General features: G+C 42.8%; 1 protein-coding gene across 1 annotated transcript; it reads left to right on the forward strand.

Annotated features, from left to right (window-relative positions):
* The first annotated feature begins 35588 nt into the window (after positions 1-35588).
* On the forward strand, positions 35589-119590 carry RET (ret proto-oncogene). Its single transcript, XM_026678386.2, has 20 exons — positions 35589-35731; positions 77386-77628; positions 80527-80814; positions 81291-81532; positions 84393-84594; positions 85602-85801; positions 90896-91154; positions 92580-92705; positions 93418-93528; positions 94130-94249; positions 94912-95165; positions 99435-99582; positions 102780-102887; positions 103488-103702; positions 103805-103927; positions 106060-106130; positions 108982-109119; positions 112199-112298; positions 116503-116650; positions 118590-119590. Exons 1-20 carry the CDS (start codon positions 35686-35688, stop codon positions 118739-118741), a joined length of 3294 nt encoding a protein of 1097 aa, XP_026534171.1. The 5' UTR covers positions 35589-35685; the 3' UTR covers positions 118742-119590.
* Positions 119591-130512: the final 10922 nt, after the last annotated feature.

The raw sequence follows: 130512 nt of genomic DNA on the forward strand, positions 1-130512 counted from the left end.
AAAGGCAACTGGACTTTCTTGATGTTTCTTTTTTCTTTTTAATCATTTCTCATTCACAAAAAGTTCTGAAGAAGCTTCTGAAACATTTTCAAAAAAAACCCAACAATACAGATAAAGTCTAGTTGCCTCTTGGGGAAAAAAAACTTTGGGACCACCGTAACTTGGATGATTGAGAATCTCCATAGACATGCTCATGAGGAACATTTTATTTCACTGTTGGACTGAATCCCTTCTTTTTTTCTTTCCTTTATTCTCCCTTTCCTTTGATAATCCTTTTTGGTCTGTTTTGCATTTAGCATGACGTCAAGGGTCCCTTCCATTGTGACCCCAGTTCCGTGGCTCTTACAAACTCCTTTCAGGATATGCTGTCATGGTGGAAGAAGACAATGTTCATGTTCCCCGAAACAAGTTCTGACTATTATCTCACAATGCAAGGATGCTTGATAGAGTGATAGAATAAAAATAATAATAATAGAAAGTTTAAAGAATGTGAAAAAAAAGAAAACAAAGCAGTCCTGCCTGAAAGACCTTACGGGTTAAAAAAAATGTTCATGTTTAAACTTCAGGATTCACAGATTCTTGAATCCATCTTCTAATTTTTGATAACAGACTCCTATATTTTAAGAATTCTTGCCGGTCCTTTATTATTCTTAGAGTGACAACATTTCCAAGTTGCATAGGAGATATTTAAAGACCCCCCCCCCCCAGGTCCTTTAGATTAGGCTAGGAAGACCAAGAACATCCCAAGAGGCAGAAGAAAGTGTGTCCATTTTCAATAAATCTACCTCAGAATGACCTTAATTCAGGGGAAATTTTAATCTTTATGAATCTTAGTACCATTTATGAAAACCTTGCCATGCTTCAGAAGGAGTGAAAACTAGGAAATGATGGCAGCTTATGCACTACCTTAGAACTTCAAAAGGACCATACCATTTTTATCCCAAGAAAATTAGAGCTACCCTTTTTCTCCAGCTTCCTAGAAAAAGGGACAAACTGACTTCATTTACTTGAAAGATAATGTCATGCATTATTAATCCAAAGTTGTCATTACTGTTTAGATGGAAGTTAAACTGTGTCTAGTTTCATGGACTACCACAGGGCGGGAGGAGGGGGAGGAGAAGAAGAAGAGGAGGAGGAGGAGAGGAGAGGAGGAGGAGAGGGGAAGAAGAAGAAGAAGAAGAAGAAGAAGAAGAAGAAGAAGAAGAAGAAGAAGAAGAAGAAGAAGAAGAAGAAGAAGAAGAAGAAGAAGAAGAAGAAGAAGAAGAAGAAGAAGAAGAAGAAGAAGAAGAAGAAGAAGAAGAAGAACTCTTTATCAATGCAATGAAAGGAACAATATTTTTAAAACACATCCAGCACAAAAAAAAAAATACCCCTCTACTTCAAGAACACTTTAACCAGTATGAAATAGACCAAACACCCAAAGAAAAAAGCAGGGAATACATGGTGGAATTTTGGAAAGTGATGCAAGGGAGAACAACAAGATTAGCCAATTAAAACACAACTCAAAGCATAAAAAAATACATATTAGCAAGCAAAACCCAAATGAATTCCATCTAGTGCAACAAAATGAAAAGCAGCCACACATGCTATGAGCAAACGTTTGGCAATAATATAAAAACACTCTTAATTACACGTATTGTTTCCAGTAATCACATACAGGCTGCACCTGGATTTTCCTGCCCTGGTTAATGTCAGCAGACTGGTTTTTATCATAGTTAAAAGTCTGAATACACCATTTTCCTTGAAAGCTGGGCTTTTTATAGCACTAGGTGAGCTGTATTTTCCTTTTTCTAAAACGCCGGCTGCATTTCGGCGAATGGTAACGGAGCTATCTGGATACCAAATAGTCTAATAGTCTAATGAAAAGAAGTCTGGTGAAAAGAAGAACTAGGGGTGACATGAGAGCTGTCTTCCAATGTTTGAGGGGTTGCCACAAAGAAGAGGGAGTCAAGCTATTCTCCAAAGCACCAGACAGGGCAGGACAAGAAACAATGGATGGAAGCTAACCAAGGAGAGAAGCAACCTAGAACCAAGGAGAAATTTACTGACAGTGAGAACAATTAATCAGTGGAACAACTTGCCTCCAGAAGTTGTGGGTGCTCCATCACTGAAGGCTTTTAAGAATGGACTGGACAGCAATTTGTCTGAAATGGTACAGGGTCTCCTGCTTGAACAGGAGTTGGACTAGAAGATGTCCAAGGTCCAACTCTATTCTGTTATTCTCGTGGGTTCGCCTGGGGGAGAACGGATGATCCTGTTTTCCAAAGCACCAGAAGGCAGGATGAGTAGCAACAGATGGAAACTAACCAAGGAGAGAACCAACCTAGAACTAAGAAGACATTTCCTGACAGTGAGGACAATGGAACTAACCTTTGTTAGTTATCACCTATCGTTTAGCTCAGCTCTATGTTGTCTTTGACATGGTTTTCTCTTTGCTTAGACTTTTTCATTCTCCCTGTAGTGAAATTGCTTCCATGGGTCCACTTGGGAAGCATATTGGATGTGCTTGATGTGAAAAAGCTGTGGGGAGGCCAGCTTTTCATTTTATCCTTTATGATATTGGAGCTATCCCTTGACTAGGGCAGAATAAGGCTCCAATAGGCAATAAGCACTTAGCCTTATATACCGCTTCACAGCCCTCTCTAAGCAGTTTACAGAGTCAGCCTCTTGCCCCCAACAATCTGGGTCCTCATTTTATTGACCTCGGAAGGGTGGAAGGCTGAGTCAACCTGGAGCCTGGGGAGATTTGAACTGCCAAATTGCAGTCAGCTGGCAGTCAGCAGAAATAGCCTGCAGTACTGCACTCTGACCACTGTGCCACCGCAGCTCATTCGTGATGGCTTTATGAAGATGTTGGGTCAATATCGAGTGGTTCCCGGCCTGAAAGCAGAAGGGGGTCTTGTATCCTGTAGCTGACTTACTTTATTCAGGTACCATTCAAGACCCCACAAAAGAGGAAATAAATACAATTCATCATAGATGAAGTGAACGAAAACACATTGTGATGCACAATTGATGTACAATTTGATCTTGTGAACACAGGTAGAGATTCAAGCAGGCAGACTTCCCAAGGTTCAGCAGGGCTGGTAGAAATCAAAAATCAGAATAGCAAGAGTTGGGAAGGGACTCTCGAGGTCTCCTAGTCCAACCCTCTGCTCAAGGAGGACACCTTATGCCATCTTGGACAAATGGCTGTCTGATCTCTTCTTAAACCCCCCACCCCCCGTGATGGAGCTTCCACCACTTCACAAGCCATCCCAGAACAGATTCATTGTTCTCACTCTCCAGAAATTTCTCCTTATTTCTTCTAGGTTGGATCTCCGTTTGATAAAATTATCTCTTTGATAATCTATACTGAGTGTTGAGTCACCTGATTTAGATTTAGTTGAAATTACCAACAGGGCGTACTTTATTTTTCCTACTCCATTCACCCTGTAACACTGGAGGTTTTTAAGAAGAGATTGGACAGCCACTTTGTCTGAACTGAACTGCCTGAGCAGAGGGTTGGACTAGAAGACCTCCAAGGTCCCTTCCAGCTCTGTTATTCTTATTTCTAACTCCTCTCCTGGCTCTTTGTCTTGTCTTCTTTGACCCAGCTGTATGCTTTCTGCCGTCATTTTAATGATTTGTGGAGGATCCATTTTATAGGCTGGTTTTTATTTTATTTTATGGGGGTTTGTTTTCAGTATTGGACTTTAATGGCTGTCTGAACATTGATTGGGAGTCCTTGTTTTGCAGAAGGGCAAAAAATGACTACTAAGTAAATTGCTAATAATGATATTTCATGCACAGACCCTCAGTCTCTTACCTTGGGTCACAGGCATCTGTTCTCAGCACACCCAAGGGCTGCTGCTCTCTGATTTATTTAAATACATACTGAAAGTTATATTACAGGGCATTCCATGCCAAAACAGCTAGACACAGAGATAGGTTGCACCCCCCCTCCCATGAATCATTCTACTAAACACATAATCCCCACAGTACTGTCTTATGTCTAAATATATTTATCCCTGTGGTATGTCTGTATCACTATTATCCTTCTCAACTTTTCTACTATCTTCTTTTATTGGTATCATTATTACGATTATCATTACTCTGTTGTTTTGCATGTACCTTTGGAGCTTCTGCACCAGAGACAAATTCCTTCTGTGTCCAATCACACTTGGGCAAATAAAGTTATTCTATTCTATTCTATTCTATTCTATTCTATTCTATTCTATTCTATGCTATGCTATGCTATGCTATGCTATGCTATTCTATTCTATTCCATTCCACTCCACTCCACTCCACTCCATTTTCCATTCTATTCTATTCTATTCTATTCTATTCTATTCCAATCCATTCCATTCCATTCCATTTTCTATTCTATTCTATTCTATTCTATTCTATTCTATTCTATTCTATTCTATTCTATTCCATTCTATTCTATTCTATTCTATTCTATTCCATTCTATTCCATTTTCTATTCTATTCTATTCTATTCTATTCTATTCTATTCTATTCTATTCTATTCTATTCCAATCCACTCCCACTCCATTCCATTTTCCATTCCATTCCATTCCATTTTCTATTCTATTCTATTCTATTCTATTCTATTCTATTCTATTCTATTCTATTCTATTCTATTCTATTCTATTCCATTCCATTCCATTCCATTCCATTCCATTCCATTCCATTTTCCATTCCATTCCATTCCATTTTCCATTCCATTCCATTCCATTCCATTCCATTTTCCATTCCATTCCATTCCATTCCATTCCATTCCATTCCATTCCATTCCATTCTATTCTATTCTATTCTATTCTATTCTATTCTATTCCATTCTATTCCATTCCAATCCATTCCACTCCACTCCATTCCATTTTCCATTCCATTCCATTCCATTCGATTCGATTCGATTCGATTCCATTCCATTCCATTCCATTCCATTCCATTCCATTCTATTCTATTCTATTCTATTCTATTCTATTCTATTCTATTCTATTCTATGCTATGCTATGCTATGCTATTCTATTCTTCTATTCCACTCCACTCCACTCCACTCCACTCCATTTTCCATTCTATTCTATTCTATTCTATTCTATTCTATTCTATTCTATTCTATTCTATTCTATTCTATTCCATTCCAATCCATTCCATTCCATTTTCTATTCTATTCTATTCTATTCTATTCTATTCTATTCTATTCTATTCTATTCTATTCTATTCTATTCTATTCCATTCCATTCCATTCCATTCCATTTTCTATTCTATTCTATTCTATTCTATTCTATTCTATTCTATTCTATTCTATTCTATTCTATTCTATTCTATTCTATTCTATTCCAATCCACTCCACTCCACTCCATTCCATTTTCCATTCCATTCCATTCCATTCCTATTCTATTCTATTCTATTCTATTCTATTCTATTCTATTCTATTCTATTCTATTCTATTCTATTCCATTCCATTCCATTTTCCATTCCATTCCATTCCATTTTCCATTCCATTCCATTCCATTCCATTCCATTCCATTCCATTCTATTCTATTCTATTCTATTCTATTCTATTCTATTCCATTCTATTCCATTCTATTCCATTCCAATCCATTCCACTCCACTCCACTCCATTCCATTTTCCATTCCATTCCATTCCATTCCATTCCATTCCATTCTATTCTATTCTATTCTATTCTATTCTATTCTATTCTATTCTATTCTGAATTCTATTCTATTCCATTTTCTATTTTTTATTCTTTATTTTCTTTTTTCTATTCTATTCTAATTCTAATTCTATTCATTATTCCTTGGAATGACCGTTTGGTGAAATCCGTGATAAATCACTCAACATTTTGCTCAACCTTGAAGCCTTCTCTGATGCCACTTGGCAATCTCTTTTTAATTATATATTTGTTCAAGAAGATAAAAGTTGTAGGCCTAAATGTTTTGTTCTTTAACAGATTTAAACAAGAGTTCAATAGATCATATCTCCAGGATCCAAGTAAACATGACTTAGCCGTCAATTAATGCCTATTATGTTGATTCATTCTAATGTATGGTCTTTGATGCAAGTAATATGCAACTTTTCCCAAGTCAAAGCATGTCCGTAGTTCTTATTCTCTTTAGCTCACAGTAAAATACTTGAGACAGCAGCTTCAGTGGCTTGAGGACCTGTGAATGGATGCAGTGACAGGTGTGATGTAATGTGATGGGGCTGGCAATCCAAGCCACAAAGTTTAATATGGATTCGCCTCCTGAGCACAGAGTTGAATGTGATGGCCCTGTCTCTTCCAAATGTTCGAACTCTTTGATTCTAAGCATCCTGTCTGTTTTGCCAACTTCATTGCAAGACCAGAGCCTAATGAAGAAATGATCTGCATGTAAAGAATATTCCAACCCGGGGAAATATTTATAGAGTTCTCCCAACAGGCCAACAGCATTGTTATATACAAAATGAAACAGGTTTCATGTAATGTAATGTAACCCGTTCTATGCAGACTTTATTTTCTCAACAGGCTTAGCTCTCTACATCCCAGGAGTTAGCACGTTGCCAATTTTTGACAGCTGCACCAGGTTTCCATTTGTCTTCCATAATCCTACAAAAGAGAATGTGCACTAAAAGCAGCCTAGGAGAGACAAAGTTGTGACTGCCATAATTTGGAAATATGGAAAGCAGAAGTGTGAGAACCATGTTCTACCCCACCCACCTGACTTAACTGCGAATAGAGGCCTTCTGGTAAGTGACATGTCAAAAATATGTCATAAACCCTTCAACTATGTCTCCGGAGAAAGTAATTAAACTTGGAAACTAAGGTTGTTTTCAGAAACTTTTTTTTCTTAATCCATACACCACGCACACAGAGTCTAAGGATTGTGAAAATACCTATATGTTGCACATATCTGATTAACAGCAGAAGACTCTAAATTCCAAAGTGTAAGGTATATCTCCCTCTCTCTTGGGGAGGTGTGGATAGAGTCCAGAGGAGAGGTGAAAAAGCTTTTAGTTTTTATGCTACAATAAATCCACTTTTGCCAAAGTTTTATTTTACTGCTTTCTCATAGCCCATTTGTGTTCATTTTGGTTGTTCTGAGGTTTTGGGAGGGGGGTGGAGATTAAGATTATACTAGAGGGAGGTGGTGGTTCAGTGGCTAAGACGCTGAGCTTGTCGATCAGAAAGGCTGGCAGTTCAGCGGTTTGAATCCCTAGCACCCCGTCACAGAGTGAGTCCTGTTACTCGTCCCAGCTTCTGCCAACCTAGCAGTTTGAAAGCAGGTAAAAAATGCAAGCAGAAAAATAGAGACCACATTTGGTGGGAAGGTAACAGCGTTGCGTGCGCCTTCGGCATTTAGTCATGCCGGCCACGGAGACGTCTTCGGACAGCGCTGGCTCTTCGGCTTTGTAACGGAGATGAGTACCGCCCCCTAGAGCTGGAAACGACTAGCACGCATGTGCGAGGGGAAACTTTACCTTTTAGAGGGAGGTATGATGGCAAAAAAAAGTTTAGGGACACTTGCTGTAAGTACTCTTAAAATGCAAAATGATTTTCTTAAATATCTAATGATTTCAGTAGAAATGATTATATTTTTGGAGGGGGAGGAAGAAAACTGTAGAAAAGTCCAGGGATCTGGCAAATGGAATGGCAGACTCTTAGTAGCTGGTAGCCATTATTAGACATTTCCCCCCCCATATCCAAAGCTTGGATCTTGTCCCTAAACCTTGCAAAGCAAGGTTTGTGGTAGTTCAAGTGATCTCTTTCAATCCAGATCTTTTAACAGGTCCTGCAGAGGTGAATTTTTCCCCATTTTCAGCTACAACAAGCTATGGGAAAAAAAGGCAGGACTCTTAATTATACAAACATAGGAGGATTTTGTTCTGTTTGATTTTTACATTTCTGCAGCTTCTGTGATACAGCTGCCAAGTCAAAAAACATGGTGGGGCCAAAAATATATTTAAAGATCTTTCCTAAATTAAAAAAAACACACACATTGCCAGATATATTGTTCTAACCAACACTCACAGATCTCTATTTTAGAACAAAATACATCAAAAATGCCTATTTTAGAGAAAAGTCAGTTGTAGCTTCTTTAGAGTTAAGCAGACAGCTTTGAACATATTTACACGAATCCGTTTTTCATCAAAATTAGAAGTGTCACTGTTATTATAGCCCGTGTATTTTCCTTTGATTGGTTCCTTGTTGATATATATCACTGTTGGCTGAGTAAGAAATTTGGATTGATTTATGGGTATATCCTCCCTTCTTTACTATCCATCTGCTCTCCAGGCTGTGATCAATTTCTGATCTCCTGAGTTTCAGTAAAGATGCTTAGATGTTTCCAGATCAGCTTTTCTTCTAATTGTAGGTATAAACTGAATCCATATTCCAATTCAGACTACCGATTGTTCCTATAAAATTTTATGCATATCCTTTTTCTCCATGATGAGTGTAGTTAAGAAGCAAAATCGAATCCAGTTGCAATTCTATTTCCACTGAAATTGCAATTCTCAGTATGATTAGAGGTTATGTTTGCAGGCAAACCCCATTGTATCCAGTGTGGTTTATTTATGACCAAGCCCAAACAGTGTATGACGCATGCATAATTTAAAATATTCTTATCTCCATTGTCTTATCTTATCTCAGAGCTGAAGAAGCTTCTTGGGCGAGAAGCAAAATGTCTTGAAAGAAAAACCAGAAAGTCTAGTTGCCTCTTGGGGAAAAAAAAAAACAACCTTTGGGTCTTATCTTGATTATTTTATTCTTGCACTCTTTAAAAAAAAACAAAAAACAGAACAAACCCTATCAAAATGAAAATCTAAAAGATGTATCTTGAGATCTAGCAAACAAATTCTCTCGGTGTCATATACGTGCTAGGGGTGAGTTTTTATATGCAGGAGTTATGTAGCTGCACGTAAATTGTTGCGGTAAATGTGTGTGTATGTGTGTGTGCGTGTGTGTGTGTGTGTTCAATTCAAATAACCACAAACGGCATGTAGGCTTCCCTGGGCTTTATACAGAGCAGTGCAAATGTTAGCCATGAATTGTAAAAAGGTCAGCGGGTTTGGTCGATGGTAAATGGTTTGGTAAATGGTCTGTAGCTTGTAGGCAGAAATGGACACAGTCCAACACTTGCATCTATTGTTGTTTGGATCCTGTGTGTGAATCACTGATTGGCTAATTCATGGCACGTGCATAGGTACATTGGATTTGGTTATGGAGGTCCATCAACACATCTCCTTACAAAAAGATTATGGCTGAGAGATGCTTGAGGTCTGAAGAATTTGGGGATTCTTGCAAATCAAGGAAATAAAAGTTATTTTGGACTGTTCCCTACTTGAATAGAATAGAGTAGAGTAGAGTAGAGTAGAGTAGAGTAGAGTAGAGTAGAGTAGAGTAGAGTAGAGTAGAACAGAACAGAACAGAACAGAATAGAATAATAACTTTATTGTCACTTTGAATGTACATTAATCAGCATACATTAAAATGAAATTTCGTTGCATACAGCTCTCAAAGGGTTACCACCTCCAATATACACTACATAAATATAACAGAATAAATAAATAAATACAAAATTATGCATATACCCATGTATATTATATGATACAGAGAAACCATCTAGTTCCAATGTATACATGTACATGGTGAGAAAAACAAATCTGGTGAGTTTATCAGACGGATGGCCTAGGGAACAAAGCTGTTACAGATTTGTGTAATCTTGCTAGAAATACTTTGAAACCTCCTCCCAGAGCAACAGAAACAGACCGTAAAGTGGGTGTGTGGGTCTCTAACAATGCTTTGAGCTCTAAGCACATAGTGCTTATAAGCAGTATCCTGAACAATGGGAACTGAACTTCCTATAATCTTCTCCACCGTCCTTACCACTCTCTGTAGGGACTTTCTATCTGAGGTGCTGCGGCCACCAAACCAAACAGAGATGCAGTTTGTTAAAATGCTCTCAATCATGCCTCTGTAAAAAGTGGCCAGGAGAGAAGGAGAAAGATGTGCTCTCCTCATCTGATGCAGGAAATGCAGACGCTGTTTTGCACACTTCACTAAGGATGACGTGTGGAGAGACCAGTTCAGACTGCTAGTTATCTTCACTCCCAGATACTTAATTCTGTTGACCACCTGACTTTATCTATGATATATCTTCTTTGTGTGTCTGTGTGTAAGGAGACGGAATCTAAATAATATATGAAGAATAACAGAGGTTCCCTTCCCTAACATAACTGATCACTACCAGATTGATTAAAAATATGGTTTTGGACTGAGCTGGGTGTTTATTTATTACATCCAAGCAGAAGCCATTGGGAATTTGCAAATTATTTTCAAGCATCTTTCATCTTGCATCATGTTAAATCATCCTTCTTCCATCTCCACAGACTTTCTAGAGTTTGACCCTTTCCTGATTGGTGGTTTGCTTGGGCAAAGAGGGCTGACTTAACATTTGTAGATTCACCCTTAACATTCCTGAAAACGCATCTCCCAATGGATCGTGGCTGCTGTGGCTTATTTGATGTGCCTAGCAGAGCCTACTGAGCTGTTGAAAGTCCCAGATTCCTGCCTTAAAACAGAAAAGCCAGCAGTGCTCGCCAATCTTTATGCACTAGAATGATAATGGATGCTAGAAAGCTGACTGTGAATTGATTCTATTTGAATTCCATGGATTTCTTCCATCTTCCTATCCTTCCTGAAACATTGTTCATATATCTTTTGTCTTTGATAATCTCCTGTTTCTCTCTGTAACTGATGGCCTGATTCATTCTGGAAAAAAATAAGCAAGGGATATTTGGAAGAGAGAGCAGGCTACATAGGGAATGCTTTTTTTCCTCTTAAATATCATTTTTATTTTATTATATAAAATATAAAATACAAAAAAACAGAAAAGAAAATAGGAAATTAAGGGCAGAAAAGAGAACCAGGAAAAAGGGTTTTAAATACAAGGGGGAAGAGAAAAAGAAAGTAAAGGGGGCATTGACTTCCAACTCTTCCTAGCACAGTACAAGATAACACACTCCAACCCCAATTTTTTGCTTTTACACATTAATCTATAACTAGCCAGTTCTATAACACTGAATCTTTCTAATCAACAAAACCAAGATCAATGTTTCATTTTGTTCTTCACAAGCACAAATTCCAGAAGTGATATCCAAATAGGAATATTTTCCTCTTTAAGTAAAGTAATCAATTTAACCATTCCTGCTTTATCTTCCTTGCTACGCAAATAACGTGTATTATTGGACTGATAATACAAAATCTAACCCAGCACAGTTTTACTTTAAGAGGCATGGAAGTTTTTGAAGGTATCTACCAGTCTTCTAAAGGACTGATTGAATTTCCCTTCTTGGAAGCTCTCACCCATCTACTTTTTGAAAATATTCCATAACTGACGTGGGTGATGGAATATCAAAACTGGGCTTGGGAACACAGAGAGGCAGGGAGACCATTAAGGAGGAAACAGGAGGATTCTAGAGTTTTGGAGGGTCGTAATAAAGAGATTCAGAAGAACTCTGCCTCAATTATGCTAGGTATAAGTAGGGCCGAGAACTGCAAGTAGCGCTTGCAAGGTTCTATTACATCACCCTATTTCTTCAGAGGATGCAGTGGCTAAGACGCTGAGCATGTCGATCAGAAAGGTCAGCAGTTCAGCGGTTCGAATCCCTAGCATCGTGTAATGGAGTGAGCTCCCAGTACTTGTCCCAGCTTCTGCCAACTTAGCAGCTCAAAAGCATGTTAAAAAAATGCAGGTAGGAAAATAGGGACCCCTTTGGTGGGAAGGGAACAGCGTTCCATGCACCTTCAAAGGCATTTAGTCATGCCAGCCACATAACCACAGAGACATCTTCAGACAGCGCTGGCTCTTCGGCTTTGTAATGGAGATGAGCATCACCCCCTACAGCCGGAAACGACTAGCATATATGTGCGAGGGGAACCTTTACCATTACCTTTCATAAAGAGATTCAGAAGAACTCTGCCTCAATTATGCTAGGTATAAGTAGGACCTATTCCATCACCCTATTTCTTCAGAGCTGAAGAAGCTTCTTGGATGACTGAGAATCTCCATAGAATCTGAGCTGAAGAAGCTTCTTGGATGAGAAGCGAAACACCTTCAAAGAAAAACCAGAAAGTCCAATTGCCTCTTGAAAAAAAAAAAGCATTTCCGGGATATATCCATAAAATTTAACAATTCTGTAGAGGCAGGTTAACTTTAGCAGTGATTTGGATGATAACTATGACTAGGAGATAATGAAGTCCATGTCTAAACAGCCGTTTATGCTGGCTGGAAGGGCTACTAGCAACTCCTATATTAGTTATGACCAGAACCTGCTTTGACTTTTACAGATAATGTCATGTTGACAGAGCAAATAAAAATCCTTCAAAGGAGGCTTTATGTGTTATGGCAGGCTGACATTACTACCACCCCGTGTACCACCTAAATCTTCTGAGCAAACAGGGGCCTGTCTGTGCAAATTAAACTCGTCTATTTTTGACGGTCACACAAATGTCAGAAGGTCTTGATGTGAGACAACACCACCACCACCAAGCTCTCTACTTCTTACTTTTCCTCACTTCTACTCAGCATCGCAGCTGCCAGGCTAAATGTCAGTTACTACATCTAAACATTTACAAGCGTACGTTCAGTATTTTCCCAATCCCATTTTACAGACACATGTAAACGATCGTTTGTATTGTATTGTATTGCTCAAACTGGATAAGGCCCCATGTTAGGCCCTGGTCAATATAAGCAACCCACTAAAATCATACCTATTATGGAAATTTTGCTTTCAAATAAATATTGACACACAAAAACAACTCTAGAATTTTTTCAGATGAGGACATTTTCTCAAATCTTTCGATTAAATAACCAATTTAATTTTTTTAAATAAGATAGATTTAACAGACTAACAGAGTTGGAAGGGACCTTGTAGGTCATCTAGTCCAACTCTCTGCCCAAGCAGGAGACCCTACACCATTCCTGACAAATGTTAGTCCAGTCTCTTTTTGAAAGCTTCCAGTGTTGAAGCTCCCACAATGTCCGAAGGCAACTTCTGTTCCATTAGTTGATTGTTCTCATTGTCAGGGAATTTCTCCTTATTTCTAGGCTGAATCTCTCCTTGATCAGTTTCCATCCTTTATTTCTTGTTTGGCCTTCGGGTACTTTGGAAAATAGCTTCACATCTTCCTCTTCTCTGTGGCAGCCCCTCAAATATTGGAAGACTGCTCTCCTGTCTCCCCTGGTCCTTCTCTTCACTGAACTAGCCATGCACAGTTCCTGCAACCGTTCGTCGTATGTTTTATCCTCCAGTCCCCTAATCATCCTGGTTGATCTTCTCTGCACTCTTTCTAGAGTCTCAACGTCTTTTTTATAGTGTGGTGACCAAAACTGGATGCAGTACTCTAGGTGTGGCCTTACTAAGGCTAAGGTAGTATAGATTCCTCAGTCACATTATAATGTCAGTAAATTAAGTGTCATCGACGTCAGCTCCCTGCAGTGTGGCAGTTCAAATCTCACCAGGCTCAAGGTTGACTCTGTCCTTCCGAGGTCAGTAAAAAGAGGACCCAGATTATTGGGGGCAATAATGCTGACTCTGTAAACCGCTTAGAGAGGGCTGTGAAGCACCATGAAGCGGTATATAAATCTAAGTGCTGTTGCTTAGTGCTAGTGAGAGAACAGCAAATTTATCTGCCTTGCAGTTCTTGGAGCTGGGATGTTGGAGTGAATCTAGCAAGGCCACCTGGGTTTTCTTGCAAGATGCTATAAGGCCCCTGGAGTTTCTCCTTGTCAAAACAGATGATGGGAACAGTTGGGTGCAACAGGTCCATTATTTAAAAATAGAGAGTTTCCAAAATTTCTGGGAGGTTTGCAAAGAAACCTCTCGGCCAGGTTTGTTTTTTTAAAGAGTGAAGTGGGCCCTTAGATAAAGCTTTGCTGTTTTATTTTTTTTAATGATAAGGGGCCATATATTTAAAGAATCCCTTTTAACATGAAACTGGAACTCTTCAGGGAGCTCAGGCTCACATTTCCTAATCTTGTATTGATTATATTTTGGTAACAGATGGTACAGATTGTAAATCATCCCCAAGAGAGAATTTTAAGGAGCGTGTGTTAATTTGCAGGTGAGTGCTTTCTCAATCCCTCCAAAAAAGATGGGTTTTGTATTAATTCCTCCAGAGTGCCGTTTTTAATCATGCAGATGCTACAGGCCTTCATGTTAAAATATCCCGTTGGTGATTAATTGTACTTATTTGATTGTCCTTCGTGAGCTTCATATTCACGTGTATCAACAGTAGCACTGCATTCATCTAAATTATTTTTTTCCCCAATCTGCTTTGTTATCTTACATCTGATGACCTTTTTTTTTTTTTTTAATGTTGTTATGTTTTAAGCCACCCAGAGTTGTTGGACATGAGATAGGCAGCAAATAAATTTCACAATGAAATAGATTACAGATTGACAGAGTTGGAAGGGACCTTGTAGGTCATCTAGTCCAACCCTCCGCCCAAGCAGGGCCCCCGACACCATTTCTGACAGAGGGCAGTCCAGTCTCTTCTTGAAAGCTTCCAGGGGTGGCCAAATAAACAATGATGATGTGATGATAAAGTAAATAAAAGAAAACAAAAACAGTTCTGAATTTCTGAGAATTCGGAAACCTATTTCCCTGCAAGGAAGGGGAGACGGGGAAAAGCTAAACCCCTTTAAACCTGATTGTAAAAAATTCAATTTTTGCAACCGACTTGTCAAAGTCTGGCATACAGGCAATCCTCAAAGTACAACCACAACCGATCCCAAAATTTATGTTGCTAAGTGAGACAGTGGTTGAGTGAGCTTTGCATTGTTTTACGACCTTCCTTGCCATGGGTTGTTAAGTGAACTGTTGCAGTTGTTAAAATTAGCAACATGCTTGTGAAATGAATCTGGCTCTGGCTTGGCTTGTTCAGGAGGTCGCAAAAGGGAATCACGTGTGTGTCCCCCCCTCCCCCCGGGGGATGCTGCAACCGTCATAAAGGTGTCACTTGCCAAGCGTCTGAATTTTGATTAATCCTAGGGCACGCAGGGAGGAACAGAGAAGGGAGCAATGTGAATTACATGGGTTACGGGGGAGGAAAGGGCCCTGATTCCCTTCATTAGCTGCAGCTGGGAAAACAGGATTTAAAAAGGGCGTTTGCACACAGCACCTTGCTGGAAGCAAAGCATGAATGATCTTTGTTTGTCAAGTCTTATCTGGGTTCAGGCATCCTCCCAATTATGTGTGTTTCATTATCTTTTGGAAGTCTGAAATTCCTTATCCTTCCCTATCTCGTTAATTGCTGCAGCGTGGTTTATGTTGGTTTTTATTTATAATTTATATGTACTTTGGGTTCGGACTAAATTTCTTCCCTTTAAAGACTGTTCTTGGGAGAGTTTTTTCTCCAGCTGAAGATAACTGGACATTGGGGGCCAAGTTGGAGGTATTAAAGGGACTTTACCTACTTTTGTGACTTTGTTGCTTTTGTGCCACGCCCTGGGTCATCACAATTCCCATGCTCATGGCAGGAGCTTCATACCCTCCCAGTCAAATGGTAATCAAGTCTATTTTTTTGGACTATTACCATCTGGCAGACGGTACAGGATAATAAAAACCAGGACAAATAGGCTGAAAAACAGCTTCTATCACAGGGCAGGAGCTCTGTTGAATTGTACTGTATAGTGCAGTGTGTCAGAGTATATTCACGAACTGGAATAGAGCATGGTAACAAAGGTCAGCCAATGAGGACTGTTTGGAAACTGAAACTAGAAGTAGCCTAGGCGTGGCTCTATATTAAGCTCTGCAGCTCTGAAGCTAAGTTAAACTCTGAGTCTGTCTATTTAAAGAGAAACTTGCTTGCTTGTCCGTTGAAGTTGAGTTGCTGTTCTGCTCTGAACCTGTAACATGTCTGCTTCTGTTTGAGTTTGCTCCATGTTGGAGAAATCTACAACTGGTATTGTAAAATTTACTTTATATGTTTATAAAGAAGTTAAATGAAGTCTCAGCCACCTGTATTTACTTTTCTGGCTGCAAAGCTCTGAACGCAGTGTTGGTGCGGTGTAGGGGGTTTTCAATTCAATGTGTGGAGTGTGAAAGATGTGTGTTTGTGTTTATTTTCATGGTCATGATGTGCACTGAAGATGGTGTTTGATTTCGTTGTACAAGGTGCAATGACAATAAACTAAACTAAATTAAACTAAAGTAAACTAAACTAAAACGTCCAGTGATGGAGCACCTGGAATTATAAGTTCTATGGTCACAATTCATCACAAAATTTAACACAGTCTTAAGTGGATCAGATTGTGTGATTCCTAACACTGGAAGTAGAGTGTGTATGAAATGACATAGTTGGAAAGCTTTGCATTTAGAACATTGCTATGAAGAGTTGTGGGATCCATAAGTTCATCAATGGGAGTGTGCAACTCCTGTTGTGTTGACATTGATATGTCACACTGTGGATTTAGATGAAGTGTTATCTACTGTGTTGGACCAGGATGGAGATCCCCAAAGAAACATTAACTTGTATTAGCTGGTTTTAATCTGTCATCTTCCCACAAAAATATATTGCCTCCTGCAGCTGCGCTAAGAAGACTGGAATAAAACCCAATAATCATCACCGGGTTATTCAAATTCCCACAAGGAATTGGGAATTCAGACTGGGTTATTTTTAAGCAATGGGAAAGTGGGGGGGGGGGGGATGAGGTGTCAATCTAGAAGAAATATCCTTTGTTGAGATTTACAAGGTGGGAGGTGTTGTTTTTAGATAAGAGCTACCTCTCCAAACATAAAGTAGATCTTGGTTAATCATTTTATAGCAATAACAGCTAAGACATTTCTTGGACAGCATTATTTTGTTCTTGGTCCGTTGCATTTTGCCCTAATGGTTATCCAACAAACACTGTTTAGCAGTGGTTTTTTTATTCCTTTGGCCAGTAAGTGGGGCCAGAATATATTTCTATTGACATCTTCAACCTCTGAAGTTATTACTCGGCACAGGAATTAGTAGCTTTGAGCTCAAGAGTCCTGAGAAGCCAAGCACAGATGGACATTGGAAGTCCATGGCTGGTTATTGGATTCAAGACTACAAGGAGTTGTAGGCTATTGTAAGGAAGGAAAGGAAAGGAAAGGAAAGGAAAGGAAAGGAAAGGAAAGGAAAGGAAGGAAAGGAAAGGAAAGGAAAGGAAAGGAAAAGGGGAAGGGGAGGGAAGGAAGGAAGGGGAAGTGGAAGGGAGGAGGAAGGTAGGCAGGAAGGAAAGCAGGTGAAAGTGGAAGGAAGGAAGGGAAGGAAGAGGGAGGGGGGAAGGAGGGAGGGAGGGAGGAAGGAAGGAAGGAAGGAAGGAAGGAAGGAAGGAAGGAAGGAAGGAAGAAGGGGAAGGGGAGGAGAGAAGAAGGAAGGGAGGGAAGTGGAAGGGAGGGAGGAAGGTAGGCAGGAAGGAAAGCAGGTGAAAGTGGAAGGAAGGAAGGAAAGTAAGGGAGGGAGGGAGGAAGAAGGAAGGAAGGAAGGAAGGAAGGAAGGGAAGGGGAGGGAGAGAGAAGGAAGGGGGAAGTGGAAGGGAGGGAGGAAGGTAGGCGGTAGGAAGCAGGTGAAAGTGGAAAGGAAGGAAAAGGAGGGGAGGGAGGAGGAGGAAGGGAGGAGGGAGGAGGGAGGAGGAAGGAAGGAAGGAAGGAAGGAAGGAAGGAAGGAAGGAAGGAAGGAAGGAAGGAAGATCCCAAAAGTAGGAGCAAGCCATTTCTTTCTTGTTGCTAGTAAAATTACTCAGTCATCACCTAGAGGCAGTTTCCTCTCTATTTTAAAGGTAAGAAATACATCACCACATGCCACCGGTGATCCTTCTGAGAATGTCAACCATGCCTGTTATCAAACATGAGATCTCCACACTTTGTGGAGAAGAAGGCCCATTGATGCTTCACACTTCTCAGGCATACAGCCGGTTCCTGCAATTCTAGTCCAGCCTAAATTTTCTGCTGGCATCCTTTGCTCATAGTTGTTCTAAGTCATTGGAGTTGGCTTGCTCCCATAAGTGGCCTGCTATGATCTTCCTCCTCCTTGTATGATGTGGCAACCATACACTTCTCTATAGCAGGTCAAGCACATACCTGGTCCCAGAAAAGCTAATCAGGGCTGGGATATGGTTAGTCCCTGATTGGGAAATCATCGGAAAGTCTCAAGGTTGCAGGTTAGCCCAGATAGTCCTAAAACTACCCTCAAAGAAAGCATGTGGTCACCTGGATTTGAGCTTATTGTGCAGGAGTCTTGACCCTTAACCAGTGGTGGGTTTCCACATTTTTTCCTACTGGTTCTATGGGTGTGCGTGCTGCAGGGCTCCAATACAGGCCTCTGTCAATGCTGGAAAGCTTCCTGAACTGTTTTTTTTTTTTTTTGGGGGGCTCAGCTAGGAGAGGTAACGGTGGGGGCAGAGCCAATCAGAGATGGTATTTACCAGTTCTCTGAACTGGTCAAAATTTTCACTACCGGCATGCCAGAATCGATTCGAACTGGCTGAATACCACCTCTGTCCTTCACCATGTTAAGGGCCCTCCATCCTTCTGAGGTCAGTAAAAATGAGGACCCAGATTGTTGGGGGCAATCGGCTGCCTCTGTAAACTGCTTAGTGTTGTGGTTCGCTGGGAGCAGGTGCCGACGGCTGAGGTCTCGGAGAGCGAGGACTCAGGTGAGGGGCCTGCGTATGATGCAGGGATGGGGCCAGGACCATCAGGGAGTGGAATGCTGCCTTCGGAGATTGTGGAGGCTGGCAGCAGTGATGCAGAAGTCCCAGAGGACCCTGTGCTCAGTGCGTGTGTGCGCAGGGCTGTTCGAAGAGCAGCTGCGGCAACACGGGCGACTCGGGAGTAAGGCTGCAAGGTAATGGCCCTTCCCTTAAGAGATAAAAGCCAGCTGAGAAACCGGAGTTCTTTGCACGAAGCAAAGAAGTTTTTGCACTCAAGCCTTGTGGACATTCAGACTCTCTTAGTTTGTGTTTGGAGACTTTTTGTGTGTGAAATATTGCTTGGCAACTTTACCTAGTGTTCTTGGCAGCCTTGCACAACCTTGGCAAGGCTCGTTCTTATCAGAGACAATTAGTTTGAAGCAGCCTTTTAACCGGGAAGGAACGGAATTCGTAAAGAATCATTAAAAGGTTTTGCTGTTACCTCCGTTTCGTGTTTATTTCTTTGGAACAAGGTTGGGTCAGAACACTTAGAGAGGGCTGTAAAGCAGTGTGAAGTGGTATATAAGTCCAAGGGCTATGGCTATTGCTGATTAGATACTATGGTACTATGCACACCTCAACTATCCTGGCTGTTTCTCTCCACTGAATTTTGGCCTTTCCCTCTTATCAATTAATCCACATTCTGCAGTCCTTGAGAATAATGAGTTCTAAGGGAGCTATTTTGCTTCCTGTCTGCTGCTAGAGATTTTTTGCTATGATCATGGTCTTTCCAGAAACAAACCCTGCTGATGCCAAAATATTCCGGTCTAGTTACATACAGATCTATACTTGCAGACATAAATGTTCTCTACACATATAGAAATAACTCCTATAAACTCATATCAGTGTTTCCTATATCAATATTTATATTAGTGTTTCTGTATATCAGTGACTGTATCAGGGTTTCTCAACCATAGCAACTTGAAGATGTGCAGACTTCAATTCCTTCAACTCCTCAAGTTGAAGTCCAACCATTACCTCAGCTCCTGAAGTTGAAGTCCACACATGCTCAAGTTCAAGGCAGAACAACTTCTTCAGTTCCTGAAGTTGAAGTCCACACATGCTCAAGTTCAAGGCGAAAAACCTCTTCAGCTCCTGAAGTTGAAGTCCACACATGCTCAAGTTCAAGATGAACAACTTCTTCAGCTCCTGAAGTTGAAGTCCACACATGCTCAAGTTCAAGATGAACAACTTCTTCAGCTCCTGAAGTTGAAGTCCACACATGCTCAAGTTCAAGACGAACAACTTCTTCAGCTCCTGAAGTTGAAGTCCATACATGCTCAAGTTGAAATCAAACTATTTCTTCAGCTCCTGAAGTTGACTCCCACCCATTCTTAAATTGAAATGCAACAACTTTTTCAACTCCTTCAATTGAAGTCCACACATGCTCAAGTTCAAGGCCAGCAACTTCTTCAGTTCCTGAACTTGAAGTCTACACATGCTTAAGTTGAAGTCCAACAACTACTTCAGCTTCTCGGGTTCAGATTGCCAAGGTTGAGAAATACAGGTCTACATTATAAGGATAATAGAAAACATTAAATAGAGAAATTGATTGACCTTAAATACCAGAAATCCTTCATTAGGAATATTTCATGACAGCAGTCTTTGGGCTCTTGTGGAGTTTTCTTTTCAAAGAATCTTCTGATATGCATGATATTGTTAAGTTGTGATAATAAGAGTTAGCGTGGGCTGGCTTTACCATTAAAATGAAAATTTTCTATAACAATACAAGATTCAGGCTTTCAAATCTCCATGACCACCTGATGGCAGCAAGGAGTTTCACAATGCTCTGTACTACCACCTAGTGGTTCTCTGGAATGTTGCAGCCCAGATATAGAAGCCCAAATTTTCAATCACACCTACTACAGGGAAGAGAGTCGCAAGTAAACGGTGTTAGAAGTGAAAATTGAGTATCCCTCAATATTTGAGGAAGGAGCAATTTGTATCAGAAAACAAAAACTTGGGGATTTATCTATTATTTTGAAAGACAAATAGCTTTTCCTGCAAGACTCATCTTCTTCCTGTGATGATACATTTCCTTTCAATTTATAAAAGAGGACTATCGGGGAGGAAAAAAAATCGAACCTTATTTTTAATGTTTGCTGTTGTCTTGTCTTCCCTTACAAGGTATTATTTATCCCAAAGTGAATTACCGCGTGACAATCAGTTTGTCAAAATGCAGTGATGCACCTTCATCGATCGCCCAGGTTTTCATATCTCACATAGGAAATAATATTTTTTCGATGCCAGATAAATATTTCAGCAGAAGGCATGAAAAACAGCCTCTCTCTTTCCTCCCTCCCTCTTGAATTCTCAGAGTAATTCCACTGAGTTCACTGCACTCATCAGTTTATTTATTTATTTCACTGATGATATCCTGATATTTCTCCTCTAATAGAACGGGCCACATCAGCAGGCTTTCCACTTAGCTCAGGGGTCGGCAACCCGCAGCTCTGGAGCCACATGTGGCTCTTTCATCCCTCTGCTGCAGCTCCCTGTCCCTCAAAACATGTGTCACAACTGCCAATGTGCGACACCCACCAGCACACAATTTATTGAGCTTTTCGACCCATCTTTTTTTTTTTCAAAGTTCAAAATGTTTTTGTGGCATGCCGAAACAAACATTTGTTTTCTCTGTAGCAGTTCATTGATTTCATAAATGCAACACGCTATAGTTTTTTTTATATATGGTATAAAAAATGATATATGCCGTGTTATTTTCATTTTAGACGTTGAAAGGGTTTTTGTGGCCCCGATATTTTCTTTTCTGTGGGAAATGGGTCCAAATGGCTCTTTTGAGTGTTTAAGGTTGCCAACCCCTGACTTAGCTGGACTACCCAGAATAATGTAGCATCCAGAAGAGGCTACACACAAAACACCCTGCACAAAATCGGTGCTTCAGAGTAGTGGTGGGATTCAAAATTTTTACTACCGGTTCTGTGGGTGTGGCTTAGTGGGTGTGGCAGGGGAAGGATACTACAAAATCCGCATTCCCTCCCCACCCCACTAACCTGCTTTTCAGCTCCGTTCTCTTGTGCAGGGCAACCAAAGGAGACCCAGCCAATCAGCTGGGACTCAGGAGGCGGAGAATAGATGGGGCGGGGCCAGTCAGAGGAGGGATTGGCCGGTTCTCCAAACTACTCAAAATTTCCACTATCAGTTCTCCAGAACTGGTCAGAACCTGCTGAATGCCACCTCTGGGCTGTGAGCTATTCGGAACCAGGCCATGGAAGCAGTGGGCAAACACACCTGTGTGGATCCCCACTTGCACAAGTAGCAGGCAAGCACAGGCATGCATGCTTGCCAGCCACTCGTACCGAAGCATCCTGCCTCTCTCTCTCACACACAAACCCCATCGGTTGCAAAGCCGGAAAGTTTGGGGAGCCCTGTATTAGGGGATATAACAGCAGAATTATATGGAATCTCGCTTTGTTGTGAACCACTGGAAACTGGGTTCCAGAAGCAGAAAATAAATCTTCTGCTGGGATGTCTATGGAGATAGTCAGTCATCCAGGTCATGGTTGTCTCAAAAGTGCTTTTTTTTCAAGAGGCAACTGGACTTTCTTTGTTTTTTCTTTTGCTTCTTATCCAAGAAGCTTCTTCAGCTCTGACAGGATGGTGGGGAATGGAAGGATTTATACTCCTTGCAGACAGCTGGTCATTTGCATCCTTTTAGAGTGTCCTTGAGGCCACTTGGAGGTTGATCTGTGTCCTCAGGGTCACCTGAGTGGTGCTCCTGCTTCCTGTAGTCTGCCATTTTTTCCTCTGGAAATCCATTCCTACTCCCATCCCCTTCCAAGGGTGTTCCTCCCAAATTGTATAGCTAAAAGTCTGTAGAGATTCCCACTCATCCAGTTCACGGTTGTCCCAAAGGTACTTTTTTTTACAAGGGGCAACTGGATTTTTTTTTCTTTTGAAGATGTTTCACTTCTCATCCAAGAAGCTTCTCCAGCTCCGACTAGATGGTGGGGAATGGAAGGATTTATATTCCTTGCAGACAGCTGGTCATTTGCACCCTTTTAAAGAGTCATTGAGGTCACTTGAAGGTTTGTCTGTGTCCTCAGGGTCACCAGAGTGGGATTCAGCCGGTACGGACCGGTTTGAGCGAACTAGTCATTCCGACAATCAGTTGTCCCCTCCCAACTGCCCCTGCAATAGTCTGTCCTATATTTCCTTTATTTAAAGACCAGCTGATAGGCGCTGCAGAGCGGATTCCTGCGCCTCAGCTGTTTTACTCCCCAGGGCTGCAGTGGAAGCTAAGTTTTAGAGCTGTTTTCAAAGGCACTGTGCGCACGCTCACCGAATTGATTGTTATACCGGTTGAATCCCACGACTCGTGTGGAGCCTTCGTGGAACTGCTGAAAGGAAGGACCCGTGTTGTGGAGCTTTGCTTTCTGCAGGATGTTTTCTGCCCGGCATCCCTTCACTGTTGTCCCTGCACCTGGACATGGGGTGGAAACATCCTGCAGAAAGCACAGCTCCACAACACAATGCAGAGACAGAGGCCAACTTAAAATAAAATTTCACCCATTTCTCTATCCTTTCCCTGGCCACTGCACAGAAGCCCAAACTCGGCTATTGTATATAGCCTCTTTGCTTTGTCGTGGATTAAAAAGGCTTTGCGATGTCCTTTGTCGTATTGATTCCTTTGTGGGCTGATATTTAAAAATACACATATGGTTGGAGGTGATCAATTGAAGGGAAAACATATCTGCTTAAAACATTGATCTGGGGAGCCGGTTTTGCTTGTGCGTTGTCTTTTCCGCATTCTGCTGATAGAGATTAATTAATTCCTATTCCTCCTGCTCCGTTCATTTCCAGCTCTCTCTATAGATTCCTATCGGCGAAAAATAAGCAGAAGCCTGCATTATTATTATTATCATTTATTTATTTATTTATTTTTAAAAAGGATTATGCCCTAATCCCATGTTGGCGAACCTATGCCACACGTGCCGGAAGGGGCACGCAGAGCCATTTCCCCCAGCACACGAGAGGTCGCCCGGAAGAGCCTCACTGCGCATGCGTGCCACTGCCCAACAGCTGATTGGGGGGAATTGCACATGCATGCACAAAGATGCGTGGCGCATGAGGGAGAATCATGCATGTGTGCGCAGGAGGCGTGGGAGGGGGCAGCACTCATTGCCTTTTGGGTGCTGGCATGCGAGCATGTGCAAGCAAGCATGCACACAATTATAGGCACAGGAGCCGAAAAAGTTTAGCCACCACTGCCCTAACCCTTTCAGCGCTGAAAACTACGTAGCGCCAGCCACCAAGTAGCCAGATGCTAAACATTTGTTTTTAAATCTACTTTTAATACACAGGCAGTCCTTGACTTACAATTGCAATTGAGCTGAAAATTTATGCGGATAAGTGAGACATTTATTCAGTGAGTTTTGCCCCGTTTTATGACATTTTGTGAATCGCTGCGGGTGTTAAATTAGTAACACCGTTGTTAAGTGAATCTGACCTTATCCATTTTGGCTGACAGGAGGTTGCAAAAGGGGATCATGCATGACCCAGGGACATTGCGACCATCATAAATATGAACCAGTTGCCAAGCACCCGAATGTAAATCACGTGACCACGGGGATGGTGCAATGCTCATGTGTGAAAAATGGTCATAATTCACTTTGTTTTAGTGCTGTTGTAACTTTGAATGGTCACTAAATGCACTGTTGTAAGTTGAGGACTACCTGTACTGTATACGCAGAAGTGGTGACCTAGCAGTTAAGACACTGAGCTTATCACCTGGAAAGCTGATGGCCCAGGTTTGAGACCTGAATGCTGAAGGATAGGGTGAGCTCCAGTTATTCACTCCAGCTCCCAGCAGTTTGAAGCATGCAAATGCAAGTAGATAAATTCCTTCCTTCCTTCCTTCCTTCCTTCCTTCCTTCCTTCCTTCCTTCCTTCCTTCCTTCCTTCCTTCCTTCCTTCCTTCCTTCCTTCCTTCCTTCCTTCCTCCCTCCCTTCCCTTCCCTTCCCTTCCCTTCCCTTTCATTTCCAGTAGTTAGAAGGCAGTATTGCAGGCAAATTCTGCCCACTGCCAGGAGTTTGATCCTGACTGGATCAAGGTTGACTCAGTCTCCCATCCTTGCGAAGTCAGTAAACTGAGGACTTGGATTGTTTGGAGGTAAGAGGCTGACTCTGTAAACTGCTGAGAGAGGGCTGTAAAGTACTGTAAAGCGGTATACAAGTCTAAGGGCTATCGCTATCTTTCTCTACTTGTATCTACTGAAATGATTTGAGGAATCTGCCTACACTTGCCATGAGCTGCTACCAGTGGGATTCAGCACTCGTCTTCCTCTGTAGGTATCATAGTTCTTTAAATAACACTCCCATCTATGAAGGTCGTCTTCATTCTCTTTTTAACAGAGTCTAAAATTTAGGCTTTAAATGTGATTTGGACCACGTGTGAATGAGTACCTAGCCTCTGTCAAGAAGAGTTTAAATCAGAGATATCACTTCTTGGGATCATGGACAGCTGTTGTGGCAGCTGTATGAGTCCGGGAGCTGCTCATACAGCTACTTTAAGCTGCTGCTGTCACTATACACACTTCTCTGGATGGCCCACATCACTTTTTGTCCTTCAAACCCACTTCTCCCCACCACTACTGAAACTTATATACACACCCCAACAAACAGGCTTTTAACTTTGGATATTAATTGATGGGTTTAATTTCCCTATTTTTAACTTTGGTTTTAAATGTGTCCTATTGTAAATCACCAAGAGACTTGAGTAGTCAGTGGTGGAACATGTTTAAGATAATATATACACAACTACATAAATAATGTAGGGCTTTTTTGTATCATCTTTAATGGATCTTTTATCTCTAAATGGATAGAACAGCGTTTGGTGGTAATTTTGTGAGACAGTCGGGCTTACCTGGGAGTAAATTTCACAGAAATGAACGTAAATGATTTTTTTTGGGGGGGGGGGGAATGAGCTTGCTTGTCTTCTTGCAGACGTTTCATGACCCAACTAGGTAACATTATCAGTGATAGTAAGAAGTGTGGTTTGCTATCAGTTATATTCTGGTGTCTTTCCCTGTCAGTGCTGTCTGGGATGATCTTTGGTTGGGCTGTTTGATGTTGGCTTCTTTGGCAGTTCCTTGATTGGGGTGTTGTTTACTTGATTGTTGGTCGGAAGTTAACCTTGATCTATGTTGATTTGGGTGATCATTGCTATGTAATAGAGAGATGTTAGGATCTTTTTTGTCCTTTTGGGCTGGCTGATTGTCTCTTTTGCATAGTCTGTAAATGTTGGTCATGTCTATGTGTCTATTGGTGGCTGATTGGTCAGAATGCCAGGCTTTTAGAAATTTTCTGGCCTTTCTGGGCTTGGTCTAGGATGGTCACATTTCCCCAATTGAAAGTATGGTTAAGTCTGTCTATATATTGTGAAATTAAAGAGTTTTCATCATGCCTTGTGACTGCCCATTGGTGTTCCTGGATGAGTTTTGCTCGTCCAATGGTTGATGCTTCTGGAGGATCTGACATTAGAGAAAGCTGCGTGACATCATAAGCAGAACAAAAATCGCTGTGGAACTGTACAATCTAACCACCTTTAACTCTTTTTTTTTTATGGAACTATTACTATTTGATGGAACTAGTTTTTTTAAAAAAAGAACAGCCTTGTGGTTTGTATGCTAACAGCTTTGGTTTCAGAAGCATTTGACACTCAGCAAGGAAAGAGAATTGAAAAAGAAGGGAGGCCTTTGAACTCTGGTGCCGGAGAAGACTCCTGCGAGTTCCTTGGACTGCAAGGCCATCCAACCGGTCAGTCCTAGAGGAGATCAACCCTGGCTGCTCTTGAGAAGGCCAGATCCTGAAGAGGAAACTCAAAGACTTTGGCCACCTCATGAGAAGGAAGGAAGGACTCCCTGGTGAAGAAGAGCCTCATGCCAGGAAAGACGGAGGGCAAAAGAAGAAGGGAATGGCAGAGAAGGAGGGGGATGGATGGAGTCCCTGAAGCAGTCGGCGTGAGTTTCAATGGACTCCAGAAGATGGAAGAGGACAGGAAGATCTGGAGGAATGTTGTCCATGGGGTCGCAATGGGTCGGACACAACTTCGCAACTAACAAGAACAAGAAAGGAGAACTGATTCGCAGGAAGTAAGGGAAGATCCTAGATCAGGCTTCATCCTGATGTGCTGTTTTTCTGCACAGGAATGGTTAGGAATGAATGACCAAATTATGGGGTACTCCTCCTGCCCCCCTTCCCCACTTTTTGGGCCAAAATTCAGGGTTTATTCCATCAAGGGTGGTGTTATCACCAAGAAGAAATCCATGAGGTCCAGCTCAGAAGATATATATATGAATGACCTTGGCCAATCTCAAAAAAGCTAAGCAGGGTTGATATTTGGAAGCCAGGCCTCCAGGAAATAAGGCAGAAAGCTAAATTGAGAAATAATATATAAATTTTTCTTTAAAAAAAAATCTGGAATAGGATAACAGTCAACACCTCTGTAGTGTTACTTGGAAAATATGATTATGTAACCATCAGAAGTAGAGAGAGAATTTATTTTGTATTGAATTTCTTTACAAGTAAGATGCTGATGAACGACATAGACATAGAAAAACAGAGCTGGAGGGGATCTTGGAGGTCTTCTAGTCTAACCCCCTGCTCAAGCAGGAGACCCTATACCATTTCAGACAAGTGGCTGTCCAATCTCTTCTTTAAAACCTCCAGTGATGGAGCATCCACAACTTCTGGAGGCAAACAGTCCCACTGATCAATTGTTTTAGCTGTCAGGAAATTTCTCCTTAATTCTAAGTTGCTTCTCTCCTCAATTGGTTTCCATCCATTGCTTCTTATCCTGCCTTCAGGGGCTTTGGAGAATAATTTCACCCCCTTCTCTTTGTGGCAGGCCCTGAGATATTGGAACACTGCTATCATGTCACACCTAGTCCTTTTTTTTACTAGACTATTCCTGCAATTGTTCTTCTTAGGTTTTAGCCTCCAGTCCCCTAATCATCCTTGTTGCTCTTCCCTGCACTCTTTCCAATGTTTCTACATCTTGCAGTGTCCAACACTGGATGCAGTATATAAAGCAAAACATTACCGAAATACAGTAATACAACGTAAACACATATAGCATAGAAAGCAAAGCATTCCTGACACTATATTTTCAGTATAAATTTACTTGTTTTGGAGTGCATGCTTCACTTACAACAGGGGTCCCCCCCCCCACGATCTGTAGAGCAGCATTGCTAGTGTTCCAACGAAACTCCCCATACTCATTCAACACTCAGAAACAAAGTTCATCCAAGTAAGAATTTATTAGAGAAGTCATATTGACACATCTGGAAAAACTCGAATCTGAGAGTTCCGGGTTTTCCCTTCCCAAAAGAGAAATTCAAAGATCCATCCCCTGCACCATCACATCATGGCCCAATCAAATCTTTGTCCCAACTGGAGACATCCCTCCAGACACTCCCCTCCAGGTGCAGGGCAACATGTCCTTGACTCTCTGAGAAAAGAATGTTGTTGTGTCTAATCATCTACTCACCAAGAAATCCCTCCTCCCAATTTCCCAGGCACTAAATGTGGCAGCCTCGAAGCTTACAAGTAAAATATGGCTTCCAAGGCTGACAGCATTGGGTCACGGCATGGCAGAAACTGGGCCATGCAAACAAGCGAACCCCCATCCATGGGATGCAGGCAGCATGTGAAACCACGCCCCCTCCAGTCCATGGAAAAACTTCTTTCCGCAGAGGTGGTCCCTGGTGCCCCAACGGTTGGGGGCTACTAACGTATGGCACTCACAATATTTATAGCATTAAGTGTCAGTCAAGGTGATACGAACTAAACATTCACACCTACCCATTATGACACCCCTTGGTCTTTGAACAAGGCGTTTTATTTTCATTCAGAAAATTGTGGCCGTGGCAAATAGTCTTCAGTTGCCCTCCCTCTGTTCCTCTGTTTCAGTTTGGTATGTTCAGTGTTGAAAGACACCCCCTGGGCTCCTTAACGATGCACGTGCGAATGCCAAACTCTTAAGACTGCTTCCATTTATACGACCCAGGTTTACCGAGGGGTATGATTCAGCGCTGACCTCATTGCTCAATACGGATCATTTATATTTTATGCCTTCCAAAGTTTAATGTTTCTGCTATTTAGGTAAGTGCTGTATGATGGGCCAATATTTTCTATTAGTGGAAATGATCTTCAGTTTCTTTCTTTCTTTTTTCTTTTTCAAAAATGAAGAAAGCTGAAGAATTCCTGATCTGCAGTACTGAAAAGTGTTTAGAGTGGGAGGGAGGGAGAGAGGTAGAAGATTATCACCCAGAAAATGCACCTATGTATTACCATGTTGTCCCCAAAATAAGACCCTGTCTTATATTTTTTTGCCACCAAAAAAGGCACCAGGTCTTATTTTCGGGGGATGTCATCCAATGACTAACCTCACTTGCAAGCGTTGCCCCTGACTTCCTTTTCGCTGTCAGAGGCCTTCAGGAACTTCTTCTTCTGCAGCCAGCCAGGCTTTTCTGAAGGCCTCTGCAGCTGATAACAGAGCTCTGGATCGATCCTGAGCTTTGTTATCAGCTCCAGAAGCCTTCAGGAAAGCCTTGCCAGCCTTGCCAGCTGCAGAAGATATGGGCTGGCCAGGCAGGTGTTGGGGTGTGCGAGGCCTGGCTACAAGTGTCCAAAGGTAAATAGTAAGGCAGCTCCACCCCACATCCCCAACCTAGCTTAATTTTTACCCGTCCACTCTGGAGTGGGTGGGATCTTAATTGGGGCTTATTTTGGGATAGGGCTTATATTGGATATACGTGTAAAAATCAAGCTAGGACTTACTTTCAGGGTAGGTCGTATTTTCGGGGAAATGGTATTATCCATACAGAGTAGTATATGGTATTACTAAACCAGCCTTCGCAATGGTAATGTAATGCCAACTTTAAGCCAGCCTCAACCCGTTCTTGAGTTTTCTTGGCAACCTTGTAAAAAAGAATTTACTATCATTTTCTTTGGAGATATTTCTTTGACCCACTACTAGACAGTTGAGGGGCCAGGATACCCAACAGAAACATATTTTAGATGTTTTCAATATATCTACTTCAGTACTTGTCGGTAATTCATTCTGGAAGATGCGACAAACAGTGAAATCAAGGAGTACTGAGAAAACCAATGGCTTACCACGTGACAGGCTGTTTTGGCCAGAAGAAATAGTGAATCATGAGCGAGCTGATATTAGCAAGTTCTTCCTTGCACATCAATTATCGGGAGAAAGATGAGATATGGGGACAAGGTTTCTGCTTCAAAATGCACTGAATACGGAATTCAATGTGTTTTGAAACAGTTGAGTGCCGAGGTATGATTGTGTTGGAAGAAATATCCTTCTGGTTCCAAGTGGGGAAAAAGACACTGGAAACATGGAGACTGCTTGGAAAGATGGTTTAATGGTGGACAGGATCACATGCCTTGGGTGAAGAAAAAAAAGAAAGAGATGCTGAGAGTCCCTGGATTTTATACCCTCTCTGGGCTTTGAACTTTCTAGGGCACAGGAAGAGTGTCCTGATTGGTTGCTGTCAGAGGTCATAGCTAGCTTTGTAGGTTTCTCTGTGTGCTAAGTTTGGTTGAAACTTGGTGGGTGATGCAATGAAGGGCAATTCAATGACTCTGCCTGAAGGAGGTAGAACTTTGTTATGTAGAATAGACTGGCTCAGGCCTTAATGGCCCATTAATAAAGGTGTGGGGGGCTGAGTTTCTGGCTCTTTGAGTTTCTACTTCTCTTTTAGGGGAAATATTCTGCCTTTTTAATATATCCTAAAATATTTCAACTGAAACTGAAACCAAGCCGGTAACCTGCAAAATGAAACCCAAATCAAACTGGTAACTTGCAAAACCAAACCAAAATCAAACCTATAACTTGCAAACTGAAACTAAAACCAAACCGGTCACTTGCAAAATAAAACCCAAACCAAACTGGTAGCTTGTAAAATGAAACCCAAACCAAACTGGTAACTTGCAAAATAAAACCCAAACCAAACTGGTAGTTTGTAAAATGAAACCCAAACCAAACTGGTAGCGTGTAAAATGAAACCCAAACCAAGCTGGTAACTTGCAAAATGAAACCCAAATCAAACTGGTAACTTGCAAAACAAAACTAAAATCAGACTTATAACTTGCAAAGTGAAACTGAAACCAAACTGGTAACTTGCAAAATGAAACCCAAACCAAACTGGTAGCTTGCAAAAATGAAACCCAAATCAAACTAGTAACTTGCAAAACAAAACCCAAATCAAACTGGCAATTTGCAAAATGAAACTGAAATTGGAACTTGTGAACCTGCTGAATCATAAACAAGCAAGGAGGGAATCTGACAGCCAAGCACTTCCCTTGTGATGAAGCTGGAGAACATTTTTAGCTGATTTGTTTTGAAGAAATCAATAGAAGCGCTCGGTTTTTCTTTGGAAAGAGCTGCCGATTTAAGGGATGAGAACAGGCTGTCCTGCATTTTGTAATTCACTGACTCAGGCAGTGTAGGAACATCACCTGATGCTTCTTTTCTGAGCAAATGAGGGCATTCCTTTGCTTGCTCCATCCTAGGTGGTTTCCAAGAATCAAGAGTTTTTGATCCAAGTAGTGTCAGTAATTTTTCTGACTTCACTGGCCTGATTTCTCATGAGCAGCCAAGTTGGTCCAAGGAGCTTTTGTTTTGTAAATGACACCCCACTCCTTCGGTCACCACCTTGGCGAGCAGAGGTGGTCTTCAGAACCTTCAGCAGGTTCTGACCAGTTCTGGAGAACCAGTAGCGGAAATGTTGAGTAGTTGGGAGAACCGGTCAATCCCACCTCTGACTGGCCCTGCCAACCCCATCTACCCTCTGCCTCCTGAGTCCCAGCTGATGGGCTGGGTCTCCTTTGGTTGCCCTGCACAGGAGAACAGAGCTAGGTTAGTGGGGTGGGGAGGGAAGGGGGATTTTGCAGTATCCTTCCCCTGCCACAGCCACCAAACCACACCCACCAAGCCATGCCCACAGAATCGGTAGTAAAACAAATTGAACCCCACCCTTGCAGGAAAGCCAGTTGTGGGCAGAAACCTGATGGGAAAGAAATGAGAAGATAACAAGGAACAGTTTTTTTTGGAGGTTCACCAAATGGATTTTTCTTGGGAGGATGCAGGAAAAGGCGAATTGGGTGCTTGTTTATCTGAAGATGCAGAGATGTTACAGAGTTAGCCATCTGGAGGCTGGTGGGAAGCTTAGGGAGTCCTCGACCTGCGGCCACAACTGAGCCCAGCATTTACGTTGCAAATGGGAGACACTTGTTAAGTGAATTTTGCCCTGTTTTATGACTTCTCTTCCCATGGTTAAGCGAATCCCTGCAGTTGTTTAGGAACACGGTTGTTAAGTGACTTCGTCATAAATAGGAGCCAGTTGCCAAGCATCCGTGACTGTGGAGATGCTGTCATGGTCATAAGTGGGAAATGTGGCCGTAAGTCATTTTGTTCAGTGCTGTTGTAACTTCGAACAGCCGCTAAAGAATCTGTTGTAAATTGAGGGTTCCCTGTGTGTAACCAGATCTGGGCTGCAGAAAACGATCCAATCTCTAGGAGGGCAGCAAAGAGATGCCCACAAAAACTCTTGTTTTGTTGCCCCCTGGTGGTCATGTAGATTTTTCTCCTCAAATCCAGTCACCCTAATGTAAGACACACAGCAAGAGATCTTGAAGAAATACAGGTATACAATCAGCTATCTAGAGCCAGTTAGCCCTCAGCTTACAACTGTTCATTTAAGGATGCTTCAAAAAAAAAAAAAAAAAAAAAAACCTGAAGTGGCAAAAAGGACATTTGACTCATTCTCAAAGTTACAATTTTCATAATATGCCCACAATCATGTGATCCGCACAATGGGTCCAAGCATGGGATGACTCACTTAGTGGCTGAAATTCCTGGTCCCAGTTGTAAGCCAGGGACTAGCTGTAGGTGTGTTTAGCAACCTTGCTTTTAATTTCTTTCTTAGACCGTGGAGGTTGGGAATTCCTTGATGGAAGATTTGCTGATATTCAGACTCCTTAAAGTTGGAAGTATTTAAATCCACTTTTAAATGCAAAGGCAGAGGGATGCAATCAAGATCAAGGGAGGTACTAATACCACTCTATAAAGCCTTAGTAAGGCCACACCTAGAATACTCCAACCAGTTTTGGTCACCACACTATAAAAAAAGAGGTTGAGACACTAGAACTGGGACGGCAAACCTATGGCGCATGTGCCGGAAGTGGCATGCAGAGCCATTTCTGCCAGCACACGACAAGAGCCCCACTGCGCATGCACTGGCACCGCCACCCAACAGCTGATTGTTGGGTATCTAGCACATGCACAGAGGCAGGGGGGCACAGGAGATGCATGGGGCACGCAGGGAGGTTGCATGTGCATGCACAGGGGGCGTGGCCCCTCCCCCTGCTCATTGCCTTCTCGGGGCTGGCATGTGAGCGCGCACACACAATTTTTGGCACGGGAGCCCAAAAAGGTGAGCCACCACTGCTCTAGAAAGAATGCAGAGAATAGCAACCAGGAAGATTAGGGAGGGCAAAAGATACAATGCCTGGTTGCAGGAACCGGGCATGGCTGGTCTAGGGAAGAGAAGGACCCGGGGAGGCAGGAGAGCATCTTCCAATATTTGAAGGGCTGCCCCAGAGAGGAGGGCGGGCAACCTGTTTTCCAAAGCACCCAAAGGCCAGACAAGGAATAATGGAAGGAAAATGATCAAGAAGAGATTCAACCTAGAAATAAGGAAGAATTTCCCGACAGTGAGAACAATCAACCCATGGAACAGAAGTTGCCTTCGGAAGTTGTGGGAGCTTCATCCCTGGAGGATTTCAAGAAGAGATTGGACTGCCCTCTGTCAGAAATGGTGTAGGGTCTCCTGCTTGGGTGGGACGTTGAACTAGATGACCTACAAGGTCCCTTCCAACTGTGTTATTCTCAGAGGTGATATTCAGCAGGTTCTGACCAGTTCTAGGGAACCGGTAGTGGAAATTTTGAGTAGTTTTGAGAATCGGCAAATACCTCTGACTGGAGATTCTACAGTATCCTTCCCCTGCCATGCCTACCAAGCCACGCCCACAGAACCGGTAGTAAAAAAAATTTGAATCCCACCACCGGTTATTCTATTCTAAATATAAAGAACGTTTGCAGGAACTGGGCCTGGCTAGTCTAGTGAAGAGAAGGACCAGGGAAGACATGATAGCGGGTCTTCCAATATCTGAGGGGCTGCCACAGGGAGGAGGAAGGGGTCAAGCTGTTTTCCAAAGCACCTGAAGGCCAGACAAGGAATAATGGATGGAAACTGAACAAGGAGAGATTCAACCTGGAAATGAGGAGGAATTTTCTGACGGTGAGGACCATTAACCGGTGGAACAGAAGTTGCCTTCAGAAGTTGTGGCTTATCCAACACTGGAAGGTTTTAAGAAGAGCCTGGAAAACCACGTGTCTGAAATAGGGTCTCCTGCATGAGCAGGGGGCTGGAGTAGAAGACCTCCAAGGGTCCCTTCCAACTCTATTTTAATTGATTGATTGATTAATTGATTGTGTAAATCCGAGGGGTGGGGTGGGGGAAGAACGAAAATCTTGTCTTTAGTAGGGGAAGGGGGGATGCCCAAATCTTTTGTATAGTGTTACACACACGCGCGCTCTCTCTCTCTCGACCCTGATAGCGGCGTCGCTTTCCTACTCAAGCTTTGCCCTCTCCAGCCAGCTAAGGCGGGGCAGGTGGGACCGCTCCCTGGGTGTCCGCGCGCGTAGACTTTGCGGGGTGCTGGTGGTGGTGGTAACTGCAGGAAGGTCTTCAGGCCTTCGGTTGCCCTCTTTGCGCGCCCTGCCGTCGCCCAGCGGAGCAGGCAGCGTCTTGGGTGGCCTTCCCACGACCGGCACTCAGGCGAGTCCAGGAAAAGGGCGAGGTTTCTTTCTCTCTCGCGCGCGCCCGTCTCCGTGGGTCGGGCTGCATTTTTGCACCTGCTAAAGTTAGCCTTCGCTTGGCTTCGAGGGGAAAAGGGATCCGGTGCACTTGTCTTGAAATGGTATATCGGGTCTCTCCTGCATGAGCCAGGGGGCTGGACTAGAGGACCTCCAAGGTCCCTTCCTTCCAGCTCTATTTGGACGGGTTGAAAGCCACCAGCCGAGTGGAAGCGTTTCGTCTGAACGCAGCCCCGGAGTCCTCAGGCTAGCCAAGGTCCTCCCCATCCCTCCCCACGACCTTCGCGCTGGAGTTAGAGGGCCCCGCCCTTCCATTCCATTCCACCCTCCCACCCGGGAGCGCAGCGAGGCTCTTGAGTTGCAACCGGGCGCCCCCGCCCCCTGCTTCCCAGCCGACCCCCGCCTAGAGCCTCATCGTCGGGAGGAGGCGAGAGGAGCCCCGCTCAGCCAGTCGTCGCCCGGTGCGCACCGGCGCAGCATCCCAGCCTGGGGGGGAGCCGCTAAAGCCTCCGAGCGCCCCAGGCGGCAGCCGGGCGGAGCGCAGCGCTCCAGCGGGGGTGCCCGCAACTGGGCGGCCGGCAGCCGCCTCGCCTCGTCTCTTTTATTTCCCCCTCCGCCCGCGGCTCGGCTAGCTCCTTGGCTTGCTCGCGTGTCCTAAAGCCAAAGGAGATCCACGCGGAGCCCCTTCACCCCGCGGCAGGTGGCTCCGTTGCGCACTTCTTCCTCCCCACGCAGTTCTTCATCGCCCCGCCGATCGACGCAACCAGGAGCTGGGGACGGTTCTCTCGACCGGGGCCAGGACACCCACGCGCGACCCGACTTTAAAGCCCCGACTCTCTAGGGTCTAACCGAGACCCCGGCGGGTTCCTGCGCCCCCAGGATGGGGCTCCCGGATTGAGGCACGAAGCAGGAGGGTAGGGTGGGGTGGGGGGGTCTCCCCGACCCGCGCGAGAGGAAGACCTAGGGCGGACAGAAGGGAAAAAAAGCAAAAAAAAACCCACGCGGGTTTTCTCCACCCAGCCTTTTTCCCCAGTGCGAAGAAGATCGTGCGGATTTTATTACTGCCACCCGGGAAGATGCCGTTCGCCGGATGGGCCCTGAGCCTCGCCGTCTTGTGCGAAGGTAAGAGGCAAAGGGTGGCTGGGTGGCTGGGGGGGACACACCAGGAAAGAGCCGCAAGGGGCAGGCTAAGATCCCACTCAGGGAAATTCCCACGCGGAGAAGTTTGGAGCCGACTTGAGCGTGGCAGCCAAAAGTGCCGCAATAAGAAAGAAAAGAAGGAGCGAAGGGGGGGGATATTAGATATTAGATGAACAGAGTTGGAAGGGACCTTGTAGGTCATCTACTCTAACCCCCCTCTCGCCCAAGCAGGAGAATCTATAGTCTCTACTTGAAAGCCTCCAGTGTTGAAGCTCCCACAACTTCCGAAGGCAACTTCTATTCCATGGGTTGATGGTTTTCACTGTCAGAAAGTTTCTCCTTTATTTCCAGGTTGAATCTCTCCTGGATCAGTTTCCATCCATTATTCCTTATCTAAATTTGGAGCAAACAAAATCCCTGCGTGGATTTTCCCATCATTTTTCCTGGGGGAGGGGCATCCTTGAACATCCTTGCTCCCGGTAACTCACCCTACCCACCCCGATCGAGCCGGTCTTGGGGCCCAAGGAACTGAAGTTTAGGATAGATAACGTTTTTTAAAAGGCTGAATTTATCCTCTGTTTGGGCTCTCCAAGGACTGCCAGGCTACTGTTTGCAAACTCACTCCATAAATTCTTGTCATTTCCAGCAAAAGTGCCTTCAAAAAGTCAGGGAGAGAATGAAGAGTGAGTTCCTGGCTTTCGAAGGAACTTTTATACGCATATTCCCTTTTTTTCTTCCTTGCCATTATGGGATTAACTTGGCTTCAGGTTGATAAAAGCCGACATGATGAAAAGTTATTGGCTGGCCGAGGCGGATGATGCTACCGCAGCTGTTTTGTTTCTAAGGCAAACAATATTTTTTAAAAATATATCCATTATCTGCTTCTCTTCCATCTGGCATTGTTTGCCAAAGCTCCTGATGTTTATAGGAATAAATCAGAGTTGGGGTGTTTGTAGAAAAAAAAACCTCACCGTCTCTGGGAGTGGTGATCTCATTCAATTCATTAAAAAGAACTCAACAAAAATCAGATTTGGGATAATACTTGTATAAACTAACCTTCCCCCCCCTCCACTCTTTCCTCTGTTAGGTGAAAATTATTCTTTTTCTTCACTTTGTTCAGCTTGGATTGCCACCAATTAAAGGTTGAACACGAAGGTTGGGTTTTGTTCTTTGGGAAGTGCAGATGGACTCACACTAGCTTGTTTGTTGCCTCTACACAAATTTTGTCCCAGTCTTCCAGACAAAGGGATCTGTCCCCACCTCACTGGCTCTCCGAATCTCCATTTACTTCTAGAATATTATGGAGGACTCAAATAGATGGGGTTCCTTTTGTGTCTCAGATTGGCCAAAGCTTAACATCAGAACCCTTTTGCAAGTAGATTATAAAATTACATTATGGCACGTTATAATAACAATTATAATTGTGTCTCCTCTCCTTGCTTTCCTTCTGGTTATGATGTATAATATCAAGCTTGCATTTCAATGTTAGACACTAGGAGGCCTGAGTTAAGGAAGAATAAGAGGCAATTTACTTCTCATAATCTTCTACTTTATTAATCATAATATCCACCCCCTTCCCAAAAAATTTGTACTTTGGATACACTTGTTCAGTCCGGAATGTACTTCCCTCCCAAGTATTATTATTATTAAGTATTATCAGAATATTAAAATCAAGAGGGAGATCTAGAATGTATCATATTAAGAATATATAATGCATTCTAGATCTCCATCTTAATTTTAATATTCTGATTCATGTTTACCATGCCGTTGTTTCAGTGTCTGGCAGCAGCCTGATCTACACTGAATAAGGAGAAATGCAGAAAGCAAAGTCAGATTTCGAAATGGTTTTGCTCTATTTAGTCGTGCGAATAGCGAAATGTTTAATAAGCAGAAATGAGTTTCTTGCTTTTTTTTTGATGTTTGCAATTTGAGCTATGAGGTTGGCTTGACTCCTGGTGACTTTATGAATATCTGTCTCTTGAACTGTGTCTTTTGTTTTGTTTCTTTGTTTTAACCTTGATCTGTGGTCTCCTGAACCTGGACTGATCTTGGTTTATTTTACTCACTGGTAATTTCTTAGCACACATGCAAAGGATTAGCTGAGTAGGAATTTGCACAGACCCTTTTGTTTTGAAATGGGGGGAGTATTAGGAACTCTGCTTCATAAATTGTGCTGTAAAAGTACTTTTAAACCTGAGCCCCGCCACTTCTGATTAGGGTTGATAGGCAGTGCAAATGTTTGGGGAGTATTTTGGTTTTTTTGGTTTTGTTTTGTGGTGTGCATTCTGTTGTCGAGGTCAGCAAATGGACCAGGGGCTCCATTCATGCTGGGAAGATACTGTTCCCAGCAATAATCTGTAATGGCTTTGAAGGTCTGGATGGAAAGGAGAAAAAAGTAATGAATGAAATGAAATAGCAGCTGTGCAGCTTTGAGGTGAAAACAGTGGACACTCCAGGTTTGATAGAGAGGAAGGAAGGGGAAGAAAGAAAGTATGAGAGAGAAAGAGAGAGAGAAAGAGAGAGAGAAAGAGAGGGAAAGAAAGAAAGAGAAAGAATGAGAGAGAGAGAGAGAAAGAAATAGAGGGAAAGAAAGGAAGGAAGGAAGGATTGCATTTATTGTAGAGGGGAAAAAAGCACAAATGCAGAGAAAAATTATCCCACATTGAAATGAGTGAAAGGTGTGCCTATAACATTGCCTGCTATGGAGGTTGTATGGGGGAATTAACATGCAACTTGACTCATATTTACGACGGTCACAGTGTGATCCCCTTTGCGGCCTTCTGACTAGCAAAGCCCACGGGGAAGCCCGATTCCCTAACTTAACAAATGCAACGATTCTTTTAGGAACAGTGGCAAGAACAGTCGTGAAACGGGACAAAACTCCATTAACAAATTTTTGTTTAGCAACATAAATGTTAGGCTCAGCTGTGGCCTTACCTCGAGGACCACCTGTAGGGTACGTCAACCACAAGTTTCTATTAAGACTTTTATCTGATGATGGTTTGAAAAAAAACCCTGGTTTCTTCTCAGAGTCTCCTGAGTTTGAGACTCTGAAAACTGCTGGACTTGCTATATGTTTTGACTGGGAATGGAGCAACTCACCATAGCCAATTCACCACGGCCGACTCACCACTGCAGGGACAATTTAACAATTTTATTTAATTATTTAAAATAAATTTAAAAATATTTTAATTTTTGCCATTCACATTAAATTCTGACCCTCCTTTGGCATCCTTTCTTTAATGATTCTATCCCATCATTTCTTTGATATTAGTGTAGCTTTTATCCTGCAGTGAGTTGGCTGTGGCAAGTTGGCTGTGGGGAGTTATCCCATAGCAAGTTGGCCAAGGCAAGTTGACTATGGCAAGTTGGCCATGGTGAGTTGACTATGGCGAGTTGGCCATGGGGAGTTATCCCACAGCGAGTTGGCCATGGCAAGTTGATTATGGTAAGTTGGTCATGGTGACTTGACTATGGCGAGTTGGCCATGGCATGTTGGCTGTGGGGAGTTATCCCATAGCAAGTTGGCCATGGCAAGTTGATTATAGCAAGTTGGCCATTGGGAATTATCTCACAGAAAGTTGGCCATGGCAAGTTGACTATGGAGAGTTGGCCATGGTGAATTGGCTATGGAGAGTTGGCCATGGCGAATTGACTATGGAAGTTGACTATGGTGACTTGGCCACGACAAATAGTCATAGACCTGTTTTGATGAAATTGGGGTCCTGAGCTTTGTCTTACTTAGAATGGAACTGAAAATATTTTATTTATTTCAATGATGAACTGGATGAAATCTGGAGCTTCTGAATGACCAAACCTTTGAGGTTCAGATGTTATGGAAGAAAAAAAAGTGTTTGCAGGATTCTTTATAAAGATGTTATTTCTTAGCTCATCATGGTTTCTGTTTTGAAACTACTCTAATGGTTATGAAAATGGCAGAGCACATAAAGGGAATTCTACCGTGTTTCTCACAAAATAAGACCGGGCCTTATTTTTTTTTGAGCCCCGAAAAAACAGCTAGGACGTCTTTTCGGGGGTGAATTAATTTCTCCCCCCCCTCCACGCACCAGCGCCATCTCCAACAACAATGTCTGAGTCGCTCCCACTTTTTCCCCGTCCCCGTAACAACAGGAAAAAAAAGATTTTGAGGTACCTGGGAGCGCCGCATGCTGCATTTTGGTTTAATCCCAAGTGGCTGGGTGGGCGTGAGAAGAGCCAAGTGAGCGTCTTTGCTGCTGCTACCCTTGGTGCTCCAGCCTCGGGCTCTGCAAGTTTGCAAAAGTCCTGGTGCGCAGCCCGTTCCTGCATTCCAATCGCCCAGGCTGAGCTGCAGTTGTCCCTCTCTCGCCAGCGTTGTCTCCAATAACAGCGGCAGCAGCGGCGGGAACCGTGGAAGCGTTTTAGCTGCTTCTCGGGTGGGGAAGCTGCCTCCGTAACTTCCACGGTTCCCACCGCTGCTGCTGCTGTTATTGGAGACGGCACTGGTGAGAGAGGGACAACTGCAGCTTGGCCTGGGCGCTTGAATGCAGGAACGGGCTGCGCACCGGGACTTTTGCAAACTTGCACAGCCCGAGGCTGGAGCACCAAGGGTAGCAGCAGCAGAGACGCCGCAAGGCTCTTCTCACGCCCACCCAGCCGCTCGGGATTAAACCAAAATGCAGCGCGCGGCGCTCCCAGGTACCTCAAAATCTTTTTTTCCTGTTGTTACGGGGACGGGGGGAAAAGTGGGAGCGACTCAGACGCTGTTGTTGGAGATGGCGCTGGCGAGAGAGGCGCCAGCACCTGTGGGAACCATGGAAGCTACAGAGGCCTGAGAAGCAGCTGAAACGCTGCCGGACATCCACGCCGACGCCACCCGCCTGCTGACCCGGGTAAGGGAGCCCTCCGTGCTCCGCCATGGTGTTAGGAGTGGCTGATGGTGAGGTGTAGCTGCCTGCGGGGCACTCCTAATGGCAAGTTCCCCGCTCCCCCCCAATTTCTCATGTTTTAAACTAGGCCTAAATTTGGGGGGAGGGGCTTAATTTCATTTTATGCCTAGAAAACATGCTGGGCCTTCCTATTGGGGGGGGGGGCGTATTGTTGGAGAAACACGATATCTAGGTAATCTGCAAAGTTTCAGAAGGATGGATTAATAGTTTTACTTTAAGGATTTGAATTGTTGGAGGGAGGAAAATTCCATTTAAGATTGAAAAAATACAAAAGTGTTTTTCACCATAAAAGAGTTGTATAAAGTGGAGATACTTAGCAGATCTGCAAACAATTCAGAAAAAAAAGGTCAGGAAAATCAGGTTTTGTATATTTTTGTCCTCATTCAGAAGCCATAGAAAGTGTAACAGGATAAACATGTATGTCAAACATGAAACAATCTGTATCCATTTTTTTCCAACAAAATCTCCCAATGATGTCACCTCTTGGATTCTAAATGCACCTTCAAATCACTCCTAAATTTCTTATTCCGGGGAGATTCAGTGCCAGAATTTTTATGCTCTGTTAATTCAATATTTACAGTCAACAATCATCAACAGGTACAAAGAGATTAATGACAGTTACACACCATTCAAAAGATGCAATTATAAAGCTGAAAAGGAAGCCAAAGGGATCAGAGTATCTTCTTGCCTGCAATCAACACCCAGATAAGCAGGGAGTACCTCCAGACAAACAAAAATTAAACAGTAATCAAGGAACAACTAACTTGGATAAACAAGCAATGAATGACAGCCTAGTCAAGGAATTATCAAAGAGAAAACCAGACTTCCACCAATACTGGCAGGGAAAGCCACTGCATATAAACAGAGAGAAAATCCCACACTCTTCTAGCACTGAAGATGTTACCTAGTCAGGTAGTGAAACCTCTGCAAGAAAACAACCAAGCTCAGGCAGCACCAAGAATACCACCATTCAACATCTTCCTCCAAATCATCTTAAGAGAATGACAGAATTGGAAGGGACCTTCTACTCCAATCCTCTGCCCAGGCAGAAAATCCTATATTATTATAATCCTATACTCTTACACCCCTTCAGACAAATGGTTATTCAATCTCTACTTATAACCCTCCAGCGATGGAGCATTCACAACTTCTGGAGGCAAGATGTTCCACTGTTTAATTGTTCTCACAGTCAGGAAATTCCTCCTTGGTTCCAGGTTGCTTCTCTCCTTGATGTGTTTCCATCCATCGCTTCTTGTCCTGCCTTCAGGGGCTTTGGAGAATAAGTTGACCCTCTCTTCTTTGGGGCAGACCCTTAAATACTGGAAGACTGCTATCGTGTCACCCCTGGTCCTTCAAGAATCCTGATGAAGTTGTGCTTAGAAACCAGAGCTGTCAGTCTCAAGCTTTTGCCTCTTCTTTCTCTCTTGGATTTTTTTTTCTGTGGAGCTTGGAGAAAAGTAATGAGCTTTTGCAGACTCCTTGGCTACGTCGTCCAAATTCCAGATCACCAGTGAAGCGTGTGGAAAACTTCAGGACTGATGCCGTTCAAAGGATCCCTGAGTCTCACTTTGGCTAAACTGGATGGATCACCTGAATATTTCAGTGAGAAATAGACTGAACAAGGTTCATGTTTGAGGGGTGATGATGTAAGGCCCCTTGGTTTCTTTCATAGCTAGACAGACAGGCAGACAGGCAGACAATAGACAGACAATAGATAGATGATAGAGATGTTTGACAGATAGATGATAGCTAGCTAGATAAGCAAGCTTGGTAATAATCTCAGAGAAGGATGGGTTTCCCTCGTTTCCCCTTATTTCTGAAATGAGCTTGGCTCACCTGTTTGGTTCACTTTGCCTAGAATTGTGACCTTACTTTTTTAATATATTTTTTTCTTACTCTTGTAAAAGGAGTGTGTTTTTCTTGTTTGTCTCTTTATGAGTAAAAATGCAAGAAGAAAGTTGCTCTAACTTGGAAAGAGCCGATGGCTGCAGGGAAAGTTCTCCCTCCCTTTCTTTGTCCTTCTATCTTCTTTCATTCTATCTCTGTTTGCTCCTCTTTCTCTCTTCCTTCCTTCCTCTCTCTCTCTTTCCCTTTCTCTTTCTGTCTTTCATTCATTCATTCATTCCTTTCTTTCTCTTTTTCTTTCTCCTTTCCTCTTCATCCATCTCTCTCTCTCTCTCTCCTCCCCCCCTTTTTTTCTTCTCTTGGACATGCAGTGGCTGTTTCTGAGAATGATCACCTGATCACTCCATGTTGCATGATCACCTATCTGCTAATCCACCGTTCCCACAAGAGAGGAGAAAAGTTCTCCTGCTGAAGTGAGAAAAATCTAGATCCTGCATTGGGCCTCTCAAAAGTACCCCTCTTTCTCCCTTGCAGCTTTTTTTAAAGCAACCCCCCCGTCTTCTTTTTCTGTTCCTTTTTCACTCCTTTTCTTTTTCGCAAGTGGCGTGAAGGAATGGCTCAAAGACCAACCGTCTAGACAGAAACGGAATTCAGTTGGAATCATGAAACGGAAAAGGATTCATTGTGACACATCCAAAGAGCAATCGTGCTAACCATTCCTTTCAACATTGATTAAGAAAAATATTTTTGGCTGCAGTTATTCCTGACAGCAGTCTCCAAGACTAACTATCCCAGGGGTCGGCCATCCGTGGCTCTGGAGCCGCATGTGGCTCTTTCACCCTCTGCTGTGGCTCCCTCTCGCTCAAAACATGCATCACAACCGCCAATGTGCGACACCCGCCAGCACGCAATTTATTGAGCTTTTCGACCCATCTTCTTTTTTTCAAAGTTCAAAATGTTTTTGTGGCATGCAGAAACAAACATTTGTTTTCTCTGTAGCAGTTCATTGATTTCATAAATGCAACACACTCTGGATGTGATGGCGAACCTTTTCCATGTTGCGTGCCAAAAGTGCGTGAGCGTGTGTGGTGCTCATGTGCCTGCACCCATGATGCAGTGTGCGCATGACTCCCCCCGCCTCCTGTGCATTTGTGCATGACCCCAGGTGTGCGCACCACATGCCTCTGTGAATGCACACGCAACCCATGCATGCACATCTCCCATGCATGCATCTCCCCCTGCGCATGCACGGCAGACACCCAACAATCAGCTGGCTGGCGGAGGGAGTGCACGTATGCGCTTTGGGGCTCTTCCGGGCAACCTCTCACATGCCAGCAGAAGTGGCTCCGCATGCCACTTCCGACACGGGTGCCATAGGTTCACCATCACGGCACTAGAGTTTTTATATATAGTATAAAAAGCGATATATGCAGTGTTACCTCCATTTTAGACGTTGAAAGGCTTTTATGGCTCCTAGTAAAAAGGCTTGATTGAAATCAACTCGATTGAAATCATAATTTGTAAATTTTTGTCCCGCGCTGTTGACTCACCGACAGTCCCATTCACTTTAATGGGAGGAGGGATGGTGATGCGAGAAGGACAAAACAAGGTGAAGGACCAGGCAGGGAGCACATGAATGGATGCCCGCTAACAGGTGCTGCCAGGATGGATCTGCAATGACAGGTGCTCTTTAATATTACATGTAAAAAAGATGTTGAGACTCTAGAAAGAGTGCGGAGAAGAGCAGCAAAGAGGATTAGGGGACTGGAGGCTAAAATGTATGAAGGAAGGGCTGCAGAAACTGGGCATGGCTAGTCTAATGAAAAGGAAGACTAAGTGAGACAGGATAGCAGCCTTCCAATATTTGAGGGATGGCTACAAAGAAGAAGGGAGGGTCAAGCTATTCTCCAAAGCCCCTGAGGTCAGGACAAGAAGCAACAGATGGAAACTAATCAAGGAGAGAAGCAACCTAGAACTAAGGAGAAATTTCCTGACAGTTAGAATGATTAACCAGTGGAACAACTTGCCTCCAGAAGTTGTGGATGCTCCAACACTGGAAGTTTTTAAAAAAGATGTTGGATAACCATTTTTCTGAAGGGGTGTAGGGTTTCCTGCCTAGGCAGGGGGTTGGACTAGAAGACCTCCAAGGTCCCTTCCAACTCTGTTAGTTACTCTATTTTATTTATAAGCTGTTTAGAAGGCTTCACTTTCATTTTTACTGCTTGCCCTTCCTCCTCACACTTAGAGCCTGCTGGTACAGATGCATTTCTCTTCAAACAATCATAGGGTTTGTAGTGTACATAGATTTGCAAAACAATGGGAGAAAGGAATATTCCTGAACTTTGTTTTATGGTTTATCTCATGGTTTCCATGAAATTGTGTGAAGGCATCAATACAGTGCACCTTATTTCAGCTTGCAGAGCTTGGATTCATAGAATGAGTTTTCTCAAAATGTCAATATTGCAGAATATTCACAGCCTCACGCTCCATAGCTAAGCTCCACTGCACGCTGAATAAACTAAATTATTAATGTATCTTAAATAGAAAACTATCTTGAGATTTTTACTCCAAAAGCATTTTATTAAAATAAATTTGATTTAAAAAAAAATCCGATTAAAGTCAAAAAAGTCCAATTTAAATTTTAAAAAATCCAATTAAAAAAACATTTTGCATTTATGAAATCAATGAACTGCTACAGAGAAAAACAAATGTTTCTGCATACAACAAATTTTTTTTGAACTTTGAAAAAAAAGATGGGTCAAAAAGCTCAATAAATTGCGTGCTGGGGGGTGTCACACATTGGCTGTTGTGACGCATGTTTTGAATGATGGAACTGTAGCAGAGGGATAAAAGAGCCACATGTGGCTCCAGAGCTGCAGGGTGCAGACCCCTGCCCTAGAAGAATAAGTGCATGGTGTTGTGGCCTGCCAGCAGAGCTGGCAGCAGACTCGTACAGTGAGGAGGTTGGGGAGGAACGTGGGCCAGTCCTGGAGTCTGGGGAAGGCTCTGACAAGGGCTCTGTGTCGGGGGTAGAGATGGGGCTAGGACCGGCTAACAGTTATCAGCTGCCTTTGGAGTCAGAGATCAGTGGGGCAGAAGAACAGCTGGAGCCTCACTCCATGCGCAGAGCTGCCAGGAGAAGGAACAATTAAGGAACAAGGGTCGAATCAAGAGTAAGGGTACAGGTGGACGGTGAATGGCCCCTCCCATAGGGAATAAAAGAGGAGTGAAAGGGTAGTGGTGTTTGCAGGAGACAATTAGTTCATTTAATTAGTGTGAAGATTTGTTCCTGACTTCTTGCAAATATTGTCCAAGTGTGGCATTTGGAAGATAACGGCCTGGCAACTCTCCAAGCCTGGTAAAGTTGTGAAATCTCATGAAAGGCTGTTTGCCGGGACTTTGCTGGAGACCTAAATAAAAGGGGTTTTGTCGGGACGAGGGGTCGGCTTCATGATGTGGGGAAGCCCAGGTCAGAACACATGGTGAATAGACCTCATTTGATATAGAGCTGTAAATCTTATTGATCTCAGCTCCAATATATGGCGGAGATAGGACAAGGCCAAACCATGTGAGTTACAATTCAAGTTCTTGTGATAAAGCAACATGTATTAAGCATTCTCTGAAAATATAACAGTCTATTGTGGTTGTTGCTGCTGTTATATTAACCCATTTTAAGATGATAGAAGTGAGTTTCATGTTATCGAACGAGACCTTTTGGTTGTCTTCCAGAACATTCAAAAGCAATGCAATAACACAAGGATTTCTTAAGAAAAATAAGTAAGAAAAATATCAGTCTTGGATCTTATTCCTTGTCTGCGGTTTCAGGGAAGTTTTTCCCTGCTTGGCTGCCAAAGAGAAACACCACAACAGTTTATTTGACTTTGAATTCGCACAATTTTTGCTTTGTATTATAGAATTCCGTTTAAAATGCTGTCTGTCCCTTTCAAAGGGATTTTTCAGGAGAGCTGAAGAAGCTTCTTGGATGAGAAGTGAAACGTCTTCAAAGAAAAACCAGAAAGTCCAGTGGCCTCTTGGGGAAAAAAAAGGAGAAGCTTTGTTTGTTTTGGTAGAGTAGCTACATTTTCTGTTTCTACTATATAGGTTCTACTATATCACATGACCTAAAATGGACGCCTAACATCAAAAACGTCATCAAAAAAGCACAACAAAGAATGCTCTTTCTGCGCCAACTCAAACTGCTCAAACTGCCCAAGAAGCTGCTGATCCAGTTCTACAGAGGAATGATTGAGTCTGTCATCTGCACCTCTATAACTGTCTGGTTTGGTTCTGCAACCCAACAGGGCAGACACAAACTTCAGAAGATAATTAGGACTGCAGAAAAAACAATGTACTACCCACCTGCCTTCAATTGAGGACCTGTATATTGCACGAGTCAAAAAGAGGGCTGTGAAAATATTGACAGACCCCTCACATCCCAGACATAAACTGTTTCAACTCCCACCCTCCCACGACACTATAGAGCACTGCACAGCAGAACAACTAGACACAATGACAGTTTTTCCCCGAAAGCCATCACTCTGCTGAACAAATAATTCCCTCAACACTGTTCAACAATTTACAAAGTGTGCACTACTATTACTGTTAATGTTCTCATCACTCCTTATCACCCATCCCCTCCCACTTGTGATTGTAGGACTGTAACTTTGTCACTTGTATCCTTACAATTTATATTGACTGTTTCCTGGTATGATTTGATTGTTGATTGTACCCTATGACTATCATTAAGCGTTGTACGTTATGATTCTTGATTCTTTACGAATGTACCTTTTCTTTATGTATACTGAGAGTATTTACACCAAGACAAATTCCTTGTGTGTCCAATCACACGTGGCCAATAAAAGAATTCTATTCTATTCTATTCTATTCTATTCTATTCTATTCTATTCTATTCTATTCTATTCTATTCTATTCTATTCTATTCTGGAAAGAAGAATGAAATGTGATGCTAGGTCAGTCATGAAATCAAAAGACGAAGCTCAGAACCCAGTGTAACTTTGGCTAGAGGTTGGGCCGTAAGATGACCTTAGAACTGGGAGATTGACTTAAACCCATCTGCATCCATCGCCATTGCAATTTAAGGTAGACGTGGGTTGTGGTTCGGACCAGCAGTGAGTTTCACATACTTTGTTTTTTTGTTTTTTTTAAAGTAGCCTTGTAGATGGCTAGGCAGTCAACCAAAGAAATTAATATGTCTCCAGTGTTTCATTGACTCAACTTCATCGGAGTTTAATATTTTTATGGATCCTTTTGATTGGGAAGCTGACATGTTGCAGATCCTCTCCATGAAGTTTCCTTCACAACATTACAACATGGATTTCTTTTCTCCTTTTCTCCACCACCCCCCCTTCTTCTTCTTCTTCTTCTTCTTCTTCTTCTTCTTCTTCTTCTTCTTCTTCTTCTTCTTCTTCTTCTTCTTCTTCTTCTTCTTCTTCTTCTTCTTCTTCTTCTTCTTCTTCTTCTTCTTCTTCTTCTTCTTCTTCTTCTTCTTCTTCTTCTTCTTCTTCTTCTTCTCTCCTCCTCCTCCTCCTCTCCTGCTCCTCCTCTCCTCCTCCTTTCCTCCTCCCTTCTTGTTCTTGTTGTTCTTGTTCTCCTCTCCTCCTCCGTGCTTCTTGTTGTTCTTGTTCTCCCCCTCCCCCTCCTTCCTCCTCCTTTGTTGTTCTCCTCTTCTTTTTCTCCTCTCCTCTTCCTCCTCCTCCTTCCCCATCTCCTTCTCCTTCTCATCTACCACCTCATCCCCCTCCTTCTCCAGCTTTTCTGTTGGTGCCCCATTCAAATTCAAAGAAGGTTCAATCCTGTTTATTTGTTTATTTTTTTTTAACAATTGGCACTTGGTTGTAAGAAAGGATAACACCTTCTGCATGTAACAGAGTGGCCTACACACAGTTTGATAAACAGATACGGTTTAATGACAGTGTTACCCCCTCGCCAACACTTTAGGGTAGATATTCACCAGACTGAACTCCACAAACTTCTGCCCTTCAGCCACCCACCTTGAACTTTCCACCGGAGCAGAAGGATGACTCATGGCATTAAAATTGATTGACAGGCAATGTACCCAGGGGCCCTGTGATTGGAAGGGAGAAGAATAGAGTTGAGTGGGAGACAGGCAACCACTTGCTGTTGGTACATGGGATTATGGAAGATTTATGCCACTTTGCGAAGCCTTTCAGGAAGCATTTTCCAGGTGGATTAAGCATGCCATACAATTACAAAGGACTCTGCTTGACTTTGACATATATATACATACATATATATATGTACATGTATACGTATACGTATACGTATACGTATACGTATACATACATACATACATATATATGTGTGTGTGTGTGTGTGTGTGTTTTTTTTTTCTTAAGTTTTCGTGGGTACTTACATGTATGGCATTCAGCTTTGTTCGGGTATTTTCCCACGTCATTGTAGTTGTGCTTTTAAAGTTGTAGCAATGTTTCGGCAGAATCTCATCTGCCATCATCAGGCTTCTGTATTGTGTTCGTCTGTATTGTGTTCCAGACGATACACACACACACACACACACACACACACACACACACACACATACATACTGTTTTTAGAGACTTTCTTTTAGGGGTTCACTTATTGGAGCCATGCAGTTTTAAATGGGAGCATGGATTGAAATAGATTCTCATCCTTCTCTTCTCCTCCTCCTCCTCCTCCTCCTCCTCCTCCTCCTCCTCCTCCTCCTCCTCCTCCTCCTCCTCCTCCTCCTCCTCTTCTCCTTCTCTTCCTCTTCCTTCTCCTCTTCATCATCTTCTCCTCTTCTTCTTTCTCCTTCCTCTTCTTCACGTGATTCGTATTTATGACACTCGCGGTTCGTATTTATGATGCTCGCGGTGTCCCCTGGGCCCACGGGGTCCCCTTTTGCAACCTTCTGGGAATGGGGAAGCCAGATTCACATAACAAACCACGTTACTGGTTTAACAACTGCCACAATTCACTTCAGCCAGCAAAGTTGTGAAACGGGGGGAAAACTCCACTTCACAGATTTCTCACTTAGCAAGAGAAACGGTGAGCTTCAGTTGTGGTCGTAAGTCGAGGGCCCTTGTGTGAAATGATTCATGAATGGTCCCTTTAACATACCGCATGTTTGCCGTATATCCTGTCTGGGAGTCCCAACAAAAAAAAACCAGAGTCCTTCAAAGTAATTGCAGCTTCCCTTCATGAATGGAAATCCATTTTCCACCCTTTGGGACTTCATGGAGCTCTGTCCACAGATTTCCTGCCTCACTTTGCAGCCATCAGATCTGGAAAAGACTAATAATAATAATAATAATAATAATAATAATAATAATAATAATAATAATAAAATAATAATAATAATAATAATAATAATAATAATAATAATAATAATAATAATAATAATAAATAATAATAATAATAATAATAATAATAATAATAATAATAATAATAATAATAATAATAATAATAATAATAATAATAAATAATAATAATAACAACAACAGCAACAGCAACAGCAACAGCAACAGCAACAATAACAATAACAATAACAATAACAATAACAATAATAATAATTTTGGAAAGCTCTGCGTTCTGGAGTTCTTTATTTGGGCTTCGGTCTCTGTTGTTCGCACAGTCTGAGAGTCGCTCGTTCCGTCTCTTTGAAATGGACTGGAGACCCTGTGTTGTTCCGAAAGGGGATCCAGGAAAAGGAAGCGATGCCACTTTTCGTGTTTTTCTTCTCGGGCTTCCCGGATAGATTAGATGCCCACAATGGAGTCTGGATTCTTGGTGACCCTCGAGAGAGATTTTCTCCAGGGTGACTGACCTGCTCTTTCAGGTCTCACATCATTCCAGTAACTGAGTCCCTCTGCCTTGCTGCTAGTCGTTGTTCTTGTTTCCCTTCCCCTTTCTTTCTTTCTTTCTTTCTTTCTTTCTTTCTTTCTTTCTTTCTTTCTTTCTTTCTTTCTTTCTTTCTTTCTTTCTTTCTTTCTTTCTTTTTCTTTCTCTCTGCTTTCCTCCTTTGCTCCCTCCCTCCCATCCCCTTCCTTCCTTCTTCCTTCCATTCTTCCTTTCTTTCTTTCCCTCCTTCCCTCCCTCCCTTCCTTCCATTCTTCATCTTTTCTCTGCTTTCCTCTCTCCCTTTCTTTCTATTCTTTCTTTCTTTCTATTCTTTCTCTCTCCTTCCTTTTATCCTTTCTTCCTCTTCTCTGCTTTCTTCCTTCGCTCCCTCCCTCCCTTCTTATCCTTCCTTCTTCCCCTTCCTTTTCCTTCCTCCCTCCCTCTCTCCCTCCCTCTCTTCCTACCTCTTTCTCTTTTTCCCCTTCCTTCCTTCCTTCCTTCCTTCCTTCCTTCCTTCCTTCCTTCCTTCCTTCCTTCCTTCCTTCCTTCCTTTCATCCATCCCAGCATTATGGACTTCTCAAGAAACTCAGGACTTCATATAATGTGCTTCAAATGTGACAATTTGTGATAAAAGGCTTATGGAAAAATGGAGTGATATATTATCCTGATCAATATATTGATGGTGTGACATGCTTGAAAATAAGTTGTGATTGCCCATTTTGATCTTGTCAAACAGAGGGTGTTTTCAATTGTTGGGCTTTTCATTGGACCAAGAAGAATGTTAAAATTCAATCACATATTCAAGCATCTGAAAAAGTAAGAATGGGGAGCTCTTTGGAAAAAGAAGGATGTCTTGCCACAAGCTGAAATTAAATTTAGGAAAGTTTACTGAGTTAATAAGGATACGCATGCACTTATTCAGCAGAATTATCTTGAGGAATTTGGATAACTCAATCAGCATTTTCTCTGATTTGGCCGAGGAAAATTGGGACATTAGTCTTAATGGCTACATAATGGCATGTGCACTTAGAAAAGTAATTAAACATTATTTTTAGTAGATAGTTTAAAAATTCATTGTGCAATGCATCCCTTTCAGAAACCCATTATAGATGATCTTACAAAGGAGATAATAGTTTGGTTTTCAGTCTAGCAAAATAAATTTATTGGTTTGACTGGGAAGCTTATTGTAGACTTTGGCAATAATTAACTTAGACAGGATGCTTCTCCATCAATGTGTATCAGAATGACCAGATCTTCAATGGACAAACTCTTCCTCCTCTTTCTCCTCCTCCTCGCCACCTCTCTCCATTCTTCTCCAACTCCTTCTTCTCCAACTCCTTCTTCTCCAACTCCTTCTCCTCCTCCTCTTCTTCTTCCTCCTCCTCCTCCTCCTCCTCTTCTTCCTCTTCCTCTTCTTATTCCTCCTCCTCTTCTTCCTCTTCGTCTTCTTCTTCCTCCTCCTCCTCCTTGCTCCTTGCTCCTTGCTCCTCTCCTCCTCCTCCTCTTTTATCACTTTGGGTCTTGAGGGAGATACAAGGTTCTGGTTCCTGCTCTTCTGGTGGCCCAACCATAGTTATTTGATGGTGCTGTAGAGTCTCTTTGATGTTGTCGTTCCATTTTCTTTTGGGACTGCTTCACATTATTATTATTATTATTATTATTATTATTATTATTATTATTATTATTATTATTATTATTATTATTATTATTATTATTATTATTCCTTGCTTTAATTTCACTTCAAGGAAACTGGGGGGGGTTCTGAATTTCCAGGAGATGAGGAGAGCCAAGGTTGCAGGCCTTGTTGTTATGGAATGTTCTCTCCATAGAAATCAGAATACAGAATAACAGAGTTGGAAGGGACCTTGGAGGTCATCTAGTCCAACCCCATGCTCAAGCAGGAGATCCTATACCACTTCGAAAAAGTGGCTGTCCACTATCAAGTGGGGCCCTTTTTGACAGGCTACAGAAGGTTTGTTAAAAGATTTTGCAGAGGGCTTTGTCCACCGTGTCATCTTTGACTTGTTTCTGTCATCACAATGAAGGACATTATGTTTTAATCCGACTGTGGATTTTGTTGAAAAATTTGGTATGTTACCAAGAATCTTGAAATTATGTCAGCTACAGCTTCAGTAAAGAAATGATAAATTTTCCAATGAACATTAAATTTAATTCCTTTCAGAGCTTTTTAAGAATGATTTCTTAATTGACGAATTCAGTGAATGACGCAGATAAAATCGGCTCGTTTGATTTGATCATTTATTTCACTTCGGTTTTGATCCAGAGAGGTAATGTGTTTGTGGATGCGCGAAACCAGTGGTTTGAATGCCGTGTGTGTGTGTTTTTGAAGTAGAAGTAGAATTATTGTATTGGCCAAGTGTGATTGGCCACACAAGGAATTTGTCTTGGTGCAAATGCTCTCATTGTACATAAAAAGAAAAGATACATTCATCAAGAGTCAAGAATCATCAGGTACAACACTTCATGATAGTCATAGGGTACCATAAGCAATCGAATCATACTAGAAAACAGTCAATATAAATTGTAAGGATACAAGCGACAAAGTTACAGTCATACAGTCATAAGTGGGAGGGGATGGGTGATAAGGAGTGATGAGACAGTTATAGAGGTGCAGATGACAGACTCATGTTGTGATTGTGTTACTAAGAAAGGATTGTCTCTTTGTGAGTCTCCATCTTTTACAGTAATTCTGCTGGCTGGGGCCTCCTCAGAACTGTAATTCTGCAGAATCTGCAAAACCCAAGATTTCCTTCCGATGGTTGTTGAATAATATATTGCTTCCTTAATTGCCCCACTGATGTGAAAGCCCAGGGCGAATGGTTCCTAAAGCCACTCCTGTTTGTAGCAGAAATACAAAGGTGGAAAGGAATGGGAAAGATAAACTTTGAAGATGGTAGGAGCTGGTTGGGATGAACCATGATGAGGCTCTGCCTCACATTTGGATGCAGAAATCAACAACATGAGGCTGAACGCTGATATTAAGCATTCAATGGGGTTTGCTCTATTTTCAAGAGTTCAGTGCATCTGTGATCAAACCGAACACAGCTGGAAGGGACCTTGGAGGTCTTCTAGTCCAACCCCCTGTTCAAGCAGGAGACCCTATACCATTTCAGGCAAGTGACTGTCCAGTTTCTTCTCAAAAACCTCCAGTGATGGAGCACCCACAATTTCTGAAGACAACTTCTGTTCCACTGGTTAATGGTGCTCACTGTTTCGAAGTTTCTTCTTAATTCTGACCATCGAGGTGAACAAAATTCAGACGTTTGGCAAATGGCATCATGTATTTGTGACAATTGCAGTGTCCCAGGTCAGGTGTTCACCCTTTTGCGACCCAGACAAGGAACAATGGATGGAAACTCATCAGGGAGAGATTCAACCTGGAAATAAGGATAAATGAAAACGACAATGAGAACCATCACTGGTTGTGGTAGTGGTCCTGCTTGGAAACCCCAAAATACTGGTTAAAAATTCAAAAATGGTTACAGGGGATTACCAATGAGCAAATAGAATTAGAACCGGAATTATTTTTATTGGGAATATTCAGAAAGAAATATGAGAGAAATATAAAATATTTAATATTGCATATTTTAACTGCTGCCAGGGATTACCTATGCCCAATGTTGGAAACACACATGTATACCAACAGAGGAATTGACCATTTAAAAAATAATGAGTTGTGCCGAGATGGACAAATTAACCTTGAGTCTACAGGAGAAAGAGGAATTTGATTACAAGGTGTGAGAAAAATGGTATGATTGGATTGAGCAAAGACAGATTGGGGGATAGATAATGGATTGTAAATAAATGGAGATAAATATTAGAGAACCATCAACCGATGGAACAGAAGTTGCCTTCAGAAGTTGTGGGAGCTTCATCACTGGAGGCTTTCAAAAGAGACTGGACTGCCATCTGTCAGAAATGGTGTAGGGTCTTCTCCTTGGGGTGGGGGTTTGGACTAGATGACCTACAAGGTCCCTTCCAAGTCTGTTAATTCTGTTAAATCCAGCTCCAAATAGGAAGTTATCTGCCATATCCTATTATCCTATGCTGCCACAAGCCAAATCAAAAGGGAAGCCAGATTCACTACTATAGGCTACTAAACTTAACAGCTGAAGTGGTTCACTTAACAATTTAGCATTTTGGGCTCCATAGTTTCCCTCCGTTGCTTTTTCTCTTGCCTTCTGGTGCTTTGGAAAATAAGTTGACCCCCTCTTCTTCTTTGTGGCAACCCTTCAAATACTGGAATGTCACCCCTAATTCTTCTTTTCTTTAGACTAGCCATATCCAAATCCGTTCTTCATATGTTTTAGCCTGCAGGCCCTTAATCATCTTAGTTGCTCTTCTCTGCATTTTTTCCTCAACCGAGAAGCTTCTTGAGTTCAGAACTGAAGGACCTGGATCTGGGGTGTCAAACTCTTATTTCATTGAGGGCTGCATCAGGGCTGTGGTTGACCTTGTGGGGCTGGGTGGGCATGGCCAAGTAGGTGGGTGTGGCCAACGGGGGGAGGGCATGACCAGCTTGATGCCACTACCCAAACTGGTGGCATGTTTCCTCTTCACATTGGGTAAACTGGGCCAAAACCACGTGGGCAGCCCCTTACATTTTCCAGGATGGCCCTGTGGGCCAGATCCAACCACATCATGAGCTGCATCTGGCCACTGGCCTTGAGTTTGACCCCCCCCGACCTGGATGATTGAGAATCTACATAGAGAATTCCACAATGGCTCATGTTACAAATAGGATCCGGCCGGTTTACACCAATGCGCAGAAAGCTTCAATTCCTCACGCTTCCATATAAAACACCTTTGGCTACTTGTGTGTCACTAGTGAAGTTAGTGACTTTCCAGACTAGGAGAGTGAATCGTGAAAAGGGAAGCGTGATTCTTCGGAATTGAGAGCCACAACGCATGTTGTAGAATGAAAAAAACCAAATGATTTTTCCCCCCCTGTTCTCTGTTTTCGGTGCTGTTTGCTGAGGGGGAAAAAAAAGATACCATATGTTGCAAGAGACATTTTGGCAGCCCTGCCTTTAATGTGCATTCCACATGTCCTTGCTATGTGGTTTTGCAGTTTCATTCCATGTTCACTTATCTTGGAACATTAGCTAATGAACTAATGAAAAGGATGTAATGCTCTGGGCTGAAGAATCCAATTGCTTTCCTAAAAGCATTCCAACATCAAACCCAACCAGGCAGGGCTTGTTGAAGGACTGTGGGGGAGAGGACCATGTTGGTTTCTTTCCTTTGGGATATTTTATCTTTTGGGACTTTTATAGGGGCTCTCGGACTACTTTTGAGCCTTTGATGAGAGGAAGTTTGCTTTTGTGTAGTTTCTGTAGCAATAAGACAGGCTTGGCCAGGATGGGGGATTCAGCCAGTTCAGACCAGTTCAGGCGAACCAGTTGTTCCGGTGATCATTTGGCCCCACCCACCTATCCCTGCCCTAGCCTTTCCTTCATTTCCTGGTTTTTTTATCACAGCTGATTCACACGGCACAGTGGATGGCCATGCCTCAGCTATTTTACTCAACAAGGCTGCAGTAGAAAGTAAGTTTTAGAACTGAAAATGGGTTTTCAAGCACTCACTTACCAAACTGGTTGTTTCACCAGTTGAATCCCACCTCTGGGCTTGGCTTGTTCTTGCAAACAGAATTTAACAAGAGTTGGAAGGGACCTTGGAGGTCTTCTAGTCCAACCCTCTGTTCAAGGTGGTACTTCTTGGAATCTTCTGACGGTTTCTCCCGGAGATGGTAACCAAATCCAGCTCTACTTAAACATTATGGAGCCAACCAAGGTTAGCTAGATGCTGCCACTTAGCTGGATTTTATATGTAACGGCTGTTTTTTTTTCTAAAAAAAAAAAAAAAAAAGATTTGAGGTATACTACATGGATTAGAATATAGCATCAGAAAAACACAAGGGTTATTTTTTTCTTCCAACAGACTCCTTTTCCAGAGATTTAAATAAACCTGGGATTGCTCTCACTACATATGAATAGAACAAAAGAGCTAATCTCAACTCCTCTTGTTTTGAAGTTGGAGTTAAATAAAATAGGAAGGGAGGCAGATATAAATTGACTTTCCCTCCCTATGTTTGAGGAGGTTTTAATTATTAAAATCATTTTAAGATAAGAATGGGTCCTTAGTGCTCTCTGAGCTTGGTTGCTTTCTTGCAGACATTTCATTACCCAACTGGCATTGTTAAACTGAAAGCTATATATAATAATTCTACTAAGCAGCAGAAAACAAAATGTGTTTTTTTCACCTCAGCAGGTGAAAACCTAAGCAGATTTTGAATCTGATCAGAGCAATCATGTTAGAATAACAGAGTTGGGAGGGACCTTGGAGGTCTTCTAGTCCAACCCCCTGCTTAGGCAGGAAACCCTCTACCACTTCAGACAAATGGTTATCCAACCTCTTCTTAAAAACTTCCAGTGTTGGAGCATTCACAATTTCTGGAGGCAAGTTGTTCCACTGATTCATTGTTCTGAATGTCAGGAAATTTCTCCTTAGTTCTAAGTTTCTTCTCTCCTTGATTAGTACATGAGACACCCACAGTCTCCTAAACTGATACCATCATCATGATCATCATCATCATAGCCATTTTCTATCCACTGCAGGATGTTTCCAACCATTATGGTCCCGAGCTTCCTTTGGCCAATTGGGCCCGCCATACTTGCTGATGTCCTCCATCCATCTTGTTTTAGCTCTCTTTTGTGGGTGCTTTTGATTAAATGGGATCCATTCTACGACCTTCTTACATTCTATGGCTCCTCTGAAAAATAAATCATAGCACAACCTTCAGGTATGTTGAGTGAACAATTTGATGTCTACGTCACATGATTTCTGGTTTCCAGGTAAAGTTAGGAGCTGAGCATAGGTGCATTGGCTTGCAATCAAAACAGAAGTGCGTTTTCAAGAGGCAACTGGACTTTCTGGTTTTTCTTTGAAGATGTTTCACTTCTGTCTGTCTGTCTAAAATAAAGTATAATACCCATGCTTTATGATGCCTTGGTAAGGCCATACTTGGAATACTGCATCCAGTTTTGTCACCCTGATGTAATAAAAAAAAGATGTTGAGACTCTGGAAAGAGAGCAGAGAAGAGCAACAAAGATGATTATGGGACTGGTGGTAAAAGATATAAAGAACGGTTGCAGGAATTGGGTATGTCTAATCTGGTGAAAAGAAGGACCAGGGGTGACAGGATAGCAGCCTTCCAATATCTGAGGGCCTGCCACAAAGAAGAAGGAGTCAACCTACATAACGAAATTTCATTTTAATGTCTGCCGATTAGTGTACATTCAAAGTGACAATACGGTTATTCTAAATTCTATTTTCCAAAGACCTCAAGGCAAAACAAGAAGCAGCAGATGGAAACTGATCAAGGAGAGAAGCAATCTAAAACCAAGGAGAACTTTCCTGAAGGTGGGAACGAACAACTTCCCTCCTCCACAAGTTGTGATTGCTCTAACTCTGGAAGTTTTTAAGAGGAGATTGGACAGCCACTTGTCTGGAATGGTCTAGGGCTTCCTGCCTGAACAAGGGGGAGGGGGTTGGACTAGAAGACCTCAAAGGTCCCTTCCAATTCTTTTATTCTGTTGAAAAAGATGTTCAAGGATTCAATGGTGAATAAAATAACATGGCATTTCCAGAACAGGATCCCTGGGTCTCTGCAATAATTGGCCATGAAGGCATCTAGGTTAAAAGATTTGCCTCTGTGTGCTTTGCTGATAAATGTCAATAAAACATCTAAAAATAGCTGCACAGATATAGTCTTAAGTTGATTAGCAGTAATTGCCCCCAAATCAGTGTACTGTCTGATGGGTGATCTCATACGTAATATTCTCTTGAAATGATTGTAGGAGACTGGGTTTAGTTCATAGAATTGTCTTCCTGGTTGTGGAATGGATGCCAGGGTCCACATCTCAGAGGACACCTTCTCCCTATTGTATGTTAACTGAAGAGAAGTGACAACATTTTGTCCTTTTTTGGAGCCTCTAAAATCTTTCAAAAAACACAAAAAAACGGGAGAAAGCCGGGAAAATAGATATAAATAAATTTTCAAATGTTTACCAGGGATCTAGAAACAGAATGGAAACATTTGGATATACGTGTGACATGCACACAACATACAAGATCTTGTCTCATAGATATTGCTTAAGAAAAACCGTGTGCATGTGATGAAAGAGGATTCTGTTAACTGGATGGAGCTGAGCATTTACTGGCCAGATGCCCTCCCAGATGCCTACATGGAGTTCACAGTAGATATCTATTTTTGCGCCCAGAAGAGAAAGATCTGCCGCTACCTAGAATTGAACTCTCAAACTTCTGAGTGGGAGTTGAGCGTCTTCACCAGTAGGCCACCAAGACCGCTTGTTCAGTTTGCTGCTTAACACCCAATAATTCCCCAAAGGTCAAAAATTGAACGTTTGTGTAACCCTGTAAAAACTCTATAGTCCAGTGGTGGCTAACCTTTTGGGGCTCCTGTGCCAAAAATTGTGTGCACACTTGCATGCTCGCGCTCACATGCCAGCACCCAGAAAGCAATGTGCACCCCTCTCACGCCCCATACGCATGTGCCCGTAATCACCCCCCCACCGCCCTCTTACCTGCACTGTGCCTCACAGCTGATGCTCGCCCAGTTTGAGGTTTTTTTCGGCCTCCCAAAGGCATAAGGAAGGCTTCTGCAGGCTTCTGCGAGCTTTTCAGGCTAAAAACTAGCCCCATTTCATCACTTCCTGTTTTTCCAAAAATAACGGAAGCCTTTGGGAGGCTGAAAAAGGCCTCAAACCGGGCAAAAATCAGCTGTGAGGCGTACACATGCACAGTGAGGTAAGTTTGCCTGCAGCTCGTGTGCCGGCACGAATGGCTCTGTGTGCCACCCGTGACATGCATGCCATAGGTTCGCCTTCACGGCTATAGTCCCATTTCCCCTGGCCAGAAAATCAAAATCAAAGTAACGATTCCCATATGAAATCAAGTTATCCATTCTTTACTGTAGCATATCATTATATTCCATAACTGTGTTGTGTCCAGTTCTGATCAGCACAAATACCCAAAAGTTGCTGAGATCTTAGAAAGAATGAAGAGAAGATCAACAAAATTGACCAGCAGACTGGAGGGTAAATTGTAGGACGAATGGTTGGGAGAGCTAGGTATGTCCAACCTTTTGAATAGAAGAACTAGGGGTGATATAATATCAGTTGTCTAATACTTGGGGGGTTGTCACAGAGAAGAGGGGCTCGACTTATTCTCTTCTTCTCCAAATGTCCCGAGGGCAGGACAAGAAGTAATGGGTAGAAGATCATCGAAGAGAAATCCAACCTAGAATTGGGGGAAAATTCTCTTGATGGTGAGAACAATTAATCAGTGGAATAGCTTGACTCTTGGGGTTGTGGGTGCTCCATCACTGAAGGCTTTCAAGGCCCATTTCACTGGGATGGTGCCTTGAGCAGTGGTTGGAATAGAAGATCTCTGAGGCCCCATCCAGCCCTATGATTTATATTTTTGGTTTAAAGCGGTTGGAGCCTGTGTTTATAATACCTTATCTTTAACAAGAAGGGACGCGGTGGCTCAGTGGCTGAGCTTGTTGATCAGAAAGGTCAGCAGTTCGGTGGTTCGAATCCTCAGCGCTGCGTAATGGAGTGAGCTCCCACTACTTGTCCCAGCTTCTGCCAAGCTAGCAGTTCGAAAACATGTAAAAAATGCAAGTAGAAAAATAGGCACCACTTTGGTGGGAAGGGAACAGCATTCCATGCGCCTTCGGCATTTAGTCCTGCTGGCCACATGACCATGATGATGTCTTCGGACAGCGCTGGCTCTTTGGATTTGTAACGGAGATGAGCACTGCCCCCTAGAGCCGGAAATGACTAGCACGGATGTGCAAGGGGAACCGTTACCTTTACCTTACCTTTAACAAGGGTTTACAATTCCTCTACCACAGATAAAGCATTTGGTTCTGAGGATCCAAATACCAAGGAGTGGTTAAATTAAACCATAGTCTGAATTTCTATATCTTTCTTGGTTCAATGACCGGTCATAAATCAATTCTTTCAGTGCGGTTATAAGTCGAGGGGACTATATATATAGTCCTGCTGAGATCTCCTCTGGCCCAATTGGGAAGAGAATTTATTCATTGCTTTAAACTTTATAAAGCAATGAGATAACCAGGAAGTACTATTGTAACTCTATCCATACCGTATGAGAATGTATGCTGGCCATATGCTGAACCCGGAGGTGATAACCGCTTGGTCTTATTCCAGCCAGTTTTAAAGGATCAAAGTTGGAGCCTTTGAGCCATTTTCATTTGGGGGTTTTTCTCCAATAATGAAGCTCTCTGTGGAGGAAAGGAAGTTCAGCCAAGTTTCAACTCTTTAAATGGAGATCTTAGTCTCGGGTGGCCTCGTCACGAGAAAAGGTACTTTCTTCATATGGAACGTGAAATATAGGGAATTTTTTTTGTTTCATTGGGTCATCTTTGCACTGAGAAATCACAGTCAAGAACTGATCTAACGTGCAGGAAAGGTATTTTCAAGAGAGACCTTCAGCCAGTTCTGCAATGCTAGACGTTGGCTCTTTCTCAACGTACTTTCTGGAATCTTTCTGCATACAAGAATGCATTGGGACTAAGCATGGGCCTAGTCCAAGCCTCAGCATGCCTGTGAACATCTGTTAATTAATGTTAACAAAAATATTATTAGACCATGATTAGCAATTCCCACCCCTTTGCACCACCCACAGTTTTCCCCCCCGCTAGCAACAGATTTTCCCAGATGCTTTGAACATTCATCTACTTACCAAATAATAGGGAGCTCTGTCTTCCAGCCATGTGGTTATCTCAGAGACAGGGCATCTCCAGGCATCCCTTCATCTTCCAGTTTCTTCAGGTAGGTTGTCAGGTTGTGGTCCACCAGAATCTTGTTAAAGATGATATTAAAGTCCTAGTATCTCTGTTGGAAGAAGATCCTAAGCTTGGTTTGTGTTTTTTCTTGATTAGCTTTGTGCGTTGGGCCTATGAACTGGTCTTTTTAAATTTAAATTTATTTTTGGTTAAATTTATTTCCATTGCTTGGGATGAAGCCCAGAATGGGTTAGCTCTCTTGAAGGCAACTCCTAGAGTCTCAACATTTGGGAGATGTTATTTCCACCTCCTTCCCTTTTCATGAGCTTCACGTACAGAAATCCCATGAAATTTTCTAGCTTGCTCTGTTCTGTGCATGGCAGGTCCCCATGACGGGAAGGGGAAGCAGCTGAGATTCCTCATTTTTAGAGATAAGAGGGAGCTGTGCTTGTTGGTTACTGGACAGCCCTATCTCCTTTGTCTGCAGTGCCTCAGACTGTGGTTCATCTGGCATCTTTGGGATTGGCCATAACATAGTCCTTGCACTTTGCTGAAGAAGCTTCTTGGATGAGAAACGAAATGTCTTCAAAGAAAAACCAGAAAGTCCAGTTGCTTTTTGAAAATGCACCATTGGGACAACTGACCTGGATGACTGAGAATCTCCATAGAATCAGAGCTAAAGAAGCTTCTTGGATGAGAAGCTAAACGTCTTCAAAGAAAAACCACAAAGTCCAGTTGCCTCTTGAAAAAAGCACCTTTGGGGCAACCATGACCTGGATGACTGAGAAGCTCCATAGACACAGTTCTCACGCTTACAAGCAGTGCAACATCCTATGGTCACATGATCAAAGTTTGGGCACTTTACAAACATGTCCCATAGTCGCACGAACATGTATGTGTTTCACAGATGGCTTCCAACAAGCAGGAATCCATGGAGAAGCTGGCAATAGCATCACAAGTCATGGCCATGTGCTATCTCACTTAATGATTGTAGTGGAAGTGAGGATGTGAATTTGCCCCCTTTAGTTCTTGTGGAGTAGAAAGCACCTTGGAAAAAAAGAAATTGGAAGAAAAAGCCTCTTTGAGAATTGAATTTCCTTCTCTCTGACATTCTTTAATTTCTTCTGAAATCAGGTCCAACCTGAAAGGTTTTTAAAGAAGATATTGGACCACCGTTTGTGAAATGGTAGAAGGTCTCCTTCTTCAGCAAGGGTTTGGACTAGAAGACCTCCAAGGTCCCTTCCATCTCTATTGTTCACAGGGGCTTAATATTCTAAGCCATATTTTAAAATACAGCTTAAATCCGGTTCCAGGTCAAACCAGGATAGGTTCTCTTGCCACTAAAATAAAATCTTGTTTGATTTGAGCTAGACTTCATTGACACATTGATCTATTGATTGATTGATGTAGTTTTATCTAGCCTACAACCTGGGATTCTCTGATAGTTGTTCATCCCGACGTTACCTGAGTCTGATTCTCCTTAGCTTCTCAAAAATTGTTCTGATCAAGGCTTGCTAGACCGTAATGATGTGCACGCTTATTTTAAAAACGTCTTGTTTTATTGCAATGCTGGGAATCATTTTCATTCCCAGCCAGTAATGAATCTCAAACAGTTCCTCGAGATAAGCACCCACCTTTCTTTCCTGTGAAGTGCTTCCAATAACAGAAGTGTCAAATGAACTAGAAAAGAAACCAACCAAAGTACAAAGAGTTTCAAGAATGAATCTGAACCGAACGAACGACTTTGCTTCCTGCAAAGGTTTCGTCATCTTGGCCTGACTTTTATCCCTTATGGTGGTGGTGGTGGGGGCAATCACCTCCCAGCCTTACTCCCAAGTCGCCCCTTTTGCTTCAGCTGCTCTCGCCTTCTAGCAGCTCTGTGCACACATGCACTGGGAACAGGCTCTCCTTGTTCCTCTGCCTTGCTGCTGCCAGACTCGGGAGGCTCCGAAGGCAGCACTCCACTCCCAGATGGTCCTGGCTCCATCTCCGCATCGGATGCAGGACCCTTCGAGTCCTCTCCATCGGATGCAGGACCCTTCGAGTCCTCTCCAGACTCCCGGACGGATCCCCCTTCTTCCCCACTGTCCAATTCCGCTGCCGTCTGTACCGGCTGCTGTCAAAGCACAACAAAAATCAGAAAAAAATCAGTATGTAATAATTTGAAAATTGTTGGCAGGACTTCTCTCATTAGCTTGATCATTTTTAAAGGGAAGTACCTCATACTTGGAAGGCAACCTTTTTATTTTCTATTGGGAATTTACCAGTACATATAGTCCTCAGCTTTCACAGTTTGTTTAGTGACAGTTCAAAGTTACAACGGCACTGGAAAAAAAAAGACTTATGATAGTTTTTTACACTTATGACTGTTGTAGCATATGATCAAAATTTGAGCACTTTCATAATTATGACTGTTGAAGAGTCCTCTATAGGGCAAACCTCACTTAACAAATGTCTCAGTGTCAATTTTGGGCATAAGTGTCATTGTGGGCATAAGGCAAGGATTGCCTGTATTTGCCCATCTCTTTTGAATGTCATGCTGTATATAATAAGTTTGGTGGCTTGGAAAAGTGATCAAGGCAATAGCAATTATATTTGAATTTCTTCCTGGACGGACAGAGTGTTTTCTTCATTGCCAAGAGAAAATCAGTTGGCGATCCATCGAAGTTTATTGAAAGTTAAGCTCTGTCCTAGCCTGCTTTGATTTTTCTACACTTCTCGGGGGGTCTTTCCACTTGCCAGTAAATGATATCCATAAACATGGCAATTTTTTAGAGGGCGGGGTGGAAAACACCAACTCTGCAGCTAATTGAAATCTCTCTCACTGCACAGGACGCCATTAGAGTAATTGCAAAACAAGGAAAAACAAAACAATTAAGACAAAAGGCACACGGAAAGAAAGCTTTTGATTTGGACGTTGGAGGCCAAAAAAAAAAAAAAAAACATTTACAGAGAATAAAATTCCGGCATTGTTTTCCCCACTCCCTTTAAAATGGAATCCTGCCAAGGTTTACATTTAATGCTTACTGAGAGTTTAATTCTGAAATAAGCACTTAAAAGCTACCTAGGAAAGACATTAGGGCTTAAGTAGTCCCTTTTTCCCACCTGCTGAACATGTGTAAATATGAAAACTCTCTCCCTGACACACACACACAGAGAGAGAGAGAGAGAGAGAGAGAAAGAAAAAGAGAAAGAGAGATAATGTGTGTGATTCCTTGGATTTTCTCAACCACTTACTTTTTTTTTTTTGAAAGAAAGTAACTTCAAGCTGTGCCTAGTCATGAATATTAGTTAAAAAGTAAAGCAGTCACTTCAAATCAGTGCAAAAGTATCATGGTTGTGCGTTTTATCTTTCCATGTCTCTAAAGGAGATCACACACTTTCTAGAAGCAGCCTGAATGTCTGCCTCTCTGTGTGTGTCTGTGTGTGTGTATGTGTGTGTGTCTACACAAACACACACACACACACACACAAATACTGTCCATAGACTGGACAGTATTTTCCTTTTTAGTAAGTTTTTTTTAAACAATCCTCTCAAACACTATTTTTGAAGTGAAGTCTTCCGATTCCACATGCGTTGCAAAGGAGATCTTTCTGAAAGATATAAAAGCACTTATACAGGGTTTATCTCGTTTGGGAAACTTTCAAGTGTCTTGTGGACTCCTTAGCCGTTTGTTCTGAGGACTAGCATTGTTCTGCTTTTGGCTGGACTTAATTGGGATCAGTGGTGGGATGTTGCCGGTTCACACCGGTTCTCCTGAACCGGTAATGCTGGTGAGCAGTTGGCCCCACCTTTTCCTGTGCTTTATTTCCTTGATTGTTAGCTCAACTGATTTGTGGGGAAGAGCGGAATTGCCACGCCTCAGCTGTTTTATTCATCAGTGCTGAACACAAGGTCAGTTTTGAAGCCTAAAATTGGTTTATTGTTGCTGCGCATGTGTGCAAAGTGCTCTCTCATAGAACCAGTGGTAAAAACGGGAGAATCCCACCACTGATTGGAACAGTTCTGGGTTTTTGGTGAACAGAATTGCTAGGGACTATTAATAAACCCACCAAACCACCGTTCGTTATGTGTGCGTGTGAGTGAGCAGAAGAGCAGAAATCGCCGTCAGAAAAGGACACTCCATGCCTGCAGTGGTGGGATTCAACCGGTTTGCACCACTTCGGCCGAACTGGTTGTTAAATTGCTGGCTGGCCCCACTCCACCCCTTCCAAGGAGTTCCCATGCGCCCTGTTTTGGCTCTCAGCTAAGTGCAGGGAAGCCTACTAGGCCCAAAACGTGGCCTGTTTTTGCTCCCAGGGGCCACAGGAAGGCCCAATAGGCCCAAAACAGGGCACGGGGGTGCAGTGCCCCCCCAATCCCATTTTTGTTGCCGGGGGGTGCAGGAGGCTGAGTGCTGCCTGTCACACCCCTGGCCATGCCCACCATGGCCACACCCACCCAGCCGGTCATTAGGACAGAGAACCGGTTGTTAAATTATTCGAATCCCACCACTGCACACCTGTTCTTTCAGCTCCAGAAGACAGACTAAACTAACATGCAGACTCCACAAAAGCCTAAATCTACTTTATTAAGATGGATTTCAGTAACAGATCCTAGCAAGTATGATTGTGTTTCCTGTTTCCTTTTTTCTGTTCCCGTGAATTAGGAGGGCTGTGTGTCTGTTTTCGTAATTCTCCGCCGTCATTTGGATTTAACCAGTGTTTCCTTTCTTGTTGCTTTGGCAACAAATCATCATGTTTTCTGTCAATGTCAACCTCTTTGCTTTTGGTCAGTTGCAGTGTCCTTGGTGTACTTCAACTTTGCTTCCCGTTGTTTGGAGGAGAGGTATACGAAAGCGTTCGTTTGGGCCTCGCTTGAAGGATCTTTAGTAAATGCTACCTGGAGTCAGAGAGAGAGACCCTCTGTACCCAATTTGAGAACACTTGTAGGCTTGATTAAGTCTTCCATTAACTATGTCCTGTAACTATTACGTTGCTCAATGAAACAGGATGTGACAGAATTATAGCATAATGGAGTTGGAAGGGACTTTGGAAGTCTTCAAGTCAAGCAGGAAATTCTATACCATTGTAGACAAAGGGTTGTCTAATCTCTTCTTTAAAACTTCCAGTGTTGGAGAATTCACAATTTCTGGTGGCAAGCTGTTCCACTAGTTAATTGTTCTCACTGTCAGGAAATTTCTCCTTTGCTCCGGGTTGCTTCTCTCCTTGATTAGTTTCCATCCATTGCTTCTTGTCCTGACCCTTCCTCATCTTTGTAGCACTTGTGTGGTTGACGTCGAGGCCTCTTCCCAGGTGACAGTGCACCATAGATACAGGGGTCATCAATTCTGATGGATGATGGGTTTTATCCTAGAGTAGCTGGTGGGGCAAACCACTGTTTGCTATTGTGTGTGCGTTCTACGTGCCGTGGGGTGTTGTAAATTCTTCTTGTGTGTAGAAGGTTTGGTGCAAATGATAGATTGTGCAACTCTATGATTCAGCACTCAGGAAACAATACGGCAGATGGGAATGATGCATCTATCATCACTGAGGGTTTTATGGTAGATTTTAAATGCAATTAATGCAGAAATAAGACCACAATCTGGACAAATGATATGGATTAAAAATTCCCTGGATTTGCTCACCCTTAAATTAGTTGGTGATTACTTTACTTTAAAGACTGTAAGCATAAAAAGAGAGACCTCATTCAACTCCCATGCATGAAATCAATATTCAAGATTAAAGACAGTAAAAAATAGTTTTGGCTTCTTTTTTGAAAATATCTTGTGTTTCACCCAAGTGGCAAAGAATTACCTTTTTCCCAGAAATACTTGAACAGTGATGTTCAGTTAAATGCTGAACATTGGTTAATTAAAAAAAAGGAACAAAAGCAACTTTCATGGAAAGTATCGCAAATACTGTTGGCATGAGAAATGGTATTTTCTGCTCCTTGTATGTAGGAAAAATTTTTGTAGAAGAAAGAAGACAAGGGTGGCGCAATGAAATAACTTTCTAGAGTTTGAGGAAAAGCTGTCTGTGGCTTTTTGTACTATGGTTTATTATGACTCGCTTCTTCCCTAATTAAATACGCCACAATTTCTCCCTCGGTATTAATGCCGCATAAATGAAACATGGCCCATACTGTAATGTGACATCTGGCACAAACAACTATCATTTTTCTGTATTAAGGAGAAGAACTGGAACACTTGCCGTTTCTGTCTGGACTTCAAACGCTTCAAAATCCAGATAATTTTGAATAATGTTAATGTCTTGGATTCATTTCAGTCCAGTTTCCAATCGGGATTTGGCATTGAAACTGCTGTGGTAGCTGTAAGTCACACTGAAGAGTCTTTGGACTGGATTGCGGGTCTGTATATGTTAAAATGGAGGGTTTTCAGTGGTTTCTTACTCTGTCTATGTGCTGTCCCACCCATACATACACATACACACATAACTGTGGTTTAGTGGGTTTATGAATACCCTGTTTTCCTGAAAATATGACCCACCCTGAAAGTAAGTCTTATCTTGATTTTTGTGCCCAATATAAGTCCTACCCCCCAAAATAAGCGGTGGGGGTACAGCTGCCCTACTACTTACCTTCGGACAGTTGTAGCCAGGCCTCGCATACCACGACACCTGCCTTGCCAGCCCATTTCTTCTGCAGCTGGCAAGGCTTTCCTGAAGGCCTCTGTAGCGGATAACAAAGCTCAGGATCGATCCAGAGCTCTGTTATCAGCTGTAGAGACCTTCAGGAAAGCCTTGCCGGCTGTAGAAGAAAAAGTTCCTGAAGGCCTCTGACAGTAAAAAGGAGGCCAGGGACGATGCAGTGGATGACACCCTCCAAAAATAAGACCTGGTGCCTTTTTTGGTGGCAAAAATTATAAGACAGGGTCTTATTTTGGGGAAAACATGTTATTCCCCCTGCAATTCCCTTCACCAAAACCCCAGAACTATCCCAATTAAGTCCAGCCACAAATAGATTGATGCTAGTCCACGGAGCAATGGCCAGTGAGTCCAAGGCACTTGAAAGTTTCCCAAACAAGATAAACCCACCAGGTTAAATTAAACCCACAACACAAGAGAGTGCATGAGGCAAGAAACATCTAGAGTTCACAAGGCATGATCCAAGTCGAGGCACGATGTCAATCTGAAACAAGGCAGGGATCACAATGACCAGAAAATACACAGCTAGGAAATGAATACACTGTTGCCAGCATGGCCTCCATCTGTCTGCTGTGCTAAACAGCCAGCTTCTGGTACAGAAGGGTGAGGCTGCCTCCTTGGGCTGACCTCTGCTCCTGCCTTTTCTTTGCACGACGTGTTCTTGGATCAGTGCAGCAGGCAGTTCCTCGTCCTCTTCACTGACCAGCTGCAGCTGCATGGTTTCCCCATCTGGAGCCTCTGGGCTGTCCTGCTGCAGCTGGGCTGCAGTAGCCATTGACCAACTCTGCTCCAGATGTGCCTGGAACTGGTCCATCTTCCTGGAGAGATATCTGGAGAACCATCCAGCAGAGTCATCACAACCTAGCTACATCTGTCTAGCTCTAGCAAGGCCATAAATCATCATCATCTGAACATTGGTCTGGAGCACTGCAAGCCCTTCCTTTCCAGTAGCAGCTGGGCAGATTTTTATCTCCCACTTTCTTACTTTCATCTCATTAGTAGGAACTAGGAAGCCTGTTGGACACAACGTATTGCCTTACTTCTTCCATAACAGAATAGCAGAGTTGGGAGGGATCTTGGAAGTCTTCTAGTCCAATCCCCTGCTCGAGACGAAACCCTGTCCCATTCTGGACAAATTGATGTCCAATATCTTCTTAAAACCCTCCAGTGTTTGAGCACACACAATTTTGGAGACAAGCCACACCACCGGTTAATTGTTCTCACCATCAGGAACTTTCTCCTTAGTTCTAGGTTGCTTCTCTCAGCTGTAAGTCACATTTTTTGCAGTGTCATCGTAACTTCTAGTGGCCACTAAATGAATTGAGGACTACTAGCATTGGTTTTTTTTAGGTTGGTAGTTTGTGGTTGTTGCCTGCTGTCCAGAGAATGGGGGCCTTTGAGGAATACCGTTAAAGAAACCAGGAAATAAGGAATTATAGATGCCGATCTCTGTTTCTTGCCTTAAACCTGAAACTTACTGGGTACAAATTGTTGCTAACCAGCGTCTACTTTCCTCTCTGGTGCCTTGTGGTATCAAGTTATGTTAACTGATATAAACTGGAGGATTATACTCTGGATTTAATTCTATTGCCATTATCATAACGCCTGGGGATTTTAATGCCAGACTTGGCAGTGGTCTACACCCAACCTAATAGTGTTCTTCTGCTATGGAACAGCATATCCCCCTCCTGTCTTAAAATGGGCTCTTCTAAATAACCAAAAGGGAGGAAGGGTAGAGATCAAGTGGCCATTAAATCTGATCTCTCTTGTTTCAATGGATCTCTGTTGAAAAGGACCGAGCTGTGGAATTTACATACTAGGGCCATGGTGGCAAACCTATGGCATGCGTGCCACAAGTGGCACACATAGCCATTTGTGTGGGCACCCGAGCCCCAGGCAAACTTACTTCACTGTGCATGCGCTCACCTCTCTACTGATTTTTTGCCCATAAGAGGCCTTTTTCGGCCACTCAGAGGCTCGAGGGAAGCCTCTGCAGCCTTTGTTTCCGGAAATACCAGAAGTGACTAAACGGGCCCATTTTTTTGACATACAAAGACTGCAGAGGCTTCTCTCAAGCCTCTGGGAGGCCGAAAATCAGCTGGGAGATGCAGTGGAGGTAAGGGGGTGGGTGGTGGAGGAATCACGTGCGAATATGCGGGGGACATGGGTGTGTGTGTGCAAGCATTGCATTCTGGGAGCCCAAAAAGGTTAGCCACCACTACTAGGGTGAATACAAAGACTGCAGGAAGGATGATTTTACAACTGGCAACCATTCGTGTTGTGGGATTGTTCAAAGTTACAACAGGACTGAAAAAAGCAACTTGCAGCCCCTTTTCACATGACTGTTGCAGCATCCTCAAGGTCGCGTGATCAAAATTCAAACCCTTGGCAACTGGTTTGTATTTATGACAGTCGCAGCCTCCGCGAGTCACGTGATCCTCTTTGGTGACCTTTTGACAAGCACATTCCATGGGGAAACCAGGTTTCACTTAACAATTGGGTTACTTTCCCAGAGGTGCTTTTTCAGGAGACAAATGGATTTTCTTGTTTTTTCTTTTGAAGACATTTCGCTTCTCATCCAAGAAGCTCCTCCAGCTCTGATTGGATGGTGGGGAATGGAAGGATTGATACTCGTTGCAGACAGCTGGTCACTTGCATCCTTTTAGAGTGTCGTTGAGGCCACTTGGAGGTTTATCTGTGTCCTCAGGGTCACATGAGTGGTGCTCCTGGTTCATGTAGTCTGCAGTTTTTTCCTCTGGAAATCCATTGCTACTCATTCAAAGGGTGTTCATCTCAAATCGTATGGCTAAAAGTCTGTAAAGATTCTCAGTCATCCAGGTCATGGTTCTTCCAAAGGTGTGTCATCACGAAAGGAAAAACATAGATTTGCACCTAAAAGGAGATGGTCTTGATCTTGCAAGGTGTTCAGATGGATTCCATAGAGTTGAAGCAATGGGTTCTTGAGACTAAATTCTTCATCCATGACGAGTTGGCCATGCTGAGTTAGCAGTGGCAAATAGGCCATGGAGAGTTGGCTATGGAGAGTTGGATGTGGCAAGTTGGTTGTGGTGAGTTGGATGTGGCGAGTTGGATGTGATGAGTTGGATGTGATGAGTTAGCAGTGGCCAATAGACCATGGAGAGTTGGCCATGGTGAATTGGCCATGGTGAGTTGGTTGTGGTGAGTTGGATGTGACGAGTTGGATGTGATGAGTTACCAGTGGCCAATAGACCATGGAGAGTTGCGAGTTGTCATAGACCCGTGGTTACCTGTAGCTAGTTTGGTAGACAAGAATATTTAGTCCAACTAGCAAGTTGATTCAAGCTCTTGGCCTGCCTTTGTTCAACAGGTTACTTTTCAGTGAAATATTGTTATTTAAGCTAAGGCAGAAAACTAATAGCATCGCCATTAATATTAAAGAAGGGTCTCTGATCGTACCGGAAGATGTTTCCTTTTTCCTTTTAAGCTAATTGTAATGCCATGTAAGTAGCTTGTCATTTTTACACTTTAGATATTCCCTATCAGGGCCCGTGAAATCTCAGATGGATAAACTACTGCTTTATTTACCGACAAAGATTGTGGAGAATCTCTTTGGGACAGACAGCTGTCGAGATAAGAACTTGGGTTGAAGATCAAAACATGAGAACAACAACCTGATCTCGCCCATCCTTATTTCCTTTGAAATACTTTGAGAGTGTGCCAAGAGAACAAATGGAGATGAGCAAGGTCTCTTCCTAATGAGAGAGCTTTGTTGCATCCCGTGACTGTTAAGTTTTTGGTTTTGTAAGCATGGGAAATGAAAACTTCATTAGCCTTTCCTTTGTACAGGCTGGGGGTAACTAGTGATTCGAGTGTTGGGCAGGGGAAATCCAGGAATTTAAATTCCTTCTTGGCAGTGGAAATCAACTTGGCCCGCTCTCTGCAGATAAAAGACAAAGAGGAACTTTCAACGTCCCTCGAAAATCCTTGAGAAAAAGAAAGGATGCACATTTAGTAAAGCAGCTATTGATGTGCAGAGACTTAAAAAAAAAAAATCTATATTTTATATTAACAGACCCTGAAGAAAATATGGGGTCCTTGGTGTTCTCTGAGCTTGGTGGTTTTCTTGCAGAAGTTTCATTACCCCATCAGGTAACATCAGGAATGATGAGGTTACCTGGTTGGGTAATGAGACGTCTGCAAGAAAACATCCAAGGACCTCCTCCTTCCCACAGACCTCTCTCTCTTCTAGCACTGATGAGGTTACCTAGTTGGGTAATGAGACATCTGCAAGAAAACAACCAAGCTCAGAGTGTTTTTCAAAGACCCCACAGCAAGTTAATCTCTCTTTCCTATGCGGATATGCATACCTACTCTGTATTCTATTCAATTTTCACTTTATTTCATTTTTATTTACTCTTTGGGCACGCATTCTTTTTCTTCTGCTAGCTGCCCACTACTTCTTCTTACCCTTTAAATATACCAACTAAGAACAGGTAGGCCTTGACTTATGACCACAATGAAGCCCCCAAACCTATATTGTTAGGTGAGTTTTGCCCCATTTTACAACTTTTCTGGCCACAGTCATTAAGTGAGTCACTTGGTCATTAAATGAATCTGGCTTCCCCATTGACCCTGCTTGTCCAAAGATTGCGAAAGACCTCGGGGACGCAGGAATGGTCATAAGTATGAATCAGTTGCCAAGGGTCTGAATTTTGATCATGTGTTCATGGGCAGGCTGCAATAGTCGTTAAGTGTGAAAAATGATCATAAGTCACTTTTTTTCAGTGCCACTGGAACTTTGAATTATCACTAAATGAACTGCTGGATAGGCAAGGATTTGCTGTAAAGCACCAGTCACATTCTTATTTGTTTGCCCTTTATTATATATATATATATTTATATCTTCTTTTGTTCCATGTCTATGGCCACTTCATCTTAGACAATGACTCCGGGCAGGCAGCTTACAGTTCAGAAAACACATTGCAATTTTTAAAAAAATGTTTGAAATGTTTTGAAAATGATCCAGACAGTAAAACCTAGAATCAAACCAAAACTGAAGGGTATCAAAAGAAAAGGCCTTGCAGAAAAGGAAACACTTCATCTCGATCCCTTCTATGGGGAAATATGTGCTCCAGTTGCTGATATTCACTTCGGTGAAATGACTTGGCCGGATGAGTTGTGTTCTTGAAGGTCTGGCAACCTATCAGAGAAGAAACTAAAATAACGCTTCCAATTTCCTTGTCCAAGAGGCTCTTTGGGAGAACAGAGCTTCGGTTTATCCCTTCGGCTACTCTTGTTTTCCAGAGAAGTGGAAAGAAACCCAAATTAATCTAATTTTCCTTTGGAGGCTACTATACAATCCGTGCTTGTATAAACAGAGACATAGAATCAAGATCATGTGAAGTGCAAGTGCCACTTTATAAAGGCCACGCCTGGAATCCTGCATCCAGTTTTGGTCACTGCATTACAAAAAGGAGGTTGGGACTTTGAAAAAAAAATGCAGAGAAGAGCAAGTAAGATGATCAAAGGAGACTAAAACATGAAGAACGGTTGCAGAAATTGGATTTGGCCAATCTAGAGAAAAGAAGAACCAGGGGTGACAGGATAGCAGTCTTCCAGTATTTGAGAGGCTGCCACAACGAAGAAGGGAACAACTTATTTTCCAAAGCCCCAGAAGGCAGGACAAGAAAAAAATGGATGGAAACGAATTAAGGAGAGGAGCAACTTGGAATTAAGGAGAAACTTCCTAACAATGAGGACACTCAACCAGTGGAATCAGCTTATCACAAGAAGTCATGGGTGCTTCATCACTGGAAGTTCTTAAGAAGAGACCTGTCTGCAACGGTATAGGGTCTCCTGCTTGAACAGGCGGTTGGACTAGAAGACATCCAAGGTCCCTTCCAAATCCATTCTGAATTTGAATACTGAGGACCTGTGCCTAGCCTTTCCCTGATTTCTAGCTAAACTGTTAAAATACCAAACAAGTGAAATATTGGCAGTCGAGCAGCACAGCTGTCAATCACAGTTAATAACAGTCAGCCTATATAAAGATCTGCCTGTAGCTACTTTGATTGATTGCTGAAACCAAGGCCTCGCCAGAAATTAGTGACATTAATAGCAATCATCAAGGGTGCTTGCTAACTTGGTTAGTCCTTCTGTGTTAAAGCACTAAAGACTTTGGTATTGGCATTGGAAAATGTAATTGTCTTTAATAACATGACGGCTTTTTAACAGCAAGATGTAGCATGTTGCTAAGGGTGGAAAATGGGATTTATTCCACCAAGGAAATGTTCCTTATTATTAAAACAATGATGCTCTGAATTGCATAGCATATAGTACCTAAACTGGTCTGTGCGTGTAAAAACAGATCTGCTTTGATTTAATATGTTATACCACCACCTAAAGTTAAACCTGAAAATACACTGTAAAAAAAATGAGAATTTCTCCAACTTTAATCAAGTTGTTTGCTGAAGCTATAGTTTTTTTCTGCAGAAAAGCTCATAAGAGCATAACTGGCCCATTTTACAACTGTTACAACAGATGTCTCTTATGGGCAAACTTCATTATAGTTGTACATCAAGGACTGCTGGTATAATGAAGGTGATCTCTGTAACAATGCCTAGTTGTTGACCGAAAATGGACAACTTTTCATGAATCATTTTGTATTTTTTGTTCATTTTTCCTAACCTGGTGTTCTTCAGAGGGGTTTGTTGCATAGTTTCCCCAAATGTGTATACGGCAGCAGCCAAAAAAGCCAACACAATCCTAAGTTGCATTAACAGTGGGATACAATCCAGATCAAGGGAGATACTAATACCACTCTATAAAGCCTCCAATTTTGGTCACCACACTATAAAAAAGCCATTGAGACTCTAGAAAAAGTGCAGAGAAGAGCAACTAGGATGATGAGGGGACTGGAGGCTCAAACATATGATGAACAGTTGCAGGAACTGGGCTTGGCTAGTCTAGGGAAGAGAAGAACCAGGGGAGACAGGATAGCAGTCTTCCAGGATTTGAGGGGCTGCTACAGAGAGGAGGAGGGGGTCAAGCTATTCTCCAAGGCACCCAAAGGCCAGACAAGGAACAATGGGTAGAAACTGAACAAGGAGAGATTCAACCTGGAAATAAGGAGGAATTTTCTGACAGTGAGAACAATCAACCGATGGAACAGACGTGGCATTCAGAAGTTGTGGGAGCTTCATCACTGGAAGCTTTCAAGAAGAGAATGGAGGTCCCTCTATCAGAAATGGTGTAGGGTCTCCTGTTTGGGCAGGAGGTTGGACTAGATGACCTACAAGGTCCCTTCCAACTCTGTCAATCTGTTATCTGCAAGTCAGATGTTCCCATTATAGACTTATAGTTCTGTCTTCCCAACCTCATCCTGGTAGAAGTGTTGTGACGCTGGCAGGGAAGTTCTGAGTGTTGTGTTTTCATGGCATCAGAAAAAGTATGCCAGCCATCGTCCTCTTCTCCCATCAAGGAGAACTTGGAAACAACTTCTGCTTGTTCTTGCCTTTGCTGTTCGCTGAATGAAAGCTTCGGCTTCCCAGCATCTGTGTACGGAACAATTCTTCTTTTATGGGGAGATGATGTTGTCCTTTTTGATCAGTGCAGCGCTGGCTGGCATTGTGCCCCCCTTTCCTTGTGTAATATATATATATATATATAAAACAGATGGTTGGTAAGTGGAGGTTGTTCGCTATCTCGCAGCTCTCAAATTGAAGCCCAAACTGTGTGGGATGAGACAGAGGAGGTTGGATGGTTTTTAAGAGCACCACCAATCAACGATCTCTCTCTTGTGTTCTCCTCTCTGGTAGAATGAGGCAACCCCGTGGCCTACCTATCGACAACGTGCTAGCTGCCGGCTGCCTCTTCTTGGAGGAAGGGGAGAGTTGGCTTAAACAGAAGTTCCATGAGTTGTCAGGATGAACAAAGAGATGCTTACAATGAAGCTATTTGACGTCATACTCAGCACTGGATGAACGGAGGAGAAATATTCCCAGGAAGGGATGCAGCTATTTTAATGAGTTGCAGACCAGGACTATGTTTATAACTCAAGCTCTTTGTTTGTGAATCAAGTACAAATTAACAGTTCTCAGGCCCACCCTGAGTTTCTTAGTAAGCAAGTATCAGAGTATACCCACGCGGGAAGTAATAAAAACAAAAAAGCAAATAGGGGCTAGAAAGAGACAACTGGCAACAGTTTTCTATAAAAAGCAGGTTTAAGGAAAGAGTGGGATCTGGGTGCAAATCAGATGTTGGTTAAAATAATGACTAAAAAAATGAGCTGCTGGCTGAAGTCAACAATTTCAGCACTAAGCTGCTTGCCTGTATGTGATTGAGATTCAGGTGTGCTTCCCAAGCAGTGCGCATTTACGAGAGTTGAAGTGTCACAAAATCACACATTGCTGTTTGAATGCTTCCCAGCAAGCAGAGTCAGCTGGCACGAGTACTGCAAGTCAAGATCATGTGATGTCTCATGTAATGACTGCAGCGGAAGCGAGGCTGTGCATCTGTCACAATCTCGTGATTTCGCTGGTCCCAATTGTGGGTGTCAAGCACCAGGAAAATCAGGAGAGCTAGACAGTTTGTCATGCCCCTGTCAGAATCTGATTCGGAGGCGCAGGCCGAGAAGCTGACAGGGAGTGGGAGTGTGGCTCCGTTGGCTGTGGAAGGACAAAGTCCAGGTGGGCAGACCAGGGGAGAGGTAGACCAAGTTAGAGGGAATTCAGAGGAAGATCCAGACCCATCCCCTCTTCCTCCTAGGGTATGCAGGGAGGAATGGAGAAGGGAGCAATGTGAGTTGTGTGGCTTACAGGGAGGAAAGGGCTCTGATTCCCTTCATTAGCTGCAGCTGGGAACACAGTGTTTTAAAAGGGAAGTTGCACACAGCAAACTGTTGGGAGCAAATCATGAATTATCTGGTATTGTCGAGGCTTATCTGGGTTCCTGGCATCTTCCAACTGTGTGTGTTTTGCTGGCCTTTAAATCTGGAATTCCTTCTCATGCCCTGTCAAGTTAATTACTGCAGCATGGTTTGTTCAGATTTTTAGTTACAGTATGTATGTACTTTCTTTTCGGACTGAATTTCCTCCACTTAAAGACTGTTCTTGGGAGAGTTTTTTCTCCAGCCGAAGATAACCTGGACATTGGGGGCAAAATTAGAGGTACTAAAGGGACACTTCTTACTTATGTGACTGTGTTGCCTTTGTGCTACGCCCCTTTGGGTCATCACACACTTCAAATGACAGTAAGGTTGCATTCGCTACAAGAATCTGAGCCACTAACTGTCCAGGGAAATTAGCAGGAGATAAGAGTAGAAGGAATTCAAGATGGGCTGGACTGAGATCTCTCGTGGGCATGAAGGGACTTGAGACTGATGCTGTGTTTGTGCCGTTGTAATGTCGAACAGTCACTAAACAAACTATTCTAAGCGGAGGATTACTTGTAATAAGGAGTCTTTTGAAAGAACCTGCTCTTACACCATGAATCTTAAATAGACAATGTTTTTATCCCCCCCCCCCCTTTCTTTTCCAGTTGCCTTTGGTCTGTACTTTCCCCGGAAGATGTATCATGAAAATGTTTACCTGGAACAACCGGAAGGTACACCTTTATTGCAACTCCATGCCTTAAAAGATTCAGAAGAGGAGGAAGCTTTCTACTGTCTGGTCCCAGATTCCTTCGGAACGGGGTCCAAAAATCTTTGGTTTCAGATTGGCGAGAGAACGGGACTCCTCTACCTCAACAAGAGTCTGGATACTGAAGACTTCATTCTCCTTTGTAAGCCTCTGGAATTCTTGGCTGATGGGTGGGAAGAAGGAAGGGTGTCAGCCTTGGAAACCATATTCTATTTGGAAGCTTCGAGGCTGCCACGTTCAGTGCCTGGGAATTTGGGAGGGGGGATTTCATAGAGGAGTGGAAGATTAGACTCAACAACATTCTTTTCTCAGAGAGTCAAGGACATGTTTCCCTGCATCTGGAGGGGAGTGTCTGGGGGCATGTCTCCAGTTGGGACAATGATTTGGTTGGGCCATGTGGTGGGCTGATGGGTGCAGGGTGTGGGTCTTTGATTTCTCTTTTGGGAAGGAAAACCCCCGAATTCTCAGTTTTGGGTTTTTCCACATATGCCAATATGACAACTTTAATAAAATGGAACTTTGAGTAAATGTTTATCTCGGAGTTCATTGGTTTAGAGTTGGTTAATTGGAATGCTGACATTAACCCGAATCACCCCTCCTCCAGGTTCAGGGCAACATGTCTGAGAAAGAATGTTATCTCAGTTTTTCTTACCTTGTTTTTTTCTTTTCTTTGAAAACATTTTCCTTCTCATCCAAGAAGCTTCTTTGAACTGAACTGAAGAAGTTTCTTGGGCGAGAAGCAAAATGTCTTCAAAGAAAAACAAAAGAAGTCTGCTTACCTTTGGGACAACCATGACCTGGATGATGGAGAATCTCCATAGACAAGGAAGGGAGGCTAGGAAAGTGTCCCTTGAGGAGGCAAAATCAGGTTGATATGGATGTTCAGTCACGGCTGAAAATGGGGGACACATTGAGTGTGGTTTGTGTGTTGTGTTTGTAATTGTGTTTCATCCTATTTTTTTAAATCTATTAGTGACCTTGAGTGCCACTCGTTGGCGAAAAGGTGACAGTGACTCCAATTTCTGTCTAGAGCGACTTATTCAGTTACTAAGTGGGGCGTTTTGGGGGGAAGGAAGGTGGATCTTTGATCACAAAAATTAAAAATGTTCTTGTTGGGGGTGCCTGTTATTTTCTGAACTTCCCTACAGTACCATGGGATCAATTCTTAACATTAACGGACATTGTAAATCTGCCCTTGACCACCAAGGATGTTTTAAGATTAAAATGTAGCTGAAAACCGATACTAGATTATTGCTTAAACATCTTAATGATTGGAGCTTAAAAATAGCCGTTCAGCATCCAAAAAGTGGAACTCTTCCCATTTTGACTAACGTCCAACTCTGGTATGTTGGCTGGAAGAATTTACTCAAGAATTTACTCTCTGTTCTTTATGTGATACCTGGGACAAAAATATAGGTGGTCTTTGACTTGCAACCAGTTTGTCAACTCATGAAACATTCCTATGCCTGTTTTAGTAATTACCATAAAAAAGGGGGAGGGAGAGGAAGTGCAGCAATTTGAAATTGAAAGTACATTCCAACACTTATCTTTAAAAGATTGTAACTAAACTACCAGAGTTTTCCCTCGCAAATATATTTAATTGGAGAACGTGAATGATGACACCCAGTCTGTGAAGTTGCTCAGTTGGAGAATCTGATTTATGACACATCCAGCAGAGAGGGGGAGAAACAGGGTCACAGGGGACTGTAAATAACATAGGCCAGAGTTGGCTTCACACAGGGCAGGTCCAGTATGTCGCCTCTAATGAATCCTTTGAAGTTTTTTGAAGTATGGCTCGAGAATGACGATTTAATTAGGGTGATTGCTGGAATCCTGACCACAGTCATTTAGTGACTGGTCAAAGTTACAACGGCATTGAAAAAAATGAACTTATAACTGTTTTTCATACCCAACGACCATTGTAGCACTCTCGTTGGTCACGTGATCAAAATTCGGAAGCTTGTCCACTGGCCTATACTTACGACCATTGCAGGGTCCCAGGGTCACTTGATCCCCTCTTGCGACCTTCTCCCAAGCAAGTCAGTAAGGGAAGCCAGATTTGACAACCCGGGTTACCAACTTAACGGCTGCCATGATTCACTTAGCAACGGTGGCAAGAAAGGTGGTGCCATGGGGCTGTCTTGCTTAGCAATGGACATTTGGGGCTTCTTATGGTTGGTTGTAAGTCAAGGACTACCTGTAGCTGAAACTGCTGCTTCCCATGAGCTTCAGGGATTAGTGGCATGCTTCCTTGTGCTACATTTTTGCATTCAGTCTTAGATTTTGCATTTCAGTCTTAGATTTTGCATTTCAACCTTAGATTGGCTGAATACAGATAAATATGAGAAAACATTGGCCTTTTTAAAAAGATGAACTATGAATGAACTATTGGTTAGGTGGGCTAATAATTTAAATCTGCATCCAAGTTTTGCGGAAAAATTCACATTCACTGTGACTTGATGGGGCAATGGTTAGAATGTAGTATTGCAGACTCACTCTGCCAACTGCAAGCAGTTTGATCCTGACAGGCTCAAGATTGACTCAGATTTCCATCCTTCCGAGGTGGGTAAAATGAGGACCCAAATTGTTGGGGGTAAGAGGCTGACTTTGTAAACTGTTTAGAGAGGGCTGTAAAGCACTGTGAAGCGGTATATAAGTTTATTGCTATCTCCCTTCCTCCCTCCCTCCCTTCCTTCCTTCTCTTCCCACCCTCCCTCCCTCCGAGAGGGCTCTGAAGCACTGTGAAGCAGTATATAAGTCTAAATGCTATTGCTATTGACTTAGCCTTCCTCCCTTCCTCCCTTAGAGAGGGCTATGAAGCAGTATATAAGTCTAAGTGCTATTACTAGTGCTACTCTGAAGGAAAATTACAGCTGTATATATTCACTCCCAAAACTGGGGTCCCATTTTCAAAGGGGGCTAGTGTGATTAAGTGATAATTAATATTGATTGTTATTGAATGGCCCATTGGAGAATTGAATTGAATAAGCACACATGCCAATTGTGTTCCCTTGTCAACCATTCTTCCTCTCTTTTATAGCTTCGGGAAGTTCAGTGGCCAAAGTCGTGCTCCGTGTTTTCGTCTCTTCCAAACCTTTCCAAGCAAAGAACTGTTTCGGCTCGGCGTTGATGACCATGGTCAAACTCTCAGTCCTCAATGCCACCATGCCGGCGTGCAGTTCTCCAATGTCAAGCCAGTTTTGCTTTCCCGCCATGGATCTCTCTTTTCACATCATGGAGAACAAACCACCAGGAATCTTTCATCAGCTTCAGTCCTTTGGCCTACAACAGTGTCATAACATCAGCCTTTCCTACAAGCTTATCACAGGTAAACTCTACATTTACTCAATGGCATTTTACCCACCTCGGAAGGATGGAAGGCTGAGTCAACCTCTAGAAGGAAGGGAGGGAGGGAGGGAGGGAAGGAGGAAGGAAGGAAGGAAGGAAGGAAGGAAGGAAGGAAGGAAGGAAGGAAGGAAGGAAGGAAGGAAGGAAGATAGCAATAGCCCTTCGACTAAACGGTTTACAGAGTCAGCATATTTGCCCTCAACAATCTGGGTCCTCATTTTACCCACCTCGGAAGGAAGGAAGGCCAAGTCAACCTTGAGCCTGGTGAGATTTGAACTGCCAAATTGCAGTCAGCAGGCAGTCAGCAGAAGTAGCCTGCAGTACTGCACTCTAAGCACTGCGCCGCCGTCATTGTGAGTTGCAAGGTGTGCAGGATGGACTTTTAGGACCCAATGTTGTCACGAATACCTCCAGGTTTCATGAGACAATATGGTTTTCTTTACTGCTGTGTTCCAGATGAGAACCTGCCCTTTTATTATGATGAGGAGACCACCACTCTAGGAGTGTCCAAACCCCTCGACCGAGAAGAACGAGAAAAGTACGAGATATTGGCTCAGTGCACCTTAAAGGAAGGCTCCCAGGAGACATTCAGGGAGGTCCCTCTGCTCATCTATATTCTGGATGAAGATGACATGCCTCCTTTTCTGTCCAATGGGACTAGCACAACAGACGCCATAGTGGAGTTCAAAAGAGAAGAGGTAAGCTGGCACAATGGGATATTTTGTCTCTAGGTCTCACGTTCAGACAGCTGGGTTTTACAATACCATGTTTCCCTAAAAATAAGACCCTGTCCTATATTTATTTTTTTGCCACCCCAAAAGGCACCAGGTCTTATTTTCGGGGGATGTCATCCACTGACTAACCTCACGAGCGCACATCACCCCTGGCCTCCTTTTTTGCTGTCAGAGGCCTTCAGGAACTTCTTCTGTGGCTGGCAAGGCTTTCCTGAAGGCCTCTGCAGCTGATAAGAAAGCTCCGGATCGATCCTGAGCTTTGTTATGAGCTACAGAGGCCTTCAGGAAAGCCTTGTCATCCTTGCCAGCTGCAGAAGAAATGGATCAGTAAGGCAGGTGTCGGGGTGTGCGTGTCCTGGCTACAACTGTCCAAAGGTAAGTAGTAGGGCAACTCCACACACACACCATTACCCTAGCTTAAGTTTTACCTGTCCACTCTGGAGTAGGCAGGATCTTAATTAAGGCTTATTTTGGAGGTAGGGCTTATGTTGGGCGCACGTGTAAAAATCAAGCTAGGACTTACTTTCAGGGTAGATCGCATTTTTGGGGGAAACAGGGTAGTTAAAAAAATTAGTTTTCAAAAGGATGTCTATAAAAGCAAAAAAAAAAAAAATTCTGTAAGGGTAGTTTAGAGGGAGGGATCCAAATTTAATACTGAAATGAACTTCTAAAAACGGAAGCACCTTTCATGACCTCTGCTTTTTAGCCATTGATCAGCCCTTGTATGAAGTTATCTTTCTTCATCCAGTAAGTTGTTTTCCCCAGCCTTGAGGATTTGGCAAGAAAAAAGTCTCATTTTTGGGTGTTTGCTGCCATCATCAGTCCAGAATTAGCATTACTACTTTTCTTTAGTTCCATTTCTTCTTGACTCTGCTGGGTTGAAGATTATGCGTGCAATAATAGTGATCTGAGAAACTTGTTTAGTGCCGATTAATCATGGTTGGATAGATTATGTTGGTGTTTCATGCGGGCTCCTGAAACAAGTCTACATTTTTCCAGCTTCAATGCTTGTCTTGGTCTAAAGTGCACCCTTTAAAGCCATATTAAGATCGATAGCATGTTGATAAACATATGAAGAATGGTTGCAGGAATTGGGTATGGCCAGTCTAGAGAAAAGGACTAAGGATGACATAATAGTACTATTCCAGTATTTGAGTGGCTACCACAAGGAGGAGGGAGTCAATTTATTTACTAAAGCACCAGAAGGCAGGACAAGAAAAAATGGATGGGAACGAATCAAGGAGAGAAGCAACCTGGAATTAAGGAGAAACTTCCTAAAAGTGAGGATAATTAACCAGTGGAATAGCTTCCCACCAGAAGTTGTGGGTGCTTCAGAGTTTATTAAGAAAAAAGACTGGAGAATTACTTGTCTGAAATACTATAGGGTTCCCTGCTTGATTGTTGGTCTGAGGTTAATCTAGGCTGATGATTAACTCCCAAACAATCTTAACAGGCCTTACTAGCACCGATAATGTTACCTAGTTTGGGTAATAATAAAATGCCTGCAAGAAAACAACCAAGCTCAGGGACCCCTCACTCTTTCCTTCCATTTTGTGGCAGTGGTTGTTTTGATGCTCTCCCTTCTGCATCCTCTCGCAGAGAGTGAGCGGTGGAGGCGTGCTGTAAATAATTGACCAAGAAATGTTTCATTCATTTAGTTCATGGCTGAAACGTGCTTCCGCCGACGGCCGTTGTCTAGACAGATTGGAAACACTAATGCACTAAGCCAATGGCTGATTCAGTCTGAGTTATAGGTGTCCCCTGTCTAATGTCAATTTATCGATGTTATTCTTTTGCTGGAACTCTTGGGTCAGATTCTTCATCCCAAGGTCACACCTGGAAGCTGCTCTTACAATCACAGCTCAAGAGTTGTGCCTTGTTACTGCATCACTTTACCTATAAAGGAGAATATTTGTGGCTCGGGGTTGAAATGGGGAGTCCTTAGTGCTCTCTGAGCTTGGTTGTTTTCTTGCAGACATTTCATTACCCAACTAGGTAACATCATCAATGCTAATAAGGAATGAGGTTTGTTCTCAGTTTATATTTTAGTGACTTGCCCAACTAACACTTCAATGTTAGTTGAGGTGGTCTTAGAAATTTTTTGGTTGGACTGTTTACTGTGGGTCTATGTCAGTTCACCATGGCCAACTCGCTGTGGCTAACTCACCATGGACAACTCATCGCAGGACGAGAGTTTCACTAATAGCACTAGCACTTAGACTTATATATGCTTTATAGTGCTTTCCAGCCCTCTTTAAACAGTTTACAGAATCAACCTCTTGCCCCCAACAATCTGGGTCCTCCTTTTAACGACTCGGAAGAATGGAAGGCTGAGTCAACCTGGAGCCTGGTGAGATTCGAACTCCTGAACTGAGCAGTGAGTTAGCCTTCGGTACTTCATTCTCACCACTTGCGCCACCATGGCTCAGTGAATGTGAATTTTACCTGCAAATCTTGGCTGCAGATGTAAGTTATAAGCCCACCCAACCAATACTTCATTAAAAAAAATGTTTTCTCATATTTCTCTATATCAAAGAAATGGTAGAATAGCATCATTAAAGAAAGGATGCAAAAAGGAGGGACAGCATGAAATGGGAATGAGAAAAATTAAAATAATCTGTATTTATTTATTTGAAGTAATTACACTGAATTGTTAAATTGTCCCTCAATGAGTTGGCTTTGTCGTAAGTTCTTCCATTCTGGTTTTACTGTTGGCTTCCTTGGTAGTTACTTGATTAATGGCCTGCTGTTAATTTTGGGGTTCATCTACGCTGATCTGGATGTTGGTGGAAAGGGGCTTTAATCTACCTCTCTTCTTTTCCAGGGTACCGTCTTGGCAGCCTTATCAGTTCTGGATGCGGACACGACTCCTATCTACCCGGTAGATACCAGCAGGAAGAAATACACGGGCACCATAAATTCATCCGATCCCTGGATACAGGAAACGTTTCGAGTGGACCACCTCTTCCACGAGATCTATTTCCACCCAAATGGCAGCCAAGTGCGGGGCACACAACATGAATACAGTAATTTTATGCACATCTTTATTGTCACGGCCACACTTTTCGTTAAAAAGATCGTGATTAGAACTCAAGCCAATTTAGAATGTTTTTTTTTTAAATTTTTGGAGACATACACATATGAACAAATATGCCCCCATATTTCTGCAGGTGCTGATGTGTAGGTGCCTTCCTTCTAAACCCCCATTGCACAGAGTTTGGGTCTCGAACCCAGACTGTCAGCTCAGCGTCTTTAACCACTGAGACGTTACACCCCCTTAAAACTTATAAAAATGGCTTTAATTTATGTATTATCCTCTGATTCTAACCACCCACTATTAAGGAGAAGCTGAACTCCCAATCTTTTCCTTCTGTTTTATGAGGTCAGAAATTGAAGGAATCATCTGATTTCTTGGATCCAATGATGCCATTTTGGGAACTTCTGATATTTGCTATAATAGGTCTGGGGTATGAAGAAATCTTTGCCGCAAAGAGGGAGGTCGACGTGTTCTCTAAAACACCTGAGGTTGGGACATGAAGCAATGGGTGGAAGATCATTAAAAGAGAAATCCAACCTAGAAGTAAGGAGATATTTCTTGACAGTGGGAACAATTAATTACTGGAATGGCTTTCCTCTGGAAGTTGTGGGTTGTTCCATTGCTGGAAGTTTTCAAGAAAAGGTTGGGCAACCCTTGGACCAGGATGGTATCAAATCTCCTGTCTTGGGGAGGGTATTGGATTAGAAGACCTTCCAAAAGATATTTTTCCTTCTTTCTTTCAGGCCAGTATAACAGGAATAGGTTGTAGGCTTTCTTCTACCAGGTGTGTTTCCTCCAAACGATGTTGGGGTTGTGGTGTGGAACACAGTATGTCTGTGGCCGGATTTCCCCATAAATTACTGTTTCTCGTGGGGTCCAGTGCCTGACCATTCTTCATCCACTGGATGTCTCTCTTTGCTGTGTAAAATTTCCTCCTCCCATGTGCTAAAGTATAAGGAAGTGAAACCAATGTTCTATTTTTTTTTTTTTTTACAGAGTTGATACTAAACAGGACCGTTTCCATTACGGAGAGCCGTTCCCTCCTGCTGGATGTCATTGTGAATGACACAACGTACCAGGGCCCCGACAGATCTTTAACGCTTCACTTCAACATCTCCATCCTTCCAGTCTTCATCCAGTTCTCGAACCCGACGTATCAGTTCGTGGTGAACAGAAACGCGGCCAACTTTTCACAAGTGAGGATGGCACCTCTCTTCTCTTTGAAACACGAGCTTCTTAGAATTAAAACATCAGGCAGGAAAACATATGTATAAGTGAAAAGATGGTTAGGATGTAGACCAGAGGTGGGATTCAGCAGGTTCTGACCGGTTCTAGAGAACCGGTAGTGGAAATTTTGAGCAGTTCGGAGAACTGGCCAATCCAACCTCTGACTGGCCCCGCCCCCATCTATTCTCTGCCTCTCAAGTCCCAGCTGATTGGCTGGGTCTTCTTTGGTTGCCCTGCCCAGGAGAACAGAGCTGGAAAGCAGGTTAGTGGGGTGGGGAGGGAATGGGGATTTTGCAATATATCCTTCCCCCAGGAGTGGGGAGGGAATGGAGATTTTACAGTATCCTTCCCCTGCCATGTCCACCAAGCCACACCCACAGCTGATTGGCTGGGTCTTCTTTGGTTGCCCTGCACAGGAGAACGGAGCTGGAAAGCAGGTTAGTGGGGTGGGGAGGGAATGGAGATTTTACAGTATCCTTCCCTTGCCACACCCACCAAGCCATGCCCACCAGGCCATGCCACACCCACCAAGCCACACCATGCCCACCAAGCCATGCCCCGCAGAACCAGTATTGTATACAGTTTGACTCAGCTCAGCAAAGATATTCTTGCCTGGGAGATACAGTTAGTCCTCCATGTACGAATACAATTGAGCCACAACTTTATGTTTAGTGAGACAGTTGTTAAGTGACTTCGGCACCATTTTATGAGCTTTCTTGTCACCATTGTTAAGTGAATCACCCGTCTGTTAAGTTAGTAGCCCGGTTGTTAAGTGAATCTGGCTTCCCCGTGGATTTTGCTTGTCGCAAAAGGGGATCACGTGACCCCCCCAGGGACTCTGCAACCATCATAAATATGAGCCAGTTTCCAAGCGTCTGAATTTTGATCACGTGACCCTGGGGGTGCTGCAGCAGTCATAAGCGTGAAAATCACTTTTTTTCAGTGTTCTCTTGATGAAGTATGAAGTAAAAGAGGTGGGATGGTTGCACCGTCTTCGTCTGCTCTTACAAAAGTTAAAACAGGCTAGTTAGCAGGAAGTGCAGCGATAGGATGCAGCCAGGAAGGTGTTGTGCCATAATCACACCTTTCAGGACTCCAACAAATCCACCCTCATTCAGATCAAAAGTCTCTAGCTGCATCTCAGAGAAAAGTAAATTGATTTATTAGGAGTGGCCATGTTGGCGTGTGGCTGGGTGCAGCCGATACTAAATCACATCATACATTTCCCCCTTGACCCTGGTCTTCCCCCCCACCCCCTTATCTAGTTCTCCAATGGGACACATCCATCTCCAAGAGTCAACCATCATGCTCTCCAATAACTTTCTTATGCACCAACAACTTTGGGCTGCCAAGGTGATTATCTGGACATTTAAGGAATGCCTTGTTTTCTCCCACTCCCTTTTTCTGGCAGCTAAAAAGACCAAAGGAGTATCTTTTTAGTTGACACACTTCACACTATAATCCACAGATACAGAAACTTAGTAAGTGATTTATGACCTACCAGTCTTTCATAGGTTATCCTTCCTTGCATGGAAAAAGCCACAGGCAGATCTGCTCCAAACACTTGGTGGAAAAAATGGGATATACATATCATCATCATCCTTTTAATGACCCTTTGGGGGGCAACTGAATGGAGCTGTTACTGGCCAGATGCCCTTCTTGTCACCAGTGTGGAGTTTTATTCAGCAGATATATTCTGTGTGCCAAGAGAGAAAAATATCTGCCTCTATCTGGAATTGAACCCATAGCCTCCTGATTGTGAGGCAAGAGGTCCACCTCTAAGCCACCGCACCACTCATGGGATATAAATCTAATAACAAAAATGAATGAATACATTTTCCATATTGTTTCCACCTAAGTTATACCATGATATTGTAGGAGAAGAGACGGCAGAATCTGGGGGTGGAGTGAAAAAAGGCATTGGTGTAGAATCTCTACGTAGCCACAAAGGGACCAAATCCAACCCCCTTGAATTCCATTGGCCCTTATCTAGTTCTTAGCAGCTGCTAATTGTTGAGAAGATTCCTGCACATAGGCATTTAGCAATCAATCTATTAAACTGAACCTTCACGTATGGACCTGGTCTTTTGCACTTGAGAGACAGCTATTAGACACGCCTTAAAACAGTAAATTATAATTAATGAAATGTTTAAAGTGATTGCAAAGACAAAATAAGTGACCACTTAAAGTTGATTAAGCTATAGAGGAAGTGCTTAATTGATGAACTGATCTGTGTTGCGGTTTAGAAGGAGGCAATTAATTTATAGTTAATATGGGCTGGCGATTTTTGTTGTTGCAATGCTCAGACTCTACAATATGATGCAAGAGTTTGAGTAAATGCATGTTATGACATATTACTAATCTCTTTCACTGTATAAGCACTCCTGTATCTTCCTTTATTTGTTTCTCATGTGCTGAATTATCTTTGCAATTAATCTACCATAGCTTATTGTTAGGCTGTGCCTAGGCCTGTTTTCAGGGCTGGAAAAATGTAGCTTTTCAATGCCTATCAATCCAAAATCGCTCATATTTTATCGGTGTTGATAGAGATAGCAAGTGTCTTAAGTAGTTTGTGCAATTTGAGTAAAAAATGCAGATGCTCCAAGCAGCAGAGCAGAAGAAAGCAGTAAAAAAAAAAAAAACGAGAAGAAAAAATGAGGATAATTATAAAAATTAAACCGTACGAGAAGCGACAGATTTGCTGGTAGATGGCTGTCCTGTTTTAGAACTGGATATCATAAAAGAGGATAGGAACTAATTCATCCTTCATTGTTTGAAATTAACGTTTAGCTCCTATTTCGAGGCTTAATCTGTAGATAATCCACGTTTGTTAATGGATAAATTCAATTTATATGTAGTATTTTTCTAATGAGCACACAATTCCAACCATTCATAACCATTGTTACAGGTAAATTATCTTACTGCGTTTCCTAAAAAAATAAATAAATCACATTCCAAGAAGGTAATAAAATTAAAGCATGGAGATTTATCTTACTTCTGGAGAGGGGAAAAAAATACATGGTTTTGTTACTAGCATTGTGATGAAGAAAAACGACTGTAAAATGTTAATTGTCTTAAACTCATCTGCTTTAATTCCAGGAGTAATATTTCTCCTCAGTTTATTTAAATAAGAATAGCAACACATTAAAAGGCCATTATCTTCCTACTTGTTTTCTTGAAGTTCTAAAGATGACTCATTCCAAGTCACATTTAAGACACTTTTAATTCATGAGTAAAATAGCATTCTGAAAAGGTAAAATTCTGAAACACCCCCAAAAGTCTTTAAAACAATGGAAAACAGTGGTGCCCAACTTACTGTAAAGAGTATTACAAATGAGATTGAGAAGTAGTTTAGGAAGGAATGATTACAAGGCTTTAATTCAATTTTTCTAAATCAACGATAATTAAAAATAGACTATCTGCATCTTAATGTCTTTTTTAGTAGAGATGGACTTTTTTTCTTTCCAATGAAGCAGGTCTAGTAGGACTTCAGAAAATTTAACTCCGCAAGCAAAGGAACGGAAGGATGAAATATGAACAGTCAAGATACCGAGAAATAACACAGCAAGGAGGAAATTATGTCTTTGAGTTGGTTTTCAGCAGACCTTCAGCTATTCCCATTTACTAATGCTTTGATTTATTTGTTTATTTAGTTGCACCTGCTCAGTTTATAAACCATTTTACTGTGCCTAGGGATGAGGCTAGAACATTAGGACGTAATATGCATTTTCTTATTTAATACCTTAATGTAAATGATCTGGCATTTCAGATGACTTGTCATCATGTCTCTTATTATTCCGGGGAATTCAATCATTAAATTCCCATGGTTATGAATTTGAGCCTATCCATATCCTTGCTGGACCAACGAGGGTGAAAGGACCCTTTGGGGTACCAGGGGCCGGTTCCGTGGAGAGAGGTTTTTCTGTGGAGCGAAGGGTGTGTGGTTTCATGTGCTGCCTGCATCCCACGGATGGGGCTTAGGGGCCGGTTCTGTGGAGAGAGGTTTTTCTGTGGAGCGAAGGGTGTGTGGTTTCATGTGCTGCCTGCATCCCACGGATGGGGCTTTGCTTGTTTGTGTGGCCTGGTTTCTGGCATGCCACGGATCGGTGCCAGTCCATGGACTGGGGGCTGGGGACCCCTGGACTAGAAGACCTCCAAAGCCCCTTCCAACTCTTATTCTACCCTGTCCTGCCCTCTCTCCTCTCCTCTCTTTCTTGCCCCTCCTTTCTTTCTCTCCTCTCCTCTCTTTCTCTCCTCTCCTCTCCTCTCTCTTCTCTCTTTCTCACCTCTCCTCTCTTTCTTGCCTCTCCTCTCTCCTCTCCTCTTTCTCTCCTCTCCTCTCTCTCCTCTTTTTCTCCTCTCCTCTCTTTCTCTCCTCTCTTTTTCTCTCCTCTCCTCTTCTCTCTTTCTTGCCTCTCCTTTCTTTCTCTCCTCTCCTCTCTTTCTCTCCTCTCCTCTCTCTCTTCTCCTCTTTCTCTCCTCTCCTCTCTATCCTCTTTTTCTCCTCTCCTCTCTTTTTCTCTCCTCTCCTCTCTTTCTCTCCTCTCTCTCTTCTCTCCTCTCTTTCTCCCCTCTCCTCTCTTTCTTGCCTCTCCTCTCCTCTCCTCTCCTCTCCTCTCCTCTCCTCTCCTTTCCTTTCCTCTCTCTCTCTCCTCTCTTTCTCCCTCTCCTCTCTTCTCCCCTCCTCTCTTTCTCTCTCTCTCCTCTCTCTTTCTCTCTTTCTCACCTCTCCTCTCTTTCTTGCCTCTCCTCTCCTCTCTCTCTCCTCTCCTCTTTCTCTTCTCTCCTCTCTTTCTTGCCTCTCCTCTCTCTCCTCTCCTCTCTTTCTCCTCTCATCTCTTTCTCTCCTCTCCTCTTTTCCTCTTCTCTCCTCTCTCCTCTCTCTCTCTTTTCTCCTCTCTTTCTCCCCTCTCTTCTCTCTTTCTTGCCTCTCCTCTCCTTTCCTTTCCTTTCCTCTCTCTCTCCTCTCCTCTCTTTCTCTCCTCCTCTGCTCTGCTTGCCCATATTTCTATGGCTTCCCTTTTCTTGTTCCCATTCTCTCTCTCTCTTTTCTTTGAGCCTAGATAGGAAAGATCTGCATTGACAACTGCATGAAGTTTTACGGAGTCAGCATCACCTACAGCTTAGAGAGTCCAAATGTCAGCTGCTACGCGGTGGAGGTTGCTCCAAGCCACAACAACAAGTATGGAATTCTCTATGTGAACAATTCAGCTGTGCTGCAGAACCCCGAGTGCAGAGAAATACACTACCCTGTGCTAGCTAAAGAGGAGTGGAGCAGGAAGGAAGCTTATGCTCATCTTACAGTCGTGCTTGGAGGATCACGTAAGACTTTTCCTGCTTCTAGAAAGCTGAAGTTTGGTTACCCTTCATTAAGGAGGGTGGAGCTAGTTGATATACAACAGAGCCTGCAAGTAAAGAACCAAGGAATGTGTACCCCTTTTCCAATTCTTGCTGGTATTGCAACAGAGATATCCGTGATGAAATTTTCCCCTGCTCTAAACCGCTTGTTCCCTTTCACTTGTGATACAAATTAATAATTGAAATTCCTAAGGGCAAGACTCTCGTACAACTTTTTTTATTGTTCAGTGAGTTACATAAGTCAGTTTTGTTTAGGCTTTTACCCAAGAAGAAATATATATCGCATCATAGCCCTTAGACTTACATACCACTTCACAGTGCTTTTACAGCCCTCTCTAAGCAGTTTTCAGAGTTAGCCTCTTGCCCCCAACAATCTGGGTCCTCGTTTTACTGACCTCGGAAGGATGGAAGGCTGAGTCAACCTGGAGCCAGTCAGGATCAAACTCCTGGCTGTGGGCAAAGTTAGCCTGCTACACTGCATTCTAACCACTGTGCCACCATAGATAGATAGATAGATAGATAGATAGATAGATAGATAGATAGATAGATAGATAGATAGATAGATATAGATAGATAGATAGATAGATAGATAGATAGATAGATAGATGATAGATAGATGATTGATAGATGATTGATAGATTGATAGAACTCAGGGCTGAAGGCTAGACTGGGAAGTCATGAAAACATCCCAGAAGAAGAAAGAAGTCGCCAAAGAAGTTGTATTATGCCCCATGAAGTCAATCGCTGGCTGAAGACTTTTCTGTGCAGGAGAAGGGCAGGTAGAAACTGCAGGCAGAGTCAAAAGAGGACTCAGCCTAGAATCATTACATGTCCACAAACACTGCAGAGGTGGTATTCAGCCGGTTCTGACCAGTTCTGCAGAAATGGTAGTGGAAATTTTAAGTAATTTGGAGAACTGGCAAATCCCACCTCTGACTGGCCCCGCCCCCATCTATTCTCTGCCTCCCATTGAGTCCCAGCTGATTGGCTGGGTCTTCTTTGGTTGCCCTGCACAGGAGATCGGAGCTGGAAAGCAGGTTAGTGGGGTGGGAAGGGAAGGAAGATTTTGCAGTATTCTTCCCCTGCCACGCCCACCAAGCCACACCCACCAAGCCGTGCCCACAAAACTGGTAATAATTTTTTTGAATCCCACCACGAGTCCAGCCCTCCTTGAATTCCACCAACTCTTACCTAGCACCTAGTCAGCAATTTAGTGCTGACTGCTGTCTAACTAGATCGTTTTGAGTGGACTCGAGCAAGAAATCTTCCTGACCTGGAACTTAACGGGAGATCCTTATATTTTTGTGCCTGACATTGGAGGGTTATAAGAAGGATTTTGGCAACACGAGGGGGACCATGATGCGACATGGGTGTCCTTTCTCTTCTCAGTTATACAGAGCGATAAGAACTGTCCAGACTCCTGTGCTACGAGCAAAAGGCGATCAGAGTGTGAAGAATGTGGAGGTCTTGGAGTGCTGATGGGAAAATGCCAGTGGAGGCAAGGAAGCGGGAAAGGTAGATTTGCACATTTGAAAACCCCCCTGAGGCCTGAACCACAGGGGGCACCAAGCACCAACTTGGTGCAATGTGTGCGATTGACTCCCCGCCCCCCTGACGGAGTGTGGATCCATTGGTTGCGACAAGAATTGACTGACTGGTTTGTCATCTGGCTTTCATACCTAAATTGGAACTAGAACTCCCAGTCTTTCTTGGGATTGGCCCAAAGTCACCCAGCTGGCTTTCAGGCCTAAAGTGGGACTAGAACTGACATTCTCCTGGTGATTGGCCCACAGTCACTCGGCTGGCTTTCATGCCTAAGGTGGACTAGAACTCACATTCTCCTGGTGATTGGCCCAAAGTCACCCAGCTGGCTTTCATACCTAAAGTGGGGCTAGAACTCCCAGTCTCCCTGGGGATTGATTGGGCCAATGTCACCCAGCGCAATATTGTATATGAACTGTGGGGTCCTCGGTGCTCTCCGAGTAAGGTGGTTTCATGACCCAACTAGAGGTAAAGTCATCAGTGCGTGTGAAATAGCAATGCGACTCCGTTATCATTGCATATGAAGCTGTGCATTTGAAGAAGAAACCTAGAGCGTTATATCGCACGAGTAATGTAGGAATATGCACACACACAAAAAGAAAGACACTCGATTAAACTCCCTCAAGAATAGGTTTGAATTGTCTATGCATGGCCGAGCACTGAAATGACCATGTTTTGTTTTTAGGAATAACCACCAACTACTCTACTTGTACTCCAAGCATCAGGACATGTCCGGATGGAATTTGTGATGCCGTAGAAAGCAGAGATAAGAGAATCTGCCCTCAAGATTGCACAAGTATGGAAATTACTTAAATTACTAAATTACTTAAATTACTATTAGCTTTGATGCCTGTTTGGTTTCCTTCTGCCCCAAAGTGAACAGGTGATAGCATCAGGTGGATGACTTTGAGCTCAGGGAGGTAAGATGGATCAGGAATGCTTTGCTGGACATCTGCTGGAAGAGCTGAAGAAGCTTCTTGGGATGAGAAGCGAAACCTCTTCAAATAAAAACCAGGAAGTCCAGTTGCCCCTGGTGGGGTGGGTGGGAAATAGCACCTCTGTGAATAAGGAGAGATTCAACCGGGAAATAAGGAGATATTTCCTGACAGTGAGAAACTCATGAAAGAGAAGTTGCCTTCGGAGGTTGTGGAGCTTCATTTCTGGAGGCTTTCAAGAAGTGACTGGACTGCCCTCTGTCAGAAATGGTGTAGGGTCTCCTGCTTGGGCTGGGGGTTGGACCAGATGACCTACAAGGTCCCTTCCAACTGGGTTAATCTGTTAGATGTCAGCTTTCTCACTTTTGATAAGCCGAAGTTTCAAATATTTATTAGGAAGACGCCATTTGGTCCTGAGCGCTGTGCCTCGCTTAAACTTATTTCAATCTGAATTTGATTTAGGAACCAACGTTATTGGAGGCCACCAGAAAGGAAGCCTTGGAACTGGAATCAGGGCAGGGCACGGAGTTTGTCACTGCTTTCCAGGAATAAGCTGTTACTGTGCAAAAGATGATATCAGGGGTAAGTCTGAAGTTGTGAGTCTCTGGTTGTATTGCTGGATGCTCTAGCATTGGCTAACCTTTTCGGCACCAAGTGGCCAAAGCAAGCACACGCAACCCCAAAATGCAGCGCACGCGCACCATGCATACACCCCAGCCCCCTAGGCATGTGCGGGCGAACACCCCTGTGCCCTCTGTCCCTGTGTGCATGATCTTCGCACACGCACAGCAGAGACCCGAAGATCAGCTGGCTGGCGGGAGATGGGCGCACACATGTGTGGCAGAGCTGAACTGGGCGACGGCTCATGTGCCCAGAGAGAGGTCTCTGCGTGCCACCTCTGGCATGCATGCCATAGGTTCGCCATCCCGGCTCTAGCATTTTGGTGGCAACATTGTCCTCTTAAACAGATGTTTCCCCACTGCAAAAGTATTGCTCAAAATGCGAAAGGGATAGTAGATCACAAGAGGGAGTTGAGAGTTCAATCCTACCGTAGGTGGTAACAGACGTTTCTCTCTTCTATCTGCTGCTTCTATATGCTGTGAACTCCATGTAGGTGTCAGGAAGGGCGTCTGGCCAATAAATTCTCAGAGCCACCCTGCCCCAAATTAAGGGATTACAGGATCATAAAAAGGGAGAGCGAGATCAGGAGTGAAGAGTGTCAGATATTTCTTCTTTCTCCACAGAACACCTCTGCGATGACATGTGCAAAATGGTGATTGCGGGGGGAGTCCTGCTCTCTTTCATTATCTCGGTTATCCTCTCTTCCTACTTCATCTATCGCTACCACAAGAATGCACCCAAAACGCCCATCGCCTCGGCAGAGATGACCTTCCGGCGGCCAGCTCAGGCCTATCCCATCAACTACTCCTCCAATAATGTCCGTCGACCATCGATGGACTCCGAGAACCAAATGTCAGTAGATGCATTTAAAATAACTGTAAGTTCTTCTCGTTTTCAGCTGGTTAATGAGGAAGATGTTTTGCAAGGGTTTTATCTGAGGCTTTGCCTCATTGCGAGATAGCATGTCCCTGAGGGACGTAGAAGGTGGAGGCAGAAAGGAATGTAATAGGGGAAAAAAAGATTTTAATAAGATTTTTGGAAGGATTCATTAACCTGCTCTTCACCACCCTTATTACTTCTGGCACCCCACTGCTTGTTACCAAGTAAAATACATTAACCAAGTTTCAGAAAGCTTACTGGTAGATCTCAGCTTACTACTTAGGAATAAAAACAGATGAAGTACTTTTCTATACATTTTTTGCTTGTAAAACAGGAGCAATTCGTGAGTTTATTCCCAAGCAGATCGGATTGTGTGTGTGTGTGTGTGTGCGCGCGCGCGCATGTTGCATGATGTTAACGTATACTTAGTCTGACACTGCAGTCATGCCTTTTCTTTTTTCTTCTTTTTAAACCACCATGATTTTCTAAGGAAAGATTAAAGTTTTGTTTTGTTTCTTTTAGCAAAAATAATCCCTAGTTTCAAACAGGCAAATTTATTTAAATTTTAATTTTAAAAACTTAAGTGCAAAATGCATTAGAAAAGCTTTGGCATTTGTATCTTTGTTTGTATTCCTTAAGGAAAAATTTCTGTCTGTCTGTCTGTCCATATCTATCTATCATCTATCTATCTATCTATCTATCTATCTATCTATCTATCTATCTATCTATCTATCTATCTATCATCTATCTATCTCATGTCTGCTTGCCTGCCTGCCTGCCTGCCTGCCTGCCTGCCTGTCATCATCTGTATTTCAGTTTCAGTTTCATAGCACCAAGCAGCATAAGTACAGAACAGTTGAGCTAAGGCACGCTCAGGCTCCTTGCTGTCTCCCTGCTCACACAGCAAATACTGTTTCTGTTTCCAAACAGCCCTCAACTCTCTCACACACTGACAGGAGCTAGCTGGATGAATACTGATGGATGCTGATAGGCAGAGGCAGAATTTTTTCCCTTATTTTCCTCCCCAAAAACTAAGCCCAATCACATAGTTTCATAGCGAAGCACGGGTATCCAGCTAGTACATTGATATACTAGCTGATGAAACAGAATGTTTATTGATTGCAATTATATGTAAGGTAGAAGACTGAAATATTCTTTAAAGTAAAGTTGGGTGTTGTTACTTACAAATCACTCATTTCCATGTGAATTTTGCGACCCGGCCATATTCAGCCTGTATGAACAGCAAACGTTCCACGTGCTTCTGTTCGTTACAATAGTTTATTTGTTAGTTATGCGCTTTTTGATACAGAGCACAACACATGATTGCTTGTTCTACAGAAAGGAGCAATTAGATTACAGTTAACTAGTTTTTTTTCTCTGAAGCCTGCAATCAATTATTTTAATGTTCCCTAGCAACCCCAGCCAGCAATTTCCCCCTTGCAGCTGCTAACAGCTGTGCCACTGCAATATATCAAATTTAGTTTTTCACTTCTCATCGTTTAAAGGAAAGCAAGGTTTGGTTTGGTTTTTAAGAAGTAAATTGGGATCTGGTTGTCATAGTCACCCATTTGTGTGTGGAATGACACAAAGAGAAAGAGAGCGCACACGCACACACACAAAACTATTTGCTTTACAATACTTAGCTCTAGGGATGCGGTGGCTCACTGGCCAAGACGCTGAGCTTGTCGATCAGAAAGGTTGGCAGTTCGGCGGTTCAAATCCCTAGCGCCGCGTAATGGAGTAAGCTCCCATTAACTTGTCCCAACTTCTGCCAACCTCACAGTTTGAAAGCAGGTAAAAAATGCAAGTAGAAAAATAAGGGCCCCTTTGGTGGGAATGGAACAGCGTTCCGTGTACCTTCAAAGGCGTTTAGTCCTGCCGGCCACATGACCACAGAGATGTCTTCGGACAGCGCTGGCTCTTCAGCTTTGTAACGGAGATGAGCGGTGCCCCCTAGAGCTGGAAACGACTAGCATGTAGGTGCGAGGGGAACCTTTACCTTAGCTCTATAAATAGCCCCCAAATGATGAAGAAGGCTCCAACTTCATTTCCAGACTGTATTAGGTGTGAAGTTTGCACCCTTGTTTCTTGATCATCTTCTCAAACTTCCTTAATTTCCCAAGCGGTCGGTGGTACAACTGTGTGACCAATTAAGGAGAATATTTGGAGTCAGCGTTGAAATGAGGGGTCTCTCTCTGAGCTAGCTTGTTGCCTTGCAAACTAGGTAACACCATCAATGCTGGCGTAGTGATTGGAGAAAAAGTGACTTATAACCGTTTTTTCACCCTTTGCAACATCCCCAGGGTTATGTGATCAAAATTCAAATGCTTGGCAACTGACTTGTATTTATGACGGTTGCAGTGTCCCGGGAGTCATGTGATTCCTCCTTTTGCAACCTTTTGATGCGCAAAATCCACGGGGAGAGCCAAGTTCACTTAATGACCGAGTGACTAACTTACCAATGATTCACTTAAAAATGGCGGCAAGAAAGATCATAAAACGAAGCCAAACTCGTTTGGCAACACAAAGATTGGGCTCGATCATGGTCGTAAGTCCAGGACTTATTAAAGGTTTTGGGAGCAATGCTAAGAACTGGAACCAACTCAGTTAAGAACTGGAAAAAAGGGAAAAAGAAAGAACCTAAAGAGCCCAATGTGCAAACCATGAGTATTTAGGTATTAAGAGCAGATGTTTTTCCATGGAAGCCCTACGTTATTTGTTTTTTATTTATCAGTAGCTTCGCAGAACAGAAAAGCCATTGTCTAGGATGAATAGGTAGCTTCTCCAAGAATCCCCCTTCCCCTTCGAGTTCCATAAATCAGCCCAAACTGTGTTTACAAACACCCTTTTACTCCCCTCCTCCTGGCACCAAGAATACTGAGAGGATTTAGGCAGATTCTGGCATAATTGCCACCTACTATTTATAAATCTTAAGTTCTCTCGGTCTTACTGGGTAGCTGTCAAGCCTTCAGCATTTGCAAAATGCAGAACTGGGAACCCTTCCAATCAACCACTGTGGACTGTGTGTGTGTTTTAAGGTCTCGGCACAAGCTACGCTTGGCATGCTGGTGCAAACAACAATAAAACAACAACAACCCTCTTAATTTGGCCAAGTCTAGTATACATAGTAGATCCACAGCTCCCTATCCCACAAACAGGGCCACTTCCCTGTGGTTATGTCATCTTTGTTTTTATTTGTCCTATTTTCATCCCAGGCCATGGATCTTATTCTTCAAGGTGAGGTAAATCTAGGTCTACCATGTTGTCCCATCGGTTGTAAGTCACAATGTGTTGTGGATATGGTGGGCCACCAGGGGATGGTACCGTCCTGTTTCTCAGCAGAATTCTGTGATCCAATCACAACCTTTTTGAATTTTCAATCTCCGGGTTCCCTGTAGTTTTCAGCTTTCAAATAGAGACTGGACAGCCATTTATCTCAAATGGTCTAGGGTCTCCTGCTTGAGCAGGGGGTTGGACTAGAAGACCTCCAAGGTCCCTTCCAACTCTGTTGTTCTATGCTCTATTTCCCCCCCCCTTCTCTCTTCTACCTTCTCTAGGCAAATTAAAGTGCCCAGACAAGACAGGGGAAAGCTCTTTCTTGGTTTAAAAACTGCAGCTTAAAAAAAAAACACCTCTGCATTTAAAAAGATCCTTCGATATTGCCTGGTTTATATTTAATGTCAGAGAAATAGTGTGTGGGATATGTGTGTCTTAGACATTTACTCATTTATATTTGGCCTGCATAAAACAGCACTGATTCTCATTTTCTTTTAAATCACTAACCATCATGATTATAGTATTATTCTAGTGTTTTAATGCTATCTTCTGCCTACAATTAGAAAGCATTTAGTTATTAGAGTAGCAGAAGCAGCCTGGAATTAAGGGGAAACTTCAGGGAGGACAATTAGCCAATCAGGGAGGACAATTAGCCACTGGAACAGCTTGCCACCAGAAGTCGTGGGTGCTCCATCACTGGAGGTTTTTAAGAAGAGATTGGACAGTCACTTGTATGAGATGGTATATGGGGTCTCCTGCTTGAGCAGGGGGCTGGACTAGAAGACCTCCAAGGTCCCTTCTAGCTCTATTCTGATTGACGGTTCATTATCCAACTAGGTAATGTGTCATCCATGTAACAAGGAGCTCTTCCACGCTATTAATTGCGTGGTCTGAAAGAGAGAAAGATGCACTTACCAGAGGTTGGCTCAGTTGTAGTTCCGTTTGACTTTCTCTCTCTCTCTCTCTCTCTCTCTTCCTTTTTTCTCTATAGGAAGATCCCAAGTGGGAATTTCCTCGGAAGAACTTGGTGCTCGGCAAGACTCTCGGCGAGGGAGAATTTGGAAAAGTTGTCAAAGCGACAGCCTTCCGACTCAAGGGCAAGGCTGGCTACACCACGGTGGCAGTGAAAATGTTGAAAGGTAGGTTCTCCCTGGGAAATTCTGAGAATCGTTTGGTAAGGAAAACAGCCCTCTGTTTCTGTTCCGTAGCTCTCCACTTATTATAGTGTGTGTGTGTGTGTGTGTGTGTGTGTGTGTGTGTGTGTGTGTGTTGAAAGGATTAACCAATAACATCAGCATTACCTGGGGGACACCTGGTTGGGGCTCCTTTCATGTCCCCATTAATTTCCCCACCAAAGTGGTACCTATTTATCTACTTGCGATTACTCACTTTCGAATTGCTAGATGGGCAGGAGCTGGAGCCAGTGACAGGAGCTCATCCCTCCCCACCACAACAGTCCTTGGGGTCTCGAATGCAGGCTTGCTGATTGTCAACCCAGCGTCGTAACCACACGAGCCTAACCACGTGTCCCCTGAACCATGTGAGGCTGAGAGATAGCGTCATGGTCACTGGTTCCTTTCACACAAAGTGCAAAGGGCAGCAAGCTTCTTCCCACTGAATCCCTATCCCAGCTTCCCATTCGATGTCCTCTGTCCATAAGCCATCTTTAAACATCTGACACCAACTTTTGCATGGTCTACCCCGCCTCTGGTTTCCCCCCGGCCGGTCCCGTCTTACAACCGTGCATTGTTGTGCTTTCCTTTATGGTGTTCTGTGTGCACTGAAGCATTAGATTTTGTATGAACCCACAATCCAGTGTGACTGAAGAAGCGTGTCAATTGAGAAATCTAATGGGCTCTTTTTGTCTTCAATCAACTTTCATAATAAGATTTGATTTCCCTGGTTACAGTCTGTGTGTTTTTTTTTTTACATTGTTCCGTTTCATACTTTAATGAAATAAAATAGAAGTATCTTTTACTATGAATCCCAGCTAATTAATAGGAGTATATTTTGAAATTGAAGTCTAAGCAAATAGGTTTGTTGATCCCAATTCTTGGGCTTAAACAAGTTTTGATTTCTATCCAAATCAAAATTATGCTTTCCAATTCTTCCCAGTTGTCCTTTTTTAAATCCCCACACCATATAACTTCCATGTGCCTTTTTTTCTTTCTTTAACCTCTAATAAATAAAATCACCAAAATACAGCTTTCCTGGGGAAAGTTTAAATGGATGTGTCACTTTCCACCCAAATGTGTCGGTACCCTTCCCCCTTGTAATTACTGGGAATTAGTCATCCTTCATTGGCGCTTGGATAACAGTGAAAGATTGTGTAATGCTCGGGACTTGTTCACTTTTATACCTGCCTGGGGGATGACTGGCCTCGTTGAGGAATTATCCGTCAGCCTGACATGGCTCATGTCACATTATTCAAAGGGAGGACACAAAACTGTAATAAAAAATGATTAGACACCACGTGGAGCTCTGGTCCCTTGAAGATCATTGTAGAAAGTGGAGTTATGAGCCGTGGTGGCGCAGTGGTTAGAATGCAGTACTGCAGGCTAATTCTGCTGACTGCTGACTGCCAGCAGTTTGGCAGTTCGATTCTCACCGGCTTAAGGTTGATGCAGCCTTCTATCGAAGACGCAGATTATTTGAGGGAAATAGACTGACTCTGTAATCTGCTTAGAGAGGGCTATAAAAGCACTGTGAAGCGGTACGTAAGTCTAAGTGCTATCAGCCTCCCATCCTTCCGAGGTCGGTAAAACGAGGACCCGGATTGTTGGAGTCAAACCACTTAGAGAGGAATGTAAAAGCACTGTGAAGCGGTATATAAGTATATAAGTGCTATTGCTATTGCTACTGACTCAGCGTTCCATCCTTCCGAGGTCAGTAAAATGAGGACCCAGATTATGCTAACTCTGTAAACTGCTTAGAGAGGGCTGTAAAGCACTGTGAAGCAGTATATAAGTATAAGGACTATTGCTATTCAGTAGACAGATGGGTGGTAAAAATGGGCTTTCTTTATGATGTACCTTGGAAGAATAAAAAAAACAAAAAAACAAAAAAAAAACAAAAAAACAAAAAACAAAGATAGCTATAAAGGAGAATATTTATAGCTCAGTTATGAAATGACAGGTCCTTGGTGCTCTCTGAGCTTTTTTTTTTTTTGTTGCTTGCAGATGTTTCATTACTCAACTAGATAACGCCATCAGTAAGGAGTGGGGTTACTCTGTAGTTTGCTGCGTCGATGTTGGTGGGAGTCTATAAAGTGAGAGCAAGCCCCATTCCTCACTAGCACTGATGATATTACCTAGTGTGGGTAATAAAATGTCTGCAAAACAACAACAACAACAACAACCAAACTCAGAGAGCACCAAGGCAAACAAAGATGATTTTTCCATAGCTGGGATTGAGATTATGTGTTAAGAGTTGACCAGTTGCTGTAAGGTTGATGCAATATAAGACTGATGTAATGTAAGGCTGATGCAATAAGGATGAATCAACATTGGTAGTGTCCTTTTAAGACAAAGAATGGGTCCACAGAAGTCTTTACCTCTTTAAGAGGTGTCTATATAAAGGCAGCTATTAGAGGGCGTGTTCTCTCTCCTTGTGTCCTGTATCCATTGCAGAGTTCTCTGTGTAGTAAGATTGATTGCTTGTAAGGTATTTTGCCTACCACGTATATTCCTGTATATGTCTTATAGATAAACCACCATTAAATGTCTAAGCCTCTGTGTGCTGTGTTTTGCTCCTGGGTTGTCTCATAATAGCAGTCACTCTGACATTATGATCCCTTAAATTTTATATGCCACCCAACTCCAACAACTCTGGTTTACAAAATGAGGTTTTGTGTAAGTTTGATCATTGGATTCGATTAGCAGATTTGGGACAGTGTTTTTTTTTTTCTTTTCAAACTTGGCATAAGATGTGTGGACTTCTGCTCCCAGAATTGAAGTTGAATTTAACTTCCCCATTCCAGGTGGGGAACTCTGGGAGTTGAAGCCCACCCATCTTCAAGTGGCCAAGTTAGAAAACTACCCATTCAAGGCCACAGCCAGCATGTTCAAGTGGCCCAAAAGCACAAGGAAACAGTGGAGCTAATTTAAATTCCACTTTTCTCAAATTGAGGTGTTCCATCGCCTTGATTTGGCGGCTATCGTACAAGGTTTGTCATTTTGAATATTAAAAAAAATAGCTTATCTTTGCCATCATATCATGGAAAGGAGAGCCATTTCTCCACTATTTATGTAATACTCTGGCGTGTAATTGCTAAATCCTGCCTCAAGTCATAGTCGGGATGCCTTAATAATAGGTCTCTTCCTGCTCTGTTTCACAGAAAATGCTTCTTCAAGTGAGCTCCGGGATTTGCATTCTGAGTTCAACCTTTTAAAACAGGTGAACCATCCTCACGTCATCAGACTCTATGGTGCTTGTAGCCAGGATGGTACGTATTTAGAACTTAGAATAACTTTATTGTCACTAATCGGCCTACATTAAAATGAAATTTTGTTATACACAGCTCTCAAAGGGTCACGAAAAAGGAAGGAAAGAAAGAAAGAAGGGAGGGAGGGAGGAAGGAAGGGGGAAGGAAGGAAGGAGGGAGGAAGAGGAAGGAAGGAAAGAAGGAAGGAAAGGAAGTAGAGGAAGGAGGGAGGGAGGGAAGAAAGAAGGAAGGGGAAAGGAGGGAGAAAGAAGAAGGAAGGAGGGGGAAGGAAGGAAGGGAAGAAGGAAGGAAAGGAAGAGAGGGAGGAGCGAGGGAGGGAGGGAGAAGGAACGAAGGAAGGAGGGAGGAAGAGAGGAAAGAAGGACGGAAGTCTGAAGAAGTCTGAATTCCCAAAATTTCATACTGAAGAGTAATCCCCCAACTGAGATGATAACACTTCTGAACGTGAGGTGTGTGAAACTGACATGAAACTGACATTGGTGCAAACTAAAACAATATATAAATAAGGACCTTGCCATATTTTTTTTCCCTGCAGGCGTATCTGTTGAGGGCAAGTTGATTGATCTTCTGCGTCCCCCCCTTTTTTTTGTTTGACCTCAGGGCCTTTATACTTAATAGTGGAGTATGCAAAGTACGGCTCCTTGCGGAGTTTCCTGAGGGAAAGCCGGAAAGTGGGAACCAGCTACATGGGAGGCGACACGAACAGAAATTCCAGCTACTTGGACAATCCGGATGAGCGGGCCCTCACCATGGGCGATCTGATCTCCTTTGCATGGCAGATCTCCCGTGGCATGCAATACCTTGCTGAAATGAAGGTATGGCCTTCCCCTTCCCACCCAGCCTATTTCCATAAACTTCTCCATGGTGGGGCACATCTATTAATTTCTTTGTGTGTGCGTATGTGTGTTTCTCCCAAGCTTGTGCATCGGGATTTAGCAGCCAGGAACGTCTTAGTAGCCGAAGGGCGTAAAATGAAGATTTCTGACTTTGGTTTGTCTCGCGACGTTTATGAAGAGGACTCTTACGTCAAGAGGAGCAAGGTGAGGTAGACAGTTAATTTATTCGCCACAATGAACTGTTTATTTGAAGGATCCGTCAGCAGCCATGAGGGGCTTCGAACGTTGAATTTGGAAGGGGCGCTGCATCACTGCAACCCCAAAAGATGTACACTTCGAAAAGCTAAAAAAAGGGCGGGGCTAGAACTGTTCTTAGGGGACACGATAGAGGGAAGATGATGGCATTGGGGTTTTAGTTTTTTTTTTTAACCTGGCGGGGGGGGGAGGAGACATGTTAGGTAATGTAGCATGAGGGGAAAAATTAATTCCACCCTTACAACATTAACAATTTGAAGTTATCCATCAAAACCTGAATCCTGGAAGTTTCAGAGTCAATAAAAATAAAGGCTGTATAGAATGCATAAGTTAAAATGGGATTTAGGGCAGATCCAAGATGGCGCTGATGATGGCTGCCTCCGTGAAATGCTCTCTAATGGTTTCCACTGAGAGCATTTGCACCGAAGACAAATTCCTTGCGTGTCCAGTCACACTTGGCCAATAAAGAATTCAATTCGCTTCTATTCACTTCTATTCACTTCACTTCTATTCTATTCTATTCCATTCCATTCCATTCCATTCCATTCTATTCTATTTTATTCTATTCTGTTTTCTGCCCTGGGATGCCATTACGACCAGCTCTTTGGATAGTTTTTGGAAGAGGGTCAGACTCTTCATACTGCAAGTAGTATCTGTGTGGGAAATACGAGGTGCTTCAAACTTGCTTGCTCAAGAAAAGTCAATAAAATAAGTCCTTCTGCCACAGTTTAAAAATGAGTAGGTAGGTAGATAGGTAGGTAGGTAGGTAGGTAGATAGATAGATAGATAGATAGATAGATAGATAGATAGATAGATGATAGATAGACAGACAGACAGACAGATCGATGCATACCGTAGATAGATACTATAGATAGATAGATAGATGGATGATAGAGTGATGATAGATACCATAGATAGATAGATAGATAGATAGATAGATAGATAGATAGATAGATAGATAGATAGATAGATAGATAGATAGATGATAGATAGATAATGTTGATGATGATGGGAGGGAGGAAGAGAGAGAGAGAGAGAGGGAGGGAGGGAGGGAGGGAGAGAAAGAGAGAGAGTAAATACCCTGTTTCCCTGAAAATACGACCTACCCCAAAAATAAGCTCTAGCCTGATTTTCACACCTGAGTTTGAAAACCCCACCCCAAAAATAAGGCCTAGTAAAGGCCCGTCCACTATCTGGTAGTACAAGGTGGGGTGGGCCGCAGGCATAAAAATCAAGCTAGGGTGGGGATGGGGTGTGTGGAGATAGGAACGCAGATGCAGCAGAGACTCTGGTTTGTTTCTCTCCCCCAAACTCTACCAGAAATTGGTCTTCATGAGGTTCATCACGCCAGTGCCGCCACTCACGCGCCCAATGCCACAACAAACCTCACAGCGTCTTTTATTCATTTGTTTATTTATATCCCGCCTTTTATTATTTTCACAAACAACTCAAGGCAGGCAAACATCCGACACATCTTCCTCCTCCAATTTTCCCCACCGCAACAACCCTGGGAGGGATTATTCCAAAATCACCCGGATGGTTTTCATGGCTAAGGCAGGACTAGGACTCACCTGGTTTCTAACCCTGGTGGCTTCACCACTAGACCCTGCTGGCTCTACATTTCAACAGCAATGGGGATTAAAAAAAGAAAAGAAAACATATTAAAATTCCAGAAATTGTGGGTGCTCCATCACTGAGGTTTTTTTTTTAAAGAAGAGACTGGAGAGCCATTTGTCCAGAATGGTGTAGGGGTTTCTGTTTGAGCAGGGGTTGGACTAGAAGACCTCCAGGGTCCCTTCCGGCTCTGTCATTCTGTTTCTATCAATTCTGGTAACTAGATAACTGAGGGAATGCTTTCACATCATAACATTTGAGTCTTGGCTGGGCCAAGTTAGTATAGCTGGAAAATCCGTTGCCTGAAAGTCAATTAAGAAAAGAAAGAAAAAGCAATGAAGGAAACTGAAAACAAGGGGATTAAAATAATAAAAAAAGAACTGTTGGCGGATTGTGGCTTTGGAAGTAACGTTCAGATCTGCTTGCAACAAGTCATATATATGTCATTTCTCTCTCTCTTCCAACAGGGTCGAATACCTGTAAAATGGATGGCCATAGAGTCCCTCTTCGACCACATCTACACAACGCAGAGTGATGTGTAAGTTGATTTATGCTATTGGAAATTTGTATCTTGACATCCAAGCAGTATCTCCATGGGGGTCAAAGGTGTTCAAGAGACTTTGCGGTATCCTTGGGGCAAAGTGGGGGCATGCATGCCCTGGCATTATTGCATAAATGGCTCAAAAATATGTCCTGTGTGTCACATCATTACGAGAACATTTACAGATGAGGAATAGAATAGAATATGAATAACAGAGTTGGAAGGGACCTTGGAGGTCTTCTAGTCCAACCCACTGCCTAAGTAGGAAACCCTACACCATTTCAGACAAATGGTTGTCCAATTTCTTCTTAAAAACTTCCAGTGTTGGAGCATTCACAACCTCTGGAGGCAAGTTGTTTTACTGGTTAATAGTTCTAACTGTCAGGGAATTTCTCCTTAATTCTAAGTTGCTTCTCTCCTTGATTAGTTTCCATCTGTTGCTTCCTTGTCCTGCCTTCTGGTCCTTTGGAGAATAGATTGAAACCCTCCCCCCTCTTTTTTGTGGCAGCCCCTGAAATATTGGAAAGCTGCTCTCATGTCTCCCCTAGTCCTTCTTAGACTAGACATACCCAGTTCCTGCAACCGTTCTTTGTATATTTTAGCCTCCAGTCCCCTAATCCTCTTTGTTGCTCTTGTCTGCACTCTTTCTAGAGTCTCAACATCTTTTTTTACATCTTAAATATTTGCACTGTATTCTGAATTAGGCAAATGATACAATTTGTGTTGTTATAGGTTATGATGTCAGGTTTGTAGAATGTCATTTCAGGCTTGTATGACGTCATTTCAAAATAGGGAACAAACCCATCTTGTTTTTTGTTTTTTTTTTCAACTGATACTCACTACCTAATGTTGATCCAACAGATGAATAATGTAGCTCTTTTAGCTGTTCAGATTTTGTAATATCCTGGCTTTTTTGTTACTGCAAAAAAAGAAAAAGAAAAAAAAAGGAGGTTGGAACTTGGAGGAAGTGTTTCCAACATAGAATAACCCTCTCTGAAATGATACAGGGTTTCCTGCCTGGGCAAGAGGTTGGGCTAGAAGACCTCCAAGGTCCCTTCCAACTCTGTTATTATCTCTTGTTCTTTTTTTTTCTCTTAAAAAGAAGGGGACAGCTCCTTATAGCATTCGCTCATTTGGGCAGCTACTGTAGTATTAGGTGAAGAGCTGGAAGAGACGGTGGATGAAGTTAAGCAAGTCATCAGCCTAGAATTGTCGCATTCCCATAAACGGTCTAAGTCCAACCTCTCATGAATTCCATTGATTTGTTTAGTGCTGATTTAGTATTAAATGTTAGGTGGCTAGACTTGAACTCAACCCTTGAGTCTCTTCCCACCCCCTATAATTTCTTTGAGAATCCACAACATCCTGGCTGGAGGATCTCATGTGTGCTTCTGGAGCCCACTTTGAGTCAAGTGCAGTGAGGTTAGGGGAATTTTGCAAATCGGAAGACCACAGCCGGATTCTATTTCAAGTGCTAAAGAAAACCAACTGCTGGTTGTTTGGTATCACAATACATCATCAGAGCTACGTTCTCAGACAAAAGAATAATGGAGGATGTTCAGCAGTGAAGACTTGCGCTCATATTTCAGTAAGCGGGGGACGAAGAAACCACAGAACGTTGAGGAGTAGCCAACGTTGACTGCAACAGCCACAAAGAAGAAGAAGCAAAAGTGATGACAGCAGCTTCACAAATTTAGTCTTAACTGGGTTATTTAATAAGCATTTATTTGGAGACACATATCTCCAGCAAATGTTAGCATGTCCATATTTCTGTATGTCTAGCGGTTACCAGCAGATAAACAGGGATGAGGGCATTAAATAAAATGGATGATTTAGAATGGTTACCTGTTAGCACCAGGATAACAGAGTTGGAAGGGATCTTGGAGATCTTCTAAACCCTCCTCAAGCAGGAGCCCCTAGACTGTTTCAGACAAAAGGTTGCCCAACCTCTTCTTGAAAGCCTTCAGAGATGGAGCACCCACAATTTCTGAAGGCATGTTAATCGTTGATTAATTGTGCTCACTTGTTGGGAAATTCCTCCTTAATTCCAGGTTGCTCCTCTCCTTGATTAGTTTCCTTCCATTGCTTCTTGTCCTGCCTTCAGGTGCTTTGGAGAATAGCTTGACTCCCTTTTCTTTGGGGCAGCCCCTCAGATATTGCAGGATTGCTATCGTGTCACCCCCCGGTTCTTCTTTTCATTAAACTAGACATACCAAATACTTCTACCTACAAAGCCCATGCATTTTTTTTTTTAAAAAAAGAAGTGATCTTCTGTAGAATCTGCACCCACTGAAGAAGACTGACCCTGGACTAAGAACTGAATCCTTTACGGTCTGCAATTACGAAGTTTTTTTAGCTCCAGTAGATAAACCTTAGGTCTGATCCAGCAAAACAAGGTCACTCTTGTTTAAATGTTGTCTGACAAATATATTAGGCTGCAGCAAATAGGTTTAAGGTGTACATGGAGTATTGGTAGAATCATGCTTCTTGCAGTAATAAGGACCCCATATACAATCCTCTGGGTGATGACCAAATTTAAGTTTATCTGAGAGCCAAAGTTATATACTTTTTTTTTATTAAAAAAAAAAAGGCTTCATGTTTGTGATTCTACAACAGCTCAGCAACTTGCAAAGAAAAAAAACCCTCTTTTGGGGTGAAATTTTACTACAGCCTGCCCTTTGCAACTCGATATTTGATTGTAAGAAAGAACATTCGGAATGCTGGCAAGAAAAATAGAGTTTCTCTTCAAATGTGTCTGTCCTCAGTTCTTTTGGGATACTTTGCGAGGTTTCTTTGTCTGCAGAGTAACTGCTTTTGATTTTTTTTAAAAATTCTTTCCCCCCCTTAGATGGTCATTTGGAGTGCTGCTATGGGAAATCGTGACCCTCGGGGGTAACCCATATCCAGGAATTGCTCCTGAGAGGCTATTTAACCTCTTAAAAACAGGTTATAGAATGGAGAAGCCGGAAAACTGCAGTGAGGAGATGTAAGTATCCTTGGATAAACAATGTTGCAATTCAGAAGGATCATATCCAGCCCAGGAAGGAATACAATCAGCTATTTTCTCTTAGATTTCTGCGAGTTGGTTGAACGCGATCATCCGTAAGGGTTGTCTGATCTAAGCTTCCCAAGATCATGAAGCTGACTCCTTATCCCGATAAAACCTCTTTTATTTAGTTTAAAGGGAATTCCTCTCCAGCAAAGTCCCAGCAAACAGTCTTTCAAGAGATTGCACATCTACAGACCTTGATCAGGCTTGGAGAGTTGCCTGGCCAATATCTTCCAAATGCCATGCTGTAGCAGCAATGACCATGCTGTAGCAGCAATGACTCAGGAACAGATCTTCACTCTAATGAATTGAACTAATTGTTTCCTGCAAACACTATTCCCCCTTTGCTCCTCTTTATTCCCTATGGAAGGGGCCATTCACCATCCACCTGTGCCTTTATCCCCATGTCGACCCTTGTTCCTTAGCTGTTTCCTTCTCCCAGCAGCTCTGCGCATGTGCACACTGGGAACAGGCTCCAGCAGTTGCTCTTCCCCACTGATCTCCGATTCCGAAGGCAGCTGATAACTGTCAGACGGCCGTGGCCCCATCTCTGCCTCCGACGCAGAGCCCTTGTCAGAGTCTTCCCCAGACTCCAGGACTGGCCCATGTTCCTTCCCAACCTCCTCACTGTCCGAGTCTGCCGCCAGCTCTGTTGGCGGGTCAAAGGACAGCAGGTGAACTCCAGTTCATCACCATGGCATCATCTGCCAAGGACATCCATCATATAATTGGTGTGATGGTGTCATGACATGACTGACAGCTCCTTGGCTTCTACAGCCTTGAGGATGCAACATGTGTGTGCCTGAACTGTCTAGGAGGAATTATTTTCCTCATCATGGAGGAGAAATCACAGACAGCCTTTAAACTTTTAACCATGATCCCAAAGGGATGAAGGTCTGTTGTACCACAGAGGAAAGATGATTAATGGGTTCATCAAATTCGGTTTCTTCCTCTTAGCAACTTCTAGTCCTGGTGCTCCCTAAGCTTGGCTGTTCTCTTGTAGACATTTCATTACCCAACTACATCATATCTTCAGGGCAGTAGTTGAAGATGTGCACTGAAGATGTTACCTGGTTTGGTAATGAAATGTCTTCAAGAAAACAACCAAGCTCAGAAGTCCACAGTTCAGTCCTGAGCTACAAACATTGTCTTCTAAGGATGAACTTGTGTTGTTGAAGATGGCCCTGGTTGATAATCCAGGTCCATAGGTGTGCATCATAGTTGGGAAATACCAGTCAAATCCTTAAGACCCTTACCCATAATTATATTCTCCAGTCTCTCCTTCAGTGAGAACCAGGGCTTGCTATTGCTTAGTCCTTTTGCTTTCTTAGACTTTACCTAAGATGGGAAAAGAATAGTTACAGGGCTGATGAGAGAGGGAATATATATATATATTTTAATTGTTTTTGTTTTCTGAGGTTCTCGCGGTATTTGTATGTGGATCTTTGGTTATTCGGGTTTTCTCCGCGTAAGATTGGAAGTATCTAGGCAACGCTTTCGATGAAGTCTCATTCATCATCTTCAGGCTTCTGTCTTCAGCTCTGTGCTTCTCAGAGTGATGTGAGCTTGCAGCTGCTTCTTCCTTTTAACTGCTAGTGGGGTGTGACTTGATTGGGTGGGGGCTTGGCTGTGTTCTGATTGGGTGGGGGTGTGTTCTCATTGGTTGGGGGTTTGGCTGTGTTCTGATTGGTTGGGGGTTGGCCATGTTCTGATTGGCTGGAGGTGTGTTCTGTTCAGGTGGGGGCTTGGTTGTGCTCAGGTTGGTCTTAGTTACTGGGGATTTGAGCTGGTGAGCTGTGATCTTGCTGTTTGGCTTCGAGTTCGTGGTCGTGCTGCATCTTCATGGTGGGGGTCAGTTCGCTTCATGTATGGCTCAGAGGGTTTGAAGTGGGTAGTGATGTAGCTGCAGTGCGGCTTCTGGTCTGTGGTCGTGTCTCATCTTCTGTGTGGGTGTGAGTCTGCTTTTTACGTGGAAGTGTGGTGGTGGCATCTTGTGTGGCCCTCGTGGGTGTGGGTCTGGTGTCATTCATCATGTTAGGTACTCGTCTGTTCATGAGGGCGGGTTTCCAAATGGCTGGTAAGCGGGAGGTGTCATCTCTTTTATTCATGCTGTGTGGGCGTTTTTCTATCTCTATGGCTTCTCTGATTATTCTGTTGTTGAAGTGTTCAGTTTTGGCGATAGTTCTGGTATTTTTAAAGTCAATCTCATGTCCTGTGGCTTTGAGGTGTTGGACCAGGGAAGAGGTCGGTTCTTCTTTTTGATTGAGTTCTTATGTTCTTCAATGCGTGCACTTATTCTTCTGTTAGTTTGTCCAATGTATGTGGTGGGGCAGGCGGTGCAAGGGATTTCATATACTCCTTTAATTGTTTTAATTTTAATTGTTTTTATATTCTTTGCAATATTTTACGATTTCAGCCAGTGGACACGTTGGGTATGAATCTGTTGAACTAATGCATTTCAGCAAAAGTCCTAACATCAGTCTTCACGCATGTATATGCATGTGTTGGAGAAATCTATTGGATTTGTCCTAAAGCTTTTTTGTGGGGAGTGGGAGGTTCTGAAAAGGTCATAAAATACACAAGGAAAATTGAAAAAAAAAGATATGGGACAGAGACTTGTGATTGCTTATTTCATAGGGTGCCCCATTCCAGTAGATTCCAATACCACCTTCACAAAACCAACAAAACAGAAATATTGGAATCCAGGAATTATTATTATTACTACTTCTACTACTCCACTCCTCCCCTCTTCCTCTCCTTCTCCTCTCCTTCTTCCTTTTCTTCTCCTCTTCCTCTACTTCCTCTCCTCCTTTTTCTTCTCCTTCTCCTCCTCCTCCTTTTTCTTCTCCTTCTCCTCTTCTCCTCCAACTCCTTTTTCTCCTCCTCCTCTTCCTCCTCTTCCCCTCCTCCTTTTTCTTCTCCTCTTCTTGTCCCCCTCCTCTTCCTCTTCTTCTCCTCTTCCTCTCCTCCTCTTCCTCTTTATCTGAAAATTAAAAGTTTGCTTCTTTTCTTAAAGGTACAATTTGATGCTTCACTGCTGGAAACAGGAACCAGATAAAAGGCCAATGTTTGCTGAGATCAGTAAAGAATTAGAAAAAATGATGGTCAAGAGCCGGGTAAGAACCTTTCCAAATTTATTAGCGCTTACGTAGGTATCGTGGGGGGTGATTGGTAAATTTCTCTTGGAGTGTCTACCCCTTGCAATTGAATAGAACTTGTTTAAGGAGAGATTTAAAGAAAGGATATTTGAAAGGCAGGAAGGGAGAAAAGCCCAGCTAATCACTTGGGATCAGACATGCTGCAGTTATTTAGATTAAGGCAACATTTAAGGTCAGATAGAACTGCAGAGTGCAAAATACTTTTGTGCACACATGCACAGGCCGATTATACGGTAGCAATCAAATTTATTCATTTTACTTAGCGTATGGCAAATGCATGGACTTCCAGTTGTTCAAATGTTTGAAACGGATATTTTCAATCAATAGCAATCAAACATCACCGTTTAATTTAAAGGAAGCAGTGCAGGGACGGGATTCTACCGGCTCTGTCCACCTCTGTAGAACCGGTTGCTCCGAAGAGAAGCAGACACAGAACCGGTTCTGTGTCTGCTGCTGTTTTGGCCCACCCGCCCGCCTGGGCTCTTACCTGACCTTTATTTCCTGCTTTTTCAACCGCAGCTGCTTTGCGCGGCACAGCTGTGGCTGAAAAAGCAGGAAAAAAGGGCTTTTCCAACCACTGCGCACTTGCACGCAGCACTGCTCAGCTGTCCGGGCAGCTCAGCAGGTCATAAATTGCACTCGCCCGACTTGTGCATGCGCGCGTGACACAGAGCAACAGAACCGGTAGTTATGCTGGTCAGATCCCATCCCTGAAGCAGTGTTACCATCACAAAAAGAAAGAAAGGCCGTTTCATATAACATGTCGTCTCTTTGGGCAGCTTTCGGAAGTACGAAATGGGAATTCAGCCCAACAGGTGTATGAAAATGTCTGCAGCTGCCCTACTACTTACCTTTGGACGGTTGTAGCCAGGCCTCGCACCCCCCCAACCCCTGCCTGGCTGGTCCATTACTTCTTCAGCCGGCAAGGCTGGCAAGGTTTCCTGAAGGCCTCTGTAGCTGAGAACAAAACTCCGGATTGATCCAGAACTCAATTATTGGCTTGCAGAGGCCTTCAGAAAAGCCTTGCCAGCCACAGAAGAAGAAGTTCCTGAAGGCCTCGGACAGCAATATCTCAGGATCACGTGATCCTGTTTTTTGACCTTCTGTTCTGACCCAAACCCTTTTCCAATAAAACAAACATGAACCAAAGGGAACAGAAGCCTTTTAATGATTCTTACAAATCCCTGGTTTAAAGGCTGCTGCAAACTAATTAACTTTGATAAGCACAAGCCTTGCCAAAACTGTGCAAGGCTGCCAAGGATCACAGATAAGGTTATCTAGAAATATTTTACAACACGAGAGTCTTCAAATACCAGCTAAGATACTGCAATGTCCACAACGCTCAAGTTACAAAACGTCTTTACTTCCTGCAAAGAACTTCCGATTCACAGCTGGCTTTTATCTCTTGAAGGAGGGACCATTACCTTGCAGCCTTACTCCCAAGTTGCCTGTGCTGCTGCAGCTGCTCTTTCCTGTGAGCAGCCCTGTGTGCACACGCACTTGGCACAGGCTCCTCGGGAACCTCCTCATTGCTGCTGCCAGCCCCACAATCTCTGAAGGCAACAGTTCACTCCCTAATGGTCCTGGCCCCTCATCTGAGTCCTCGCTCTCCTCAGCCATCCGCACCCGCTGCTGACTAACCACAACACTTTCCGTGGGAAAGCCAGATTCATTTCAACAATCATGTGACTAACTTAACAACAGCAGGGATTCCCTTAACAACAGTGGGTGAGAAATTGTTTATTTTATTTTAGGAAATTTATATTGTCACCTATTCACACACGGCAACTCAAGGCGGCTTACAGGAGTAAAGAGAATAGTCACATAATAAATTAATATAATAATATAATTGTCAACTCATAAAATATTTCGATGGTCTTTTTAGAGTTGCCAACAGAAAGGGAGGGGGGAGGAATGTGGCAGCTTGGAAATCAAAAGTGCATTCTATAAATAGTTTTCACTAGGTGACTGAAGTTTCTGCCGTGCAAAAATCTAGTTGGAGAGTATGATTGATGACTCTGGGCTATGGATGTGTCCCATTGGAGAATATGAATTGTGATAAACTCAGGAGTGGAGGGAAAACCAGGGTCAAGGGTGACAGTGCATTACATGTCTCAGAATCGGCTACACCCAGGCAGTGCCGGACATGTTTACTCCCAATAAATCCTTTTGAAGTTTGGCTCGAGACTCATGATTTAACTGGGGTAACTGCTGGAATCCTGACAGTAATAACCCCACCCCACCCCAGTGACAACAAATCACATGGGGCAAAATGGAGCAAAATTTGTGTAATAACCGTCTTGCTCAGGAACAAAAGAGATCAATTGTGGTCATAAATTGAGGACTAGCTATAGATAGAGTGTGTGAGCATTGTTGCATAGTGTACAAGGAGTATGTGTGAATGCTCTGTTTCATCGTTCCTTCTTGAACTTTCTCAGATCGGGAAGTCGGGGATTGGGGAGGTTAAAATTAAAGGAAAGAGGTTATCATAAAAGAAAACTATCAGTATTGCCCATCTGCACCTCCTAGGAGATAAAAAAGCCATCTCTCCTTGTTACCAAAAAATAAATCCCCAAACACGATCAACATAAATGTAAAAGAAGTTCTCAGGAACCTTTGGAATGAAATTTAAATGAACTCTCTCCCCTGTGGAAGAAAACTCGAGAAATTGAAGGACATTTTTTTACAGTGAAGGTTGGCGCAATTCTGCTGATCTTGGGATTTCCCCAACCTTGCAAATGGCTTTCTCCTTTCTGTAGGTTGTGTAAGTACGCAACTCCTTGCTTTGGTGTGGTTGTTTTTTTTTTTTTTTTAACATGGTGCAATTTTAATAGAAGACCATGTCTTGCAATGAGATTAAATCCACATGATGTTGAGTTGTGATGTGATCACACGATACCCATCCGATCTGCCCCAGAGCTTTTAGTGAAGATTTTAATGTATGCAAAGCATGTTGTATTTGCTTGGGGTGTGTGTATCTTCCATATTCAGCAGTACCAGATGTGCATGAATTCAGTGCTTCTGAACAAAAAAAATCTCCATAATTTCAGACAAAGGATTATTCAGAGAGGCTTCTGTAGCAAATTGATGATCCGGTCTCCTGAAAGAGATATAATGCTGGATGAGTAGGCTGTGGACTTCCTTGCCAGATGTTAGTGTGTTGGCAAGGAACTGCTGCTTAAGTTGAGGAGAACTGGAGAACTTCAGCAGATATCTAAGGGAACATGAATTGGACTGATTCCAAGGAAAAATGTCTCCAGGGCTGCTAGTTTTCCAGACAATAAAATATTCTGAATCTCTCCAAACTGAGTTTTTATTGAAAAATGCCCAGCGAGGCAGGGAAGAGGGCTCAAGCATAGAATTACCCTTGAATCATTGTGTAGCTGCAAGAGATCTAAAAGTCTATGGAGCTTCTTCATCATCCTGGTCAAGGTTGTCCCAAAGGTGCTTTTTTCAGGAGGCAACTGGGCTTTCTGGTTTTTTCTTTGAAGATGTTTCACTTCTCATCCAAGAAGCTTCTTCAGCTCTGACTGGATGGTGGGGAATGGAAGGATTTACACTCCTTGCAGACAGCTGGTCATTTGCCTCCTTTTAGAGAGTCCTTGAGGCCACTTGGAGGTTTATCTGTGTCCTCAGGGTCGGTCACCTGAGTGGTGCTCCTGCTTCCTGTACTCTGCAATTTTTTCCTCTGGAAATCCATTCCTACTCCCAGACCCTTCCAAGGGTGTTCTTTTAGAATTTTAGAATTCTTTTAGAATGCAAATGTCCAGCTGTCTGCAAGGACAGAATGCAAATGACCAGCTGTCTGCAAGGAATATAAATCCTTCCATCCTCCACCATTTGTCAGAGCTGAAGAAGCTTCTTGGATGAGAAGTGAAATGTCTTCAAAGAAAAACCAGAAAGTCCAGTTGTCTCTTGGGGAAAAAAGCACCCTTTGGGACAAGAGACCTAAAACCTCTATTGGAACCTTTATCTCTCCCTTCTCAAGGCAAGGCAAGCTCGGGAGATTCCTGTATTACAGGCAGAACGCAATGAAGTAGTTAGCTTGAACTCTCCCCGTGCGGCTCTGGTTGCTAGTTGCGCCTGACATTTTTAACCTGTGACTTGAATGGAGACCCAAAGGCCTCTGTCCTTAACCCTCTTTTCTCTTTTCTTGGCTTAGGACTATTTAGATCTGGCCGCGTCCACTCCTTCGGACTCTCTGCTTTACGATGATGGACTCTCGGAAGAAGAGATGCCGCTTGTGGATTGTAATAATGTTCCCGTCCCTCGAACTCTTCCTTCCACATGGATTGAAAACAAACTCTATGGTAGAATTTCACATGCATTTACTAGATTCTAGCCACACACAACCTCCCAAAACTGATTTCCTCTTCTGCACTGTCCTCACTGCTCTCTGTACTTCCCCTTCCGAGTATCATTTGTTTGGTATGAAACCAGTCAAACTTTAGCTTGGCAAGAACCCTCCCCTCTTTCCTTTTTTCTTTCTTTCTTCATTTCTGTCAAGCTCTGCTGTAGGCTCTTCCTTTAGCCATCTTTGACAGCTGTGTTCAACAATAACAACAACAAAAAATAACACTTAAAAGGATGTGAAAACGTGCAACCAATCCTTATCTATCTATCTATCTATCTATCTATCTATCTATCTATCTATCTATCTATCTATCTATCTATCTATCTATACTTGGATATAGATATGTAGTCTAAGAAAGACAAAAATCCTACAATCAGGGAAGCACTCTCAGGGGAAAAAATACGCTAGCCATTATCCAATTAAAAATTGTCCTTTTTGTGTATGTCTGGGGTTAGAGCATTGAAATCCTATTTTTTATTTATTTATTTTGGGAGGTGGTGTCTTCTTTTTTTTTTTTAGCATCCCTGTTTTTACGGCTTAAAAGTTTGGGTTGAGCCTCTCCCTTTCACCATTTTAGAGTCCGCTCCTGTTTTGGATTCGGATGGAAATTCACAATCAGAAATGTTGCCTTCTATATGTTACGTTTCTGTTCAGTCATGCCTGCTTACTGAACAATGGGATTTTTCAGACAGGTCTGGGGGAAGAGTTGAAAGACTCAGCTGAAAACTGTAGGGAAGTCCCCACCGCTTGATAGAGAATGGTTGAGTGAGCCCACGAAAGCAACCATTACTGTTTTCACATGCTTTTGGGGTTGTCGTTTGTTTTTTCTCCCCCAATGAAAATGTTTAGCCTCTACACCCTGTTTTGAATGTGGTTGCAAGTATCTTCAAAGGAATGTGCTTTGTTATTGTGGTGGTGAGATGGGACAGTAAAGACAGATCTTGCCAAAACTCCTACATTTTGGTCTTCTAATTAAATGTTGCACATGCCATCAAAGGCCTTGGAATGATTTTTAATTCAAGCTGTGCCTTTCCATTTGTTTGTCATGTCCAGGGGCTCAAACCCCTAGCCCCAAATTCTTACATTTGTAGTCAGGCACTTAAATAGTTTCCATGCCAAGTTTTGAAATCCAGAATTTTTGGGGGTGGGAAGTGGGTGGAAAGTGTGGCTCTTTTCAATGGGCATGATAAGATTCCCTATAAGATACTTGATTTAGTATTTCATTTGCAAGAACCTTAGGCTTGATGGGATCAAGGGATTGTGCTGGGTATTATTATTACTCTGCCCAATTCCAAAACCATTCTGAGCACCTTACAAGTTATTTTTTTTTAAAAAAAAGACAAACAACAAATTAAGCCATTTACGAAAAGCCAGAAACAAGTTTTGCTTTATATCCATTTCAGTGGCCTTACGGAATACGTTCCAGGCTCTCGAAACACATCTATATACATTTACATGTGTGCCTGTAAACACACAAACACACAAATAAACCTTCCTTCTTTCGTCTATCAGTGTCTTTGATTGAAAACATACATGCAGAGGCTTTCAACCTTTTTTTTTTTTTTTTGCAAATTGTGAGATTTATCGATGCTTACACTGCAAGAACCTCTTGTGTTTTTGCCTTCCCTTAAATATATATAAAACCTTCTCAAATTTTTAAAAAGAGCAAACGTTTTTCAGCAGGCCTGCCTCGAAGTACCCCTATTTTTGTGAGTTTCAGCTTTGGGTCCCAGTTCCTTGGAAAACACCTTGGAGTTTCTTGGGGTGGAGGCGCCCGGGGGTCATTTTGTCATTTGGCTTGCAATTTGCAAAGGGAGTTTTGCCAAGGGCCTTACTGTCTGCACGTGAAGTGTGGGTTCTTCAGTGCAGAAAAAATTATCTGTTTTCATTTTTAGGCATGTCATACCCGAACTGGCCCGAAGAGAGCCCTGTTCCACTTGCGAGAAGCGACGGGCCTAAGGCTGTGTTTTCAAGATATGCCAATGATAGTGTTTATGCTAACTGGATGGTTTCACCCTCAGCAACCAAATTTATGGACAGAGTTTGATAGTTAACAGTTGCTTGGTGGAAGGTAACCGATGCAGGAAGGAGTTTCCCATCCCCCACTCCCCAATGTCCAAAGAGTTGAGTGTCCCTTCAGCTCATTCTTTGAATAGCAACAACTGGTTGAAGCAAACAAGGAATGTCAAGGATGGGGAAACTTTTGAAATGGACTTAAATTTCAATCTACTTTTTTTAAGTTTCTAAAATGTGCCCTCCCCATTTCCCTCTCTGATGATGAACACTGTCACAGACTTTGGTTCCAACTCTATATAAAAAGTCCTAAAAGCGGCATCCAAAGAGGTTTTAAACAGGCTAAGATGGCGGCCACGTTGACATGGTCCAATGGCTGCCATTTTGAGTCCCTGCCTTGACCTCTCTGGCAGATGCCCATTTACTATTTTAGACTTTTTTTTTTTTTTGCCTCAAAGAGTTCTCCAAGAATTTCATTTAGATTTGATGCAGCCACTGGATTTCTTATGTAAGCGTTTCCGAATAACTTCACATTCCTAGAATGGCTGTTTTTTTTATGGGGGCGGCGAGCGAAATCCTGTGGTTTCACTAGCGACTTCTGTTCCCTATGGTTGTTGCTAAGAAAAAAAGGCAAATTAAAACAAGAAGCACAAAGTGAGAAAGCACTTGTTTTTTTGTTTTTCCCCTTCCAAAATATGCCAGAGCTTGAGCTCGCATTAAGCGTGTTCGTGTGGAATTGGCAGTAGGAAATTGGTTTGGAATCAAGAGCGATAACGGACCAAAAACAGCATTTTGGAAACCTTGTAGTAATGTACTGTTCTGTGGTTATGGGGAAAATAAGCGTTCTTTTTAAAAAAAAAATAAGAAAAGAAAGAAAGAAAGACTAAAAAAAAAATCAGGGTTAAACTATTCTTACCGTTAGCACAATAGAAAACTTCGATATCTTAGAAACTAGAATAGAGAGAGTTGATCTCAGAATACCCACCCCATATAATTTGATTTTCCATCACATTCCTTCTGTTGTTATCTTAACGTGGGCTCCAGATGTTTTGAAACCAACTGGCACAAAGAGAACCAGTTTAGTTTTGCTCCATAAATTTTACTTCTTTCATCAAAAAAACTTTTATTTCTGCCACCCATCCGGTACGGATACACTCTTTAACTGGGGCGAATAATCTTCAAAAGCATCATTTCTATCTTCAGTCTTTCCCTGCCCTAGACCAAATTTCCGCCTTCCGCTTTTCATTCCATTCCAACCGTCAGTCTTTAGTTAATATTAGCAAGGATTTTTCAAATCTCACTACTGGAAGACCTGAAACACCAGAGGAGACAATCTTAACTGTTGGTCGTGAAGAATCGGCACTGATGTGATGGTACACCATCATTCTCTTCCTATTTTGTAGTCCAAACCATGTTAAAGCAGAAATCTTGGTTACGTTAACCACAGTTATTAATTAGTAACCACAAACTTGATGAAGACACATAGTTGCGAGAGGGAAAAGTGGCATTCCCAGCAACTTTGTGAACCAAAAGTAACAGAAAATGAGTGTTGAATCTGCTGTTAGCCCCAACAGAAATTTTAATTTATACGATTCCTGTTTTTTGTGTGACAAGTGTACATATGGTACACACTCTTTGTCTCATATTTAATCTTTACTCTCTATGTGTTTGTATGTTTTCCTCCTCCGTCAGTGTAGGGGGGAAAAAATGTCTAAGGCTGTTGTCTTTTTCCAAAGAGTTAAAGCTAAAACCAGATCTGATGTTTTCAATTTTTGGCACAGTGTTTTTCGGAAGCGAGCTGACACTTACAGAGCTTTCTTGCAACGTGTAGCAGAAAATGCATTACATGATTGTGTATTTTTGTTGTTGTTGTTGTTCGTCGTTTCACAATTTCTAAAGAATGCTGGAGTGTTCATCCAACATTTTGTTACCTTTTGGGGATAGTCCCGCCTGTTCCAAATATACCAAAGTGTTGCTCATTCCATCCCTTAGGTTTTCAGCTGAGTAATTTTGTGTGTCTCCTTTATGTGCTCCAATTATTTCATAAGTCATGAGTCAGATTTGCCAAAAACACAATCACACCAGAGGGCTGAACACCTCCTTGGGATAACTTGGTTTCAAAATAAGCTACTTTTCAAGATGAAAGAACAGGAGGACAGTTTCTGTTCTGTTAAACTATTATATTATGCATTTGTGTTTACAAGGGGGAAAATACGTATCTGTGTATACAGATGTCCAACAGCTGTCAGTATCCTGTAACAAGCAGTCATCTCAAATAATAATAATAATAAAATATGTAAATGTCGGAGTTTTAATAATTCATTTGGGGTTGAGCCAGAAGTCTGTAATGACTGAATTAAATGGAGCCCTTGAGGATTTAACTACAATTGCCCAGTTTGTGATGTGGTTCGCTGGCAGCCGGTGCAGATGGCAGTGGAATCGGACAATGGGGAAGAACAGTGACCAGTCCGGGAGTCTGGAGAGGACTAGGACGAGGGTCCTGTGTCCAATGCAGAGATGGGGCCAGGACCATCTGGGAGTGGAGTTCTGACTCCAGAGCCTCCAGAGTCTGGCAGCAGCGAGGCAGAGGAACAAGGGGAGCCTGTTCTCAGTGCACATGTGCGCAGAGCTGCTAGAAGGCGAGAGCAGCGGAGACAAAAGGGGCGACTCAGGAGTAAGGCTGGGAAATGATTGTCCCTCCCCTAAGGTATAAAAGTCAGGCAAAGATGACGAAACCTTTGCAGGAAGCAAAGTTGTTTGTTCAGTTCAGATTCATTCTTGAAGCTCTTTGTACTTTGGTTGGTTGTTTTTCTAGTTCATTTGACACTTCTGTTATTGGCAGCACTTCCCAGGAAAGAAAGGTGGGTGCTTATCTCAAGGGACTGTTTGAGATTCATTACTGGCTGGGAATGAAAACAATTCCCAGCATTGCAATAAAACAAGACTTGTTTTTAAAATAAGCGTGTGCATAATTACGGTCTTGGAAGCCTTGGTCAGAACAGATTGGGCCAAAGGAAGAAATTGCACACAGTACAATAGTCCTTGACTTACAACAGTTCATTTGGTGACCATTCAAAGTTACAACAGCACTGAAACATGTGATTTGATGGCTGTTTTTCAGTTACGACATTTTCAGTATCCACATGATCAAAATTCATCCCCCTTGGCAACCGGTTCATACTTATGACAGTCACTGCGTCCCAAGGTTGCATGGTTCCCTTTTGCAACCTCCTGACAAGCAAAGTCAGCAGAGAAGCTGGATTCACTCAACAACCGGGTGACTAACTTGTCAACGACAGGGATTCACTGAACGACGGTGGCAAGGAAGGTCATAAAAATGGGGGCAAAGCCCACTTAACAGAGGTCTCACTGAAGAGCAGAAATGTTGGGGCTCCTTTGTTGGCCTTAGGCCGAGGACTCCTTGTAGGCAGGAGGCCCCCAAAATGAAAATCAGTCCGGTCAGCAGAATCTGGTAAAATTCAACTGGATCACAGCGTTGAGCAGTTTTCATCATGGTTGGCTGTTCATGTTGATGCATTAAATTTATGCTCAGGAGGGCTGCAATCACACCCTGTGTGTTTCTGTACCTAAGAAGCCAGCAATGTTGGCTTCCAAAATTAGTCAGTATAAAGCCAAAAAAATACAAAAGGATTGAAAATAAGGAAACACCGATTATTTTCCCTTAATTAAGTACTGTTCTGACCTGGGCTTGCCAACATCATGAAGCCGACTCTTTGTCCCGATAAAACCCCTTTTATTTAGTTTAAAGGGAATTCCTCTCCAGCAAAGTCCTGGCTAACAGTCTTTCACTACAGACCTTTATCAGGCTGGGAGAATTGCCAGGCTGATATCTTCCAAAAACCATGCTGTAGCAGCAATTACTTGGCAAGAAGTCAGGAACTCTAATGAATTGAACTAATTGTCTCCTGCAAACCCCACTCCCCTTTCGCTTCTCCTTATTTCCTATGGGAGGGGCCATTCACCATCCACCTGAGCCCTTACTCCCAAGTTGACCCTTGTTCCTTAGCTGTTCCCGTCTTCTGGCAGCTCTGCACAAGTGCACACTGGGAACAGGCTCCAGCTGTTCTTCTGCCCCACTGATCTCCGACTCCAAAGGCAGCCGATAACTGTTGGACAGCCCTGGCCCCATCTCTGCCTCCAATGCAGAGCCTTGTCAGAGCCTTTCCCAGACTCCAGGACTGGCCCATGTTCCTCCCCAACCTCCTCACTGTCCGAATCTGCCACCAACTCCGCTGGCCGCTGGCGAGTCACAACAGGTACCTTCTAAAAAGCAGATCTAACCCAGGACTTTTACACAGCTTTTCTGTTAATATCTCTGGAGCAGCTGTAAAGGCGTCCGACAACCAACCATTGTGACCAAAATAGCTGATCTTTTTGCCATTGGCCCACTGTCTTTTTCTAGTTCAGACATTTAATTCAAGGTGTCTTTTCTGTACTCAAAAATAGCCAACAAGCAGCTGTGTCTTCACACACACACACCCTGGTTGTGTGCAGAAATCTGAAATAACAGATTTGAATGCAACAGTGGTGTAACTGCAAAACCTATGGATTAAACTATTTATTTTAGAGAACATTCCCAAACTTTCGCTTATCGGCAGCTTCATGGAGAGTTTGAACATGTTAGGGATGCTCTTGAAAGGGGTTGTCAGATGATCTGTGGGCCATAACTGAACAAGAATTTTCTAGAAGGAAAGCGGTTTGTGTAAGAATCGAAATCCAAGGTAAAGGGCCTTGCCTCAAATATAAAACCACTCTTAAATACCTTTTTAAAAAAAAATTAGTTCAGTATTCATTTTACAGGAAGTGCTGAAGAAGTGAGAAGACAATTTGGCAAGAAAATGAACAGAAGGACATAAGTAATGTTGAAAGAGCCAACAGTAAATTTTACCACAAAGCACACGCACACGCACGCACACACACAAAGGATGATATGTAGATGAAACAGTTACACACCTGCACATACCCAGGCGAAACCACAACCACAAATAAAGCACAAACTGGGAACCACGGACATGATGACAAAACTGGGTTGGATGCTAATTTCCCGCCTTCATTTAAACAAACAAACAAAAAATGCAATAAAAACCTTGACAAATAAACATTTCCCAGGGAGGCTTGTCTGCTATCTTGGTCTTCTCTCCTATTTCAGGTGGAATACAAATTTTAGAAATATTTTTTTGAGCATTTTGGGGTAGGTCTATTGAGAATTTTCAAAATTGCTCTGTCTGTCTTAGCTTTGCGAGAAGAAAAGCATCCCACCGATGATCATTGTCGAAACGATGAAGTTTTTGATTTGCGACAGGTTCTGAAACAGAACATAATAAATGCAGTTTTGCACTCTTTAACTAAATTTGCTGGCTTTTCAGAATTGTGGTGTTTCTCCCCACCTCATACAGTGGTTTCTTTTTACCAGTCTTTTATTGTGGTCTGTAGAAATATTGCCTCTTGTTTAATTCCATTTTAGGATGGAGAATATCTCTTGTTTTGAAACGTGTCTCTATATTCTCTTTCTTCAAGACCAGTTAACTGGGTTCAATTTTCAATGGTACTCATGAAATATTCAAAAGAGAGGCTCCTATATTTATTTTAAAAAAAGAAAAACCCAACAGCTGAACTTTCCCAAGCCTGGAGTCTCGTGTTTGTAAACAGAGATGTGTTCGGTTACCATAGCACTGGTTGTAAATTAAAAATTGTAGCTGCCTTTTCCAGTCAGATAGCCTTACATTTTCGGAGGAGCCTCGTCCAAAACAAACCCCACTACCATAGAAACAGCTGCGGGGAGCATGTGGCATGACTGCAAAAATATTTCACCATATGGAAGTAGGCGTGAAGGAGCCTTTTCTCTCCCCATTCTCAGAGAGCAGAATCCCGAGTTAATTTGAGGCCAAAAAAGTTGACAATTGGTAGGTTTGGTCTTTTTGGAGGCTGCGAAATGGAGAAAGAAAGGAAGGCTAGCAGAACAGAGAAGAGAATGGTTAGTTGTCTGCTGATAGGTTGTAGCTCGAGTTGAAATTAAGGGGACTTGGTATGAATGAATGAATGAATTCTTTATTGGCCAAGTGTGATTGGACACACAAGGGATTTGTCTTGGTGCAAATGCTCTCAGTGTACATAAAAGAAAAGATACATTCGTCAAGAGTCAAGAATCATCAGGTACAACACTTAATAATAGTCATAGGGTACAAATAAGCAATCAAATCCTACTAGGAAACAATCAATATAAATCGTAGTACAGAAGATGGGAGAGAGAGAATGAGAGAGATCTGGACAGTGGCCGATTGTCCTGAAGGGGTTGAGGTGCTCATCAGAGGATATTCTGATTTATGACCAACCTACACAGATACTTTACCTGGATGTGGTGTGGCCCACAGGAATCCATAATAAGGTCACTAATAAAATGACAATCGATTCAAAAGTTGGGAGCCTGGATTATCTCCTTACAAGGTCCAAGAGATAATTGTATTAATCCCTTTGATTATTCAAGATGCTAAATTTAGAGAGGATCTCCAAAAAGAGAAAGCAATTCTCCCAAAAATAGCCTGGGAATGAATGAATGAATGAATGAACGAATTTATTATTTATTTATTTATTTATTTATTTATTTATTTATTTATTTATTTATTTATTTATTTTTTATTTATATCTAGAAATCTAGATACATTTCATCTGAATATTTCCTTCCGTAATTAATCTAAATAGTTGATGTTTCTTGTTGGGTGTTACGTGTCCTAAATGTTCTCATTCCTTTTTTGATGAAATTACAATTTCCCTCTTTTCACCTGTTCTTTGGAGGAGCTTCTCGTTTGTACGCATTCATCGTGTGCCGTTGTGAGACTAAGGCTCCATATATCCACATTTCAAAGGCTCAAGGTTCAATTGATTGTCACTTGGACTGTTGTTCATGCTTTGTTTCCACACAAAACTCGCCCAGCATGATAGACCAACATACAATTTTCCAACAGAGTCTTAACGGAACGGAACAGAAGGCAGAAAATTCCTACCCAGGATAACTGAATCATATTGTCCTTTGTCAGATTATCAGTAACAACTTTCCAAGAATGACTAAAGCTACTAATGGGATTATCGTTGTTTGCACTTCCAGAAAGGGTTTGCACACCAGCAATTTATTCTGCTACCCAACTGTCTGTCATTGTGATGATTCATTAGGATGGACAGCACCTACTACTTTGGATTGCCCTGTTAATTTTTAAGTAAAATTATCAGAATAAACGAGAGAATCTCTCTCTCTCTCTCTCTCTCTTTCTCTCTCTCTCTCTCTCTCTCTCTCTTACACAAGTATATATATTTGCACATACAAAATGCAAAAAAAGATTAAAGCAAAAGGAAATACAGTTTTCCACTAGTAGAAAACAATTTATTCTGTAGTATATTATTTTGAATATACTATTAAACCTTAAGTGCACAGTAATATTGATCAGTTTTTTATATAATAAAACTATATAATTTTTTATTTAAGAAATTACAATGGGATAAAAAGCAAGACAACATTAGAACAGAAGCAAAGAAAATAAGAACAGTGAACGTAAGAAAGAAAATAGAGGAGAGAATAAAATAGTAGGCAAAAAATTTGACTGTGGACGGGGAAGCCTAAACTGTGTCAATATTCCATCAGTCCCTCTACATTTCAGCATAAGGAACTTGATTATGTTCCTGTTCAAAGCAGGAATTTAACTTCATTTCCCTGATTTGTGGTTCAGTTATTACATCCAAGACTTACAACACAACCATGTTACCGCTTCCTTGTTTAGTGCATTAACTCATTTTCTGAGTTCACACGACATATTGGAAGCCTTGATACCCGAGCAAGCTCAGTTTTCATCCACCCAGCTGGATTGCTGGATGGAAATCAGTCAAGGAGAGAAGCAACCTGGAATTAAGGAGAAACTTCATAACAGTGAGGACAATTCACCAGTGGAACAGAAGTTGCTGTCAGAAGTTGTGGGTGCTCCATCACTGGAGGTTTTTCTGAGAGTTATTTGTTATGGTGTAGGGTCTCCTGCTTGAGTAAGGGGTTGCACTAGAAGACCTCCGATATTTGCTGTAACACACTCTCTGGGGCTGTTCTTGAAGACTATTTAGAAGCTATAACCAATCCAAAATGTCACCGTGTGGGCAGTTTGGGGCATTTCCCATTTTGTTCTCCTGTGATGTCTCTCTTCAGCAAGTTACAGGGGCTTTTAGTGGGTTTCTGGATGCAATTCAAGGTATTGGTTATCACCTGTATAAACCCCTGCATGGCACAGGTCCAAGTGATCTTCTGGACCAGCCATCTCTGTGTGACTCACCAGGACTAGCCAAGTGGTCACGTTCCAAGGCCTATCAGATATGTGGGGTCTTTGGTGCTCTCAGAATAGAGCTGGAAGGGACCTTGGAGGTCTTCTAATCCAGCCCCTTGCTCAAGCAGGAGAACTTATACCATTCAGATAAGTGTCTGCCTAGACCAAGGGTCTTCAAACTTGGCAAGTTTAAGACTTGTGGACTTCCAACTCCCAGAATTCCTGAGCTAACATGACTGGAGGAGGAATTCTGGGAGTCCACACGTCTTAAAGCTGTCAAGTTTGAAGACCCCTGATCTAGACTCTTCTTAAAAACATCCAGTGATGGAATGGCCCAGATTTCTGGTAGCAAGCTGTTCCACCGGTTGATTGTCCTCACTGTTAGGAAATTTCCTTAATTCCAGGTTGCTTCGTTCCTTGGTTAGTTTCCATTTGTTGCTTCTTCTCCTGCCTTCAGGTGCTTTGGAGGATAGCTTGACCCCCTCTTCTTTGGGGCAGCTCCTCAAATATTGGAATACTGCCATCGTGTCACCCCTAGTTCTTTTCACTATACTACACATACCCAATTCCAGGTACTGTTCTTCAAAGATGAACGTAGACATGTTCATAGAAGAGTTAGACGTCTTTTAAAAATGAAGAGAAAATAGCCAATAACAAAGATCAGCCAAATAGACCCTATATCATTTCAGACAAGTGGCTGTCCAGTCTCTTCTTAAAAGCCTCCAGTGATGGAGCACCTACAACCTCTGGAGCAGTTCTACTGCTTTATTGTCTTCACTCTTAGGAAGCTTCTCCTAAATTCCAGGTTGTTTCTTTCTTTGGTTAGTTTCCATCCATTGTTTCCCTTAGGTGCTTTGGGGAGTGGCTTGACTCCCTCTTCTTTCTGGCAGCCCTAGAAGACTGCTATCATGTCCCCCCTAATTCTTCTTTTCTTTAGACTAGCCAAACCCAAGTCCTGCAAACCCTTCTTGATATGGTTTAGTCTCCAGTTGCTCTTCTCTGAAAACCATGTGGTTTTCTTGCAGGTGTTTCATTACCAAACCAGGTAGCATCATCCGTTTGGTAACGAAACATCCGCAAGGAAACCACCAACCCTCAGAAAGCACCAAGGACCCCACAATTCAAACCTGAGCTACAAATAGTCTCTTCTATCCATATCAGGAGTGCCAACTTTGGACTCCTGCCTTCTCAGTTGTAGCACCTGGGCTGTAGATCCATCTCTCCAGAGATCTGGATGGTCTTGATCCAGTCGGCCTTTTGTAAGGCATTAAGGATCAGGTTGTTACCTTAAACTTTGAGGTTAGGTGAGCTGGGTCGGCAAATGTTTTTGGTTTCAGTCCTCGGACAAGAAATGGAATATTTTTAGAGCATAACTTTTATGTTTACCCTGATTGGTTCTGTTTGTGTTCCGTCTACTAGTCTTTCCGTTTTGGTTTTGGTTGATTGGTCTTTTTTGTTTTAAACTTTAATTGTCACTGTCTTTGGGAGGTGGGCAGCTGTACACAATGTATAAATACATAAATAAACCAAGTGTGCTGAGCCAGACCTCAATCAACCAGGATTAAAAGTAACCACCAACTTGTCCTAGTGCAGAAACACAATTTCGCCCAACTCACCTCACAACGTTATTGTGGGGGAAAATAGGAAGGAGTACCAGGCATCATTGCCCCCTTGAGTTATTTACAAAAATAATAAAAGGCAAGATAAATATAAACAGTCTTCCTTCCTGTTCACGCTTGACAGATGGGGCCTGTATTACACACTTACACTGTCGTCTAGCTATCGATGTGCTGAGATCAACAGTTAACATACACAGGCTTTAATTAATCAGAATAGAGCTGGGTGGGACCAGGGAGGCGTTCTAGTCCATCCCGCTGCTTAAGCAGAAGATCCGATACCATTTCAGACATGTGATTGTCTAGTCTCTTCTTAAAAATTTCCAGTGTTGGAGCACCCACATCCTCTGATGTCAAGCTGTTCCACTGGCTAATTGTCCTCACTTTTAGGAAGTTTCTCCTTAATTCTAAGATGCTTCTCTCCTTAATTAGTTTCCATCCGTTGTTTCTTGTCCTGCCTTCTGGGGCTTTGAAAAATAGGTTGACACCTCCCTCTTCTTTGGGGCAGCCCCTCAAATACTGGAAGACTGCTTTCACGTCACCCCAATTCTTTTTTTTTTTTTTAGACTACCCAAACTCAAATCCTGCAGCCGTTCTTCATATGGTTTAGTCTCCAGGCCTTTAATCATCCTAGTTGCTCTTCCCTGCACTTTCCCCAAAGTCTCAACCTCTTTTTTTGCAACGTGGTGACCAAAACTGGATGCAGGATTCCAGGTATTTACCACAGATTATTTACCAGAAAGGTAGAATAGAATAGAGCTGGAAGGGACTTTGGAGGTCTCCTTACTCAAGCAGCTGCCCTCAAGCAATGCAACTGCACAACCTCACACACAGCCACGGGGCAGTGAGGTTATATTATTAATGTGTGCCAGCTTTCCGTCACAATGGTGGGGAAAGTGTCATTAAATGCAAAGTGCAAAAGACTTTCCACAATACTAGCTCAAAGTTGAAACACTGCATGGTTATTGCATACCCAAAATGGTGGAAAACCCAGGAGGAGCAATTGACACCAACTCTGATCGGTAGCTCTGACGGAAAAGCACAGCGCAGACCTTCGCAACACAGGCTATGCACGCGGACCTTCTCTTCAAAAGCTGCTCCTTTAATGGACATTCAAAGTTTTACAACGGCACTGGGGAAGAAAATGTGACTTACGGCTGTTTTTCACACATAACAACCATGGTGACGCGATCAGATGGGCAACTGGCATGTACTTAGGACGGTGGCCATGTTGTGCTGGAGTGACAAGCAAATGAGTGCTAATTTCATGACCACAGCAACTTGCTTAACGTTTTCAAGTGAGGCGCGTAAGATGGGGGCGAAACTCACTTAACGCCCATTTCACATACCAAGAAAAAATTGGGGCTCCATTGTGGTCGTAAGTGCAGGATTCCTTGCATTGCAGAACTTTTGTTTCCTGTTTTCACAAAGCGCACAATTGTGCTGCGGAGCAGAAGTGTCTGCTCTTTCTAACCAACGTCTTGGAATGAAATGAAATCAAAGAAGGGGAAAAAAAAACACCAACCCTAAATTCTGTTGTATCTTAACGGGGAGTTTACTTCACACAGAAGAGGGCTTTGACTCATTTAGCGACAGCAATTTAGGGGTCATTGGGGGGAGGGGGGGCTGCGTGTGATCCTGACTCGGAGATGGACGCAAGCAAGGAGAGCCAAAGGCTAGCCGTCCCGTCATTCCCAACGTCGTCTGGGCGAGGGCGTGAGGGCCAATACTTGACTTAACAAAGGCTGATTTAGTGACCGTTCCAAGTTACAACGGCGCTGGGAAAAAAAGTAATGTAGGAGGACTGTTTTTTTTTCCACCCTTACAGACCATGGAACATTTCTGCCTCCCCATCCTATGGTCACGCGATC

Source organism: Notechis scutatus, chromosome 4 (assembly GCF_049901735.1).
Source record: "Notechis scutatus isolate UNSWTSFEM ecotype Mainland chromosome 4, rNotScu1.2, whole genome shotgun sequence".
NCBI lineage: Eukaryota > Metazoa > Chordata > Lepidosauria > Squamata > Elapidae > Notechis > Notechis scutatus.

Bases quoted from the DNA above. Each gene is read 5' to 3' on its own strand.
- RET (XM_026678386.2), top strand. From the start codon at position 35,686: ATGCCGTTCGCCGGATGGGCCCTGAGCCTCGCCGTCTTGTGCGAAG. The intron at 93,529-94,129 runs GTATGGAAATTA...AATTTGATTTAG, and splicing joins CTGCCCTCAAGATTGCACAA to GAACCAACGTTATTGGAGGC. The intron at 109,120-112,198 runs GTAAGTATCCTT...CTTTTCTTAAAG, and splicing joins GAAAACTGCAGTGAGGAGAT to GTACAATTTGATGCTTCACT.